We start from the raw sequence: 109431 nt of genomic DNA on the forward strand, positions 1-109431 counted from the left end.
GAATTTGAGACATAGGAACCATGGGGACGCTGTGATTACTGACCATCATGTTACAGGCTAGGCTATGGAGGCCAGAGAGGTTAGGTAGCCTGTGTGATGTCACACAGCTGGAAAGCATTGGAGCTGCGAATCCGATCCAGGCAGGACTGAGGCTAAAAAGAAAAAGCAGACTGGACTAGGTGCTTACTTCAAACCAGAGGGCTCGACGTCGCTGCGGTCCTGTGGCTATGGCCTGGACGCTCTCGCCACCTAGTGGTACAGTACCTTAACTACAAGCGGAATTCCTGTTTGGTTTGGGTTTAGATTTTTTTAGTCAAGGTCTTAGGTAGTAGCCCAGACTGCCTGTACTCACTATGCAGCTGAGGATAGCGTTAAACCTCTCATCCTCCTGCCTCCACTGCCCCAGTGACAGCGCTCTACCCCACTGGAGCTGTTACAGTTGTGAGCCACCACTTGGTGCTGGGAACTGTGTCCTGGTCCTCTGCAAGAGCAGTGTGTGCTCTTAACCTCTGAGCCAGCTCTTCAGCCCCTATTGGTTTTTTTTAATTATTTTTATTATTATCAGTGTGTGTTGGGGGCGGGGTCAGAGGACAATATCATAGAGTTGGTTCTCTATCTAACTTTATGGGGTCTGCTGAATTCAAACGCAGGTCCCTCAGGCAGCAAGCACCTTTACCCTTACTTACTATTTTATTCTTTCCTTAAGTTATTTATTTATTTGTGTCAGGGAGGGGTAGTGGGGTATATAGAAGTCAGAGGCCAACTTTTTTTGTTTTTGGTTTTTTTTTTTTTTTTTTTTTTGTTTTTTGTTTTTTTTGTTTTTCGAGACAGGGTTTCTCTGTGTAGCCTTGGCTGTCCTGGAACTCACTTTGTAGATCAGGCTGGCCTCGAACTCAGAAATCCGCCTGCCTCTGCCTCCCGAGTGCTGGGATTAAAGGCATGCACCACCACTGCCAAGCTCAGAGGCCAACTTTTGAGAATTGGGTCTCACCATCCACCATAGGGGTCCGGGAGATCAAACTCAGGTCGCTAAGCTTGGCTGCAAGCACCCTTAGCTGCTTAGCCGCTCCACTCTCACTCTCATGTGCTCTTAACCTTAACACTTGGAGTTGACATGGTGATGCACACCTGAAATCTTAGAGCTCAAGACACTGGGACAGGAAGATCAAGGGTTTCAAGTAAGTTTGGGCTATAGAGCAACACCTTGCCTCAAAGAATCAGACAAAACAAAATAGTCATAGTTCAGGAAGGATGTCCCAGACAGGGTGTTGTTTCTGCCGCGTTCCAAGGCTTTGGTGCACGGCTAACCTCTTACTACAGTTTGTTAGCCTTTCCTCACTGTGACAAACACCTGAGAGGACCCATTTCAAAGGAGAAGGGGTTTCTTTTGGCTTGTGGTTTCAACCCAGGGTCAGCTGAATCTATTGCCTTGGGCCTGAAGCCACATGGAGTGTATTGGCAGTGAGAACACATTTGTTGTACCAGCTCCGGGTGGATACAAATCTATGTACTGTTGAGCCTCTTAAAAACAAAAACAACAAAAACAACAACAACAAAAAAACGGGGGGTGGGGGTTCTGGAGAGATGGCGCAGTGGGTAAGAGCACTGACTATTCTTCCAAAGGTCCTGTGTTCAAATCCCAGCAACCATATGGTGGCTCACAACCATCCGTAATGAGATCTGATGCCCTCTTCTGGGATTCTCTATGTAGCCCTGGCTGTTCTGGAACTCACTATATAGACCAGGCTGGCCTTGAACTCACAGAGCTCTGCCTACCTCAGTCTCCCTAGTGCTGGGATCAAAGGCATGCACCGCCGTTCCTGATGCAGGTGTCTCTGTCTAATGTCCCTCACTCTGTTGCCATGCCTTTTGGGTGGCACTCCCATGTCCAGCCTGGGTCCTCTGGTTTTAGTTAAGGGACCTGGAAGTAGACCCACCAGGGCTTTGCCCTACTCACTCCTCGTCCAACTTTGCTGCTTTAACACGGGCTTTTGTGTAGCACAAGAGATCTTTGAACATGCCCTGGTGCTGAGGACCCTCTGACCCTCCCGCTTCTCCTCAGCAGCACACGGATTACAGCTGTGCACACCTCAGCCCCATCTCTACTGAGCTGGGATCAAGCCCAGGGCTCCTGCATGTTAGCATGTGCCTTACCAACCTGGCCACAGAGCCCTGCCCACCGTGTTATCCCAGCCACAGAGCTGTGTCTCCAGTCTCTCCCGGGTGCTGTTTTCTTTCAATATTATACTTGAGACAGGGTCTTGCCAGGTGTGGTGGCACATGCCTGTAATCCCAGCACTCAGGAAGCAGAGGCAGGCGGATCTCTGTGAGTTCAAGACCACCTGGTCTACAGAGTAAGTTCCAGGACAACCAGGGCTACACAGAGAAACCTTGTCTCCATCTCCTCCCCCCCCCCAGAAAAAGATTAACCATTACACCTAATGCTACTTTGAAACCCACCTTATTTTGATAAGGAAATGGTCTGGGTTGATGTTGAACCCATTGCTCCAGACCTGCATCTTATGGCCACAGAGGTCGCATTTGGTCGAACACCCTTGTTCTTGGCTACAAGCTTGGGTGATGTCTTAGTTAGGGTTTTACTGCTGTGCACAGACACCATGACCAAGGCAACTCTTATAAAGGCAAACATTTAATTGGGGCTGGCTTACAGATTCAGAGGTTCAGTCCATTATCATCAAGGCAGAAACATGGCAGCATCCAGGAAGGCATGGTGCTGGAAAAGCTGAGAGTTCTATATCTTGATTTGAAGGCAACCAGGAGAGACCGATTTCCAGGAAGCTAGGAGGAGGACCTCAAAGCCCACCCCTACAGAGACACACCTACTCCAACAAGGCCACACCTCCTGATAAGGCCATACCTCCTAATAGTGCCACTTCCTGGGCCAAGTATATTCAAACCACAAGTGACTTGCCCAGAGGTCTGGAGACATCAGTGGGTCTCAAGCCCAGTTCTCCTGTTTAATTGTAGAGTTCTCTCTCTCTCTCTCTCTCTCTCTCTCTCTCTCTCTCTCTCTCTCTCTCTCAATCACAGCTATCACCAGCTTCTTCCTCCAGAATCAAATCCCATTGGAAAAAGATGGGGTTTACACAGAAGACACTGCCTCAGGGCTCAGCACGGAACCTTCTAGCCTGTTGCTCTCTGCTTCTCTGCTTTTTACTGCTTTTGGGTCTTTTGTTTTGGCTCTCAATTATGCATGAGTGTGCATGAGAGAGAGAGAGTTTGAGAGTGTGTATGTGTATATGTGTGAGTGTGTGTGTATGAGTGTGTGTGTATACACATGAGTACAGTCTATGTGAACTCGTGTATAGATATGTGTCTGTGTGTGTGTGTGTGAGCATATGAGTACAGTCTATATGTATTCATGTATGTGTGTGCATGAGTGTGTGTGTGTGTATGTGAGTGTATGTATATGAATACAGTCTCCGTGTACTCATGTATGTGTGTGTATGTATATATGTATATGAGTGAGTATGTGTGTGTATAAGTGTGTGTATGAGTGAGTATGTGTGAGTGTGGGTGAGTGAGTGAGTGTGGGTGAGTGTGTATGTGTACACATGAGTACAGTCTCCATGTAGTCGTGGATGGTGTGTGGATGGGTGTGTGAAGGGCAGAGACTTATGATGGGTGACTTCCTCCTCTGTCACTTTCCACTTCAGTCCTTGTGATGGGGTCTCACTGACTCCGGAGCTAACTTCCTGGGCCAGGTTGGTTGGCTTGTGGCTCTGTCTGTCCCCTCAGCACAGGGATGACACACATGTTGCCACCACACCTGGAAGTTTCACACGGGTTCGGTCCTGATGCTCGTACAGTAAGCGCCTTACTGACTGAGCCACCACCACCTCCCCCAGGCTCCAGTCTTGAGGGAGTGGTGTTTTATTGTCCGTGAGTGGGTGCTTTGCCTGCTTGTGTGTCTGTGTACCATGTGTGCCTAGGATGTGAGCTTATCTCAAAACACAGCAGAGCTGGTGTGCTGTGCTGGTACAGGACTTTGATCCCAGTGGTAGAGCGGGTGGGTTTCTCTGAGTCCATTCTACAAAGCCAGTTAGTTCCAGACAAGGCTACGTAGTGAGACTCCACCTCAGAAGCAAAACAAAACAAAACCCAACAACGACAAAACAGGGTGAATAACGGGCTGTGTTCTTCATAAGGGAGGTCACTGTATGTCCCAGGATGTCATCGATACAATATAAAAATGACCTCAGTAAACAATCAAAAGTTCTAGCCAGAGGCAGCTTGGCGGGTCACCAGAGGATTGTGGGTACGGCTGGCAGGAGAGAGGCTCACAGACAGAGGTGCAGACAGCTCAGCTCTCCCTGCAGGGTACTCTGCTTCTAAAGGCCGGGCTCATTCTCTGGTTGAGGCAGAGTGGGGGCGTGGCTGGGAAGGAATGATTGGTGTTTTCTGCCAAGGGTGACTTCCTCCACCATCTCTGGCATCTGTCTTGGTCTCTGACCAAAATACCTAAGGCGCTCCTAAGTGGCAGCGTGCCCTGTGTCCCTCAGTCCGCCCTGTCCATTAGACCCTACCTGCAGCAGAATGAGCAGAGTGAAGCAGGGCCCCATTTTGGAGCACAGCCTGCCCTGCCCCCCACTGATCTTGAACTCAAACCAGGAAGAAAAGCCATGGAGGCAAAGGCAGAAGACTCAAGGACAACAGAGTCCCCAACAGCCCTCCAAAGCTCTGAGACTTGGTCAGAATGTAACACATCCCAGCACCTGAGCCCCACCTTACTGCCTGGTATGGTTGGCGCTGACCTTGGAGAAACTGCTGCAGATCAGGAAACCACATTAAGTGAGCACCTGAGATGATCTTGGTCCCTGACACCTTGAATCAGTATCCCTTAATGAGAACCACCTGCAGTAACTGCGAGCATCACCACGTGAGGCTACCTGAAGAAGTGTCCATGAGAGTCAGGCCCGAAACATTGCTGTGGCTCCTGGTTCCAGCTAAGAGCTTGGCAGCTCATGTGTCTAAGTGTCAAGGATGACTCTGAACTCCTGATTCTCCTGCCATCGTCTCCCAAGTGCTGGAAGACCGGTCTACAGCAAGTGTTTGGAGTCTCAGAACACAAGGTACTTTCCCACAAAGATGTCTGTCCCTAAGCTGGCTGATGCAAACCCAGCCAAACCAGAGATGTTCTGAAGCTGAGTCCTCAGCCCCATCTGGACTCAAGAGGCCAAGAACAGAAGATTTACAGCTAAATGCAGAGCCATCTTGACCTCCAGCATGCAGAACCCTACCCTCCAGCCGAAGTGGAGGCCCCTGCCCTCCCCAGCTTCTTCTATATCCCTCCATGATGGGACCCGTGTTTCCCAGCCTAAGTCTTTCCACACGCTCCTCCCCACCCCCCAAGGCTCACAGCAAGGAAATGGGAATCCCACTGCCTATGTAACACACTCTAAACAAGCAAACAACTTGTTCTTAAAAAGTATTCGCTGGGCGGTGGTGGCGCTTGCCTTTAATCCCAGCACTCGGGAGGCAGAGGCAGGCGGATTTCTGAGTTCGAGGCCAGCCTGGTCTACAAAGTGAGTTCCAGGACAGCTAGGGCTACACAGAGAAACCCTGTCTTGAAAAAAAAAAAAAAGTATTCATTTTAATTTCGTGTATATGGGTGTTCTGTCTGCATGTGCATATGAGCACCATGTGCATGCAGTACCCATAGAGGCCAGAAGAGGGCGTCAGATAGCCTGGAACTATCATTACAGGTGGCTGTGAGCTACCCTGTGCGTGTGGCTATTGACTTTAGGTTCTCTGGAAGAGCAGCCAATGATCTTAACTGTTGAGCAATCCCTCTAGGCCTAATTTTCTGTTGTAGTTTTGAGATGAATTCTTGAGTCTGTGGTCATACCACACTGAACACACCTGATCTCATGTGATTTCAGAGCCTGGCTCATACTTGTATGGATGGAGGACAGAGTCTCGTGCAGTCTAGGCTGACCTCAAGCTTGTTATGTACTGAAAGCTGGCCTCAAGCCCCTTGACCCTCTTGCTTCCACCTCCCAAGTTTGGGGATTACAGGCATGTGGCACCAAGTCTAGCTAAGTCTTTCATTTTAAAGGTCACCTTGTGTGTAGTGGGGACTGGAAGGATGGGGATAGGGTAGGGGTGGGGGTGGTAGGTGTGCCTGTGTGTGAGTTATGGGTGCATGTATGTATGGGTGCATTGTGTGCTTGTGTGCATCTATGTGTGCATGCATGTGTGTGTATGTGCGCGCATGTGCACACACGTGTTTTATTTCGTTTTGAGACAGAGCCTTAGGGTGTAGCCCACCCTGGCCTAGAATTCAAAATCCTCCTGCCTCAGCCTCCCAAATTCTAAGATGGAGGCTGTGCCACCACAGCAGACTCTAGCTGCAGGTTGAGAGTCAGCCTGAAGACATTCCGAGTTCAGGGCAACGTAATGAAATGATGTCATTGGAGATGAACACGGAAGTGAGGATGGCTCGGTGCTCTGAAGCTCCCAGAGGCTTCTTCATATCTCCCGGGCGGCTTCACGTGAGGCTCCTCCCCTCTGTGAGCGCAGGCGCAGAAATCCCCTTCTTACTGAGGGAAGGTTCGCATGTGGGACCTGACCAGAGGCAGGGTCAGGCATAGTGAAGTGGGCCCATCACCCTAGTACTTGGGAAGCTGAGGCGGAAGTGTGATGAGTTCTTTGAGAATGGCCAGCCTGGGCAATAGTGTGAGTTTCAGGCTAGCATGACCTACAGAGTGAGACTCTATCTCAAAAAGGGGGTGGGGGAGCCAGGCAATGGTGCCCCACTCCCTTAATCCCAGCACTCTGGAGGCAGAGGCAGGCGGCTTTCTGTGAGTTCGGGGTCAGCCTGGTCTACAGAGTAAGTTCAAGCATTGGCAGGCAGAGGAAGAAACGTCTTTTGGAGTTGGAAGTTAACCTAGACTACGGAGTGAGTTCCAGACCAACCAGGGCTACACAGGGCTACTGAGACACTGCCTCAATAAACAAACAAACAAATAAAAAAACAAAGCCATTTAATCTTCACCTTGATGTGATAAAGCGAGGCACAGAAGACATCTGGGAGAGGCTCAGAGCCCGTTCCTGGTTTAGAGAGAGCTTCTCCTCTGACTGGAGAAGTGGAGCAGCCATATGGCAACAGCCTGGCTGGCTTTGCCGCTGAGGTGGGTGGAGGGGGGCGAGTTGAGGCAGGAAAGGAGAACGCACTGCCCTCTATCCATCCAGTGACAAGGCTTCAGGGGGCAGCTGGGCTTAGTCCCCCACAGCCATGCCCTGGTCACAGCGAGGTGGGGAAGAAGAACCACTTTGGGGGTTGTTTACATTATGGTTTTTGTTGTTATTTGTTTTTTAAAATGTGATATATTGCCAAAAAGATGTAGAATTCCTGATCCCCCTCCCCATCTTGCCCAAATGCTGGGGTACAGGTGTGAGCCACCATGCTAAGTGTATAGGGCTCTGTGGTTCTGGGGGCTTCCAACAGAAGCCTCATAACACCCCACTTCCTTCCCCTCGAGCCACATCCCCAGATCCTTTAAAGTGAGCTGACATGTCCGTCTCCCACTTCATCTGCCCTCAGCCCGTGTTCTGTGAGTAGCGGGGAGCTGTTATGTTAGAGAGATGAGAGTTTCCAGGTCAGAGACAGAAAGAGCCAGCTTCCAGCACTCCAGGGCTGTGAAATGTGTCTTCAGGGCTGTGGCCACCCACGCGGATTATTTATGGTGCTGTCCGTGAGCTGATTTGTGATTTCTTGATGCTCCATCTGGCCCTCACTGGCAAAGCTCCCGGCTTGACTTCCCCTGGCAGGGCCATATGTCCTGCCAGCCCAGGGAGGCCTGACAGCGAGGGGGGTGGGAGGCAGAGGAGAGCTAGTTCCTTGCCACTGCCCTGGCTGCCTGTGCTGGGGCCCCTAGGATCCACTGAGCAACTGCCTGCCTGGGTAGGACTGGGACAATGGGACTCCTCCTCCCCACCCTTTGGTGACATCACTGCCAAGTGTCCTGAACCATGCAGATGGCACTTGCATGGGCTCTGGATTGGACAAGCCTAGACTGGAATCTTTTTTTTTTAAGTAATATATTGTAAATGAGTGTGTGTATGTGTGTATATGTGTATGTGTATGTGCATGTATAGGTATGTGTTTATTTGTGTATATGTATGTATGTGTGTATATGTGTAAATGTATGTATATGTGTATATGTATATGTGTGTGTATGTATAGGTATGTGCGTACATGTGTGTATATGTGTGTAGATGTATATATGTGTTATTTATGTATGTGTGTATATATGTGCATGTATATATGTATTTGTGTGTGTATGTATGTATATGTGTATATGTGTGTATATGCATGTGTATGTGTATATGCATGTGTTGTGTGTATATGTATGTGTGTATGTGTGTATATATGTGCATGTATGTATGTATATGTGTGTATGTGTGTGTATTTGTATGTCTATATGTGTGTATGTGTGTATATGTATGTGTGTATGTGCATTCTGTATATGTGTATATGTATATGTATATGTGTGTGTGTCCTTGTCCCTCACCATGTGTCCAAGCCACCCCCACTCAGTGTGGCAGGAGGCTCCACCACTCTCCACTTCACCAGCCTGATCTGGAATCTTTGAGAATAGCAATGCTCCCTACCACTCTGTTCATCAGAAGACAGTCTGTGTTCCTCCTCTTGAGTCCCAGAGGGTCTCCAGACTTGCTCCGACGTGAGGCTCACAGCTCCTGCTTGCTCCGACGTGAGGCTCACAGCTCCTGCTTGCTCCGACGTGAGGCTCACAGCTCCTGCTTGCTCCGAAGTGAGGCTCACAGCTCCTGCTTGCTCCGACGTGAGGCTCACAGCTCCTGCTTGCTCCGACGTGAGGCTCACAGCTCCTGCTTGCTCCGAAGTGAGGCTCACAGCTCCTGCTTGCTCCGACGTGAGGCTCACAGCTCCTGCTTGCTCCGACGTGAGGCTCACAGCTCCTGCTTGCTCCGACGTGAGGCTCACAGCTCCTGCTTGCTCCGAAGTGAGGCTCACAGCTCCTGCTTGCTCTGACGTGAGGCTCACAGCTCCTGCTTGCTCCGACGTGAGGCTCACAGCTCCTGCTTGCTCTGAAGTGAGGCTCACAGCTCCTGTTTTTGCTTCTGTCTGGAAGCTTCCACTGGACTAGAAGGAAGCTCCCATCACTGAACAGTGTGTTGCCAGTAGGGGAGAGAGGCCCCAAGCTGAGGCTTTGTGGACCTTCTAGCCTAGCCTACCACCAGCTCAGAGAGCAGCTGTAGGGTCACCAAAATCTGGCAGGCAGGGTTTGCCCTGGTTGACCAGTGATGCCCACAACGCAAGAGGGTGAGGACAAACAGCCACAGGGAAACCAGGCAGCCAGAGTAAGAGATGGTGAGGTGGCCCAGGCCTGTCCTATCAACACTCGGAAGGTAGAGGTGAGGGGATCAGGATTTCAGCCATGAGACCCTGGGTTTGAAACACCCAGAACTCAACACCACGTCACCTGCATATGGCGGTTCATGTCTGCAGCCCCAGGATCTGGTAATAACAATGATAATAATAATAAAATGACATGAGGCCCTGTGTCAAACTTTATAAATAAACGCCAGGCATGGTAGTGCATGCCCGCCTCAATCCGAGCACCTGTGAAGCAGAAGCAGGAGGATAGCTGTGAGTTTGAGGTCTACATGGCGAGTCTCAGGACCTCTAAATTGTGCACCTAAAATGGTGATTTAAAATTTGTGTGTGCGCAAACCTGTGTGCCAGTGTGTGTGTGTGTGTGTGTGTGTGTGTGTGTGTGTGTGTGTGTGTGTATGAACCATACGTGTGTGCAGGTGCCCACGGATGCCAGCAAAGGGTATAGGATCCTCTGGATCTGGAGTTCCAGGCTGTTGGAAGCAGACTCTGGGTGCTGGAAACTGAACTTGGGTCCTGTGGAAGAGCAGCAGTGCCTTTAACTAACAAGGCATCTGTTCAGCCCCTCAAGAAAGTCATTTAAGGGCTGGTGAGATGGCTTAGTGGGTAAGAGCACCCGACTGCTCTTCCGAAGGTCCAGAGTTCTAATCCCAGCAACCACATGGTGGCTCACAACCATCCGTAACGAGATCTGGCGCCCTCTTCTGGAGTGTCTGAAGACAGCTACAGTGTACATGTAATAAATAAATAAATCTAAAAAAAATAAAATTAAAAAAAAATAAAAGCTCATGCTGACCTTTCACTAAAAAAAAAAAAAAAGAAAGTCATTTAAAAAATTAACAGAGCCGGGCGTGGTGGCGCACGCCTTTAATCCCAGCACTTGGGAGGCAGAGGCAGGCGGATTTCTGAGTTCGAGTCCAGCCTGGTCTACAGAGAGAGTTCCAGGACAGCCAGGGCTACACAGAGAAACCCTGTCTCAAAAAAAAAAAAATTAATAGAAATAGAGATAGCCTTTGTGGACTAGCACACACTTCACGAACACACACACACACACACACACACACACACACACACACACTGTGGGCAGACATTTTGCTGCTGGTTCTCCGTTGTCAGGCCTGGCAGCCAGAGCCTTTACCCACTGAGTCCTATGACTATGACGGTCAGTTTTTTTTTTTTTTTTTTTTTTTTTTGGTTTTTCGAGACAGGGTTTCTCTGTGTAGCCCTGGCTGTCCTGGCACTCACTTTGTAGACCAGGCTGGCCTCGAACTCAGAAATCCGCCTGCCTCTGCCTCCCGAGTGCTGGGATTAAAGGCGTGCGCCACCACGCCCGGCTATGACGGTCAGTTTTAAAGCCAAGTGGTCTCATGTGCTTGCAACACCCCCACACTCAGGAGGCAGAGGCTGGAGGATGGTGTGTTTGAGGCCAGACTAGGCACGGTGGCCCAAAGCCTTTAATGCTAGCACAATGGAGGCAGAAGCAGATGGATCTCTGTGAGTTCAAAGCCAGCCTGGAGGTGTTTAGGGGAGGAGGGAGAGGAGACAGGGTCTTTTCAGGGTGTGGTGGCACATACCTTGTGTCCCAGCAGTAGGGAAGCAGAGGCAGGAGGGAGGACTGCCAGTTTTAAAGCCAGCTGTGGACTATATAGAGCGTTCCAGATGAGTCCCAGGCCATAGAGACAGTGTGCAGAAGAATCATCATTCACGAAACGAATCCAGGACACAAGACAAAAGATCTAACGGGCTATAAATTGGTACCCACTTCCCGGCCTCTGCTTTTCTCACCTTGGCGCTGGTTTAATCTAGTGGAGGAGAGACACAGAGGCAGGCTGGGGTAGAGGCACTATCCAAAACAGGTAAAGGTCTGGTCCCTACAGGGTCAACCCTGGATGGTTTTCCTGTGTGGAGGGGACCACCAGACTCCACGCAGATGAATCGAAGCCTCATCCAACGCACCAGATGTAGACGACGCAAGCACGCGTGGGTGCACGCTTGCGTTGGGAGTATACCAGGCGCTGTCTACCTACGAACCACAACCTCCTGCGCTGAGAGCTTTAATGGGGCCTTGCAGCACAGATGGCTCTTCCGAGGAGCCTCTGTGTGGGTGGGAAGAGGCGACGCGCTCCAGGCTCGGAAAGCTATTCTAGGTGTGTGAAGGGCGATTGCGAGGAGGTGAAACGCAGGCTGTCTGCAGAGCATTATCTGGGTTATTGTTTGAGGGGGAAGAGTTTGTCTGCATCCGCTGCCTCTAAAGCCCCAGGGGTCAGTGGCGCTACCAAGGTTCTGCCCATAGGGGGCGCTGCTCCCCCAGGCCTCCTCCTGTTCCTGATTTAAAGGCCTAACAACTAAGCCAATACCAGCTATCTTTATTGATTTCCCGCCTGGGGAGAACCCTAGGAGGCCCAAGAACCTAGACCCCGGCTTCTGCTCTGGGTTCCCGACTTCAGCTGCTCAGCTACATCTGGGCCACCAGGTAGGCTTAAATACTTTCAACAGTAAGATTTTCTCAACCTTCCTAATACTGTGTCCCTTTATTACAGCTCCTCATGTTATGGTGGCCCAACCATAGAAGTATTTTTTTGGCTACTTCATAACTGTAATTTTGTTACTGTTATGAATTATACTATAAATATCTGATATACAGGATATCTAATATGTGAACTCCCCCGCCCCAAAGGGTTGCAACTCTCTCGGGTGTATTGGTATATTGCACACCAATTTAAAAAAAATACAGGGCTGGAGAGATGGCTCATTGTTTAAGAGTACTAAGTACTCTTCCAGAGGGCTGGGTTCAAATCCCAGCACCCACAAGACAGCTCACATCTGTCTGTAACTCCGTGGTCTGACACCCTCACAATGACATACCTGCAGGTAATATACCAATGTGCAAAAAGTAAAGGAAGAAACGAAGGCAGGAAGACAAGTGCCAGGCCAACTGTAGATATGTCTGCCCTGGCAAGCATAAAAGCCTAGGCTCAGCCGGGCGTGGTGGCGCACGCCTTTAATCCTAGCACTCGGGAGGCAGAGGCAGGCGGATTTCTGAGTTCGAGGCCAGCCTGGTCTACAAAGTGAGTGCCAGGATAGCCAGGGCTATACAGAGAAACCCTGTCTCGAAAAACCAAAAAAAAAAAAAAAAAAAAAAAAAACAAAAAAAAAAAACAAAAAAAAAGCCTAGGCTCAGTCTCTAGCACTGGATAAAACTGCAATGGTTGTGCCTCTGAGGTAGCTGTGTGGGTAAAGGCACTTGCCACTGAGCCACTGAGCCTGACCATTTGACCCCTTTGCTCCCACGGTGAAGGGAAAGAACCAGCTCGATCTCTCTCTCTCTTTTTAAGATTTATTTTCTTTCTTTCTCTCTCTCTTTCTTTCTTTCTTTCTTCCTTCCTTCCTTTCTTTCTTTTTGGTTTTTTTTTTTTTTTGGTTTTTTTTTTTTTTTTGGTTTTTTGAGACAGGGTTTCTCTGTGTAGTCGTGGCTGTCCTGGAACTCACTCTGTAGCCCAGGCTGGCCTCGAACTCAGAAATCCGCCTGCCTCTGCCTCCCAAGTGCTGGGATTAAAGGCGTGCGCCACCACGCCCAGCTCCTTCCTTCCTTTCTTCCTTCCTTCCTTCCTTCCTTCCTTCCTTTCTTTCTTTCTTTCTTTCTTTCTTTCTTTCTTTCTTTCTTTCTTTCTTTCTTTCTTTCTTTTTTAATGAGACAGGGTTTCCCTGGCTGTCCTGAACTCAGAAATCCTCCTGCCTCTGCCTCCCAAGTGCTGGGATTAAAGACTTGTGCCGCCGGGCGTGGTGGCGCACGCCTTTAGTCCCAGCACTCGGGAGGCAGAGGCAGGCGGATTTCTGAGTTCGAGGCCAGCCTGGTCTACAAAGTGAGTGCCAGGACAGCCAGGGCTACACAGAGAAACCCTGTCTCGAAAAACCAAAAAAAAAAAAAAAAAGACTTGTGCCACCACCACCTGGCTAAAATAATAATAATAATAATAATAATAATAATAATAATAATAATAAAGACGAGCCTTCAGGCTCTGAAGTAAAGAGCCAGCTCCAGAGCTCCTGACTGCACCCAGAGCTAGAGCCGTTAGCATCGGGGCTGAGGGGAGACTCTGGTATTTCTCTAAACCTCAGGGGCAGCTTTGTTGTGTTTTGACTTGGGTCCACTGTAGGGGATTCTGTTACAATTTGTCTTACAAAGGCAGTCAGTCTCTTTAAAAGATACCTCACCATGTCTGCTGTTGTTTGAAATCCCCCAGAGGCTGTCGCTGTCCTCAGAACCACCAGAAGAGGGCGTCAGATCTCACTGCAGATGGTTGTGAGCCACCATGTGGGTGCTGGGATTTGAACTCAGGACCTCCGGGAGAGCAGTCAGCACTCTTTTTTTTTTTTAAATTAATTATTTATTTAATGTAAATTTTACGTAAGTACACTGTTGCTGTCTTCAGTCAGCACTCTTTTTCTATTTATTTATTTATTTATTTATTTATTTATTTAATGTAAGTACACTGTTGCTGTCTTCAGACATTCAGAAAAGGGAGTCAGATTTCTTAGGGATGGTTGTGAGCCACCATGTGGTTGCTGGGATTTGAACTCCGGACCTTCGGAAGAGCAGTCGGGTGCCCTTACCCACTAAGCCATTTCACCAGCCCCCCAGTCAGCGCTCTTAACCGCTGAGCCATCTCTCCAGCACCCCGCCCCCCTCCCCCCACTCTCTCTGTAGCTGAGGATAAGCTTGTACTTGCCAGCCTCCTGCCTCAGCACACCAGGTCACCAGGTTTATACTTTATACAACACTCAAGGCTTCCTGAGGGCTAAGCCGGGATGGTGCCAGCTGAGCCACAGACTCTCACCCCTCTGGCCGAGGTCACATTGTCCTGGCTGTTGTCACCCTGGCTCTCTACCACACAGAGCCTTCTCTGCCCCCTCCCTCTTCTGAGTCTTCTATGTAGGCTTTGGCTTCCCCACCCCCACTCCGCTATTCGCTCCTACCAGGCTCCAGTCATTTTCTTTCTTTCTTTCTTTCTTTTTTTTTTTTGGGTTTTTTTTTTTGTTTTTTTTTTTTTTTGGTTTTTCGAGACAAGGTTTCTCTGTGTAGTCGTGGCTGTCCTGGAACTCACTCTGTAGCCCAGGCTGGCCTCGAACTCAGAAATACGCCTGCCTCTGCCTCCCGAGTGCTGGGATTAAAGGTGTGCGCCACCATGCCCGGCTTCCAGTCATTTTCTTCGTATGTTCTTGGCATATTATGGGTTTAAATATTGCTTGATGCATGCATTGCTCCTATCCATTTCACCCCAAACCCCGTTTAGGCCCAGTGTTGGGGCCTGGGTGTCTGGCAGCTGCAAGGTAGCCAGCGAACCCCAAGATATTTGTCCTATATCACCAGAAATTTGGGAGCTCTTGGCACAAAACCAATATAACTGAGATGAAGCCAAACGTGGGGGTTGGGGGGAGATTCAGATGGAGCCTGCAAAGGTCACAAAGGAGAGCAGAGTCCTCAGGAATAAAAGGCTTTTATGGATTTCCTGGGATGAGCTAACTGGAGGGTTGTTAGTTAACAGCAGCGTGGGAGGCAGGGGCAGAGGTAGCTACGAGTTCCAGCCCAGTCTCCTCTCCACGGGGAGTTCCAGGCCAGAGACTAGGCAGCGGCTCAAGCTACCTTGTTTTAGATGCTTACAGCCGCACCTGGTTTCTCAGCACTTGAGGCTGTGGCTGGGAGATCTCAAGATTGACAGCAGCCCAGGCTACAGAGCAGGACCAGACTGTGGCATCCCATCTCAGTCCCCCACCAGACAACTGTAGATCTGGGGTGGGTGGAAAGACAGAAGTTAAAGCAGCATGGGTGCGGGGGAGGGGAGAAAAGTTCCTCCCCTTGGCTTTCGTGCTGATTGACAGACAGTAAACGTCAACACAATACAAATTGTCAGTAAGGAGTATTTTCCAGAGCTGTCCTCCCAACTGGAGGTGAGGCAGTCCTTCACCTCTTCCGGTGCTGCCACCACGCACGGTCAGTTAATTTGATGCTGGCTTCGTGCTTGTTGCCGTGGTGTTGAGAAGTCAGCTCATTAACCAGGCATGGTGGTGGGTGCATGCCTGCAATGCCAGCATTTGTGAGGCAGAGGCAAGAACAAAACCTTGCCTGCAATAAGCGAACACATACAATAAAGAAAACGTTTAGTCAGACAGGTAAAGGAGGAATATAAATAAACGAACTCACATAATAAATAAACCGTTTAGTCAGACAGGTAAAGGAGAACTAGAAATTAAAATCAACAAGGTGGGGTGCATTTCTTTGGTTTTGTTTTGAGACTGTGTGCCTCTAGCTGGCCTGGAACTCGCTGTTTACACCAGGCTGGGCTTGAACTCACGGAGATCTGCTTGCCTCTGCATCTGTACTGCACATCATGCCTTGCCTTTTAAATTAATTATTATTATTATTATTATTATTATTACTATTATTTTTTAGGGAGGGTCTTACTTGGATGTGTCTCGCCTGGACGCTTCCCTGCCTGATGACTAACATTTCTTATTTGAGAGACTTTACGAAGCGTTAAGTAAAATTTACTCCAGTATAAGCAGGGTTAATGGGGATGTCAGTTTCTTCCTGCGAATGAATCTGGAATGTGTAAAAAGTGTCCCAGCGATGTATGCTTTCTTTTTGTCCTTCCGGGTAGCTCAGGCTGGCCTAGTCTATCCCTGAACTCTTAGCCCTCCATCCCCACCGGGCGATGCGGAGCCGCCTCTCTGCACCGAGCGCCTGCACCCCAGCTCCGGACACAACGCACCGACTCGCATCCCTCCAGGTGGGGGCGGGGTGGAGGTGGGGGGCGGGAAGTGTAGCGGGATGGCTCGCACATGCGCCCTAGGGCCGTCAGCACTCCTCAGGCACTGCCGAGGCCACCCCAGGCAGCGCGCGGGTCCTGCAGGGAGGCGGAGCCACGCAGCCCGGAAGAGACGCGGCGCCGCGCACGCCCCTTCCTTTCCAGCCTCCGCCTCGGACCTTGCAGCCGCCGCGGTGAGTTCCTCCGGCGTCCGGACTCCATCGGTCGCCATCCGGGCCGCGGCGCTGCCGTGACGGGCCCGCTTCCTCCGGGGGAGGCGGGGGCCGTGCTCGCCCTCCCTGCCGCTCGCCGCGCCGTGCCCAGAGGGCTTTTGGAGGGAGGGGGGACGCAGCTCTGCGACTCAGGGACTCGGCTGAAGAGGACCGGCGTCCCGATGGCGGCGGGTGGAGGAGCGGAGTTTGAAGGCCACGTGTGGCGGGAAGCGCCCGGGCCAGGGGTTCGGCTCCCGCCTGCGTGCGTCTCTTTCGCGGCAGGCCCCCCTCTCCCCTCCCTGCTTCCCTCGGGTCTCTGCGTTACCTTTGGGGAGGACTTTTAAGGGGGCACCGAGCCCGTTGCTTTAGTGCTCCCTCCTCGCAGGAAGTGGAGCCCTTTATCTCCTCGTATTCTTTAAGGAGTCCCCCGATTGTGCCCTAGGTACGACCTCTCTGGTTCTGATGGCCCCCAAGTATGGTTGACACCCAATGTTCTGTATCTACCTCCCACCCCCAGACACTTGGCTGTGAGAGCCGTGACAGCAGATACTTGGGTGCCTTTTGTGACCCTCTATGCATTAACTTCCTGGTAGCTTTCTCTCCAAACTGTGGAGGTGGAGGGACCTGGTCCCTATGGTGTCTGTCTGGCGTTTTCACCCCCGTGACAGTGGTAATCCGGAACTTGGATTCTGGCCACGATGCTAAACGGTCGCGTCTTTCTTGCAGATGTTGATGCCTAAGAAGAATCGGATTGCCATCTACGAACTCCTTTTTAAGGAGGGCGTGATGGTCGCCAAAAAGGATGTCCACATGCCTAAGCACCCCGAGCTGGCAGACAAAAATGTGCCCAACCTTCACGTAATGAAGGCCATGCAGGTGTGGAGAGGGACACAGGTGGGGATACGTTTGCCCCTCCAGAGGAGCCAGCTGCTGACTGAACTGTCTCTGTCCTGCAGTCTCTCAAGTCTCGAGGCTACGTGAAGGAGCAGTTTGCTTGGAGACATTTCTACTGGTACCTTACGAACGAGGGCATCCAGTATCTCCGAGACTACCTGCACCTACCCCCGGAGATCGTGCCCGCCACTCTGCGCCGCAGCCGTCCCGAGACTGGCAGGCCTCGGCCCAAAGGTACTGATTCTGATTGCCCCAAGGGCCTCCTCAGAAACCGCTTTTTGGGGTGTATTGGTTGCACAATTGCTTTTGAGATAGGGTCTCATGAAACCCGGAGGGGCCTTGAGGTCCTTATATAGCTGGGGACCTTAAACAACTTCTGAACCTCCTGCCTCAGCCTTAGGGTTGGGGGTCACAGGTGTGTGCTACCCCTCACAGCTTAGACTTTTTTTTTTTAAATATTTATTTTTTTTTCTTATAAGTAAGTACATGGTAGCTGTCTTCAGACACACCAGAAGAAGGTGTCAGATCTCCTTACAGGTGGCTATGAGCCACAATGTGGTTGCTGGGATTTGAACTCTGGACCTTTAGAAGAGCAGTTAGTGCTCTTACCCGCTGAGCCATCTCACCAGCCCAGACTTTTTTTTTTTTTTTCCTCGTTTTTCAAGACAGGGTTTCTCTGTATAGCCCTGGCTGTCCTGGAACTCACTTTGTAGACCAGGCTGGCCTCGAACTCAGAAATCCGCCTGCCTCTGCCTCCCCAGTGCTGGGATTAAAGGCTTGCACCACCACGCCCGGCTGTTTAGGCATGTTCTTACAGCACAGTGGTGTCAGGGCAAGATCTCAGGTGATATCCCAGAATTCTGTGAGATGGCATTGAATTTGAACAGTTTTCATGGCTACAGCCTCCCCCAATGCCTGAGTGACCAGGTGGTGTGGCAGAGCACACCAAGCAGAGAGTGGTTTTGTGTAGTTACTTGGCAAAGGGAACAGAAGTGAGGAGGAGGGAGAAGCCAGCTGTGTATAAGCATGACCTGAGGGTATGCTTCTGGGGGGTGGGGGTCTGGAACATCCCTGATTCCTGAGATCACTGCTGGCCCGAAGTCTCTTGAACTAATGTAGTAACTGCAGGCTGAAGTGATAGGGTAAAAATATCCTGAACACAGTTGGGTTTTCCTGGAGAGTGCTTAGCCCAGGAAGTTGTACAGAGCACCTAAGGGATTCTTGCAGTTAGGTGGTCTGTGTCTCTGCTGAATGAACACCCTGGGTGAAACCAAGTTTGTTGAGGAGTCCGTGGTGGTGCATACCTTTGATCCCAGCACTTGGGAGACAGAGGTGCTGTTGAGTTTCAGGACAGCTAGGACTACACAGTGATATTTTGTGAGTCACATAAAGTCAAACCGATAATAAAAATTAGAAGTTTGTGGCAATAACTTGGGCATTTTGTTTTCTTTTTTTTTTTTTTTTTCTTTTTTTAAGATTTATTTATATGAGTATATTGTAGCTATCTTCAGACACACCAGAAGAGGGCATCAGATTCTATTACAGATGGTTGTGAGCCACCATGTGGTTGCTGGGAATTGAACTCAGGACCTTTGGAAGAGCAGTCAGTGCTCTTAACCGCTGAGCCATCTTTCCAGCACAACTTGGGTATTTTGAGACAGGATTTCTCTGAATGTCTTAAAACAGATCAGGCTGGCCTTAACTCAGATCTGCCTGCCCCTGCTTCCCAAGTGCTGAGATTAAAGGCACTCAGATTAAAGGTGTGTGCCAACACACCCAACCTTCCAGGTAAAAATGTTAATCCTATCGCTCAGGAAGCAGGGGCAGGCTAGGCTATAGAGCCAGATACCCTCTCAAAAACCATTTTGGGTGGATATGTGCTAAATAAGTCCCTTTGAGTGAGGTGTGTGGGAGGCAAGGGGAAATTGGAAGGTATGTGGAGGTATGGGGACAACTTTGAAAGTTGTGTCTTTTCCCAGTGAAATCTGGGGTCAAGTTTAGGTCTCTGGGATTTCATAGCACCTTTTATGGACTGCACTGCCACTGGCTGCTTGCTTCTGGTTTCTTGTTTGTTTTGCTGTCCTGGAACTCACTCTATATGCCAGGCTCCTGAGTGCTTGGATTAAAGGCTTGTTACCACCACCCAGCTTGTTTTAACCAAGATGTGAGGAACCGAGATACTGGTAGTGATAAGTTCCCGTGAGGACATCAAAGTTCGTGGCACTGTTCTGGGTGTGAAGGACTGATATTCCTTTATAGTCTGATATCTTTTGGTTTCTGTAGGTCCAGAGGGTGAGCGGCCTGCAAGATTCACAAGAGGGGAGGCTGACAGAGACACCTACAGAAGGAGCGCTGTGCCCCGTGAGTATCTCCTCTCCTCTGCCTGGGGGTGAACTCAGATTCTTAGCAGCCCTCCGTGGAGTGCAGTCCTTGCTGCCAAGGCAGCCAGGAAAGGTCCTGGTGTGGGAACTGGAGGGAGGCCTGTGCTGGAACACTGAGTAAGGCCGGTGTTGGCAGGGCTGAGCTGACATCCCTTGGGAGATGTCATCCCCGTGGGATCTAGCGTTTGAGAGAGAATGCTTGCCCCGAGCCTGCCAGGTGTGCTGGGCACCTGTGGGGGGTTGAGAACATCTCCACGATGCCACTGTCATTGAGTTCCCACTGTCACTGGTGGAACAGTGCTGCAGGTGGGTCAGAGAAGCAGGCTCAAGCAAACACCTAGAAGAGCCAGTTGGACTCCTGAGGAAAATACAGGGAAGCCTGAGGTGTGGGGTGTGGGCAGAGCTTTTCTTACTATCCTTTCTGCATTTGGTACTTGGAGATGAACACCTTCCACAGTTGTGATTGAGGGGATCCTCGTGCAGAGGGTGGGGCCGTGAGCGTGCTGATTGGAGACAGAAGTGAGCCAGCAACTGCCTAGTATGGAGGGGACAGGGTAGTCTCCAATTGTAATACAGCAGTGTTCTGTTGGCCCCGGCTCACTCAACCCATGAGCTGAATTTGAGTGTAAAACCTATGTTTAGTGGAAACGTGATTTGGCTACTACAGCTTTACATTTAGTCCTAAAGTGTTGTTTTAACGTGTAACCTAGAGCATGGAAGCTTCACCCTCCCTCACCCCCTTCCCTTCCTCTTCCCATCTGATCTGCCATACTTGTTACTCTCTCCTGGGCTAAACCTCTTGTGCCTGGGCTAAACCTCTTGTGCAGTTTGGTTCTCGAGGTCAGAGCAGCTTTCCTGGAGGAGGGGATGGTTAATGAGTTTGGGGGATGGCAAGGGGATCTGAGGGGGGTTGGGAGGAGAGGCAAGCCGTGCTCCCCATCACCAGTGCTTGGCGAGGAGACTTGCATTCCTTCCTTACTACCCAGGGGTCAGCTCTTAGGTCACTGTAAATTGTTCTCTTTCCAGCTGGAGCTGACAAGAAAGCTGAGGCTGGGGCTGGCTCAGCAACTGAGTTCCAGTTTGTGAGTATCTCTTGTCTGTTCTGAAGTCACTGGGGCCGGGCCAGTGTTGGTGGGCTATGGGGGTATGAGGGGTCCTTTCCCTACCGTGTTGGGATCAGTCTTGGCATTGAAACAGTGTGTGAACATGCTTTGCAGATCTTGTGTCTGTGGTGTGCTCCTATTAACTGATGGCTAGGGTCCAGCTTCTGAATTTATTTATTTATTTTTTAAAGATTTATTATATGTAAGTACATTGTAGCTGTCTTCTCTTCTTGGGTATCTGAAGACAGAAGAGGGCATCAGATCTCGTTACGGATGGTTGTGAGCCATCATGTGGTTGCTGGGATTTGAACTGCTCTTAACCGCTGAGCCATCTCTCCTGAATTTTATTTTAGGACATTCGAAACAACACTGGGAATTCAGTGGGTCCCAGAACAGAATTGCTCTACAGTCCCAGATCTCCTCTGAGGAAGAGGCTCTAGGGCATGAGTCCCTAAGCTGGGGCTGCCTTAGCGCCCAGCTTTGCAGCCATAGCCTTACGTTAACAATGGGAAACAGGCTCAAAACTTAAATACCACTCCACAGCCAGTAGGGGCCGGACTCGGGTGGAATGGTCTCCTGGCTCTTTACTTTTGTGGGTGTCTCTGGTGTGGAGGCCTAAGACCTAGAAATCCCTCCAGGCAGAGCTGGGCCATTGCTAATGCTCATTTGCTTTTTCTTGCAGAGAGGCGGCTTTGGTCGTGGACGTGGTCAGCCACCTCAGTGAAGTTGGAGTTTATGTTGTATTGAATAAACTTTAAAGAAAAACCTGTCCACTTGTGTATGTTCTGTAGCCTAAAGGGGGCTGGTTCAAGGGTCAGTGTGTGTGTGGACCGAGTGAAATTTTTTCGGAGTATCATCGGTGATCCTTGGTGGGCTAGCATCTCTCTCCCTGCAGAGTGGTTCAGTGCAGGGCTGTGCCTCAGCTGTCAGGGTTTGGGACCTCTCCCTGGGACCAGCCATGCTGGGGGTGCTGCCTTAAGGGGGGAGGTCCCAAGCTCAGGCCTCCTTCCTGTGGAGGAGTTCCAGGGCAGCTTTGAACTTTTGATCCTCCCTTTCACATGTGGCCTGGGACTCAAACCCTAGCACTAACAGAATTTTAAGTTCTTCTCAGGTTTGTAAGGCTGGATTGCTCTATTTCCAGCCTGGAAAGGAAGCTGCTGGAGTCCTTACTGAGGGCACCTTGGGAAAATGAATGGCAGTTAATTTCTGGGCCTTGAGTTAACTAGGCTATGAGGGGCGGAGAGATGAGTGTTACTTCTGGGTAGCAGGTGAGAAGTGTCCCAATGGACTACAGCATACAGCCCATTATGGCACCAGAAAGGAGCTTGGTTGTGTTGAATGGGCGTAGGGACTGGCCCTTTGCAGGTCAGTTACTGGCCGCCCAAGGTTGGAGCTGGGTAGGAGTGACTGGCAAAGCACCCTGTATAGACTCAGAACCGCATCTCTTGCAAGTGCATCTAAGCATTGGCATCTGTAGGGACAAGGCCAGCAGTACCCTCAGTCCTGGTATCCCTTGGCTGTTTGGACCCTAGGTGGCAGTAGGTAGCCCTGGGTTTTGGAACCTGAGCGCCATGCTGGAGGACCTTCCTGTTGGCCAACAGCAGTGGCATTGAAGTTTGCTGTGCAGGCTTGGCTTGGCTTCCCTTCAGACACCACAGCTCATGGGCAGTTCATACACCTTGGCAGCATTTAGCCTGGGCTCTCAGGGAAGATTGTGTAGCTTCTGCCTACCTAGGCTGCTAGGTTTTACACCACTGTCAAGTTCTCTGTTACTAAGATGCCACTATTTTCCTATTTGGGCTCTGCAGATCCTATCTAAATTAGCTGAGTTTATTCTGAGGTAGTAAACAGGTCCTGCTTTAACTTCTGTGTTGTATAAAAGTTTGTATCCCGCACATGCACAGCCAAGAACAAAACAAATCCAGGTCTTAGCAAAGCATGGTGGTGCACACCTTGAGTCCCAGCCCTCGGGAGGCAGAGGCAGGTGGGGTCTGAGTTTTGTCTACATGCTGAGATCACTCCCAGACTCAGGTTTTCTTTTTTTTTGGTTTTTCGACACGGTCTCTCTGTGTAGCCCTGACTGTCCTGGAACTCACTCTGTAGACCAGCCTGCCTCTGCCTCCCAAGTGCTGGGATTAAAGGCATGCGCCACCACGCCCAGCCAGACTCAGTTTTTTTTTTTTTTTTTTAAAGATTTATTTATTATATGTAAGTACACTGTAGCTGTCTTCAGACACTCCAGAAGAGGGAGCCAGATCTCGTTGCGGATGGTTGTGAGCCACCATGTGGTTGCTGGGATTTGAACTCCTGACCTTCGGAAGAGCAGTCGGGTGCTCTTACCCACTGAGCCATCTCACCAGCCCCAGACTCAGTTTTATTTCAGCCTTTGCTGTGCTGTGATTATAGGTGTGTGCCATCAAATGTTAAAATCCAGTGTCACCCATAGGCTGGGAGAAGCTTTACAATTGTAAAGCAATCTGTTCTTGGTAATAATTGTCCCTTGCTTGTCTTTTCTTAGGGGCTCAGGGACATGTGTTGTGAATAAACAGGCTCATAACTGTTGGCTCATGCCTGTAATCACCGGGAGAGAGGCGAATTCAAAAGTTCAAGGCCAGGCTGGGCGGTGGGGGTGTATGCCTGTAATCCCAATACTTGGGAGGCAGAGGCAGGCAGATTTCTGAGTTCCAGGACAGCCAGGGCTGCACAGAGAAACACTGTCTCGAAAAACCTAAAACAAACCAAAAAAACCCAAGGGGCTGGAGAGATAGCTCAGGGTTAAGAAGAGCATCAACTACTCTTCCAGAGGTCTTGAGTTCAAATCCCAGTAACCACATGATGGCTCACAACCATCTGTAATGAAATCTGATGCCCTCTTCTGGTGTGTCTGGAGACAGCTACAGTGTACTCATATAAAATAAATTAATAAATATTTTTTTAAAAAAAGGAAAAGTTTTTAAACTAGGCAGTGGTGGCACACGCCTTTAATCCCAGCACTTGGGAGGCAGAAGCAGGTGGATTTCTGAGTTCAAGGTCAGCCTGGTCTACAGGGTGAGTTCCAGGACTGCACAGAGAAACCCTGACTCGAAAAACCAAACCAAACCAACAAACAAAAAAGGGGCTGGCGAGATGGCTCAGTGGTTAAGATGCTCTTCCGAAAATCCCGAGTTCAAATCCCAGGAACCACATGGTGGCTCACGACCATCCGTAACGAAATCTGATGCCCTCTTCTGGAGTATCTGAGGACAGCTACAGTGTACTTACATATAATAAATAAATAAATCTTAAAAACAAAAACCCAACAACAACAACAACAAAAAACAAAAACCCAAACCGAAAAACCTGCTTTGTAACAGCAAAGACCAGGTGTTATCCAAACTTAACACACAAAACTTGAGGGCGGCTGGTGAGATGGCTCAGTGAGTAAGAGCACCCGACTGCTCTTCCGAAGGTCCAGAGTTCAAATCCCAGCAACCACATGGTGGTTCACAACCATCCGTAACGAGATCTGGCGCCCTCTTCTGGAGTGTCTGAAGATAGCTACAGTGTACTTACATATAATAAAAAAAAAAAAAAAAAACTTGAGGGCAGGGGTCAGGTAGTGAAGTTGGACGGGGCAGACTTAGGTGAGGTCACTTAAGGAGGGTGGTCTGAAGACAGCAAGAGACCAATAACAAAAGGGCAGTGAGATGACGGGATGGGTAGTTCACCGCCAAGCCCGAGAGGCTCAGCTCTCCTCAGGCTCACTCGGTGCCAGGAGAGAACCAGCTTGTCAGCTTGTGGATCTGTCCTTTGACCTCCACGCGTGCATGTTTGACTGCCCCCTTCAGGGCTGGTGAGATGGCTCAGCGGTGAAGAGCACTGGCTGCTCTTCCAGAGGTCCTGAGTTCAATTCCCAGCAACCACATGGTGGCTCACAACCATCTGTAATAGAATCTGATGCCCTCTTCTGGTGTGTCTGAGGATAGCTACAGTGTACTCATATAAATAAATCTTAAACAAATAAAAATAAAGTCATAGGTCATCTTTAAAAAAAAATTTGCCGGGCGTGGTGGCACATGCCTTTGTTCCCAGCACTGGGGAGGCAGAGGCAGGTGGATTTCTGAGTTCGAGGCCAGCCTGGTCTACAAAGTGAGTTCAGGGCTATACAGCCCTGAACTTACAGCCAGGGCTATACAGAGAAACCCTGTCTCGAAAAAAACAAAACAAAAAAAAATTGAAAGGGCTGGAGGGGTGGCTCACACACACTGACCCTGAACTTGCTAGCCTCCTCCCTGTACTTCTCTAGAGAGATGCTGGGATTACAGGTCTGGGCCACCAGGGTACGGAGAGCGTGAACTAGCAGACGCAGGGTGTCTGTCTCAAAACATTGCTGTCCTCATCCTGAATCAAGGGAAGACAGCTGAGACTGTCAGGCTGCCCATTGGCTACTCCAGCTGCTGAGTGGTCACGGTCACAGTGAGGCACTACAAGAAACTCAGCAAGAAAGGGAAGGAGAGCTTTAAGAGAAGCTAGGACAGAATGGGGACATTGCTGGGGAGAAAGAAGGATGAGAGGTCGTGTTTGGCAGTCCCAGCCTGTGGAAGCCCCTAGTCCATGGCTGTTAGGAGCTGCTTTATTGGAAGCCTGTGTGTGATAAATGTGTGGCCCAGATCCAGAGGAACAGTCACTGGAGAAACAAGCCTTGCCTGCTTGCCTGACACATCAAAGAGGCCATTGTGAGAAAAAGGGCATCTTTAAATAGGACGAAATATGCAAAGGGGGAGGAGACCAAGCCTAGGGACTGCCAAGGACCAGCTTCTGCATGGAGAGGCATTCCCGAGAGAACGAACCGGTGTTAGGGAACCTTGCAAAGCAAGGGCTCGAAGTCGCTGGGTCCAAGCCTTCTGAGATGACTTTCCGGACTGCTCTCTCTGTGTCTCTGTGTGTGTGTGTTCTGCTCCACACTAGACAGCTTTTTCTTGCTATTCTAAAAATTCTTGACACAGCTCTCTCTGCAAGTAAAAATTCTAAAAGTTATCTAGGTAGTTCATGGGTTTTCTGACCAAGGTCAGAAAGGCTGCTATAAAAAATTATTGGGCCGGGCATGGTGGCGCACACCTTTTTTTTTTGTTGTTGTTTTTTGTTTTTTGTTTTTCGAGACAGGGTTTCTCTGTGTAGCCCTGGCTGTCCTGGAACTCACTTTGTAGACCAGGCTGGCCTCGAACTCAGAAATCCGCCTGCCTCTGCCTCCCGAGTGCTGGGATTAAAGGCGTGCGCCACCACGCCCGGCTGAGAAATTATATATTTTTAAGTCTTGTATTTAGAGCTCTTTCCCGTAGCCTTATGGGCTCATGTGAAGGCCCCACTGTTTACCATTTTGCTGAGACATAGCCACACCCTCGACTCCTGGACTTGTGCTGTTTCTAATTATCATGGAGTCATTAACGTTAGCAGGGAGGACATCCCTTGGAAGGAAAGAGTGCTCCACTGCTAGTACCGGTTCCAGAAAATGTGTATGGTATTACACAGACAAGCCTTAAGTCCACAGCAGTCATTGATACTCATGAAGGCTCACACCGGGGCCCTGTCCCAGGGGCAGGAACCCTGTCACTCTGTCCCCACCAAGGTCACACCAGGCTCAGCAAGGGACTCTCAAATTCTGAAGAGTATCCACAAGAAGCATCAATAGGCGTAATTCTAGTTTGTTATGCCTGTCTGTGTGCAGTGCCTACAGAATCCAGGTGTTGGGACTGGAGTTACTGGTGGTGGAGTCACCTCATATGGGTACTAAGGACCAGACTGGGATCTTCTGTGAGACTAGTAAGTGTTCTTAACTGCTGAGCCCCTTTGGGACAGGGTTTCGTGTAGCCTAGGCTAGCCTCAAACTTGCTCTGTAACCACGGATGGCCTTGAATTCTTGATCTTCCTGCCTCTGTCTCCACAGTGCTTGGATTACTGCCATTGCCTAGTTAATTTGGAATCTAAAGTTTCATACATACTAGGCAAATTTCAGTTTTAAGCTGTATTTAGCTATGACTGATAATGCCCAGTGCTTCCTGGACACTTGTATATTTCCAGCGCTCCTATCCCTGAGGCACCTCTCCAGCCACTTTTTAAATTTTTACTTTATTGGTGTTTTGACTATTTATATGTATGTGTGTGTGTGTGTGTGTGAAGGAGCCACCAGACGGTTGTGAGCTACTGTGTAAGGTACCATGTGAACTACCATATACTGGGAATTGAATCAGCATCCTCTGGAAGAACAGCCAATGTTCTTAATCACTGAGCCATCACTCCAGCCCCTTCATGTAGTTTTTAAAAAAGTTACAATGTGTGTGGACACATATGTCATAGAGCACATGTGATGTTGAATGGGAGTTGGTTCTCTCCTTTCGCTATGTGTGCCAGGGATCTAGCTCAGGTGGTCAGGCTCCATGGCCAGTGCCCTTTTAAACTGACACATCTCTTGGGCCCCTCTAGATTATTAATGAGGTATACTACATACAAGATGATTAAAACAGGTAACAGGGACCAGTCAAATATCCCAGCAAGGTCATTTGCAGCCAGGCCTGACCACTTAAATTCAGTCTCCTGGTCCTATGTGGTGGGAGAAAATGGATTCGTTTAAATTGCCCTCTGACCTCACAGAAGCAATCATGGCACACACACCTGTCCCCACACACGTACGCTGTACGCTTTGGGATTTATTTATAAATCTTGATTATCTTGACAGAATTTAGCACACGGTAATGGTGCCCGTTTTGTTGCAGGAACGCTGTACGTCCTCCAAGAGGGCCATCCCAGTGTTATAGTCACGGCCAGAAACCATATTTCATGATTTACGTACGTGTGCTGTGCACACTCTTGCGGTCTCTCCCTTTCTGCTCCTCCTGTTTAAGAGGATGACTTTCTCTCTTTTCTTTCTTCCTTCCTTCCTTTCTTTATTTTCTTTTTTGCAGTGCTGGGGTTCGAACCCAGTCCCTCAAGCATGTCGCCAGGCAAGTGGCAGCTTTTGCCTTTTTTGCACAAATGGCTGCAGGACGCACATTTGTCCAGACAGCTACCAATTGACCGCAAAGAGCAGCCCCGCCCCGCCCCACTCCTGATCCCTGGCAGCTAAGGTTGACGGTCTGCGGCGGGGGGACAGCAGAGCGGCGCTGTCACTCTCCCCGTCATCTGAGCGGCGCGACCTTGGATCAGGCTGGGCCGCAACCCGGTGACCTTGGGCGGGCCTCTGCTCTCTGCCCAGCGGGGCCGCGGACCGTGGGGTCGCGGGTGGTGCTGCCCACGCGCCGCGCCTCACCCGGCTTCCGCCGTCCTCAGCCCTACGCTGTCTGCGTAGCAGCCGCGCCAGCTCCCGCGGCCTTCAGTGCAGACGCTCTCCGGCGCCGGGCGCGATTCCCGAACGCCGTCCGCGCTGCGCACGCGCGGCCGTCCGGCGAGCCCGCGTGCCTTACGCAGCTGACGCAGCGCGTCCAAAATGGCGGCGCGGTCGTCGTCGGGGGCGGCGGCGGTAGAGGGGGCGGTGGCGGTGGCGACGGCAGCCGTGACGGCGGCGCAGGGCCTGGGCCGGGGGCAATGAGGCTGTCCCGCCGCGGAGCCGTGTAGCGGACACACAGACCCTCCTCCCCGCCCTCTCGATCGAGCCTGGGGCGCGCGCGCGCGCGGCCGCCCGCCTGCAGCAGGCTCCCCCTCCCTGGACTCCGAGGCCCCGCACGGCACCCCCCACCCGGGCCCGGAGGATGATGAAGCTCAAGTCGAACCAGACCCGCACCTACGATGGCGACGGCTACAAGAAGCGGGCCGCGTGCCTGTGCTTCCGCAGCGAGAGCGAGGAGGAGGTGAGGCGCCCGGCCGGGGGTCGGCGGCGCCCGACGGGGTTTCCTGGGGGGGATGGGGAGCGGAGTGAGAGGGCCTGCGGCAGGGGGATGCCATCCCGCGGCGGGCGGTCGGGGGCCGGCCACCGTTCGCCCGGGGCAGCGGCTGGGCAGCTCGGCACACGTGCATGGGGCGCAGGCCGGCCTTTGTGGCGGAGCGGAGGGCCGCTCCCTCCCTCCCTCCCTCCCTCCCTTCCCGCAGGGTTGCGGCTGGCCGAGGGGAGGTGGCTGCGGGCGAGCCCTGGCAGCGGCAAGCCGGGGCCCAGCCGTTCGATTCTAACGTTGAGCTGCTGAGTCCGTGTGGTGGAGCCTGAAAAGAAAGGGCACTGGACACGGTTGTTGTCGAGGTTGTTATTCATATTGACCGGAACACTTCACGACCATCAAAAGCTGTATTTAGGAAGATCTCTGTCCCGACGTTTCTCTGCTGTGCCCAATAGAATGAGTCGTAGGGTAAGCTAGGATAATAGAACATTTTAGAGTCTTGTTCCTTTTTCCTTAAGGAACTTAAAAAAATTTTTTTTTCGGCTTCACAAAGCCGTTTCTGTGGTGATGAAGGGAGATTCAGGAAAGGCGCGTGGTTTGTAAATCCACAAAGAATAGCTGGTTTGGAAATTCATAAAATGCCTGCGGGGACACATTGCCGTCGTGTGTGTGTGTGTGTGTGTGTGTGTGTGTGTGTGTGTGTGTGAGTGTGCGCGCATGGTGGTAAGATGGCAGTTCGCTTGAAAACAATGAAGGGCAGTGAAACTGAGTATGTTTTATCCCGGCCCTCGGCGGTGGGCTGGGGTGGCAAGCCTGCAGTTCGGTGCGCCGTGTTGAAATGGGCGACAGGAACTTGACCCGTTAGTTATGAAAGACTCTGATGAAAGGGAGGATGGACTACCAGGAATCACTGTCCGGCAGATACTCAGGAGGAGGAAGAGGAGGAGGAGGGGGAATTTAAATGAAATGACGTCCTGAAGAAAATCCGTGAAAGCATTCATTGTGCTGTTGAGGGATTGCAAAACAGGAGTTTTGGAAATGTATACTTTGTAACTTTCCTTCATTACCAAAGGTCCCCGAAAGACGCGCTTTGTGAGCAAGGTCAAGTTTTAAATGATGCGCTGGCTTTGGAATAAGTGAAGTAAAACTGTCTATGGTGAAGGCTGTTCTAGAAGCTTTGTTTTCTTCATTATCATATGGGAAGTCAGATGGGATCTGGGCTGTTAATGGGAGGGAAACGAATTAGCATAATGACATGCCTCACTGCAGTGCTGTGGTTAGGTCTGGCCAAGTTTATAAGTAGAAGGCTGTGTAATTTAGTCATGGATACTGCAAGACCCTTTGTTTTAAGAAGATCATCCTAGAGGTGAAAATGTGAGTATTTTGGATAAATACTAGAAACTCAAGATCCTTAACAAAGGAACAACCGATTTTCTAATTTTGGTTGGAAGTTTTACAATGGTCTGGCAGCAGGTTTGACGTCCACGCTTGCTTGCATGCTTTGGCCATCTATTGCCTTGTGTAGGTCAGACCAGGGGTAGGACTGACTTGTTTTGTTTTTTTAGGAGCTTAAGATTTTCAGCTGTTATAAGGAGGATTAAAGAAAGCGTCTGCTACGGTAGTGGGATTGCCTTTACTGAACTTCTCTTTGCATATTGGTTAATGAGCAGGACAATTGTGTGACTCTTGAATGGCAGGTTCAGTGGCTGTTCAGAGTTTGGTAAGAACAAGAATGTTAGCGGACCCGGCTGGCGTTGGACTTGTTCTGTTCAGCGCAGCAAGCAGGCTTTAACTGATGCCCACTAAGGCGCAGCATCTGTTAGATGGGATTTACAGATGCACACCCATCTACCCTGAGGGGATTTTGGTAGTCTCTTAGTCCCGAGGGATTTTGGACCACAAAATAATCTCTAAGGTGTTGTTTAACTCCCAGATTATATAATTGTGTTAGACGGGAAGTGCTGTGTTAGTTCCAGGGAAACTTCTATGTTCTCAGTAGCTGTGCCAGAGATTGAAGTGCTGGCTGCTACCTCTGCGGGGAAAGAAATTCTCCCTGGAGTGGGCACTCAGTCCAATTTTATGTTTTTAATGGGCGCTATGGCTTTAATCAAAAGAGACACATTCACAGAGTATTACTAGCACAACACAACAATAATGTAAGTGTTAATATGACCTTGATTTTTAAATATAAGGAACCAGTGTCAAGAAACAGGCATATATTGTGAAGAAAGAGATTAAAACATTAAAAAAAAAATGGACCAAAAATGTTCAGCACCAGGAAGCTGACATAGTTCCAGGCCAAGCAGTAAGAGCGTCAGAACCCACCCAGGTCAGGACACAAGTCCTTAGCACAGTCACTGAGCGACACTGAAGGTGAGGTCTCTAAGGAAAAACAAGCTCAGAGCTGGGGGGTGAGGGGGACGGGATGGGACAGGTGAGGTCTTCCTTCCAAATTTGTGGCTGTTTTTCCTGCTGGTAAATTGAAATTAACAGGAAAAAAAAAGTTCCCTGCTTATGGGTACTGCTAGCTGCCCCTGACATTTCTGTAACTGAGCATTCGTGATCGCTGACACAGTTGCCAAGGAGCAGTGACATGGTGCCCTGAGTTACTGCTGTACTCAGCAGCTCTTCTCCCACCCACCCACCCACCCAAGTGCAGTTTTGAAGACTGTTGTACGTAGTCCTGTCTCTCAGACTTGTCATGGTGGTCCTTAATTCAACGGGAAACTCCAGTTCAGAAAGGATCCCTCTGTTGTGCCTGCGCGAGAGGGGGGTGGCTTTAGAAACACTGCAGATGTGTTAAGAAAGAACTCACTGCAGGATGACGCATGGGGGCATCCTGGAGAGCTGAGCAGTGACAGTAGGACACCTCCCTCCTAGTGGGTTCCAATTTTTATCCCATTTAGAGGCAAGACCCAAGAACAGGTCATTCATTATGTGGTGGCACAGGAAAGAAAATTAGCTTATAAGTCAGTACTTCATTTTGTTTTCATTTGGGTCGATAGTTGTTTTGGAGACACATTGGAATCCTGGGCTGGCCTTAAACTCCTGATCCTCCTGCCTCCACATCTTAAGTGTGGGACACTGCTCAGCTGAAATACTTACTTTTTTCCTTGCCTTCAGAGCTGAGTGGGCCCAGAGCCCCTTGCATTCTATGCAAGTGCTCTGCCACTAAGCCACACCCACACCCACAGCCCACAGCTCTGGTTTTTAAAGATTTATTTATGTGCTTTAGTTAGTGTATGAGTACACTGTAGCTGTCTTCAGAAACATCAGAAGAGGCTAGCAGATCCCATTACAGATGTGCTTGCTGGGAATTGAACTCAGGATCTCTGGAAGAGCAGCTAGTGCTCTTAACTGCTGAGCCATCTCTCCGACCCTGCAGCTCTGTTTTTAAATTGAATTTTTGGCTCTACAAAGATTAGCAAATATACTTTTATGGTTTTTGAATCAGCCATGCCCTTCAGACTGGGTAATGCAGACCATCTTTGTTATATTCAACCTTGACTCTCCTAAAGTGGTCCCAGGGAGGTAGCTCTTCTTCCCGAGCCTTTGATGAGAATAGGAGATGTGTGTGTTCTCTGCCCTCCTCGTGAGAGGACTGAGGGGGGGTGTCTTTAGGAATGGACAGTGATGGGCGCTGACCCGAGAAAGGTTATTGATGCTCTGTACTCACCAGGTGCCTGGGAGAGTCAGAGCAGCAGTGTCAGCTCAGCGAGGCTTAACACATGCTTGATGTATTGGGGTGAGTGAGTACTGGGGCCTGCATGTGCTGTGGCCTGGGGTCCCGGTCAGAGGACCAGCATCAGTACTTGTTTCTACCGTCTTGAGGGAGGCTTTCTTTGCTGCCAGGCAAGTTGGCCTTACACTCAGGGATCCTCCTGTCTCCGCTTCCCCTGATTGTAGGAGGCTTGCAGATGCAGCTGCAGGCCACCAGATCTGGCTTTATATGAGTTTGAGGTGCTGCTGGCACCCCAAATTCTTTCTCCTAAGGGCTTTCCATGGTGAGTACCAGGTCTGCCTGGTGTGTTGCTCTTTGGTGTTTTCTCAAACTCTTGAGCTCGCCGAGTCGATGGGGAGTGGACTGGCTCTGGAGATTCTCTGTGGGTACAGACTCTGGTGGCCTGAGTGTTTGTCTCTGAAATCCCCCAGAGGAATAGGTAGGACGTCACTGCAGACCACACCTTCCCACAAGCTCAAAAGAGGGCAGTCAGGCCAGGCCCTGGGTGATAACAGGGTTTCAGCTAGCTCAGGCTTGTGGGGAGGCCTTGTGCTGGGTGTCCAGCATGCCATTGTTGTAAAGGTCACAGTGGGGGCATTTCTGCTCTTCATTTCTGAAGTAGTTGTGGAGGCTTTTCTCTGATCACCATCCTTCCTACAATGTGGGTGTGGCCCGAGCTCATACTCTATGCCCTTTCTTGTTTTCTTGGGTTTGTCTTCTTTCATGCAGTCTAAACTATGTTGTGTAGGATGCCCCCCCCCTTTTTTTTTGTCGTTGTTTTTTTTTTTGTTTGTTTGTTTGTCTGTTTTTTCAAGGCAGGGTTTCTCTGTATAGCCCTGGCTGTCCTGGAACTCACTTTGTAGACCAGGCTGGCCTCAAACTCAGAAATCCACCTGCCTCTGCCTCCCGAGTGCTGGGATCAAAGGCGTGCGCCACCACGCCTGGCGCTAAAGGTTTTCAAAATCGTATAACCAATTCCAGGTTCTCGTGCCACTTGATCTTTTAAATATTATTTATTTATTTATTTATTTTTTTAAAGATTTATTTATTATATGTAAGTACACTGTAGCCATCCTCAGACACTCCAGAAGAGGGCGTCAGATCTTGTTACGGATGGTTGTGAGCCACCATGTGGTTGCTGGGATTTGAACTCTGGACCTTTGGAAGAGCAGTCGGGTGCTCTTACCTACTGAGCCATCTCACCAGCCCTAAATATTATTTATTTATTTAATGTATGTAAGTACACTGTAGCTGTCTTCAGACACCCCAGAAGAGGGCATTGGATCCCATTACAGATGGTTGTGAGCCATCATGTGGTTGCTGGGAATTGAACTCAGGACCTCTGGAAGAGCAATCAGTGCTCTTAACCACTGAGCCATCTCTCCAGCCCCTTACTTGATCTTCTGTTCCGATTTTTTTCTCCTCCTCCTCTTCCTCTTCTTTCTTTCTCTCTCTCTCTCTCTCTCTCTCTCTCTCTCTCTCTTTCTTTCTTTCTTTCTTTCTTTTTCTCTTTCTTTTGGAGTCAGTAAGAATTTACCTTCTACACTGTACCAAGCTATCATTAGGACTGCAGGGTTTTCAGAAGGATCTGTGCAGGGAGTGGGTCAGGGAGACGTGTCAGATGCAGGCAGGCTCCGTGGGACTCCAGTCAACACAGAAAAGAGTCACAGGAGTGCTGTCTTTTCCTTTCCTTTCTTCCTTTCCTTTCCTGTCCTTTTTGAGACAGGTTTTTGTAGCCCAGGCTGGCTTTGAACTCAGTTTTGTAGCTGAGCACGGTCTTAGGTATGGACCTTCCCACTTCTGCACCAGCTCTTCTCTCTTCCTCACATGCTCTGTGACGTCTCACCTCTGGTCCTTCCCGTGGTTCCTCTTCTCGTAAGCATTGAGGCTTCACACTGACCCTTTCGGGAGCCTATTTTTAGCTCTGAACTCTCCTGAAATCAGGACTGATGGCCTGCAGTCTGCCCATGTCTCCGTCTGGGAACCTGATGGACATCTCGAGTTTCAGATGCGGGATGATTCCATTTTCTTCCTCGTGGGGTTTCACTGTAGTCCAGACTCTTTTATAACTTGTGATCCTCCTGACTCAGCCTCTCCTCTCAAGTTCTGGGATTATAGGCGTGCCTAATGTTCATTCGTTCGTGTTCTCTCTGTCTCTGTCTCTTTCTCTCTCTCTGTGTGTGTATGTGTGTTTTGTTTTGAGCGGGGTTGGAGGTTGGATCTAGGCCCTCGTGCATGGTGCTCACCATTCACTCTTTTACTGAGCTATAAAACCCTCAGCCCTCAAACTGAAATTTTTTTTTTTTTTTTTTTTTAAAGATTTATTTATTTATTATATGTAAGTACACTGTAGCTGTCTGTCTTCGGACGCACCAGAAGAGGGCATCAGATCTCATTACGGATGGCTGTGAACCACCATGTGGTTGCTGGGATTTGAACTTCGGACCTTTGGAAGAGCAGTCGGGTGCTCTTACCCACTAAGCCATCTCACCAGCCCTCAAACTGAAATTTTATTCCATTCTTAAAATCCCTAACAGCCAGATACACAAACCTGCCTCTCCTATGCACAGTCAGGCTCCGTACACAGCGGATGAGAAGCCCCCTGAGCTGTGTAACTCGGGTCGGACACCTTGGGGTCACCCATGCTCTCACCTCATGTGGCTGGGATCCCAGCTGTAGCCACCTCTCTCCCTGACCTTCCCTCTGCTGCCCTAACCCAGCCCATTCTAGCCTCTTTCCTGGACCACCGTGCCAGGGCTTAGCTGGCCTCCCTGCTTCTGTCCCCCCCCATGCTGTCCTCCACTGCAGTTGCTGGAATGGTTCTCTAACCCAGAAGTCAGATCATGCTCCCTCTGTGCCTGCTGCTGAGCCCCCTGCCGTGGCTCTGACATCACCTCTGCCCTTGGTCCTTCTCTCCCCCCTGTTCTCCAGCGACTTGGCCTCAGAGTTCTCTCTCTCCCATGTTATTTACCAGCCTCACTCCTTCAGGCTGGACCTCCACCACCATCTTCTCAGATCATCCATAAGTATATTAAGGCTGGACCATGGTAGTACACGCCTTTAATCCCAGCGCTTGGGAGGCAGAGGCAGGTGGATCTCTGGCTCTGAGGCCAGCCTGGGCTACAGAGTGAGTTCCAGGATTGCCAGGACTACAGAGAGACCCTGTCTGTAAAACTCAGAAAGAAGCAGCGTTATTAGACAACGCTGGCCCGCTGTCACACAGCCCACTGCTGCGTTTCCCTTGGTGGCCGGTCCAGCCCACAGCAGGCAGTGTGCGCAGGCTCACCCACAGGACAGGGGCTTTGTTGTTTATCTATTTACTGACTTTACCAGTTGCTTCTCTACCTTCCACTCAGTGCAGAGGTGCTGGGTACTGTTTGGTAAATCTGCGAATGCGTGGGTAAGCCTGAAGAGTCCATCTCTGCCCCCGAACTAGTGTGTAATGGAAGAACTAATAATCAAAACTCAGCAAGTGCTGGTGGCTTCCAGGAGCACGTTAGTGTGTCCTGACAGTCCTTCCAGCTTTCTCCATGCTCACACATCAGTGAGGAGGTGTTTTGTACTGGTGAGGAGCAGCCCAGCTTTTGTCGGGGATGAGGGGGAAGAAGGGGTTTTTTACATTTTTTTTTTTTCCTTTCGAGACAGGGTTTCTCTGTGTAGCCCTGGCTATTCTGGAACTCACTCTGTAGACCAGGCTGGCCTTGAACTCAGAAATCCACCTGCCTCTGCCTCTGCCTCTCTAGTGCTGGGATTAAAGGTGTGTGCCACCACTGCCCAGCTACATTTGTATTTTTATTCTTTTGAGTTATGTGTATGCAAGTTTGTGCATGTGAGGTGCTCACAGAGCATGGGTGGCAGCTAGCTCCCTCTGGAGCTGCCAGTGTCTATGAGCTGCGGTGTCTGAGCTGCCAGTGTCTATGAGCTGCGGTGTCTGAGCTGCCAGTGTCTGTGAGCTGCAGTGTCTATGAGCTGCCAGTGTCTGTGAGCTGCGGTGTCTGAGCTGCCAGTGTCTGTGAGCTGCGGTGTCTGAGCTGCCAGTGTCTGTGAGCTGCGGTGTCTGAGCTGCCAGTGTCTATGAGCTGCGGTGTCTGAGCTGCCAGTGTCTATGAGCTGCGGTGTCTGAGCTGCCAGTGTCTATGAGCTGCGGTGTCTGAGCTGCCAGTGTCTGTGAGCTGCGGTGTCTGAGCTGCCAGTGTCTGTGAGCTGCCAGTGTCTATGAGCTGCGGTGTCTGAGCTGCCAGTGTCTATGAGCTGCGGTGTCTGAGCTGCCAGTGTCTGTGAGCTGCGGTGTCTGAGCTGCCAGTGTCTATGAGCTGCGGTGTCTGAGCTGCCAGTGTCTGTGAGCTGCGGTGTCTGAGCTGCCAGTGTCTGTGAGCTGCGGTGTCTGAGCTGCCAGTGTCTGTGAGCTGCGGTGTCTGAGCTGCCAGTGTCTGTGAGCTGCGGTGTCTGAGCTGCCAGTGTCTGTGAGCTGCGGTGTCTGAGCTGCCAGTGTCTATGAGCTGCGGTGTCTGAGCTGCCAGTGTCTATGAGCTGCGGTGTCTGAGCTGCCAGTGTCTGTGAGCTGCGGTGTCTGAGCTGCCAGTGTCTGTGAGCTGCCAGTGTCTATGAGCTGCAGTGTCTGAGCTGCCAGTGTCTGTGAGCTGCGGTATCTGAGCTGCCAGTGTCTGTGAGCTGCGGTATCTGAGCTGCGGTGTCTGAGCTGCCAGTGTCTGTGAGCTGCGGTGTCTGAGCTGCCAGTGTCTATGAGCTGCGGTGTCTGAGCTGCCAGTGTCTGTGAGCTGCGGTGTCTGAGCTGCCAGTGTCTGTGAGCTGCGGTGTCTGAGCTGCCAGTGTCTGTGAGCTGCCAGTGTCTATGAGCTGCGGTGTCTGAGCTGCCAGTGTCTATGAGCTGCGGTGTCTGAGCTGCCAGTGTCTGTGAGCTGCGGTGTCTGAGCTGCCAGTGTCTGTGAGCTGCGGTGTCTGAGCTGCCAGTGTCTATGAGCTGCGGTGTCTGAGCTGCCAGTGTCTGTGAGCTGCGGTGTCTGAGCTGCCAGTGTCTGTGAGCTGCGGTGTCTGAGCTGCCAGTGTCTGTGAGCTGCCAGTGTCTATGAGCTGCGGTGTCTGAGCTGCCAGTGTCTGTGAGCTGCGGTGTCTGAGCTGCCAGTGTCTGTGAGCTGCGGTATCTGAGCTGCCAGTGTCTGTGAGCTGCGGTATCTGAGCTGCCAGTGTCTGTGAGCTGCCAGTGTCTGTGAGCTGCCAGTGTCTGTGAGCTGCGGTGTCTGAGCTGCCAGTGTCTGTGAGCTGCGGTGTCTGAGCTGCCAGTGTCTATGAGCTGCGGTCTGTGAGCTGCGGTGTCTGAGCTGCCAGTGTCTGTGAGCTGCGGTGTCTGAGCTGCCAGTGTCTGTGAGCTGCCAGTGTCTATGAGCTGCGGTGTCTGAGCTGCCAGTGTCTGTGAGCTGCGGTGTCTGAGCTGCCAGTGTCTGTGAGCTGCGGTGTCTGAGCTGCCAGTGTCTATGAGCTGCGGTGTCTGAGCTGCCAGTGTCTGTGAGCTGCGGTGTCTGAGCTGCCAGTGTCTGTGAGCTGCCAGTGTCTATGAGCTGCGGTGTCTGAGCTGCCAGTGTCTGTGAGCTGCGGTGTCTGAGCTGCCAGTGTCTGTGAGCTGCGGTGTCTGAGCTGCCAGTGTCTGTGAGCTGCGGTGTCTGAGCTGCCAGTGTCTGTGAGCTGCGGTATCTGAGCTGCCAGTGTCTGTGAGCTGCCAGTGTCTGTGAGCTGCCAGTGTCTGTGAGCTGCGGTGTCTGAGCTGCCAGTGTCTATGAGCTGCGGTGTCTGAGCTGCCAGTGTCTGTGAGCTGCGGTGTCTGAGCTGCCAGTGTCTATGAGCTGCGGTGTCTGAGCTGCCAGTGTCTGTGAGCTGCGGTGTCTGAGCTGCCAGTGTCTGTGAGCTGCGGTGTCTGAGCTGCCAGTGTCTATGAGCTGCGGTGTCTGTGAGCTGCCAGTGTCTATGAGCTGCGGTGTCTGTGAGCTGCGGTGTCTGTGAGCTGCGGTGTCTGTGAGCTGCGGTGTCTGTGAGCTGCGGTGTCTGTGAGCTGCGGTGTCTGTGAGCTGCGGTGTCTGTGAGCTGCGGTGTCTGTGAGCTGCCAGTGTCTATGAGCTGCGGTGTCTGTGAGCTGCGGTGTCTGTGAGCTGCGGTGTCTGTGAGCTGCGGTGTCTGTGAGCTGCCGGTGTCTGTGAGCTGCGGTGTCTATGAGCTGCGGTGTCTGTGAGCTGCCAGTGTCTATGAGCTGCGGTGTCTGTGAGCTGCGGTGTCTGTGAGCTGCGGTGTCTGTGAGCTGCGGTGTCTGTGAGCTGCGGTGTCTGAGCTGCGGTGTCTGTGAGCTGCGGTGTCTATGAGCTGCGGTGTCTGTGAGCTGCCAGTGTCTATGAGCTGCGGTGTCTGTGAGCTGCGGTGTCTGTGAGCTGCGGTGTCTGTGAGCTGCGGTGTCTGTGAGCTCCGGTGTCTGTGAGCTGCGGTGTCTGAGCTGCAGGATGTAGGTGCTGGAAATCAGACTTGGGTCTCTGGAAGAACAGTGTGTGCTCATGAGTTCTGAGCCACTTCTAGCCCCAGGGCTGGGGAAGATTTGAAATGGTTCTGCTTTGTCAAACTCCTTATGTAGCCCAGGCTAGCCTTGTCCTGTCAGTTCTCCTGTCTTCAGTGCCCTGAGCGCTGAGATTACAGACATGTGCCACCAGGCTTAGCCACTTCTCTGAATCTTACTGGATAATCCAAAGGACACAGGATTTCTGTCAGATGTTAAACTCTGCCATCAGGAAGGGTTTGTGCTGGGCCATTGTACTAGATCGGTCAGCCTGCTGGTGCAGGGCTCGAGGCCAGAGGGTTCTCTTTCTGCTGACATTCTGGAATCTTTTTGTTTTGCTTTGTTTTCAAGAAAGGGTTTCTCTGTAGCCCTGGCTGTCCTGGAACTCGCTATGTGGAACTCACAGAGATCTGATTGCCTCTGCCTCCCAAGTGCTGGGCGTGATGTTGACAGGGATTTGGAAGAATCTGAGGACAAATTGCCCTGCAGGGTGGTGTTAAGTCTGGGGTGCAGTGTGGACACTTGTGTTGGGAGCATACCTGGTTTGCTGAGATGGCTCAGTGGGCAAAGTCACCGCCAAGCCTGGAGACCCGAACTGGGCTGCTGGGACAGCCATCTCAAACAGTTGTCCTCTCCCCTCCACTGTGTGAATGCTTGCCCAGCACTCATGAAATAAAGATGTAATAAAGAAATTAAACTATAATAAAACAAGAATATTCTAAGCAGAAAATCTTAGGCTAGCCAGGCCATGGAGATCCACAGGTCTGGATACCCAGTTCTTGGAAGCTTGCTTGGCTCGAAGTGTTGATGGTAAAGAACAACATACCTCCTTGGCCTAGCAGAGAAAGCAGAAAGGTCTAGGCTGGAAGGCAGAATGGACTTTCTCTAAAAAGAAGATGCTCTGAGGAAAGGGTTGGCTAGAGATACCCATGATAAATGTCCCTCCTTCCCACAGCCACAGCCACTTTTAAAACCATCCACAGAATAACCCTCAAAAACACCATTCTGTGCTTTGACTTTTTGCCTCGAACTCAGTCACCGAATGCACACTGCTGCAGTAATGGTTCTGTGCAGGGAGCTGCATCCAGAGGAAGCTAAGCAGACACTCATGCAGAGTGAGGCTGACCAGCGTAGCCTGTCCTCCGCACTCAGCACTCACTGTCTCCTTTTAGAGCTGCCTGAAGACCGAGAATGTGCAAATCTAGAGAAATGGAAATTCAGAAGAGCGATAGTTTTGGAGGAAATGTAGAACTTGGGATTTTGTCAGGCTAGATTGAATAGTGATATTTGTTGTGACAGTTGATGTGGGTGAAGCTAGGGCTGTGCTCAGGGTTTTAGGGAGAGCCAGCCATGCGCAGGAGGAAGGTGGAGTGGGCAGGGCAGCGGGGGAGACACGGGGGGGGGGGCTTGTTTGATTGGCTCACACAGGGCTGGGGAGTCTACAGTGGTTGTCCCTGCACTGGAGAAGTGGGGTGTCACAGTGGCTGTCTGCTCTGGGGAAGTGGGTGTCATAGTGGCTGCTCTGGGGAAGTGGGGTGTAGCTGCGTGGGAAAGCAGAGGACCAGTAGGTGCCTACTCTGTGAAGCTCTACCTCAGCAGTGCCAATCTAGAGCCGGAGGCCTGGATGCTCCCCAGATGTGGCTGCTGTTGAGTACATGTGGAAGCTGCTCAGGGGAAGGCAGCCACTCTACTGCTTCTTCTGGGATCCCTTTCTGTCTGGGTCGTTCTTGGAAGGTCTTTCAGCCTCAGTTAATCATCTGGATGCTGCCTGCCACAGAGGTGTGCCTTCTAGGTGATTCCGAGTCCTTTCAAGATGATGGTTTTAAGCCAGGCACGGTGGCACATACCATTTAGTCACAGCTTGTGGGAGCTGGAGAGGGAGCTAGCTCCTGGTTAGGAACTGATACCAGAGCATGGTATGAGGTGAGGAGGTGGAAGCTGACTAAGAATTTCCCTCCCCCCCCTCCCTCCCTCCCTCCCTCCCTCCCTCCCTCCCTCCCTCCCTCCCTCCCTCTCTCCTTCCCTCCTTCCCCTCCCTCCCTCCTTTTTTGGTTTTTCGAGACAGGGTTTCCCTGTGTAGCCCTGGCTGTCCTGGCACTCACTTTGTAGACCATGCTGGCCTCGAGCTCAGAAATCCGCCTGCCTCTGCCTCTGCCTCCCGAGTGCTGGGATCAAAGGCGTGCGCCACCACGCCTGGCCCCTCCCTCCTTTTTGTCTTGACAAAATGTCATTGTGTAGTCCTGACTGTCCTTGAACTCAGAGACCCACCATCTTCTGCCTCCCTGGTGCTGGGATGGGGGTGTGAGGCAACGCACCTGGAAGCTCTTCCTGTTTATGAGGCCCCGAGACACTGAAGAGAGAAGTAAGTGACTTGCAGGGACATGGCGAGGCCTCAGGAAAGGTTAGCTGGCCTGTTGCTGTGGTCAGTTGATCAGTACAGGGACAGAACTGTCCAGAGTGCGAGGGACAAATGCTGGATGAGAGGTTTGGGGGCAGGAAGGCCATGACTGAAAGGTGAGTGAATGATGTGTGCTCTCCCAGGAGCGCTGTGGATCCTGAGGTGGCACATGGCTAGAAGGCTTCAGTTTCCACTCTCCCACTGAAGGGAGGTCCTCAGCCTAACTACACAAGATAGATTCCCTGTGCTTTACGGAGAGAAGGGAAAGAGTTCTGGTTCTGCCCCCGTTATTTTGAAAGGGAGTTCTGTTTTGGAGAGGGAGGTCTGAGGTTAGACAGTCTTTAAATCTGTCAGGCTGGAGGTAGTGTTATCTGTGACCTGTCCCATCCACTCCGTGACAGGAAACAAACCCAGAAGGCTCTCTCTGTCTGTGGTGCTATTTCTGGTAAGATAATGCGCATAGGCATTTTCTTTGGGCAAATCTGCAAAGGAGCTGAAAAGTAAAGTGGAAAAGGCTTGAACAGAAATATATTTCTAAGGTAGACTCTACGCCAGTGTTAACCACAGCCCCAGCCACACAAGCGCGGCGTGCAGGGCTCTGGCAGTAGAAGCTTGTACTGATGGCGTATCCTAGCAGCAACAGCGTGTGGATGCTGTGGGCAGAAGCTGTCGGGCATTTGTCAGAAACAGCCATTTTGGGCAAGTCTCTAAATAGAGTTGCAGCCCACTTCACTCTCAGTTCTCCCATTATAGGCTTCATGTTTGTCACAGCAAGTTAGTTTTATTAACAGTTTTATTTTATGTGTATGGCTATTTTGCTTACATCTGTGTCCTCTATTTGAGCCTGGTGCCCTGGTAGGTCAGAGAGGGTGACACATCCCTTGGAACCATAGTTGTAAACAGCTGTGAGCCACAGGGTAGGGACTGGGAATCAAACCCAGGTCCTTTGCAAGAGCAGCCAGGGCTCTAACTGCTGAGCTGTCTCTGACCCCATTTTTATTTCTGAGACATGGTAAGACTATGCAGCTCTCACTGGCCCAGAACTCATTATGTACACCAGACTGGCCTTGAGCTTAGAGATCCTCCTGCCTCATCGGAAGTACTGGCTCAGAAAATATCCTCGTATGAGTCCACCAGATGTGACCTACTTGAGCTCTGAAATGTCTCCTGTGTGTGGCTGGTCTTCTGTGGCACTGCATGGTGCCCTGTTCCATCAGGCCAGTACTGATTAGTCTCTAGATAATGTCCTCCAGTGTGTAGGAAGACATCCATCCCTTCCTCAGTCGGTAGGTAGTTTTACCATGTGAACGGTTTATATGTGTTTTAATGGGGCCTCAGAACCTATCATAATGGTTCTTTTCTAGTCTAAATTCTGTACCTGCTTTTATTGGCTTTGCGCTCATTAAGCAGGTGGAGAATGATTTACAGGACTAGAGAGATGGCTCAGAAGGTAAGAGAACTGGCTGCGTTTTAAGAGGATCTGGGTTCAATCCCCAGCTCCTGCAGGCTCACAGCTGTCTATAACTCATGTCCTCTCTGGCCTCCAAGAGCACCAGACACACCTCTAATATACAGACCTACGTGTACGAAGATTTTATATAAAATGTTAAAAAGTAATCTGATTTCCCTGTTCTCTGTGGTTTGCTCTCTGGTTTCCTATTCTCTGGAGTGTGCTGTGCTGACTTAGTTCTGTAATCCCAGAGCCCAAGAGCCTGAGTCAGAAGCCCCACTGTGCAAGCTGCACTGAGCTGCAGTGAGCTCCAGCCTGGGCTGCAGAGTGAGGTGCTGCCTCTTAATAAAAGAATAGGTGAAAAATTTAAATGAATATTTCAACATTTCTCTCTGCTGTTAGTAACGTCTTTACATCACAAAATTTGGTAGTGTTGTTAATCACAATAATTACTGTTTTTTCCCATCTCACAAAGTGTGCATTTGTAAAATTTTATGTGACATTTAACAAATTATCTTTGAAAATTACTGTTCTTGGGCTGGTGAGATGGCTCAGTGGGTAAGAGCACCCGACTGCTCTTCCGAAGGTCCGAAGTTCAAATCCCAGCAACCACATGGTGGCTCACAACCACCCATAATGAGACCTGATGCCCTTTTCTGGTGCGTCTGAAGACAGCTACAGTGAACTTACATATAATAAATAAATAAATAAATAAATAAATAAATAAATAATCTTAAAAAAAAAAGAAAATTACTGTCCTTTGGGCTGGAAATGGAGCTCAGTCAGTAAAATGCTTGCCTCTCATACACAGAGCCCTGGGCCGAGTCTCAGCACCTTGTAAAGACATAGGGCCTAGTGCACACCTGTAACTCACACCTGTAGTTCACACCTGGGGCGTGGAGCAGGAGGGTCCAGAATCCAGGGTTCTCGGCTGCAACAGTGAGTTTAAAAGCTAGCTTGAGCTACTTGAGACACTGTCTCAAAGCCATAAGGTTAGCATTCCATTTACCATGTTAGACAAGGTGGGTCTGTGCCTCTAATCCTCATACTTGGGACACTGAGGCAGCAGGGTTGTGAGTTCAAGGCTGCACGCTGCCATGAACCTCTGAACCTGCAAGCCAGCCCCGACTAAATGTTGTTTTTGTTTTATTTTTGGTTTTTGGAGACAGGGTTTCTCTGTATAGCCCTGGCTGTCCTGGAACTCACTCTGTAGACCAGGCTGGCCTCAAACTCAGAATTCCACCTGCCTCTGCCTTCCAAGTACTGGGATTAAAGGTGTGCGCCACCTCACCCGGCTAAATGTTGTTCTTTATAAGAGTTGTCATGGTTATGGTGTCTGTTCACAGCAAGGAAATCCACACTAAGACAGCCTTTCTCAGAAGAATTTACAAAAGCAAACAAAACAAAAATAACCATTGTCCACTTTCTGCCTCTTACCCTCAGTGCTGGGGAGAAGTCTTGTTTTCATTGGATGGGTGTGCAGTGTGTGCTGAAAGAGTATCAGACATCACCTAAAAGTCGCTACGGCTTCCTGAATTGAGGCTGTTGTTAATGATTTCAGAAAGGATCTGGTATAGATTTTTTTCCTAGTAGAAAATCAATAACAATCTCGGAGATTGTCCCTGTGTTACAGCCTCTGTACCTGTTGGGTATGGCAGACTTGTTTTGTAGAATTTTTCAGCAATCATATATTTTCTTTGAAAACATAAAAGTGGGGGCTGGTGAGATGGCTCAGTGGGTAAGAGCACTCGACTGCTCTTCGAAAGGTCCAGAGTTCAAATCCCAGCAACCACATGGTGGCTAACAACCATCTGTAATGAGATCTGGCGCCCTCTTCTGGAGTGTCTGAAGACAGCTACAGTGTACTCACATATAATAAATAAATAAATCTTTAAAAAAAAAAAAAAAAAAGAAAACATAAAAGTGGTTATAGGCTGTCTTCTCAGTGCTGGGGATTGAACGGAGGGGCTTATGCAGGCTCGGCGTGCACTCTAACCACTGAAGTGTTAGGCTCAGATCATTAGTAGACGTTAAAAAAAATAGCGTGGCTGTGGTGGCACGCGCCTTTAATCCCAGCACTTGGGAGGCAGAGGCAGGAAGATCTCTGAGTTCAAGACCAGCCTGGTCTACAGAGTGAGTTCCAGGACAGCCAGGGCTATGCAGAGAAATCCTGTCTGGAAAAACAAAAAAAGAAAGAAAGAAAAGAAAAGAAAAGAAAGAAAAAAGCCGGGTGTGGTGGCACACACCTTTAATTCCAGCACTCAGGAGGCAGAGGCAGGCGGATTTCTGAGTTCGAGGCCAGCCTGGTCTACAAAGTGAGTTCCAGGACAGCCAGGGCTATACAGAGAAACCCTGTCTCGAAAAAAAAAAAAAAAAGAGAGAGAAAAAAGAAAAGTTTGGTTTGGTGGTTTTTTGTTATTGTCGATTTTTTTTTAAAGATCCACCTGCCTCTGCCTCCCAAGTGCTGGGATTAGGTCTGTGCCACTGTGCCTGGCTATTTATTTTATTTAATTAAAAAATTTTTTTTGTTGTTGTTTTTCAAGACAGGGTTTCTCTGTATAGCCCTGGCTATCCTGGAACTCACTTTGTAGACCAGGCTGGCCTCAAACTCAGAAATCTGCCTGCCTCTGCCTCTCGAGTGCTGGGATTAAAGGCGTGCGCTACCACGCCCGGCTCTTATATTTTAATATTTAAGCGTCGATCCAGAGGTGTAGGATCCCTGGAGTTATGAGCTGTCAGTATGGAGCTGGAGTCCTTGAAATCTCAGACACTGCTCTCCGGTTGACGCTCTTTTCCACAGAGAACCTCCCAGGTTTCCTTGTGGTTGAGACTGGTCCTAGGGCCTCAGGACATCTCTCCTGTTCTGTCCTCAGTGTTGAGTCCTGGAGGGAGTGTCTGTGCAGCCACAGCAACAGCCCTGTGTGGTCAGGCCATGGAACATCTGTGATTTCTGCAGCCAGCTCTGCACTCTGATAGAGCTGACAGCAGCAGCTTCCCCGTGAGGGCTCAGTGACTCCCTCCCGGAATGGCCATCCTCAGGGTGTCCTTCCTCCCCGTGCACTTTGTGTAGAGGCAGGCTCTCTTGCTGAGCATGCCCATACCAGGCTTCCTGGCCTACCAGTTTCCGGGAATTCTCCTGCTTAGGCCTCATCTTACTGTACACCTGGTGGGTTACAGATGCCCGCTACTAAGATTTGTTGGCTTTATGTGTGACTGCTCTAGCTGCATGTAGAGGAGTCGGATCCATTACAGATGGTTGTCAGCCACCTGTGGTTGCTGGGATTTGAACTCAGGACCTCTGGAAGAGCAGTCAGTGCTCCCAATCGATGAGCCATCTCTCCAGCCCCCATGTAACTTTTTAATGTGGGTTCTGGGATTCCAAATTGTGTGGTATATAGTTTATTCACTAAGCCATCTCTCTAGCCTACCTTTAAAACAAAAACAAAAAAACAAAAAAAAAAACAAGGTCACAAGGTCTCTCCTGGCCTGGAATTCTCCAATGAGACAAGACTGGATAGTCTGGGAGCCCTAGCTGTCTCCTCAGTTCTGTGATTACAAACACTGACTACTGTACATTTTTAATTTTTAATTTTTTAAGACTTAGTGTTTTGCCTGCAGATATATCTGTGCACCACGTGCATACCAGGTGCCTTTGAAGGCCAGAAAACGGCATTGGATCCCCTAGAACTGGAGTTACAGACAGTTGTCAGCTGTCATGTGGGTGCTCTTAACTGCTGAGCTGTCTTTCCAGCCTAGCCGTGCTTTTTCTCCCCTTTCCCTTTTCTTTTTTTTCTATTTTTCTTTTTCTTGTGTGTGTGTGTGTGTGAGAGAGAGAGAGAGAGAGAGAGAGAGAGAGAGAGAGAGAGAGAGCTTAAATTCGGGTCTTCAGGCTTACTTGGCAAGGTCTGCATCCAGTTAAGCCATTTTCCAGCCTAATATAGATATATTATCTTATTAAGATTTCTTTTGGAAGTCTTACAGTCATAGATTATTCAACAACTTTTTGTTTTGTTTTGAGATAGCCCTGGGCTTCTCTGTAGCCCATGCTGGTCTAGAACTCACAGAGATCCAGCTACTTCTGCCTCCTGAGTGCTAGGATTAAAGGCGTGCGTGCCCTACTGCACCAGGCAGTAAGATTTTTTTAAGCATCGGCTTCTTTTTTTGTTTTGCTTTGTTTTGTTTTGGTTTTTGTTTGTTTGTTTGTTTGTTTTTTTCGAGACAGGGTTTCTTTGTGTAGCCCTGGCTGTCCTGAAACTCACTCTGTAGACCAGGCTAGCCTCAAACTCAGAAATCTGCCTGCCTCTGCCTCTCAAGTGCTGGGATTAAAGGCGTGCGCCACCAAGCATTGGCTTCTTGGGCCCTTTTGAACAAAACCAAGGCCTCTGCTTGCAGATAACCAAGCTCAGAAACACTGTCATAGACTGGGTGGCTTTGTTTAGAAAAAGGCCAGACTATGAGCAGTATTTAATAGATGTGTTTATAGGCCTGTTGCAGGGTATGGTAATTAGGCGAACTGCCCTTGTCTGTGTGGCCTGGGCGGGAAAGCAGCTGCTGGATTCTGAGGGACTCTGGGCTGCAGAGCACGTGGGGAGTGGGGAAGCACGCACAGGATTCGCTGGGCCACACTCTCCTTTAACGTAATATTTTTATTGATTCTTTAAACCCTCACAGCATGCACCCTTATGCACTTGCCTCCTAGTCCTCATACGCCGTCCCTCTCCCATGGCCGCCTCCCCGCTAGAATAATAAGGGGGGGGGCATTTGATACTGTTCACATGCTGACTGGAGCATGCTTATTAAACTCCAGTGTCCATGCCCTGGCGCCCCAACAGACACCTGCGCTCCTGCCAGAGCTGCCTCGGTGGAGTTATCCTTGATGGCTTTCTCTCGAGGCTGTCAAGTTTTGGGGGAGTGCAGTGGGTGAAGGCTGTTGTTCCCAGAAGCCCTTTATATTCATCTTTCTCAACTGCATGTTCAGTCTTCGATAGCACCGCAGGAATGGCTTCCTTGCCCTTCACAGTCTGCAATGCGAGAGGGAGCACGGATCCTCACCTTCCGTGTGGTTCCTGGCCACAGCATGGAGCATGAGCGTCCACATGGTCTCCAGTGGCAGTGGGGACTGCTGAGACCTACAAGGTTCTCTGCCGAGGTACAGGCTATGGAGGTCTTTTGAGGCGGTCCAATCCGATAAATGGACCGTTGTCCTTCTTCTCAAACATCTTGTTCCTATTCAGGGAAATAGTGCTGCCGGGCAGCTTGTTGGGGGCTGGATCCACTCAAGCTCCAGGCTGCTGTACGCCCGCCGTCCTGCCCACTCTACTGGATAACGATCTGCTCCTCGGTCAATCCTTCTCTCTCCCATAGTCACAGCTGTGGGCTCTGCCTGAGCTCCGCTCCCCTCCCTCGCCGCTCCCTTCTCCATCTTCCCTTCATTTCATCTCCTAGTCGTTTACTGTAGTGGCATTGGAAGCTTCCGTGTGTCACGCCGCAAACCTGTTGCCCAGACAGCTTTCCATGGAAATGCTCGCTGCAATGAGTTGTTGGTCTGGTTTTTACCTGAGTCAGTGTGTGCGAGCACCGGTCCTGCTGACAGTCGGGTTGGGGTGCCGGGTCCTTTAGGGTTGGAGCACAGTGTACATCAAGGGAGCAGGAGTGAGGCGAGGGCAGCCTCACCCGGGAATCATACTCGCCAGGCGGTTTAAAACTACATGGTCATTCCAGGTGGTACTTCAGTTAATCTTTTTTTTTTTTTTTTTTTTTTAAAGATTTATTTATTTATTATATGTAAGTACACTATAGCTGTCTTCAGACATTCCAGAAGAGGGCGCCAGATCTCGTTGCGGATGGTTGTGAGCCACCATGTGGTTGCTGGGATTTGAACTCTGGATCTTCGGAAGAGCAGTCGGGTGCTCTTACCCACTGAGCCATCTCACCAGCCCCTAATCTTTTTATTTATTTGGTAAAGCATGATAGTACAAACTTCCTAATTTATTTTAAATGCTTTAAAATTGTGGCAAGATATACACAATATAAAATTTTTATTGTAAAAGCTCTGCAGCTTTCATTACAGCCACACAGTTCTGTAGCCAGTATCCACTGCCAGCTGCAGGACAACTCCCTTCTATGTCCCACGCAAGAACCTTGTACCCTCCCAGTCAATCCTTAACTTCAGAGCCCTGGGCAGCTGCCTTTCTCTCTGAATTTGACTGCTAGAGATTCCTCTCAGAAGTGCAGTTAGGCAACTTTTACTTTTTTTTGCAGAGGGCTTATTGCATATTTTTTTTTCCAGGCTTATCTCACAGGGTTTAGAGTCTCTTCTTTCTAAAGCTTACATTCCATCCAAGGCTTACACGCAAGCACCTTGTTATCTTTGCCAATGTAAAAGTCTGGAAATAAGTCACTTGTCAGCATCGGGCCCTGCCAGTCCTTTACTGATTGATTTGACGTGAGTGTGTTTCATACGCACTTTTAAGATCACACTTGGCCATGCAGAGTAACCAAGACTCAGCTGTGACTATCTGAAGGCTGGTGACTTTATAGGGAGAGATGCTGGAGAGGTGGCTCTTGCAGAGGACCTGGTTTTGATTCCTAGCCCCCAACCCCCACCCCACACACATGGTGGTTCTCACTCTCTCACAGTCACAGATCCAGGGATCTGGTGCCCACCTTTGACCTCCTCCTTAGGCTCCAATACAGACACAGTACATCCACCTACAAATCAAGAGAACCAGAGTTGGTTTCCCAGCCAGCCCTCAGCTAGGGAGAGGGAGAGGGACAGGCAGAGTGTGAGCTCAGGCTTCCTACCCACCACCCTGGAGTTCAGCTCCAGGGAATTGGATGCCCTCTCCTGGCTCCATGGATACATGTGCACCAAAGTATCCCCTGCATAGAGCACATGCATATGCAGAATTAAAAGTCCTAAGAAATGTAAATGTACAGGAGGGAAAGCACTTGGTGACCAGGAGTTGGAAATGAAAAGTGACGTGGGAGATTGTATAGTGCCGAGGACCAAGCAAGTGTAGTTGCTAGAAGAGAGCAGGAACTTAATCCTTCAGCTTCAGTCATAGCTACAGTCTGTGCCTGCAGGACAGTAGTGGCGTGCGCACTCCTTTGATGCCAGCACTCAGGAGGCAGGCCGGCCTCAGGTTCAGACCAGCCTCCTCTGTAAAGCTAAGCCTACCTAGAGGAACCTTGTCTTGAAGAACAGAAACAAAACAAAATGAACATCTACAATAATTTGAAATATGTTTGTCATCCTACTTCAATTTTTTTTTTTTTAATTTATTGAACCAGGCATGGTGGTGCACATCTTAAATCCCAGTGCTTGGGAGGCAGAGTCAGGTGGAGCTTTGTGAGTTTGGGTCTAGCTTGTCTGTGTCTCAAATTCTAGGCCAGCCAAGGGGTAAATTTCCAGAAACATTACTACTATCATCATCATCATCGTTATCACCATCATCATCGTCTGTGCACCTGTTCGTCCATATGTGGTGTGTGCCTCAGTGCTCAGTTTCTCGTTCTTTCTCATGCTGCAGTACAGTGAAGCTCTGCTGTGGTCAGGTTTACTGTCTGTCTCTGTTCCTCTCGCTCTAGGAAAGCTGGGATTACAGATAGGCACCGCTGTGCCCTGCTGTTGATGTGGGTCCCCAGGGTCTGACTCAGATCGGCAAGCTTGCTCAGCAAGTGCTGGCCTATCTCTCTCTGCCAGTTAGGCCATCACACCAGCCCTCTCTTCCTTAATTCTTGATGTCCAGTTGAAGTAGGTTACAGGGTATGTCCAGAGTCCTGGGCTCTGAGAGTGTGTGGGAGCAGCAGTCACTTCTGAAGGCTGTTGGCTGGATTAATTTTCACCTGGATGTGTAAAAGTTGTAAGCATGCCATTACTAAAAATAGGTGCCGCTCAGACCTCTCCTGTATATGTACTGAATGCATCTATTTTGGGGCCCTGTCGCACTGCCAAGATGCCCTAATCTCCCATAGCAGCTGAGCATGCTCCTTACCCTAAGTGACAAGCCTGCTTCCTTCTCCATCGTAGCTGGCACACAGGGTCGTTGTGTCTCAGTACTGCAGGCGCATGGGTAAATGTGCCCTGATTTCCTTCCCTTTAGGGGTCTCTTGCACAGCTGCCCTCCTCATGTGGAAGTGTTTAAATGCCAGTAGGTGATGAGAATCACTAAGCAGGGTTAACTTGGGAAATGACCCAGGTAACAGTAGCCATGGCTGGCTTCAAACTCAGAGGTCTGCTGGTCTCTGCCTCCCCATTGCTGGGACTAAAGGTGTGTGCCACCACACCCTGCTGACCGTGTGTATCGTTATAGTAGTGGTGGTGTGGCCCTGGAGGGGTCCTGGAACTTAGTGAAGCCTGGAGAGTGTAGCCTCTCAGTTCACAGGCCTGACTGAAATAATTTCTGGGAGGGAAAGTTGACTTTGTTGATGTAGATTATGGGCTGTCACAGCAGGTGGGGCAGGGGCTGTCTGTGGTGAGGACTGTTGGCCCTCACACACCAATGACCCAGGAAGCAGAGAATACAGGAAATAGAGACAGACAGGTTAGAGCATGAAAGGCCTGTCCTTATGAGTTAATGCTGAAGGCAAGGCCCTCCCAGTCTTTGATACTGTAATGCAAGCCAGGGACCAAGCAGGAGCCTGTAGTCTCAGACTGTTCTGCCCATGTCCCCCATGGCCCATGGTCACCATAGCCATCTTTATAATGTAAATGAATTTAGTTCCTCCTGACTAGTCTCAAGTCTTAACCACTGCAATCACAGTTCTAAAGTTCACCCTTAGCAGGAAGATGCCGCTCAGTAGTAGAGCCTGAAGGCTCGGTCCCGAGGGCCAAAAACAAAGCAAAACAGTGCAGGGCGAGGATATAAACCGAGTGTTACAGACTTCCAGTGTCTGGTGACAGTGCACATTGCCAGCGTGAGCCAGCAGCAGGATTGTCATGGAGACTGGACCCAGGAGAGCCACCCAAATTCTGTAGTTAGTTCTGGGTCTGGTGTCTGGGGGCCCGTGGTGGCTTTGGCCTTTGCGGCCTGTGTAGCCTGGACCAACGTCCCTCGGTGCTGTAGCTTCCATCCCTCAGCAGAGGGCCTACATTCCCTTTTTTTTTAAGATTTGTTTATTATTATACGTAAGTACACTGTAGCTGTCTTCAGATTACCATAAGAAGGCGTCAGATCTCATGGGTGATTGTGAGCCACCATGTGGTTGCTGGGATTTGAACTCAGGACCTTCAGAAGAGCAGTTGGTACTCTTACCCACTGAGCCATCTCACCAGCCCCCGTCCTTCAGTCTTTAGTCCTGTGCACCTGCGGACCAGCACCATGTGGACAGTGTTGAGCTCCATCAGCTGGAGTTGTCGCTGGGCCTCCTTTGCGAACATATAGAATGACATTTTCCTAGGCAGCCCCTTTCTGTCAGTGTGCCCCTTTGGCTCTCTCTGATTGAGACAGGCTCTTGCCAGAGGCTGGTCTGGAACTTGCTCTATAGTTCATGTTGCTTTCAGATTTAAGGTTGGCGTGTAATTTAAGTGTTCACCGTCCACGCTGCCGCTTGGCAGGCTGGTTTTCTTAACCCCCTCAAGAATAGCCAGCAGGCAAGGCTGCCAGCCGCCGGGATGTCCGGCCCGCACTTGTAACATCCTCCTCATCTTCACACAAACTGGTATGGTCAGGGTTAGTGGTCGCATCCAGCTGTCTCCTTCGTATTACTGTGACCCCGTACTTGACAGGGAATCCTCACAGGTGGGAATAGTCCACACAGGGACAGATGGCTGGAGCACATGGTGGCCGACGCTCTCCACAGTACTCTGGATTAAAGCTGAGCACACAGGTCAGATTTGGGTAGCAGAGCCTTCATGGGCATGTCCCTCAAGAATTCTGCCAGCCAGAACTTATCAGAAGGCTCTGCCATTGTGGAGGTAGTACCACAAGCAGGGGCCATGGCATGGAGACTTTCCAGAGCAAGCCACATACAGTGGCCGAGCGAGGCTGCCACCATAGGCCTGTGTTGTCAAATGTTGCTTGCTGGGAGTTAGGGGGTGTGGCCTTGTGGGAAGAGTTAGGGGGTGTGGCCTTGTGGGGAGAGTTAGGGGGTGTGGCCTTGTGGGGAGGGTTGCCTCACTGGGGGTGAAGCCCACACCATCCTTAGGTAGTATAAGTGCACTCGCTGTCTGTCTGCCTCTCTGCGTGTCTCTGTCTGTCTGTCTCTGGTTTTGTCTGTCTCTGTCTCTCTCTGGGATTGTGAGCCTCAAATTGAGTGTTCTCTTTTATAAGTGACCTTAGTCATGGTATGTCTTCATAGCAATAGAAAAGCAACTAAGCCATGGTATTGCACAGCAAGCTCCCCGTTGCCTGTGAGGATTAGCTGGGTGGGTATGGAGTCTGCTGTATTCACATCTGGGAAATGGCTTCTGTAAAAGGAAAGCTGGAAGTGCCCAAGGTCTCTGTCCAGAAGCCTGGGGCCGTGACTCAATGATAGGTTGCTCAGCCAGGACTCAGCACACAGAGGAGCTTGGTTTTGGACTCCAGCACCAAAAACCAAATAGAAAAGAAATGAACAAGAAGGCCAGTGAAGTCAATTATGATATGACCATATTAGTAAAGTCCTCAGAGGGGCTGGAAAGAAGGTCAGCAGTTAAGAGCACTGGCTGTTGTTCCAGAGGTCCTGGGTTCAGTTCCCAGCCCCTACGTGGTGGCTCCTAAGTGCTTCTTATTCTTATTTCAGTTTCAGGGCATCTGATGCCTCCCCTTTTAAAATTCTAATTTTTTGTTTTGTTTTGTTTTGTTTTTCGAGACAGGGTTTCTCTATACAGTCCTGGCTATCCTGGAACTAACCTGTAGACCAGGTTGGCCTCGAACTCAGAAATCCGCCTGCCTCTGCCTCCCAAGTGCTGGGATTACAGGTGTGCGCCACCACTGCCCAGCAAAATTCTAATTTTTATTCTATGTGAGTACATGTTTTGCCTGCCTGTATGTGCATGCGGTGCCCACAGAAAACTAGAATAGAGTTTTGCATCTCCTGGAACTGGAGTTACAGACTTCTGTAAGCTGCCCTGTGGATGCTAGGAATTGAACCCAGGTTCTGTAAGAGGTGGGTTGGAAGAGCAGGCCCCTTAATTGCTGAGCCATTTCTCCAGCCAAAATGATTCCCTTTTCTGGACTGTGCAGGCACTAGGTACCAATGTGATGCACACATACATGCAGGCAAAGCACTCCACCGGTGGTGATCAGGGCAAGTCTAGGAAGCAAAGCAGTCCTTGGTGAAGCTGACACCAGCAGAGATGGCTTGGGTAGGCCTGTATTAGTTACTCTGCTCTGCTTCCTTTAGAGGGAGGGTATGATTTCAGTATATTTCCATATCCTTTAGTATAGAGGGCGGGTATGATTTCAGTATATTTCCGTATCCTTTAGTATAGAGGGCGGGTATGATTTCAGTATATTTCCGTATCCTTTAGTATAGAGGGAGGGTATGATTTCAGTATATTTCCGTATCCTTTAGTATAGAGGGAGGGTATGATTTCAGTATATTTCCGTATCCTTTAGTATAGAGGGAGGGTATGATTTCAGTATATTTCCGTATCCTTTAGTATAGAGGGAGGGTATGATTTCAGTATATTTCCGTATCCTTTAGTATAGAGGGAGGGTATGATTTCAGTATATTTCCGTATCCTTTAGTATAGAGGGAGGGTATGATTTCAGTATATTTCCATATCCTTTAGTATAGAGGGAGGGTATGATTTCAGTATATTTCCGTATCCTTTAGTATAGAGGGGGGGTCAGTGCAGAAGCTCCTCCAGGTGCATGGTTCACATCAGTGCTAGCTGCTGGGGACTGTTTTGGGGTTGAGAACCTTCCGGACATGGGCCTCTGTTTTCTGACTCACAGAGATATTAATGCGGTGCCTTTTGCTTGCATGGGTGTGGGACCACACAGCTTCCTTGTCATGATGAACAATCCTTTCAATCTATAAACCAAGAAGAACAAAAGCCCCACTTAGATATAATAATACATAAATCTTTAAAAAAAACAAAACAAAAAAAAACAACTCTAGGGCTGGAGAGATGGCTCAGCAGTTAGGAGTACTGGCTGCCTTCCCGAAGACTCTGGTTTGATTGGCAAACTCATGGCAGATCACAGCCATCTGTAGTTGGAGCTGTAGGGACCCCAGCTCCTCTTCTGGCCGTCATGCAGCTGGCGCACAGACGTATTCCGTGCACATAAGGTGTACATCTCAAACATAAAGTCAGTAAGGCCTTGTGTCATCGGCTGCCATAGCACTTGAGTAACAGAAGGACTTCCACGGCGCAGGCGCCCAGAGGACCTCAGCTTTGTGAGTGCACTGCAGGCTGGACACTTGTGTGACCTGTGGCGGTGTCCACAGCCGGCAGCGACCTCACTCCTGGTTCCCTTGCTGCTTTTCCAGGCTCATTTTAGGAAAAAGGAGAGGATGGAAGAGAAGGTGAGACAGACAGACAGACAGCCGAGTGGAGGGGAGTGCAAAGCCCACAGCCCTTGGTTGTTCTCAGAAGATGCCCTTGGCACGTCCTGGGCGCAGTGCCTGCTGTTCCAGCACCAGGTGCTACCCTGTAAAGTTATTTGGAGGTGTAAACAAGAGCCCGTTCTTAGTTACTGTGGCACTTGTTCTGTTTGCACTGATTTGTGAATATCTTCTTGAATGTGACCTCCCTGTGACCTCTGACTTCAGGTGCTGCTCGTGAGCAGTAGCCGCCATCCAGACCGATGGATTGTCCCTGGAGGAGGCATGGAGCCTGAGGAGGAGCCAAGTGTGGCAGCTGTCCGGGAAGTGTGTGAGGAGGTACGTGCTGATGGCCTGTCCTGAGGTGCTGCTGTCCCCATCTCAGACCCTGGAGTGGTGTCCTCGTCACCCTGAAAGACAGCACTCACAGTTACAGTGCTGTGACATGACAGCATTTGTCCCCATTCCCTGCAGGAGGAAGCTGTCAATAGTGGTGGTGTCTAGTGACACCTGTCAGGCCTTTGTGACTTCTTGTGGCTCTCCTCCAGCATCACCTCTGGTACTTGTCACAGATCAAATGTCAGTGCTAAGAGGAGGCAGCTGCTTGGGGAAGCTCGTTCTCAGTTACATTGCGGAGGGGAGACCTGTTGCCATGGCTACTGAGACAGTGCTGGTTTTGGTATGGCTGGAGAGGTCATACTGTGTGCACTGGAGGGCTGGGATGTGGCTTAGTGGAAGACGCTTCCCTAGCATGCCCAAGACCCACGTTCAGGCTCCAGGGATTCTCTCTCTGAAAAGAAGAGCTTACGGTCTAAGGGAGAGAGAGGCCAAGAGTGGAAGGCAAGAGGAAGGAGCACTCCAGCCTGCAGGGCCCAGCAGTCAGCTCTGCTAGTGCAGCCTTGCCGAGGACGTGTGAAGAGCAGCTGCTTCTCTCATCCCCATGAGCTTCCTTGGCACGCGTAGTTAGTCGTTTTTAAAAATGTATTTGCTTGTTCTAGTGGGAGTTAAGCCTGATGTGAAGTAGCATTGAGGACACTAAGGGCCCGAGAATACACTTCAGTGGTCAGGTTCTTGTCTAACATGTGCGGGGGCAACTCTAGTTCCACAAAACCAAACAGAAAGGTTCTTGGGACTAGGCTGTGGCCCAATTTGTACAGTTTGTGACCTCGAATTCCTGAGTCTTGAGGGCAACTGGGATCCTGGTACAGGCCTGTAATCCCAGCACTAAGAAGTGGAGGCAGCAGAGAGAGTTAGAGGCAGCCTGAGCTGCAGAGACCTGCCTGCCATTTCCGTCAGTCGGGCTCTTGCTGAAGCCCCAAGAGTCTCTTACCTAGAGTGTTTTTGAGGCTCTGTCCCTCTTGCCCTGGCTGTAGGGGACCGTGACACCTGTGGGCAGTGGCCATGCCCACCTCAGCCTCCCTTGTCGTCCTACTGTCCTTTGGCTGTTGTCTGTCCCTGTATGGTAGCAGCCTGACCCTGACCCTCCTTGTCCCATCTCACCCTCAGCAAGCACAGGGGCTGCACGGTTGCCTCAGGTCTCCTTATTGGAGGAGAGATCTGGGCTCAGAGCAGCTTGTGCCCAGCCTGGCTGCCTGCCCGGCTCACAGAGCCTGCTGTGTAGCCTGACTGCCTGCCCGGCTCACAGAGCCTGCTGCTGTGTAGCCTGACTGCCCGCCCGGCTCACAGAGCCTGCTGTGTGGCTTGGCTGCCCGCCCGGCTCACAGAGCCTGCTGTGTGGCTTGGCTTTCCAAGCCTCTTCAGAGTTATCAGCTGATGTAGTGTTTCATGTTCATAATCCCAGCACTGGGGGCAGAGGCAGGAGGATCACTGTAAGTTTCAGGCTAGCTTTGTTTGCATAGTGAATTGAGTTCCATATCAAGACCCTCTCTAAAAATCAATAAACCCCTTTAATCCTATAACTTAGGAGACAAAGGCAGGCAGCTCCTGCCCCACAAGTAAGCAAACTAGGTCAATAAATAATAAGAGACCAATCAATAAAATATTTTTTAATTTTAATTTAATTTTATTTATTTATTTATTTATTTTGGTTGTCCACTCCCTGCTTTGGCTGTTTCTCTGGCTTTTGTTTGGCTCCTTCCTGGCCCATCTAAGAGGTGACAGCCACCTTGGCAGTCCTATTGTAAAGTGTGTTTTAGGGACTTGATTGTGGAACCTTGGCCTGCAGCTCTGTCTCCTATGTCAGTGATTCTGAGAGCTGTTCTTATTCCTTAGCAAATCCTTTTCTTAACCTAATGAGATTTGAGCCCGCCAACTGCTCATGGGGGGCTCTGAGCAGGTCAAAAATTCCTACGAGCAGTGATTTCTATGGTCATCTCTGCGTCCTTCTCTGCTGGCCCTGCTGACTACAAGGGAAGTGAGGTGTAGCGGCCAAGTGCCTCCATCAGCTCCTGGGAGCCGTTGTCTGGATCATCACATGGGCTTGAGTCTGAGGGCTGGGAAAACGGGATAGAATTCACTGCGGATCTGCACCTGATGGGGAGGACAAATAGATAAAAACTATAATCTGAAAGGCTCAGACGACCCGTTGTTCTATTGCCTCTCCCAGTCTTGAGTCTTGGTCCTTTCCTACTGTGTGCCTGCCAGTCACCACTGTCATATGCCCGCCATCATCACAGAAGCCTCAGACAGCCTCGCATACTTCCACACTTGTGGACAGTGCTGTCTTGGCGGGTTCTAGAGTTCCTCTGTCCTCGTGTAGACCCCTTTGCTGAGCTCCTCCGGCTTAGGTAGCATGGGCTTGAGTACTGTAGGGCTGTGGATGGACAGGAGAGCGAGCATGGCCATCTTCCTCGGCCTCCCACTTTTAGGAGAGGAAGTAATATGTAAATAAATACATATCCCAGCTCATTGGCATCAGGGGCTGGCAGGATGGATTTGGCTGCTTTCCAAAGAAGTGGGGTTCTGTTCCCAGCACCGTTGCTGCGCACAGCTGCCCATGGCTCCAGCCACAGGCATTCTGAGGCCTCCTGCTGGCCTCCTTGGCCACTGAGCAGGCACACACTACACTCAGGAAAACATTCATACCCATGCACATTTGCTGTGTTTTGCCTGCTTTGTTTTGAGACAGGGTTTTTCCTGTATAGAGTCCTAGCTGTCCTGGAACTTACTCTGTAGACCAGGCTAGCCTGGAACTCCCAGAGATCCACCTGCCTCTTGAGTGCTGGGATAAAGGTGTGTGCTAGCACACCTGGCTCACACATTTGTTGTTTCTGAGGCAGGGCCTCATTATGTAGTGTTGGCTGGCCTGGAATTCACTATGTAGACAAGATTCTTCCACACCTGCCTCTGCCTGCTTCTGTTTCTCAAATGTTGGGATTAAAGGCATTTCCCACCATGTCCAGCTAAAAAACAATTTTTGTTTGTTTTTTGAGACAAGGTCTACTCTATCTATTATGTAGCCCTGGCTGTCATAGAATTTATATGTAGACCAGATTGGCCTCAAGCCTGCGGACATCCATGTGCCAATATCTTCCAGATTGGCCTCAGGCCTGCGGACATCCATGTGCCAATATCTTCCAGATTGGCCTCAGGCCTGCGGACATCCATGTGCCAATATCTTCCAGATTGGCCTCAGGCCTGCGGACATCCATGTGCCAATATCTTCCAGATTGGCCTCAGGCCTGCGGACAACCATGTGCCAATATCTTCCAGATTGGCCTCAGGCCTGCGGACATCCATGTGCCAATATCTTCCAGATTGGCCTCAGGCCTGCGGACATCCATGTGCCAATATCTTCCAGATTGGCCTCAGGCCTGCGGACATCCATGTGCCAATATCTTCCAGATTGGCCTCAGGCCTGCGGACATCCATGTGCCAATATCTTCCAGATTGGCCTCAGGCCTGCGGACATCCATGTGCCAATATCTTCCAGATTGGCCTCAAGCCTGCGGACATCCATGTGCCAATATCTTCCAGGTTCCGGAAAGGAGTGTACTAGCACACCTAACACATTTTTTTTTTTCATTTTATTTTTTATTTTTTTGGTTTTCCGAGACAGGGTTTCTCTGTGTAGCCTTGGCTATCCTGGAACTCACTCTGTAGACCAGGCTGGCCTCAAACTCAGAAATGTGCCTGTCTCTGCCTCCCGAGTGCTGGGATTAAAGGCGTGAGCCACCATGCCTGGCTTCATTTTATTTTTTATATGCATTGGTGTTTGCTTGTATGACTGAGGGGAGGGTGTTGGATCCCCTGGAACTGGAGTTACAGTTGGTTGTGAGCTGTCATATGGGTGCCGGGGATTGAACCAAGGTCCTTTGGAAGAGCAGCCAGAATTCCTAACTAGCTGAGCCATTTCTTCAGCCCCACACTTTTTTAAGTTAGAAGCAAGCTGCTATCATGCCCTTATCACATGAGCTAGAGTTTAAAAGCTCATTCTGCTGATGTTGCACATGAAGAGCCCGAGGAAACGGACAGACCTCACTGAGGAGAGATCTGGCTGCCCAAGCACGCGGGCCTGAGCTCTGTCCCTAGCGCCCGTGTGACAGGGAGAGAGGGTGCCAGGCATGGTGGACACCTGGAACCTCAGCTGTGGGGAGCTGAGACAGGAGGATCTCCAGAGTCAGTGAGAGACACTATCTCAAACACATTGAAAGCGGCTGAGGAGAACACCATGCACACATGTGTGCCCCCACACACGTGCACGTGTGTGCCCACACACAGAATGTTGCTGCTGGCTGGGCCTCTGCAGTGTGGGCACCCCTGCCTTCCCTTGGCTCTTACCACACCCGATGCCTGAGGTAGCTTCCTCTTGCTGCGGGCTTGCTATATGGGACGCACTCCTCTCTGGATTTTCAGCTTAGTCCCTGCATTTTATGGAGGATTGTGGCTTCAGCCAAGTGTGTGCACTTTTTGCAACATTACGGTGTGGTGTCCAGTTCTTTTTGTAGTATATGGAATTTATTTATAGGTTTATTACGTATTTGTATATGTGAGTAAATGCCACATGTGTGCAGGTGCTTGTATAGGCCAGAAGAGGGCGCTGGATACCCTGGAGCTAGAGTTATAGGCAGTTGTAAGTGAGCTGTTTAGTGTGAGTGCTGAGATCTGAACTTGGGTCCTCTGAAAGAGCTTGCGCTTTTAACTGCAGAGCCATCTTTCCAGCCCCGGTGTTTGTAGACAGGTTCTCACTTATCCCTGGCAGCCTATAGCATCTTTGGTAGATCAGGCTTGCACTGAACTGGCAGAGGTCCCCCTGCCTCTGCCACATGATGGCTGGGATTAAAGAAGTGCTCTACCACACCCATCTGATTTTGTTGTTTTTATTTTGAGAGACAGAATCTCTATATATAGCCCTGGTTGGGGTTCCACAGGAATCTGTGCCTCTGCCTCCCAAACTTGGGTTTAAAGGCGTGTGCCACTAGGCCCCGTCAAGCATTTGTTTTAACTTGGTCGTTTGGAAACAGAAACGTTAAAAGAAAATACAGTTGGTCTTGGTTTTGGTTTGGTCCTTTTCCTTATGTGTGAGTTTTGCCTGCTGACAGAGCTAGCTTTGCTTTGCTTTAGTTGCCCACTCAGGGTTGCCTGTTGCAACCCGAGCTCCGTCCATAGAGACCTCCACTGAAATCCTACCTTCCCCTGTTCTCTACCAGCCTTTCTTCAGGGCGTGGGTGTGCTTGGGAGAACGTCTTCTGAGCTGAAGAGTGGCTAAGTAGGTAAAAGTCCTCGCCACGGGAGCCTGCCTCGGGTTCCGGCCGGCGCTATGACAGCCTGTAAGCTGTAAGGCCTGTAACCCCTGCCCTGCCCAAGTTGCTTTTGGCATCGATGTTTCACGCAGCAATAGAGACTTAACAAAGACACCAGTCTCCAGACAAACAAGCAACAACAGTGAACTCATCTTCTGTAAGAGCAGCGGGCACGCTGGCCTCAGAGTCACCTCAGAGCCTGCCAGTGTTGTGAGTGGGTGCACCCTTAGTCTGCAGCAGGGCTGCTGTTACTTGTCTGTGTGACCTAAGCGCCTGAGACACTTAGCAGGGCTTTTCTGCTGTCAGTCCCTAAGCCTTCCTTCCCACCAGTGTCCCAGGACGGGTAGGATGAATGTTTCCAATTTGTTCATTTCCGGCAGTTGCCTTAAATGCTAGTGGTTCTTTAGCCAAGGAAGTGACTAATTTCAGTGCAAATAACTACTGCCATTTTACAACTGAAATCATCAGTCAGGTCTCATGCCTTTAACCCTTGCATTCAGGAGGTATAGGTGGGTGAATCTCTGTGAGCTGCCTGGACAGCCTGGTTTATTACACAGCAGAGTCCAGAACAGCCAGAGCTACATAGAGACCTTGTGCAAAAACCCAAAACCAACCAGCCAACCAGAAATAAAATGAAATACGGCTCACCCCGTACGCTCAGCATTTGGAGGGCGAGGCAGGAGGATCTGGAGTTCAAAACTACCCTGGGCTGCCCCAGAACTCCGTATCGAAAACTAAATCCAGAAGGAAAGAAGATGCCGCCTTTTGCTCAGCTATCAGGAATGACTGCGCGCCGTGGCTTTGTGAGCAGTTAGTCAGCAGCTCTGTACAGAGATTAGAGTCTGCTCTCAGGAGCTCTGACTGCGATGGACTAGCTTGTGTTGGAACCCCGTTGAATAGAGGCTGAATTACTGGGATAATGGCTGTCTCCTGTTAGGTGTAGTGAGGTGAGGCCTGCAGAGTCCCCCAGAACAGGCGCATTTGCTTTCCCATCAGCTCCACACTCCAGGGTTCTTGGGCGTTAGGGAGAGTGTGTGGTTCCCAGTGCATGTGGGCAGATCCTAACATAGCCCCTGCCTCCAGAGCTCCCACGGTCAGGACCCTGGACGTGGTCAGGTAATAGAAATCTGCCTTCAAAGTAGTGTGAGCAGCTCCCGGTCAGTGAGGTGACAGAGGCAAGCTGCCTGCAGAGCTCACCACACAGGAAGCAAGTTTAGAGTCACAGAGATCTTGCACGGTGAGCACACACGTTTGTGTGCATGCAAGGGCAGTGGGAGTGTTCTCAGCTATCCCCTTGTGTTCTGAGTCAAGGGCTGGGGTCTAGCCATCCCTCTGGTTGACAGCTTGCTGTCTGCAATACCACAAAGCAAAGAAACCAAAAGTAACTTCACATTCAGTATCTTGACTATTTGGGGGTCGGGGGATCAGTCAACAGTGAGCACTGAGGGGATCAGTCAACAGCACTGAAGGGGGTCAGTCAGCAGTGAGCACTGAGGGGGTCAGTCAGCAGTGAGCACTGAGGGGGTCAGTCAGCAGTGAGCACTGAGGGGGTCAGTCAGCAGTGAGCACTGAGGGGGTCAGTCAGCAGTGAGCACTGAGGGGGTCAGTCAGCAGTGAGCACTGAGGGGGTCAGTCAGCAGTGAGCACTGAGGGGGTCAGTCAGTGGTGAACACTGATTTTGGAGGAGGAAAAAAAGTGAGGTGTGTGAGTTGTGCCTTTGGGTAGCAGATTTCCTGAAGCTGACACGACTGTGGCTCACTTGTGGAGGTATCTTTGATGGTGCCTCCCTTTCCAACTTAGAGATAGCACACTATAGGCTTTGAAGCTGTGATCCTCCATCCTTTGGGAGGCTAGGAACAGCACCATCACATACCTTCAGGGTTCCAGGAAGAAAACCAGAGAGTGCTTGAGGCCGCAGTTTGAAAGCACTGTGGCACGCAGTCCGCAGTCTGTCCGCCAGAGTAAGTCATGGGGTGGACAGATCCGGGAAAGGAGATTCTCTCCAGGTTTGGCGCGGCATCCTGCATACAGCATACTGCATACTGCTTACAGCATGTCAGGCAGAGGGTGTGGGCCGGGGAGGCAGAAGCCGATCTGCAGCTGCTCTGCTGAGGCAGGCGAGTGATGGCTTTCAAAATGAGGGCTCCCTGCCATGATGCAGAAGTCTGACTTTCAGCCCTATAGAAACTCCATAACCATGTGGACGGGAGGGGCTTTTAGAGTTTATTATTGTTAATTTTTATGTATATGTTTTCCCACTTGTACATAAGTGCATCACATTTGTGATATATATGTAAAGGCCAGAGTGGGTGTTGGGTCCCCTTGAAACTGGAGTAATTGATGGCTGTGAACCACTCGGGTACTAGGAATCAGATCTGGGTCCTCTGCAAGAGCAGCCAGTGCTAAGCCATCATCCCTTCAACACCATCCAGCATCTTTATAATGAGGCGGAACAGAAAGTGGTAGTTTCCCAACCTTAGTGTGAATTGCCTAGGTCTATGTACATCAGCATAGGGGGTCTCTCCTGTGAGTGGGTCACCCAAGGTGGAGTCCTTTGGTTTAGGGGTTTGGTTTGGTTTTGATATGTTGTCCTTTTATTTTATTTATTTATTTATTTATTTATTTATTTATTTTTTGGTTTTTTCGAGACAGGGTTTCTCTGTGCAGCCCTGGCTGTAGACCAGGCTGGCCTCGAACTCAGAAATCCGCCTGCCTCTGCCTCCCGAGTGCTGGGATTAAAGGCGTGCGCCCGGCTATTTTGTCCTTTTATAGAGAACCTATAGAAAATGCCGTGTACTGTTGATAGCAGGTGTCGGCCTGAACTTGGAGAGGCAGCAACCCTGTAAGGAGGAGGTGCTCACAGTTGAGGAGCAGGGGCTCCAGAGGCCCCGTGTTCACTTGTCTTTTAACACTACTGCTAATATTATTCCTGGGACCAGCAAGATGGCTTCATGCATAAAGGCCACCAACTCTGACAGCCCATGTTCAATCCCTCTGTTATATGTGGTGGAAGAAGAAACCTGTTCCCAAAAGTCCTCTGACCTCCATGCTGAAATAAGTCTGGCTAACTCTCCAGCCCGCTTTTCCTTTGTTGTTTAACATATTTCATTTAAAGGGAGACCTTGGTGGGCCCTCTGCTGGCCCTCTGCAGGGCTCCTCTCTGGAGCTCTTTCCTGTGTCGGGGCGAGCTGGCCATGCACTGTTGCTGGGTAGCCTCCTGCAGGTACTTGCATTGGAGTTGCCACCCCCAGGGCTTCCGTTTGGGGCCGAGCTTTCTGCCTTCCACAGGGAGCTTCAATACACTGCTCTTTCCGTGTTGCCCGTTTTTGTCATAGAGTAATGTGCTCCTTAGAGAACTGTCTTTTGAATTAAAGAAGGAAGTAGCAGGAAGCTTCGGCCACAGATAAGAGTTTCTTACCAGAAGCCTGAGCGGTTCTCTCCCATTAGTCCACAGTTGGTTGCTTGGCGTTGGCAGTGTGGGCTGTGGCTTTAGGTTGACATCTTGCTGAGGTTTTGGCCTTCACTTTAGGGTCACAAGATAACTGCAGTCGCTCCAGGTTTCAGGTCCCCGCCTGACGTGCAAGAAGTGTAGTGTTTCTTTTTGTACAGTCTCTCTATTGTGGGAAATCTTTCCCACAGTCCCCACGAGACATCCTCCTAGGCGCTATTGACCTCAAATGGCCCCTGCAGCGCCCCTTACCCCATGCTCACTGTGTGCCGTGCTCGAGTGAGCCACATTGAAACTGAACAGAATCCGGGTGCCCTGGCAGTGAGGTTTGTGCCCACATTGAGGTGGCATCTGTGCCTATGACACCTGAGTGCTGAAGCAGGGCTCCTCGTGGTAAGAGGTCTGTGGGGTCCTTCCTGCTAGTGCTTGGCCCAGTGTGCCCTCGGGGGAGGCTGGCCCAGCCTTTCAGACACAGGGTTTGAGCATTTTTTTCATATGGGCACAGAACATCCTCAAGGAAATAGAGACACAGTTTTCCCCCCTTTATAAAGAAGGTTTGTAAGCTAGTTATGGGTGGTGTAGCCTTTGATCCCAGCACTGAGAGGCAGGGGCAAGAGGATCTCTTAGTTCAAGGCCAGCCCAATTAACATAGCAAGTTTCAAGACAGCCAGGATTACATAGAAAGATCCTGCCTCAAACAAACAAACGGAAATAACAGTAATAACAATAAATTTAAAAGGCAGGGTTTTTGTTAACTAGGTAGAAGAGGCACAGAGTACTCCCTGGGGCTTGTGCTTGGCTGCTTTTGCACGATTGAGAACGATTGCGGGCCTGCCTGCCACAAGCTGGAGCAGCAGTGTCCCCAGCCCTGGACACCCCTGCCGCAGAGGTCCAGGGTAAGGAAGGGCAAAGTCTTAACTGGCGTTAAGTGAAGACTCCTGCTGGGTTAGGACTTGACATGAAGATGATTAAACAAGTCTGCACCAGTGCTGACAGGGCTGAAGTTACACATGTCCAAGTCAGGTGTCTGAGCCAGGCGCTGTCAGATACTGAACTGGCGCCTGTCCCGACCTGCTTTTGCAGTCATGTGGGTGGTAAAAATACCCAAGTTCACACTGCTGGCAGCATTTGAGACTGAAGAGTTGAGAGCCATGAAAACACAAAGTGGTTTTAAAAGAGCCACCTAGAGGTCTCACCGTGAGGACCTTCCTCTGTTGGCCTCAGGCCGGCTGCAGCCTCTCTATTTGAACCGTTGTGTGTGGTGTTGGGATCACACTAACGTACAGCGCTGTACCCTCAGTCCTGAAATCCTCTTTTCTGTTTTCCTCTTGTCGGTTTTTGTGGCAGGGCGACCCAGGTTGTCTGAAAGCCCATGATAGTCTCCCTGTCTCAGTCTCCCGTGCTAGCGCTGCAGGCACGAGTCTCTGCCTGGTTTCCTCTAAGAAACTACCAAGTTCCAGTTTTTAAAACGGGTAAATACGGGGTGTTTCTCTGGTTTTATTTGTTTGGTTTTGCTTGCTTGTTTGAGACAGGATCTCACTGTGTAGCCTTGTCTGGCTGGCCTCAGGCTCACGGAGGTCTGCCGGCCTCAGCCGTCAAGTGCTGGTAAACGGCCTGAGCCACGTGCCTGCCGTATCCTGCTCTGAACTGGAGAACTGGATTTCTGTCAAGTAGATAATACTGTGTCAGCTTAGAGTGAAGTGGAGGAGGAACCAGAAGCTGCTGTGGGCATTGTCAGTCACAGATTAAATTAAAGGGGGGACTGGGCTGCCTGGTGACAGCATTCTTTGAACTGTACTGCTGAGTTGCTTTGTTTGTTTGGTTTTGGGGGGGGTGTTTGTTTTGGGGGGTGTTGTTTGTTTGGTTTTAGTTTTTGAGTCAGGGTTCTTTGCATAGCACTTGCTATCCTGAAACTCACTCTGTAGACCAGGCTGGCCTCGAATTCAGAAATCCATCTGCCTCTGCCTTCCAAATGCTGGGATCAAAACTGTGCCACCACTGCCCAGTGAGGTGAAAGATGCTGTTACATGATTTCCAACCTCTTCTGAGAGAGCAAGTCATTTATGCTGCTCCATGCATAAATCGCTGTGTTTGCGGTAGGAGGTGGCTCAGGCTAAATGTGCTCCTCCACCATGCATGAGGCCCTGAGTCCCATTTCCTCCACAAACAATCCCGAGAATCCAGCCTATGATCCCAGCGTTTGGAGGTAGAGGCAGGAGGGTTGGAGTTCAAGGTTATCTCAGCTATACAGAGAATTAAAGCCCAGCCTGGGCTACATGAGTCCTTGACTAATTTTGCCATGTCAAAATTGTAAGTTGCGAGGCTGGGTGACTAAGTTGGGCTTGCAGAGTGCCATGTTCTCAGCTCCCGCATGGCAGCACGCAAGTCTGAGGACTGTAACTCCAGACCCAGGGGGTCTAAAGCTTTTTCTGACTCTGTGTGCTTGAGGCGTGCAGACGGTGCAAAGACACCCAGGCACATATTCCTGTATATAAATATGCAGTAAATAAGTCTTTTTAAAAAGTCACACGTGAGCCGGGCGTGGTGGCGCACGCCTTTAATCCCAGCACTCGGGAGGCGGAGGCAGGTGGATTTCTGAGTTCGAGGACAGCCTGGTCTACAAAGTGAGTTCCAGGACAGCCAGGACTACATGCTCCTTTCTATTAGTAAATATTTGACTTCTTGGAGAACAGTGAACATTAGCAAGATGGTAGCTACTGGAGCGAGCACACAGCACAGGTAAGTGATGGCTTGCCTGGCTCTCTCATCACCCCTGCGCTCTGCCTGGGCCTTGCCAATGGAGGCCTACAGCAGAAACACAAGTCCAGGGCTGCTGGGGATCAGAACACAGAGCCGCTGGCTTCCTAGCTGGGCTGGCCAAGAGCACAGCTTCATTCAGGGCACCCCTGACTAGCTCGAGACGTAGCTGACTTCCTGAGGATGAAAGAGAACAGTTTGCGTAAGAGAAGGTAGGACAGTTGCATTCCCAGTACCAAAGCCATTGTAGGTGAGTGGATGTAAAGTGTTTGACTTGAATTCCTGGTCAGTAACACAGAACACAGTAATTTCAAAATGCAAGTCACCCAGGACTCTAGTTGAGGCATGTAGTTTTCTCTACACCACTTAGTGTTCCTGCCCTGCTCAGATACACAGATAAAAGACATGTGTGTGCACCCACACACTCATTTTTAAACTGACTTACTGGCTCTGTGGCTGGGCTCTTCTAAGCCTCCGGTGGTTAATGCACCCTTCCCTTCCCTCCTAGTTCAGCACCTCCGAATCTGTCCTCGGCTTAGTTGCCAGGTTATCTTACGTGAAGCCCATTGGTCTTGCTTCCCTTTCTGCCTACAGTTTGGGTGATCTCCCCTGTGGCTCTGAGTCTGTCTGGTCTCTCTCCCCCAAGTATCTAGTTTCTCTTCCTTTCTCCTAGCCTGCGGGAACCTGGAAGTCCCGCCTCTTTCTTTCCGCCCAGCCATTGGCCGCTGGCATCTTTATTGCTAGATCAAGAACCATTTAGGGGTGAGGACCTTCAGCATCAGAAAACACAGATTCCCGATGAAAGAAAGCATCAAAACCGCCCTCCACATCTAGTCCTTTTGGTTTGTTGGTTTGTTTTGGTTTGCCGAGACAGGGTTTCTCTGTGTAGCCTTGGCTGTCCTGGAACTCACTCTGTAGACCAGGCTGGCCTCAAACTCAGAAATCCACCTGCCTCTGCCTCCCGAGTTCTGGAGTTAAAGGTGTGCAGGACCACCACCAGGTTGGAATCTAGCCTTTTACATCAGTTTCTTGGACTCTTGCTTAAGAATTTTAGCCCAGAAAGCTGGCTCAGCACACGCCCTTCCAGAAGGCCTGAGCTTGGTTCCCAGCACCCATGTTGTGTGGCTCTGACTTTGTGATGTTCCTGTCCTCTTCCTGCATCCCTGGCTGCACACACACACACCATGTACACATAAATTAACATTTTTAAAGTAAACAAGTAGCTTTAGAGAGGGTGGAGAAGTTTGGGAACCAAAGTAACCTAGTGTAGCAGGGATGGAAAGAACACTGAGCTCTGGTGGCTGCTGCTTTTTTTTTTTTTTTAAAGATTTATTTATTATTATATGTAAGTACACTGTAGCTGTCTTCAGATGCACCAGAAGAGGGCATCAGGTCTCATTATGGATGGTTGTGAGCCACCATGTGGTTGCTGGGATTTGAACTCAGGACCTTTGGAAGAGCAGTTGGTGTTCTTAACCACTGAACCATCTCTCCAGCCCCCTGATGGCTGATCTTGATGTGGGAAACCCAATGACCTGGAATGGACTGAAACATTCATCACCACGACCCCCAAAGCACAGGAGCAATCAGAAGGGCCTTGGGTGGGAAGAATGTATATTAAGAATGTATTGTTTTTTTTTTTAAGCCAGGTGGTGATGGTGCACACCTTTAATCCCAGCACTTGGGAGGCAGAGGCAGGCGGATTTCTGGGTTCGGCCACACAGAGAAACCCTGTCTCGGGGGGGGGGGGTGTGTAAACAGCCACGAACAAATACACTCCTCATCCCTCTGTGACGTCTGTCACAAAAGACCTGAGTGGTGACGATTCCATTGGCTTACTGTTTGCCAGGGCTTGCGGCTTCTGAGGCAGCCAAAGCCATGTCTGAGGACTAGCTGTCGTGGCCTGCACGTGGCCTGCTCCTCGGCCCTCACCATAGTTACTGCCTCTGCCTAGACGTACTGCCTGAAGAGATAAACGAATGAACACAAGGTTTTTGCTGTAGCTTTATTGGCCCTCACGCGTCACCTTGTTGTGTGGCAAGCTTTCCAGTAGTAAGAGCACCATGAAAGGACTCTCCTCCAGCATGTCTTGCTGTGATCGATCCAGGTGTGACACACAGGAAATCCAGGTGTGCGGGAGTTCACAGACCTGAGTCCTCCCGAGCTGCATACTCACCATGTTTGTTGTGTTTTGTGTGTTGTGGGAGGTGCCGTGATGCCCAGGAGAGGGTGTTAGACCTGCTGGAGTTGCAGACAGTTGCGAGTCACCTGACATGGGTGCCGTGCTCCAGATGCACTTCTGGAAAAGCAGAAGTGCTCCTAGCCGCTGAGCCACATCTCCTGCAGCCTCACCCTTATTTACAAGACTACAGAAGACTTGTGAGTGATGTGGTGGCCTGTGTTTATTCTTCTTTATTCCTCTTTTAGGCTGGAGTGAAAGGGACACTGGGAAGACTAGTTGGAATTTTTGAGGTGAGTCTGCTGACACCTTTTTCTGAAAGTCATAATAACCATGTTTCCCTGTCCTTGGAAGTGGCCTCAGCTCTGTGTGTGCATGTCTAGAGACCTGAGAACAACTGGATATGTCATTCCTTAGGAGCTATCTACTTTGGATTTTGAGAAAGGGCCTCTCACTGGCCTGGAGCTCATTAGATAGTTTAGTTTGAGTCCCAGCAATCCCCCTGCCTCCACCTCCCTAGTGGTTTGCAGGCTTACCTTCTGTTCTCAGCTTGTTTTCCCGTGGGTCTGGAGCTGACCCGGGCCCCAAGCATGGACAGTGAAGTGCTTCCCTCCTGCTGCTCATTCCTCCTGCTCTTCCAAGTGAGACAAGAGGAGCAGGGCAGGCTGGCTGAAGTGGGAGCAGTGAGACGCTGGTCTGTTGGCAGAGAGGATGCAGGCCTCACTCAGCTCATTAGCCTTGCGCACCCACAGTCTATGCCTGCCCTTTTCCCCAAATCCCAGCTTCCATCCCTGTATGGCTGTACTTAGGGAAGATGGAAGGAAGGAAGAGAGGGTAAAGCTTGGGCCTGAAGAGTGGACTTGGGCTGGACAGATAGATGGTCAGCCATTGAGAGTGCTTGGCGTGGTGGCATGCACCTTTAATCCCATTGCAGAGGCAGGAGGATCTCCCTGAGTTCAAGGGCGGCCTGGTCCACATAGCAATTTCCAGGACAGCCAGGGCTCCTGTCCTGGGGGTTGGGACGCATTTGCTGTTTTCCATAGGACCCGAGTTCAGTCCTCAGCACTCATGTCTGCTGGCACACACCTACCTCTAACTCCTGCTCCAGAAGGTTGAACACCTTCTCCTAGTCTTCATGTTTTAAAAAACTCACGTTTTAAAAAAGGAAATCCATCCAAAGTGTGCTGTTTTTCTGGTGGAGCTCTCTTTGAACAGAACAACAAAAGCAGAGGGCCTCGTATGCCCGGCTGTCTGAACAGTGGACAGCAGTGCTTCTCTAAGCGTCTCGGCCCACTAAGGAGCGCCATTCTCTGTGCTCTCTGTGTCCTCCAGAACCAGGAGAGGAAGCACAGGACCTACGTATATGTGCTCATCGTCACGGAGGTGCTGGAAGACTGGGAGGACTCGGTGAACATCGGTGAGTCAGCACCAGGCTTGGGAAACTGAAGACAGGAGCATTTCAGGTGTCTACAGCATAGGGGCGACTGGTGGGAACGTGTCCCCAAAAAATTAGAAATGTCTCTAAAATAATATAAAATGTCCTCCTCAAAAGAGCTCTCCTGCTACAACCTCCTGAGCAGATGCAGACCTCAGACCCCTGCATGCTGGGCCACTCTGGCCACTGGACCAACATTGAGAGCAGGATGCAGGCTCCTGTCTTACAGCTCCCATGCACACTGCTGGGCTAGGCAGGGCAGAGGCAGGGGCTGGCTTAGATTGTGCGGGCTCTGGATTCTGTCTTCAGCACCACAAAAAATTTTCAGCTGGGCAGTGGTGTTGTATGCCTTTAATCCCAGCACTTGGGAGGCAGAGGCAAGTGGATTTCTGAGTTCGAGGCCAGCATAGTCTACAGAATGAGTTCCAGGACATCCAGGGATACACAGAGAAACTCTGTCTCGAAAAACAAGCAAACAAACAAACAAATAAATAAAATCAAAACTTATGTCAGATGTGCAGGGTTTGAGAAGGAAACCAAGGTGGGTGTGCTTTATTTCCATGTGCATTGCTGGTTTGCCTGCATTTGTGTCTGAGTGAGAGTGTCAGGCCCCCTGGACCTGGGTTACAGACAGTCGTGAGCTGCCATACGAATGCTGGGAATTGAGTTCAGGTCATCTGGAAAGGCTGCCAGTGCTCTCAACCTCTGAGCCATCTCTCCAGCCCCACACAGTTTTTAAGGCGGCCTTGCTTGTTAGTCCGACAAGCCTTTTCCTCGCTTGTCAGTATTATTCAGTGCTAACTCCATCTGAAGCACAGGAAAGAGCCTGCGACCTCCTCTCATATGTATGTAACCCAGGAAAGGGGGGGAGGTGTGCACTCCTGACCTTCCTGCCAAGCCTCGAAATGCTGAAGGTCCAGCCTGCACCATCCACACAGCTCCCCTGCACTATGCCTGTGAAAACTTGGGTCTTCCATGTAAATCACCAGTGAGCAAAGGTGCGTTCGTCTTTTGAAGTGTTAGCCACCTTCATGCTGTGTGCTGGGAAGTGGTTAGAGAGACGGAGTGTGCCCTCAGAGCTTCCTTGGAGCCTGAGGTGGACAGTGTCTGAGGAAACGAGACAGTAGGCACTGAGGGGAAGTTAGGCCAGGGAGTGCTCATCTCTGGGCTGCTGCTATGAAGCCATCCTGGGCTCTCTTCTCAGTGCTGGGACACAGTGAGGCAGCAAAGGCCCACGCTTCCTGGGCTATCCTCGTGCGCCGCATGCTCTCCTGGAGTTAAACACAATGAGGATTAAGGGTCTTTTCTTAGGGGCTGAGAATTTAGCCTGGTGCTAGAACATTTGCCCACCAAACATAAGTTGCAACCTGTCTATAATGGACATTTGTGTGGAGATATGGTGTGAATTAAAGCATGCTGTTGTTTCTAATTACTGAGATTGCACGCTATTAATGCCCATGACAGGAAATGGTTACATGCCAGCAATGTACCCTAATATACGGCCTGGGACCTAGCTATTAGGTCAGGGTCCCCCCCCCAATATGGATGCTGTGCTTGTGTGTGTGTCTGTGTACCACAGACATGCTCAGTGCCCACAGAACTAGAAGAGATGCCTTGGAACCAGAGTTAGGAGAGTTGTGGGCCACCATGTAGGCTGGTAGCTGAGCCCAGTTATAATATAGAAATGGGACTGGAGAGATGGCTCAGAGATTAAGAGCACTGACTGCTCTTCCAGAGGGCCTGAGTTCAAATCCCAGCAACCACATGGTGGCTCACAACCACCTGAAATGAGATCTGATGCCCTCTTCTGGTGTGTCTGAAGACAGATACAGTATACTCATCATATAGATTAAATAAATAAAATCTTTTTAAAAAGAAAGAAAGCCGGGTGTGGTGGCGCACTCCTTTAATCCCAGCACTCAGGAGGCAGAGACAGGCGGATTTCTGAGTTCCAGGACAGCCAGGGCTATACAGAGAAACCCTGTCTCAAAAAACCAAGGGGGGGAGGGGAGGGGAGGGGAGAGGGGGAGGGGAGAGGGAGAAGCAAGCAGGTTCTCATTAGGCACCAGGTGCCAGTTATTTTTTTTTTGTTGTTGTTGTTTTTTTTTTTTTCGAGACAGGGTTTCTCTGAGCCCTGGCTGTCCTGGAACTCACTTTGTAGACCAGGCTGGCTACTCGGAAATCCGCCTGCCTCTGCCTCCCGAGTGCTGGGATTAAAGGCGTGCGCCACCACGCCCGGCTCAGGTGCCAGTTATTATTGAGTTTTCTGTAATGAGTCTTCAGAACAGATTAGGAAGTAAGTCCCTTACTTCCCTCACTGTTGGGAGCAGGGTGGAGCCAGACCTCCTGCTTGCTTCAGATCTGTGCACAGCCACTGACCTCAGGCCAGCCCTGCTGCTGTAGCTTGCAGCTATCCTGTTCATTGTCTACAGAGCCTGAGAGAGTGTTTATACAAGCAAAGCAAGCTGGTTGTGGTCAAACACACCTTTAGTACTAGTGCTCTGGAGGCAGAGGCAGGGGGGGCTCAGTGAGTTCAGGCAAGTCTGGTCTATACATAGCACATTCCAGACAGCCAGGGCATATAAACTATGTCTCAAAAATAAAACATTCATTTTAATACAAGTAGACTCAAAATGGTAATTTGTTAAGTTGCATGGTGTTTTGTTTTTGGATTTTCTTTTCTCTGAATTAGCACGTGTGTTGGTTGTGCGCAATGTGCATGTGGGTGTACCCACTCACGGTTTGCACATGGACCCAGAGAGCGAGCGGCTTAGGAGGAATGAGCTCTCTGGAGTTTTACATGGCTTCAGAGCTTGAGCTCAGCTGGCCAGGTTTGCACAGCAAACACTGTAACCTCTGAGGCGCCTCACCAGCCTTCTTTCTGTGGCGGGTTCATCACTTATACAGTTGTTAACTGAAGGGAGTAAGATAGCAGGTTACAAGTCAGCCATCACCATGGTCAAAGGATGAGGATGGTGACCCCTCCTTGGAGATGCAGCTGCCTGCGGAGTGCCTGCTGGGACAGCTGGCTCCTGCAGTGGGCTCTGTAGTCATGGGGGATGCTGGCTTTACTTTTGTAAGGAAGGGAAAGTACTGAGAGTCGTGGGTTTGGGACAGATGGAGGTAGGCTCTCATGGGTTTCCTGTGTAGTAACCAAGGATAGCCTTCAGTTCCTGCTCCTCCGGAGTCGTGGCGTCCAAGACACCACCGTGAAGTCTGCCTCCCACTCAGAGCTGTGCTCACTGCTCCAGCCTGTGCTCAACTCTTCCCTCTTCCTCCACAGGAAGGAAGAGAGAGTGGTTTAAAATAGAAGACGCCATAAAGGTGCTGCAGTGTCACAAGCCCGTGCAGGCGTCATACTTTGAGACGTTGAGACAAGGCTACCCCGCCAACAACGGCACCCCTGTGGTGCCCACCACCTACTCCAGCTCCGTGTCAGGCATCAGATGACTGCAGACTTCTGTAAGAGCCGGAGAGTGGAAAGCAGACTGAAGCATGGCTCTCCTCACCACCCCTCACCTCACGGCCTTCTCTGTCACCCAGGCATGGCAGGCAGTGGAGAGGGGACACTGAGGTGCTGCTGTGGGCTGTGGCGGGAGGCGGGTGGGTGTGGCACGGTGGGAACTCTTTTCTCTTCCTGAGGGTGGGGCTGGGTTAACTCACAAGCACTTTCCTGCATGCCCGATCCTCCCCGATCGCTCACCCTGCCCTGAGAGGGCACCTCCCTCTCCTTCTTGGGTTCCGAAGCGCTCCCATTTGTCTCGTCCCGGCCTGGCCAGATATTTCCTCTGATTTTTTTGTTTTTGTTTTGGGTTTTTTTTTTTTTTTTTTTTTTTTCATTAAAAGACACCCATGTGAGATGAAACTTTCTAAAAATCTGTGCTGTGCTGTTGAGTCCCTTAGGTTGACCATGCTCCCTCGGGACGCACCTGTCTACACATTACACACTATTGTGGGATACGTAAATAAGCAGCTTAGAACGAGGGTCTTAACTGTTCGGGTTCTCAACGTTTTGGGTTGTTTTTTTTTTTTTTTTTTTTTTTTTTCCTTTTTTTTCCCAGATATTTCTGGTTTGAAGCCCCTCCCTCTTCACATTTGTTTAATGCTAGTAACTTGGCGGGCTTCCCTGTCCTCTGTTCCCAGCCATGCCGAGCCTGGCCACCTTGCTCTCACTCCTGGGACCCTGGCCTTCTGTCTCTAGGCTATTCCTGTGCCAAGGAAAACAGAAGGGAACCTGTTTTCTTTCTGTTACGAAGCCTGGAAAACAGCGAGAGAAACTGAATTCTGTCTGATAGGCTCACAGTAGGCTTTAAACTGTCACCCTCAATGTCACAGAAACTGGGCCGTCAGGCACTGTGTCTGTCCTGCTGGCTGGGGATTCTTTCTGTAATGCTATTTATTGCTGACATAGCTTCTCTTACCCTTATATGCCTTCCACCACGCTGACCTGGCTGTGGCCCCACGCTCTGCAGCCATTCTGGATAGTCCTGTCCCCACGCTGAGAGGCCCCACGAAGTCCTGAGAATACATGGGGAGCAGTGTGAGCATGTATGTGCCAAGGGGGGACCAAGAGCTCGCTCAAAAGGGACATTAGCTTTCTGTCTGCCCGGTGTGAGAGGTCATCTGGGAGAGGGACCCACCGGTGACCCTCTGGCTCCGGTTGGTATTTTATAGAGGTTTTGTGCCGAACTCCCCAGCCAGTTGTGGTGGTTAGTTGGGAAGTAAAGGGTCCTGGGAGGGGCCTTGAGCAAGGAGGTCAAGAGGGGAGCTAGGCCTGGCTTAGCGTGGGCACTCGGGACTCTTTGTGGCATTGCCTATGTTGAAACGTAGCCAAGATGTGAAATGAAAATAGTACTTCTCTTTATTTAAAAACTAATAAATACTCAAACTTTGAAAAACTTTTGCTCCTTGTTCCACGTCAGGAATGTGTGTGGTGACGCGCACCGTCAGTATTCAACGCTTTGTGGTATCAACCGGTAGACTTTTTAAGTTCTGCATGTATCTAATTTGCATTTTTACCCCAGCGTTAAAACACAGATATCCTCTCAGTGTGTTGGGGAGGGGTGTCTCGGGACAGGAGTGGCCTCCCGAGGTGGCGGCCCACTGGGTAGAGACCTCACCATGTGATTTGAGTTCAGGGACAGGCTTATTGTGGGTCCCGCTGTGGATAAATGCTCTGTTTCTTGTTGCCTGGCTCAGAGCATCCTGAAGTCCCGTGCACATGCAGAGGAAACTTCATCTCAGACCACGGTCTTCTGGGTCAGCTCTCCCTCAGCCATGCAGCCTAATGGTACTGTGGCGGGAAACTGCCCTGGGAAGGAAGCTGCCAGCTGCCTTCTCGGGCCTCTGTAGGTGTGCCTGACTGGGCCCAAGTTAAGGCCAGTTTTGATTGTTGTCACTAAGTCAGTCAAGTGAAGTGCACCAAGTCCCCTTCAGTGGCCTTGGTGACCTGTTAGAGCAGTTAGCAACAGAGATTGGGCCACCAGGTTCAGCTAACAGAAGCCAGCTTTGAACAGTTCCAGAGTCCATCGTCCTCGCCAGCGTCGGTTTTCCTGCGCTCTGAGGAATGGGGCTGGGGTTTTTCCTCCCTGGCACGGCCAAAATGCTGGCGGCTGTTGCTGGCATAGCTAGAGTCCTTTTGTGATAGATTGGTCAGAGCCACAGCCTTGAACGCAGTGAAGAAAGTAGAAAGAACAAGAAAGTAAAAAGAACAAACTCGCCGGAATCTAGACTCTGTCTGTCATGGACATTGAGTCCCTCCGATTTTCCCATGCTTCTCAGGGCCTGATGGGAACTGGTGCCCCTGCTTGGTCTCCAGCTCACAGTACATTTGCATATCCTAGATCTAGTCACTGCAGAAATACCCATTAGAGTTCACCGTACCCTGGGAAGAAAAAGAGAGCGTAGAGGGTTTTTTAAAATTTAAAAACTGTATACTTTTTTTGTGATTATAGACATTGGAGAAGTTACAGTGAGGTCATGTGATCTTTCTGAAACAGGAGTTAATTCTGTGCACGTGTGGTTTGAGAACAAGCAAGAAGCAGGGCATAGTTTAATCCTAGAGTAAAAATCTCAACACTTGGAAGGCTGAGGCAGGAGAATTGCTGCCATTTAAGGGTAACCTGGACTCCATAGTTTTTAAGAGAGGGAGGCGGACCAATAAAGAATATGATCGGCCATGTTAGACTTTCTGTAGTAGTGTCCCAAAAACTGCAGCCACTGGGACACGCGACCTGAGCCCTGGTCTTCTCAGCACAAACACAGAGCAGAACAGCGAATCAACGGCCCTGTCAGTGCCGCATGGAGAAGCTCCCTGTGTTGCCCACCTTGCCCAAGTCCTCAGCTGGATGAGACCTGTGGGAGTGTCATTAGCCAAGAGACTGCCGGAATCCTAGGATTGGCTCCCATCCTGGGCCTTGTGCCCCAGAGCACATGCAGACAAGACAGAGAGGCCTGCTGGTGGTCTTGCTTCCTACAGGGGGCAGGGTGAGTCACTTCCCCTGGGAGTGAGTAGGTCAGTAGTTTGTAAGTGTCACTGTGTGGCGAGGTTTCTTAGTGAGAGGCAGAGATAACTGTGTGTGGATTAGGAGCTGGGACTCTGGGCTCGCTGCTAAGGAGAAGCCAGCTCACAGGATCCTGCCCGCTTCTCCCCGGAGGCTGGTTCTGCAGCTCAGAGATGGGCTTGCCCCTTGTGCATCCCTGTGTGTGTGTAGTATGCTGTCCTTCACTCGTGCCCACTTGTATTCTGTGTTGGTCCACACCTTTGCTAGAGTCCCATCTTCATTTTAAAAACACCTCAGCCCAAGCAACATCCGCCTCTTGGGTCACAGAAAGGCCTGAAGAAGCACCGTGGTGTGGTTTGGTTTGGTTTGAGATATGATCTCACTGTGTAACCCTGCTGGTTCTGGAACTCACTATGTAGACCAGATTGGTCTTGAACTCACAGAGTACTTGCCTCTGCCTCCAGGGTGCTGGGGTGAGGAGAAAGGCCTGTGCCACCACACTGAGCCAGGCAGTGTGAGTTTTGTTGTAGTTGGCTGATTTCACGATTTTTAGAGTATACTCTGAGCATATCTTAGTTGAGATAAGATTTAGAATCAATGGGGAAGAAAACCTAAAGAAATACTTTTTTTTTTTTTTCCTTTTAAGAAAAAGGGGAGTTAGCTCTAGTTAACAATATTTTCTGTCTAAGATTCAGAAAAACAGTCCTCTTCTTGACAAGGGGGGCAGGCAGAGCCGTGCAGCCCATCAGTGCTTGGGGAACAGGGAAGCCACTTGGCTCTTTCGAAAGGCACTTGCACCCGCTCTCCTGGGTGGGGCCTGTTTCTTCCGGCTCTGGTTGCCTTTTAGTGAGCACCCTATCATTTGGAGTGTCCACGAGCGGACCCCGTGTCCAGGAAGCTGATTTCCATGTCACTTTATGGCATTGGGACAGAGGTGTTCTCAGAGGCATTGCCACCTGAGGGTGTTCTGTGCTGTGGGTCCTAGGCCCCCTTCCCCACTGTCCACAGCTCTGTGTGGCCGAGGCTTTGCATGAGCCCACAAGCTTCTTGCCCGACTCGGGATGCGGGAGCTTGATCGGGGACCCAAGGGAGGGATGCCTCTTCCCCACAGTGCAGGCTGGTGCGTCCACCTGGCCCCTTTTCATTTGTGGTATTTGGGCCACACCTGAGTGAAGTCCAGTAGTCCTGTGGGTTTGGCTATATGACATGAAGCTTAAGAGTCACTCCTGTCCCTAAAGCTCCCTATACAATGGTTCGGGGCGTGTTACCGAGCCTTAGAATTTGGCATATGCCCTAAGGACAAGAGCCCAGTGAGGAGACTGTCCTCTCTCAGGCCAGAGGGCCTCCACTGGGGAGGAGGAAGTCCTGGGGAGGGGCTCGCTAGAAGGGTGACGTCATCATCGCCTTCCCCTTCCCTGGTGGCCAGCTGTTTGCTCAATCCAGGTTTTTCGTCACTTACAAAGAACCAGTTGTGAGCCCTGACTCTTATCTCACTTCTTACTAGACAATGCTGGAAAGGACCTTTATTCTGTTTATTGCAGTTTTTCTGTCCTGGAACTTGCTCTGTAGATCAACCAGGCTGGCCTCACTTGCGATTCACCTGCCTCTGACTCCTAAGCACTGGGAATTAAAGACATGAGTGCACCACCTTGCCTGGCTTTAAAGAAGTCTTTCTAACCTCATAGGGAAAAGAATGAGGTGCCTCAGTCTGGTGGTTGGTTGGGCCTTCAAACTCCTGGCTGTGGGGTAAAGTGGCTCCTCTTAGGCCACTAAGGAGAGACATCTCATGCTGGTAGCTCCTCGCCTGCCTGCAGTTGAAGAGATCGGACTTTCTCAGTGGACGATGGAGGCTATTTTGGAGATACAGGCCAAGCTTGGGAAAACCTTGCAGTGCAGATGGAACAAGGAGGCCTTTCTCAGAGAGCAAAAGGGAGGGGAGAACGGACTCGAGGCCCACAGCCGACAGCTGACAGGCTATGGTGTTCTGTGCAGTGTGGCACTGCAAGCGACAGAAGTAATTGGTTTGGTTTGTTGTAAACTAAACAGCCCATGGAATGGTTCTGTGAGCGTTGGCTCTGGCTTTTATGGCCGGAACACTTACAGCTGGTCATAATCAAAGGAAAGGTTGGTGTTTAAAAGTAAAATTGTAGCACAGATGGCTACCATCGCTGAGGCCGGCTGGGCAGGAGCATCTTGAGCCTGGTTGCCTAGCTCGGAGGTCTTGCCTTCATCCCATGTGGGTATGGGGTCTGAGGGCCCTAGTTCTGCTCCCCTCTGTAGCAGAAAGGTTACAGTGGCTGGGGCTCACCTCATGGGGGCAAAGTAGCCTCCATGTTTATCTTTCCTGCCCCTTTAGATTTTTTAGCTAAAGCTAAATGGTCAAGTTTAGTCTTGAGACGGAGACTCAGGCCAGGTACCTGGGGGCTTCACATGGGACACAGAGATAACTGATAGGCCACACAGTCACCGAAGGAGACACATAAGTAATGCCAAGTGAGCTGGGAGTGGCCCCTGGAGGGAAGGAAGGGTTGTTGTGGCCCTTAACGCTCCTGCCCCCTGGCTAGGAGAGAAACAGCCTTGCCTTGTCGCCTGTCACTTCTTGGAAAGTCCAGCGTTTCCTCTCACCGGCTCTCACCGCCAGCCCAGCCTGGCCCCTTTCCCGGTGTCCTCAGAGCCCTGCTGGGGAGGCCTTGGCAGTCCTCTCTGGCTCTGCAAGAAATGGAATCTATCCTGAGAAAGCAGAAGGAAGCTGAGTTTTCCCCTTTGCCTTCCATGCAGTATCCTCGGTTCTTCCACACCTTGTCCCTGGGCTGGGCTGGGTGTTGGGGGCAGAGGAGTATTCTGCACGTGGCACGTGCCATCACTCAGCCCCACAAGTAGGAGTCTGGCAGAGCACTTCTCAACAGCCCCCTCTGCAGAAGCTAATGCTCACCCTTGTGAGTGATGCCCTTGCTCCGTGCTCCCCACCCTCCTCCTGCCAAGCTGGCTCCAGCCAGGCGTGGTGGCACACACCTTTAATCCCAGCACTTGGGAGGCAGGCGGATTTCTGAGTTCGAAGCCAGTCTGGTCTATAGAGTGAGTTCCAGGACAGCCAGAGCTACACAGAGAAACCCTGTCTCAAAAAACAAACAAACAAAAAACCAAAAAGAATTCCCAGGGCTTGCTGGCCAGCCCTCTAGCTCCATCAGTGAGCTCAAGGTTTAGAGAGAGGCTTTCTCTCTCAAACAATAAACCAGGAAAACCATAAAAAGGGGTCATGCCGGACATGGTGGCACACGCCTTTAATCCTAGCACTCGGGAGGCAGGCGGATTTCTGAGTTCAAGGCCAGCCTGGTCTACAAAGTGAGTTCCAGGACAGCCAGGGCTACACAGAGAAACCCTGTCTTGAAAAACCAAAAAAAAAAAAAAAAAGGGGGAGGGGGTCGTGCATGGGAGGGAGAAAGGGAAGAGAGAATGATATAATCTCAAAAATAAAATGAAAAACAGATGGGTCGTGAGGGAGAACCCAGTGCTGACAATGGGAGCACAAGGGATCTGAACTTGGGAGCAGGGCATCTGATGTGACAGGCAGCTATCCCATGGTGGAGTCTGCCAGTACTATTCAGGGACTACCCTCCTGCCATGAGGCAGTGGTAGCTCCGCCAGCGAGGTGACCTGAGCTGACTTTTATCATCACCCAGATGATGTCAGCATCCGTTGGGCTGCACTTCACTTCTGCACAAGGTCCTCCGCAGAAGGTCTTCTGTCCTGGAAGCCTCTCTTCCACTCACCGGGTCAGGAAACCAGACCCAATTGTGTTAAGGGATGGGTGGGTTATCTGGTCACAGCAGGCTGTTTATTACGGCTTTTATTCCCATCCACCCCATAGCCCCTCTCCCTAGTCGACATAGCCTCACAGATATGGCTTCTACAGGCTTAGTCTTCAAGAGCAGCTGCCTCATGACCCCCTGCTTCAGGAGTGCACCAGTGCATGAATGCAGAATTCTCCAGCATGGGTTTTTTGGGGTTTTTTTGGGGGGTGTGTGTGTGTCTATAAACAGACCTCATTATACTGTTTTTCATTAAACTAAAACTGTTCTTCAAGCTCGGTATGGTGGTCTGTCCTATAAACCTGAAGTCAGAATGGCCTACAGAGTGAAGCCCACATCTCAATGGCAAACAGGGAAGCCACCTTTTTCCATACTGGGGCCAGGGAGCCAGAGCTTACTGAATGCTGCCCCACCCTCAACACGGCCAAGCTGTGCTGAGCCTTGTCCCGGCTGGGTATGACTGGCCTGTCCTTAGCACAGGGTGAGGGCGGTCTGCCCCATGCATGTCGGTGCCTTCATCAGACAGGAGACTAAACAGGCCCTAACTGCCCCAGCGCCTGTGGTACCTGTTCCAGTTCCCTGAATGGCAAAGTGAGAGACTTTCATGGGACCATCTTTGACCTCAAGAACCCAGCAAAGGGGGTGGGGGTGGGGGTGACAGGGAGGGCAAGCACAGTGGGATCAGAAGATGGATGGGTCATGTGACTCAGTGGATAAAGGCAGGTGGATGGCTGTTCATGTCTGAATGACTGGCAGTTGCTCCCAAGAACTAAAGACAAGGTGGACGCTGAAAGGTCCATAAAGCCGCTCTCTGACACCTACACTGTGACACACATGAGAGCGTAGCCCCTCCCTCCAGGGTGACAATAAACAAACAAATAATTTAAGAACAACTCAGGAAGTCCCTGGGAAGAAGAGAACAGGCCCCGAAAGACGTGTGTCAAATACTGATTTGTTTTGTTTCTTTTGGTTTTTTGAGACAGGGTTTCTCTGTGTAGCCCTGGGAACTCACTTTGTAGACCAGGCTGGGGATCCTGAATCTCACAGAGCCATCGCCTCCCGGTGACAGGATCCTATGTACAAGGAACAGCCTTGAACTCATAATCTTTTTTTTTTTTTTAAAGGTTTATTTATTTATTATTATATGTAAGTACACTGTAGCTGTCTTCAGACTCATAAGAGGGCACCAGATCTCGTTGCGGATGGTTGTGAGCCACCATGTGGTTGCTGGGATTTGAACTCTGGACCTTCGGAAGAGCAGTCGGGTGCTCTTACCCACTGAGCCATCTCACCAGCCCTGAACTCATAATCTTACCTCAGCTTCCTTAGCAGGGATTGCAGGTGCGAATCTGAGGAACGAGCCAACTGTCCTGTAGTTGTAACTGGGGTGTTAAAAAGACTCCCTCTTGGGGCTGGAGAGATGTCAATGGTTAAGAGCTCAATTCCCAGTGTGATGGTTTGTATATCCTTGGACCAAGGAGTGGCACCATCTGAAGGTGTGGCCTTGTTGGAATAGGTGTGACCTGGTTGGAATGGGTGTCACTGTGGGTGTGGGTATAAGATCCTCACCCTAGTTGCCTAGAAGTCAGTCTTCCACTAGCAGCCTTTGGATGAAGGCATAGAACTCTCAGCTCTGCCTGCGCCATGCCTACCTGGATACTGCCATGCTCCCACCTTGATGATAATGGACTGAACCTCTGAACCTGTAAGCCAGCCCCAATTAAATGTTGTTTTTTTTTATAAGACTTGCCTTGGTCATGGTGTCTATTCACATCAGTAAAACCCTAACTAAGGCCGGGCGTGGTGGCGCACGCCTTTAATCCCAGCACTTGGGAGGCAGAGGCAGGTGGATTTCTGAGTTCGAGGCCAGCCTGGTCTACAGAGTGAGTTCCAGGATCAGCCAGGGCTACACAGAGAAACCCTGTCTGGAAAAAACCAAAAAAAAAAAAAAAAAAAAAAAAAAAATGGGATCGGATGCCCTCTTCTGGTGTGTCTGAAGACAGTAACAGTGTACACACATACATAAAATAAATAAATCTTTAAAAAAAAAAAAAAGACCTCCTCTGACCTACATCTTACTGACTAAAGCATCAGTGTTTGAGGTAATTCTTGGGGTAACTGTAAGGTTGTCTTCCTGCAAACTGACCAGGATTTATATCTTAGACATACAGGGACGGTGGGGGGGGGGGGCTCACCCCGAGGAAAGCAGGTTCCACATTCCTGCCAGCCCTTGTAGACGTTCTGGTCACCGTGCTGGAAAAAGCCCGTTGTAAGCCACGGCCTTTTTGGTGCGAGCTGACTTGGGGTCTGAACGGTTAGTTTTCTCATCATGGTCTTATGACACCCAGCCAATAAGAGAATCTCTGAGGCTGCAGCCATGAGCCTCAGCTCAGTGTCCTGAATACCAGGAGTGTGCTACATGTGGGACTTTGTAACCTGGAGTTTGCCTACTCAGCCTTATGCTCCTGGCGGGTGGTGCTTCCAACCACCCGGCCCCTGAGCTCTTTAGATCCTTAAATCATACACACACATGAGCTTATTTTTGAAATGCCTTAGCTACTCAAAGGCTGGGCAGTTCTAATCCTCCTGCGGCTAGCATACTTTTCCCTCTGGTACCCCTGTCTCAACACGGTCTGAATCTACTTTTAACTTCTCTACTCTGTTATCTTCCGTGAGGCCCATTGGTCTATGCTGTCCGAGACACTTGCTTCTGGGCCAGCTTCCCTTTTCCCCTACATTTCAGAGATCTTCTCTCTGCAGCTCTAAATCTGATCCGACTCTCCCAGGTCATGGCGACTCTCCTCTCTCCTCCCCTGCCTCCTGGCCTTCACAAATCTAAGAGTCCCACCCCATCTCCCTTTGCCCAGCCATTGGCTGCTGACATCTTTTTTTGGGAGGGGGGGGGTGGAGACAGGGTTTCTCTGTATAGTCCTAACTGTCCTGGAACTCACTCTATAGACCAGGCTGGCTTCGAACTCAGAAATCCGCCTGCCTCTGCCTCCCGAGTGCTGGGATTAAAGGTGTGTATGCCACCACGCCCGGCTCGGCTGCTGACATCTTTAACGGTGGATCCAAAAGCAGTTGGGAAGGTCCTTCAGCGTTTGGACAGGCAGATTCCTGATTAAATCAAAGCATTAGAACCAGTCCCCAGCAGGAGACACAGTACCCATGCAGATGCACCTTCGTGGGTGAAAGATGGCATGAAAAGGGAGAGGTAACAATCTGAAGAGTCAGGGTCGGAGGGGCTGTGTCTGGACCACAGAAGCAAAGGAAGGCTGGGGGATGCGGGAGCTCAGGAGGCAGACCTGATGTCGCTCTGTCGTCCATGGTCTCTGTGATTTGCCAGCCTCAGTCATTGTGTTCATAAGCGATGTGTGTGGCACCAGAGCTAGGGTGGGGTATGATGGGGTAGTTATACGGTATCCCCCACTGACTCATGATAAAAGCCCAGGTCCTGGGGGCTGGAGGGGTGGCTCAGTGGTTAAGAGCACTGACTGCTCTTCCAGAGGTCCTGAGCTCAATTCCCAGCAACCACATAGTGGTTCACAACCATCTGTAATGGGATCTGATGCCTTCTTCTGGTGTGTCTGAAGACAGCCACAGTGTGTGTGTGTAATAAATCTTTAAAAAAAAAAAAAAAAAAAAAGCCCAAGCCCAAGCTAGTGGCAGTATTTTGGAAGGGTCTGGAAATCTGTAAATGTAGCTGGAAGAAATGGGTCCCTTGGAGGCTGGCTATTCTCCGGGTTTGCTTGTCCCTGGCACCTGGCTGATTTGCTCTCTGTTGCTTGTCCTCTATGGCTTAAACAGCTAAGCACTTGAACAGGCTCATGTGGGTGCGTGCATGAGCGTGCACACACAAGAAAAAGCAGCCATCCTATCTTTAGGTTGTTCCTGGTGGCAGTTTTGCCATAGCTTGGCAGGAGGGTGCTCAGCTCACTAGTAACAACAGACAGACAGAAGCAACAATGCAGTCAAACAGGGCCCGGCAAGCCAAGGCACAATAATTGAAGGTTTAAGGGTAGCCCAGACTACAGAGTGACTTCAAGACCTGCCTGGGCAACTTAGTGAGTGAAACCTTGTCTCAGAAATAAAATGAATCTGGGCCTTGGTGGTGCACACTTTTAATCCCAGCACTCGGGAGGCAGGAGCAGCTGTAACTCTGAGGCCAGTCTGGTCTACATATTATATGAGTTCCAGGAATGTAGCCAGGACTACATTAGACTGTCTTAAACACATAGGTGGGGGGGGGTGGACATAAGGACGGACAGACAGACAGATAAGTAAATACATAGACAAACAAGCAGCAAAGGGCTGGTGAGATGGCTTGGCCAGTAATAAGCATAAGTCACCAAGCCTGATGACCTGAGTTTTGTCCCTAGGGCCCACATATGGAAAGAGAGAGCCAGTTGCTATGAGTTTTCCTCTGACCTCCGCACACCCACTATGGAACATGGACACACACAAACATGGACACAGAAAAACGAAATTTAAGCCCGGTACAGTAACTAACATACAACGCCCTTACTCCCAGCACTCAGGAGCAAGGGCAGGCTCTTCTGCATCGTTTCAGTCCAGAGAGGGCAGGTAGGTTGGCGGAAAACTTGCCTAGGGTATGCAAGGAAGATCTTCAGCGTTAGCAGAAAAGGCTCAGGGGTGAGGTGGGTCCTTCCCAAAGGAGGAAACATCTGAGGCTTTCTGAGGATGAGGAAACACCTTGGCCCAGGCTGTGCTTAGTGATGGTGACTTTGTTGGTTTTGTAACATGGTGGGCAGTGCTGTGAAAATGGTAAACTGAGGCCAGAGGGCCTGGCAGGAAGGCCAGCTGGGACCTTACATGGCAGTGGCCACCATATTGGGTGCTGCAGCACTGCCTTTGGTGACCGACTGGTCCTGGAACTTGTTGCAGTTCCCCAGATGCATTAGCCGCCGCCGCCGCTGTGTTTCCTGTTCACATGCTCAGTGTCCCACTTTGGGAAGCCTCTCAGATCTTTGCCTCTAAACTGGACTGTGTCCCCTTGGACATGCCCCCGTTCCGAGGTGCTTTCAGAGAGGCGAGGCTCCCCGCCACCATAGCTGGGGGTTGCAAAGCAGGTTCCTTGGAAATTCGCGCGGGAGGAAACAGAGCCGAGTGGCATCTTGAAGACACAGTAAATAGAATTTGTAACCAGCAACAATCACTCTATCCACTCAGTGCATCCCAACACAGAGAGAGGCAGTGCGCATGCTTTCCTAGCACCTTGGTGCAAAACAAGCTACCTTGGGGGCCATGGAAGAAGGGAGGAAACTTAAGGAGTAAGAGGCTAGCGGAGCAGAGCAGGGTCAGACGCCGGGACACAAGACAGACTCGCAGCTTGCTTAGCTGGAAGAACTGGGGTAACATGGCCACAAGCCCAGGGGCACGGGCAGAATTCTGGACCGCAGGGATGAGCTGACAAGAAGAAACAGATCCGGAACAAAGGCCATGCCCACTTCCACAAGCTCCAGGGCCAGCGACTGTTGTGGCGCATGTGCAGGAGCCCCCTGACCCTTTACCCTAGAGTAGGGTTGAGGACCTGAAACTGACGCTTTGCCTGGACTGTCCCGTTTCCCATGGGGCTCACAATATGCTTGTAATATTGGAGATTAGAGCCCCCAACTCTAAAACAACCAATGGTAGGATGGAGGGGCAGCCAGTCATGGATACACACGCTGGGAGTTCACTCAGACAGAGCCAGGCGGCCCACCTTTAGCTACATAACGAACCTGAGGCTAGCCTGGGCTACATGCAATCCTAATCTTGGAAGGAAGGAAGGAAGGAAGGAAGGAAGGAAGGAAGGAAGGAAGGAAGGAAAGAAGGAAGAAAAAACTAACCAGGCAGCATATAGTGCATGAGAAGCTGAGATGGGATCCTTCTTCCTCTGCTTTTTGTTGTTGTTGTTTTTCAAGACAGGGTTTCTCTGTGTAGCCCTGGCTGTCCTGGAACTCACTCTGCAGACCAGGCTGGTCTTGAACTCAGAAATCCGACTGCCTCTGCTTGAGCTGGTTTCTTTTCCTGCCTCTTCACAGTACCTCCAGGTTTTTTCATTCTGTTTATTTATTTGGTACAGGGTTTTTCTCCGGGCTGCCCTGGAATTCTATGTAGACCAGGCTAGCTCAAACTCTGCCCACCTCTGCCTCCTGAAAGCTGTGGACTAAATATGTGTGCCACCATACCTGCTCCTCTGGGTATTTTAAAGTGGTTTTTGAGGATTGCTGGGAATGGAACACATGACCTCTCGCATCCTAAGCAAGTACCTTGCACAGAGCTTCAGCACTGGTCTCTTAGGTCCGTCCATATGAAGGACACCCGGTCCTGACTGCCTTTGGCTTCCTGGACCTGTGCCTTGCTGAGCATGTTGTGAAGTTGTGTCACCTGGCAACAGCCCAGCCTTCTTGGTTTCTTTTATTTGGCAAGTATTGTGTGGAAGGGCTCAGATCAAAAAGGACCTTCAGGATGGTCACTCCAGTCCCAACAATGACCTCAGATGCAGCCTGGGTAAAGAGGCAAGCAAAAGGAGTGGGCCTGGGGTGTCCTTCAGTGGCAGGGCACCCGCAGGAGGTACCTAAAGTGTGCCTAAGGTCCTAGGTCCGACCCTTCACAGCACACACACACTGTGCTGCTTAGTTTTGTGCCAACCTCACACAAGCTAAAGTCATCTGAGAGGAGAGGGCCTCTGTCACGAAGACGCCTCCATCCGATCAGGTTGTAGGCAAGCCATTTCGGCATTTTCTTCATTAATGATTGATGGGGGAGGGCTCAGCCCACTGTAAGTGGCGTCATCCCTGTGCTGGTGGTCCTGAGTTCTCTGAGAAATCAGGCTGAGAAAGCCATGGTGAGGGGTAAGCCAGTAAGTACCACCCCTCCATGGCCACAGCCTCAGCTTCTGCCTCCAGCTTCCTGCCCCATTGGGGTGCCTCTCTTAACTTCCTCTGATGACAATGCTATGAAAACCCTTTCCTCCCCAATTTGCTCCTTGGTTGTGGTGTTTCATCACGGCAATAGACACCTTAACCAAAACACAACACAAAACCCAAAAATCTGAATGTAAAATGATAAATGCAGCTCTGGAACAGCTGCTAGCCCAGAGCATCCAGGAAGAGACCCCGAACCCACCATGTTCCCTGTCCTTCACAAGATGCTGGCTGTCACACTGCCCGGGGCATCAGGCTGCTCCCTGCCCTCCCTAGTTTATCAGAGTTTCTGTTCTAGGATTAAGGCCAGGGTCTCGGGACCCTGGCCCTTTGAATACATGAACTAGCCTTCCAGATATGCTGGATGCCTTGTAGCGCACAGCTGTCACAGAACTCCGGAGATGGCAGCAGAGAAGTCTAGAGAAAAGAAAAGTTAAGCTGCAAAAGTCCCGAGGACAAACACAAGCTGGGGATCTGGACAACCGAGGAAGGAGCCCGCTTCTAAAACCTCGGCCATCCTTGAAGGTCTAAAGCCTAAGGTGTCTCTTTGCTGAAGGTGACAGCGGATGCCCCTGCAACCTCCAGGCTGAGGGGTTTCATTGATTCTTTCCCTCTCCCCATCCTACCCCCAGTCAGGTGGAGCTGTCTGAGGACGAAGTTTGTCAAGGTTCCTGTCGGCCATGCTTCCCTGTTGGGTCTACCTCTGCACCTGACCTTCTCCAGAAGGGTCGGAGGAAATCCAGGCAGGGCCAGACAGAGGAACTCACTCACAACCACATGGCAGGCAGGAAGTAGCACGGGGGGCTAGCTCAAGGTACCTTACATCTGCCCCTTGGGGTTTCTCTGCAAGAATAGGACACCTAGGCTGCCCCTTGTCCTGATTACCATCTGATTGACTCGGGAGGCTTTGCTTCGGTACCACCAATCTTAGTGGCTTTCAACCTAGGCAGGGGGAGAAGAGGCCTGGAGCAGGACTCTATATAGGTATATATACATAAACCATAATACCCACTCAGAGTAAGTGTGGGTTCCATGCTGTGATTATATGTATGTCCTGCTGGTGTGATGCACGGGCCTTTAATCTCAACACTCTGGCAGTAGAAAGGAGAGGTAGATGGAGGTGAGGAGGAGGGAGAGAGGGGAGAGGAGGAGAAAGGGTGGGAGGGAGAAAGAGAGGTAGCTGTTGGTAGAACGCTTGGCTACCATTCAGGAAGCCTGGGATCCCAGCATTTAGGAGGTGACCTGAAGGTAGGAGAATCAGGAATTCAAGATGTCAGGGATACAAGAGAAAGAGGGAGGGGGCTCTCTCCCCCAGCATGGTGATACATGCCCATTTTAGTATCCAGGAGGCTCACACACACAAGCACAGAGAGTTCCATGTCTGCAAGGATGATCACCATGAGACTTAGGGAGTAAATAAATAAATAAATAAATTTTGTTGCATCCCGTGTTGATGTGTGCCTTGCCGGTTTCACCTGCTTTGCCTAGTGTTCTCGGGGCACAGAAGAGGGTATTGCATCCTCTGGAAATGGTTGTGAGCCACCTCGTGGGTGCTGGGAACCTAACCTGAGTCCTCAGTAAGAGTAGTTAAGCGCTCTTAACCGCTGAGCCATCTCTCCCCCCAAACGTGATCTTCTTACTCAGAGTTGTCCAGTCTGAGTAACTTTAATAATCAGATGATCACAGCTTGGACACGGGCTTACTGAGCTGCCCGTGACTCAAGCAAGTGACCCCGCTGCTCCATCTGTGCTTCCCCTCATCGCACAGTGGGAAAAGTACTTCAAGGAGCTTAGCATTCCTGCCACAGGGATGTGCTGGGCTCCAGTCCCACGCCATCACCTCAGCTTTACGGCAACCTGCTTTGAAGACGCGGGGACAGAAAGTAAAGAGGCCCTCGGCCACCGCCTCTACCCGCGGACGACCAGTCGCCGGGATCCTACCGTGACCACTGGCCCCGCCCGTCCGTGTGCAGCCTGGAAAGCGCGCCGCCCCGCAACCTTCCCGCTGCGCGGCCCTCGGTCGCCCCCTGCTGCCGCGGCGTGGACGCTGCAGGCCCCCGTCCGGCCCGCCCACCCGCCTCCGGATTGGCCATCATGCTGGACTGGGGCGCCAAGGCCCCGCCTTCTCTCCGGGTCCTTTGATCACGCGCCGGAGGACTCTTCCGGGGCCGGGGCCAACCCAAGGTGTTGCTGTCAGGGCTGCACGGCGGGAGGTAAGGCATGGCCGGGTTGGATGGGCAGCAGCGCGCCCGCATGGAGCAGCTTGGGGTGCCGGGGTCCCAAGGTATCCAAGCGGGCATCGGCCCCTCGATACCCCCTCCCCAGTACCCCCGATCCTCCCCGCAGCTGGGAACCATCGGCCCGCCCAGGCGGGCCAGCAGCATCCTAAGAGTGGCCTCATACCTTTCCGGTTCTGGTTCGCCCCCCTCGGCCTGAGACGGGGAGCTCGCAACTGGGAACTGGCAAAACTGACCCACGGACATGAGGCAGTCAGCCCGTACCTCTTCCTCTCTCTGAGAGTTCGGGACAGGAACTTGGGCCATCTCAGTGCCGCCGCCCGAGGATGATCGCGTTTCTGTCGATGGGGGCGACCCTCTCCACCTCTGCCTGTCAGCCCTGGCCGAGAGGGGAGTGACATAGGCGGAGCCCCGGGTGTACTAGAGGCAGGTGACCTCATCTAGATTAGATACTGTCTGTACACAATGTCCACACTCGTACCTGAGAGCGATGCTGAGGACCGTGGATAGGGTTACACCAGGGACAAGGATGCAGGCCTGTGGCTCCTTCCTGGTACCGTGGGGGAACAGAACCAGAACCCCTTCACATGATCCTAACTCACCCCTCCACCGCAATGCAGGCCCAGCTATTTCTTTCCATTTAGCCGTGCACCTGCACCTAACCTTCCCCAAGCAGTTGATACCTGCAAATGTCTACCAGGCACCCGAGCTAAGCCACACCCTCTTGTTTGTAGACGCTGGGCCGGAACCTAGCCTGGATGGGATCTGGGCCTGTCTGGTTACCTCCGGGTCATTAGTGTTTGGCTTTAAGTTTCCCGGGATTTCCAGACCTGCTTGTCACCACAGGTACAGCTGATATCCTCCCTTCCTCCTCCCCAGGGAGCCCAGAGGAGGCGCCCTCCCGAGGCCACCACTGCCCATGCAGTCCATCCATTCAGCCATCTGGCTACTGATGTCATGAGTAACACGACAGTGCCCAATGCCCCCCAGGCCAACAGCGACTCTATGGTGGGCTATGTGTTGGGGCCCTTCTTCCTCATCACCCTGGTCGGGGTGGTGGTGGCCGTGGTAAGGAATCCTCAGACTTGCCTGGGGTGGCTGCCGGGTGGGCCTGGTTTGGTGGCCACAGCATTTCAGCTGTTATTAAGGGTGTGGAAGTGGGTCTTGAGACTGGGCAGTGCTCACCTCTCCAGCCTCCATAGTACCGTGTCTCTGTTACAGGTAATGTATGTGCAGAAGAAAAAGCGGTGAGTGCCCTAACTCCCTGATACTAATACCCTTTACCCTAGCAGAAATGGGTTCCTTTCTGGCCCAATGGTTTGAGGGGAGGAGACACCAGCTAGAGCAGGGCTGAGGTTCCTGTCCTCCTGCTCCCAGGGTGGACCGGCTTCGCCATCACCTGCTTCCCATGTATAGCTATGACCCTGCAGAAGAACTACAGGAAGCTGAGCAGGAGCTGCTATCTGATGTGGGAGACCCCAAGGTGAGTTACATTTCTGGCTGAGAACCACGTCGCAACAGGAGGCTGTTCCTCTAAGCAACCAGGTCATAGGTCATCATTACAAATACTTGCCAGCAGTGAGGCTGCAGTGTCTTGCTCTTCCTGACAGGTGGTTCATGGCTGGCAGAGCAGCTACCAGCACAAGCGGGTGCCCCTGCTGGACATCAAGACATGACCACCCACCCAGATAGGTACAGGAGCATGTCTAGTCTGAGCACCTACAGCTGGCCCCAAGCCAAGCCTTCCAGGGACGGACAGGCCTCTTCCACACTAGCCTATTCCCACGGTGACAGGTCCAGATGTATATGTTTTGTAAATAAAAACTTTTGTGGCTTCAAGTTACCCTCCTTGGGGTGGACTCCATTGCAGGGTGGGGCAGGCGGCCAGAGTCGGCCCCGCCCCTTTATGTTAATGCTCCTCACACCAGAGACTGTCCAGAAAAGGCTATTTGTTTTTTATTCAAGTAACTGCAAATAAGAAACCAGGGAGGAAGCCCCAGGCTGGGACAAATACTGGCCACCCCTCCCCCACAGAACGAGGGGAGGTGGCCCTACACCCTTTTCCCATCAAAGTGGGCCCCCCTCCTCACTCTGCTGCAGCATCCACGGGGCGGGCCCCCATCTTCCTTAGTGTGGGGTAGGTAACCAGCCTGCTGCGCCCCAGCCCCCCTTCCCCTCGAGTGTATTGTGTGGGGGAGAGAATACAGGCAAAGTCAGGAGGATGAACATCTGACGCTGGTAGCAGCAGCAATAGTGGGTATCTAAGAATGAACATGGAACAAAAAAAAAACAACACAACCGTCCAGAGGTAGTTTGTGAACAGAGGAGAAGATGGAACCAGAACCATGGGGGGCAGGGAGGAGCGAAAAGGAGGGGCGGCAAGGCTAGCTCCTTAGTGCCCTGCGGGAGAAAGGAACAGCCTAGAGTGGACTGGGGGAAGCGTGTTGGTGCCCCGTTTGCCTTTGGTGGAGGCGAGAACAGGACCTCACTCCGGAGATGGGTGGTAACCCCATCTGTCTAGTCTCAGGTGAGAACAGCAAAGTGGGTGGAGCCAACATCATCCTACTTCCTGTTGTCAAGGGGCTCAGCCAACCTAGTGCAGGATCTCTGTAGGGTGGGGCAGGAGGGGCTGAGAAACCCACCCGGTGACACTTTGGTGGGGACATGCTGGGATCTAAGCATCCCCTGCAATGACCACACTGCTGCTGCTAGGTCAGCCAATGGGCCTTGTTAGAATGAGATGGGGCTGGGGCCCCTTAAGGCCAGGGAATGCTCCCAGGACCCTCTACGGGGAAGCCAGGAACAGCAGGGCAGAAAGGACCTGCAAAACAAAGCGCCCAGAGAGCCACAGCTCTGAGGGAGGTGCGCAGCAGGCCGGGCTGCGGCTAAATGGGAAGTTAGCCTTGTCAGGATGGGGCAGGTGTGTCGGGAGAAGGGCACAGGGACTGAGCCGAATCCTGCTCCCTTGGGTGCCACGGAGCAGAGCCTGCAGCTGGTGCCTGGTGCGGTAGTGTGCAGTGGGGGCGGGGAGGGGCCTGGGAGCAGGGCTTCCAGTCCCAGGGGATAGCTGCTCCTCAGTGGCTATGGAGCAGGCGGCACTGCGAGTGGTCATCACTGCTCCTCCTCAGAGGACTCCTGGGAGATGCCCTCCTCTTCCTCCTTCTCCTGTGGGAGGCAGAGCGACTCAAGGACTGGCCTTCATTCTCAGCCAACACCCCTCTCTCCCCCCACACCCCCCCAGGCTTTCCTCTGCAGAAGGGGGATGAGTCAGGGCTGAGTGTGTGGGTGACTCAGCAACCTCCACGCTGCTTTCATTCATAAAAACGAAGGATTTAAAGGGAGGGAAAAAAAACCAAAACACTCACAGGCCAGACCCAGAGACTATACCAAAGGTTGAGGAAGTGGCTCTCCAGAGAGGGGGCAAAAGAGCAAGAGACAAGAACGGGAGCCAGGAGGCGGCACAGGGCAGGTGCAGGGCTGGTTCTAAGAAGGCCTGGGGTGTCCAGTGGCTGACCCTTCCCAGGATGGGAAGGAAGGACGAGCCCCAGGGACGCCCTCACTGGGCGGGAATGTTAGGACGCCACAGGGCCCCACAGCCCCCACAGTGCCAGGCACAGTCCAAAAACAACTAGTTTCCTGTTACTCACTCCCAGGGCCACGCCAGCAGGGGCCCCCAGCCCCTCCACTTAAGGCAGGGGTGGCTCAGCTCAGCACAGGGAATGAATGGCCTTGCCTTGGGCAGCTTAGAAACAAGGCTGCATGGTACCCAGGTTCCCTATCCAGATCTTCACTTCCTGATCTTTCCATGAGGGTCCTAGTAACAGTAATAAGGGGTGGGGACACAGGACACTTTCTGAGGGCCCAATGAGGTCCCATAGGGCTTCTCCCATAGTGAGTACCTGATATCAGGAACTATTTTTCTGGAGACAAGGGATCTCTGAAGAGGAAGGTAACCCTGAACTTATGTGACATGCTTCACACATGCTCAGACATTCAACATGCCCACTCTGGGGCATCCTTAACCCACCTTTCACCCAGCAAACACGATGAGCACCTACCAGTTTCTTGGGTCTGCCCCTTGGTTTCCTCCCTGGAGCTGTGGTGGCTTTCTGAAGGGTCAGGGGTTAAAACATAAGGGTAAGTTCAAAGTGCTGAACAGAACCCAAGGGACACCCAAGCCCAGTGAGACGGAGATGGGGCTGGCTCAGGACAGCCCAGGACCCCACAAGCAGATCCACCCAAGTCCAGCTGATGACTGACCAGCCCACACCCCCCACCCAACATACACGCGCCCCTCCTCCCCACTTCACAAGTGACTCAGAGGATATGAGTCGTGTGTTAAAAAATAAAATAAAAACAAGAACATTTTTGAGGCTGATGCCACCGTGACTCTGCCCTCCCCACATGAACGAACACTTCGTGTCCTCAGGATGAACGAAGGCGACATTCTCAGCCCACAGCTGGCACAGGCCTTTACTCTCTCTGCCCACCTTGCCTTCTCCCAGACCTGAAAAGCTAATTCTCCACTGTCCTGGGTACCCCACTTTCCACAATTAGCCAGGACCCAGATGACCCCGGCACACGTGCAGGATGTCCCGTAGGAGGCTCACCCGGGTCTTGGCGGCGCCCTTATTCTTGCTTCCCTTTGGTCGGCCCCGAGGTCTCTTCGGAGTTGGCACTTCACTGGGCTCTTTCTGCAAAGATGTCTGGCAGTCAGGGAAACAGTACCAACCAAGCTGTGCCGGCCCCTAGGTCACCCCAACCCAGAGTCTGCAGAAGACGCAGCAGGCACACCATGGAGACTCCAAACTTGCCTGACACCCCCATCAGGCTCCTGCCCCCAAGCCTCTAAAAGTTTTAGACCAAAGAGAAACCAGAGATCCCTGGGAGAGCTGTCACTCAAGCAAGGCAAACAGTTAGGTGCCCTGACGTGACTAATATTATGTTTCTGGTCTTCTGCAAAATGCCCCATGCTGTAGCGGATCTCACCTGCTGGGGAACACCTAGCTAGCAGTGTCAGATAAATCAAGCATAGAGCAGTGGTCTGGCACCAGCCATGATTCTAGCGCCCCTCCTTGTCTTTGCATGGGAAACCTCTTGAGGCCAGAGTAACATTGGGGCTTCCCACCCCTCATCAATCCAGGCACCCAGCAAGCTGAGCCAGGAGCGCAGTGTCTGAAGCCAGCCTGGACCGCAAACTTTCATCCAAAACCCTCTCCACAACCGGGAGGCCAGGCGGCAAGGGCACAGGCCTGCTCCCATGACCACCGCCCAGAGACAGCGGCTAAGTTCCATCACCCATCAGATTTTCCCAGCCAAGACAACCTGCTGAGGACAGACTCTGTCACTTTCGCAGGGCCACCAACAGCCTCTCCTCACTTGGGAGAGGGTGGACATCTCCATTGTGAAGACAGACAGGCCAGGCGTTCAGGGACCCCCACCCCACCCCAAGAACCTCAATGTCTACTACAGAGCCAGGGCCTAAGTGGGTGGTAAGTAAGCAGACATCTACACAGCTACCTGACTCGGGGAAGTGCAGAAACGGAAAGACCAGAAGTAGAACCCTGAGGGCAACTGAACAAGAATCTGATTATTTGTTTAAAACCGTGTACCACCGGTCAAAGCCTGCCTGTTGGTTCCAAATTAAAAAAAAAAAAAATTAAGACAAGGTCTGGTCTTTCTGATTCTCCCACTTTTCTGGGTGAATGTTAAGACATGGCTGCCTTCATTGTGACCTTAGACACTGAGCTGGACACCTCTGGGCAGTAAGCATACACAGGGGCACACATGCGCAAAGAGACAGCTCTGACCCCCACCCCACTCCCCCAGTCCAAGAAAGGAAACAGAAGCAAAGCTTTCGACACCCACCTGACTCCCTACCAGCGCCGTCCCAGGACTCACCGGAGGCTGCTTGCGCGGCCTGCCCCGGCCTCGCTTCTCAGTCCCATCCTTTTCCTGCTTGGAGGCCAGGGGCTGGCTGGACTTTGAGCCCGACTCGCTCATTCTCCTTCTCTATGTGTGGGGCAGCACACAGTGAGTCTGGGGGAGATGCACGGAGACAAAATAGCAGTTACACAGGTGTTCCCTCCACCCTCTACCCCTGCCCACCCCCCCAAGGGTGGGGACCCTGAGGTATAGCCAGCTCAGACCCTGCTAGAGAGTCCCAGAGCGACCTGGGGCAAGTTACCCTGTCCCTTAGTTAGGGGTTGAAATAGGAAGGAAAGTCCCAGTCCGCAGCTCAAGCCTGAGACCCAGAGTAAATGAAGATCCTTAAGATCTATAGAGAGTGGCCGTGTGCGGAGGGAGGGAGCAGCCAAGGGTCTCTGTGAGAAACTGGAGTTGTGCTTAGATAGCGACTACCTTAGGGCAAGGGCAGACTCTCAACAGACCCTTCCAAGTAAAAGACTGGGTAGCGACTGGGTACCAAGAAGTCCCTTAACTGAGGTCCAGCACCGTGTGTGTGTGTGTGTGTGTGTGTGTGTGTGTGTGTGTGTGTGTGTGTGTGTGTGTGTGTTGGGAGACAGCCACAAGAAGACCCTGTGTCCTGTACTTAAGAGGCCAGGAGAAGCTTCAGGCATCAGCCCAGCCTGTCCTTAACGAGGGCAGAAGTGAAGGTACAGTCTCCATGGCACCTGCTGAACTACCTCACTGCCACAGTGGAGGACAAGGCTGGAGTTAACCAAGGGCCCATCCTGTACACTGGGCAGTGCTCTTACCAAGCAAGTTGCCCCACCCCCAACCCCCACCCTCATTCCAGATTTGAGGCAACGGGATAATTTTGACCCAACGACAGGAAAACATTTTGAAAACTTGTGATTTCTAAAACACTTAACGGTTTCCTAATTCTCAAGCATCAAGAGACCCCAGATGGTGCAGACTCTGCTCATTATTCTATTACGAGATTTCAAACTCGAGACTCCTTTAAACAGGGTGGCTGGGCCAGCTCCCATCATTAGTGGCTTGGTCTGTTCTCTAATTACAGGCCGTGATTAGAACCTTACATTACACCACAGGTGTCCTTCAAACCAAACATCAAAATTAATCAGCTAATGAGCACTGACCTCACACCGAGGTCTGTTGGAGGCCCTTCAGAGGGGGCTCATGGGGGAAAGCCCACCCCAGTCCCAAAGACCGTGCATGCATCCAGCTTGCCTGGAGATCCTGGCCAGTCTCCCGGACACTGTTTTGCCACCTGGTGCCTCCCCAATTCTTGCCGTTAGGGACTCTAAACCACCTGCTCTCCCCAATGCCCCCATTGAATTAAGCTTAGAGTCCCTGTCCAGCGAGGCCAAGGAAAACCTCACCTCTTCCACCTGTTTCTGAACATCAGGGAGGCCTGGCATGGCCAAGTCACATTTAGGGGTCCAAGCCCCATGTGTCTCTCTTGGGCCTCCAGCCTGTCTCTCACACGGGTGCACACGCTGTGGCTCCTCAATGTTTCAGTAACTATGCAAGAACTACCAGAGGAGTAACATGCCGGCAGACCTATTGTTAAGGGTCCCCTCCCCCTTTAAATAGCCCAGAGAAGACCCCTCAATAGCCCAAGGTCACACAGCAACTTGGTAAAATGGAGGTTCTTGCGGAATGCTTACAGACCGCCACTTTGTTTACTGAGAAGCAGGTTAAGACCCTGGCGCCCTCTACTCCAGAGTGAGGATGCCTTCGCCGGCGTCCCGGCCTGGAGGTTGTAGGCCGGCGCTTCTAGGAGCTAGGACGAGGGGGAGGGGCGCAGAGCCCTTTAGGCGCGGGAAACGGCGCACCCCAACCACATGCACCGCCACGCGGGTGCGCCCGGCCCCACTTCCTGCCAGAGGGGGCACCCAAGCCCGCCTTGGGGGCAGGAAACCTGGTGCGAGTCGCAGGAAGAAAAAACCCCTTCCTCCCTCCATGAAAACCAAAGGGAGGGGGGGCAGAAACGGGGAGTCGAAAGGACTAGTTCTAACAGAACCCAGCAAAGCAGAGGAACCAGTTTGTGGGGGCGGAGGGCAGGCCTGGCCCTGGGGGTTGAAGAGGCGCGGGGCAGGGCCAAAGGTGTGTGTGTGGGGGGGTGAAGCCCCGAAACCCAGGCCCTCGCGATCCGGCCTCGTCCACGCACAGCACTACCCTGGGAAAGGCGGAGGAGAGGCCAGAGAGGAATCTTGGGTCGCCGGGCCCCTCCCCCGCACTTCTAGAACTTCCCTGGCTGAGGGGGGCGCGCGCCCACCTCCCGCCGCTGCGCAGCGCGCGCCCCTCCCCGAGGCCGGGCTCGCCGAGCGCGAGGTGCACGGGCGCCGCTGGGTGCACAAGCGGCGCTCGTCGCAGTCGCGCGCCCCCTCCCCTTCCGCGCGCCGTTCCCCGGGGTCTCCGCACCCCACGGTCGCGACCCGGGCACCCTCGACCTGGGGACCGGAGGACGCGGCGCCCCGCGGACACCCACCCCGGCCCCGCCGCCTGCGCGCACAGTGCGGCCTCCCCTTTCCCGCGGCCCGCGCAAGCCCGGGGCCTGGGAATAAAGCGGGCAGCGCGCGCCACAGGCCCCCCGGGCGCGCCGCGGACACTCACCGCGAGCTCCGCAGGCCGCCGGCGGGGCGCGCTCGGGGCTGCCGGGTGCGGCGTGGCTGGGCTCAGGGCACCGGCCTGGGCTCTGCCGCCACCGCCGCCGCCGCCGGTCGCAAATGCGGATCTGAAACCGGGAGAGGGCAGAGGCGCTGAGACCGCTGCGTGCGCGCCGCCCGGGCCCCCGCCGGGGATGTGTGTCACATCCGAGCTGGGGCGAGGGAACACTGACGGATCCCGCTCCCCCGGAGGATGGCGAGGGGCAGGAAGCTGGGCACGGCCCGTGCGCGGCCTCAATAAATAATAATGTGATTAGATTCTAGACCTACAGGAAAAAAAGAAGCCACCCGAGCGGCGGCGAACTCACGCCTTCTTGGAGCCGCGCCAACACCAGAAATAGCCCCGACTCGGAGTCCCAATTAGAGGAGCGCAGCCCCGGCTCAGGGGAGCTTAAAAAGAGCGACCCAGGGGCAGGGGGGACGGGCCCGCCCGCGCCAGCCGTGTCACCGGGGGGCGGGGCCATGCAAATGAGCCCGGGGATTTAAAAGGGCGGCCGCCCGCCAGCTGCCGCCGCCGCGCGCGGGTAGCTCGCCTCTGTGCGCGCGGCCTCCGCGGGCACGCGCGCCGACGGCCCTCGTTTCTCACAGTTCCCGGGCAGCCTGGCGTTGGAGGAACCGGTGACGGCTGCCCTGCTGCCTAAGTGGGGACCCGGGGACACACCTACAGGAGGCCCCCGTGGACTCCGGCCTCGCGGGGAGGCGCGCGCTGACGCCTGTGCCCTCGGACGTCCACGCGTACCCTAAGTAGCTTCCCGAGGCCCGGACGCCGCCCCCCGAGCCCATGTCGAGGGCCTCTCCTTAGTTCCCCTCTGCCGCCAAGCAGGTGACGGCGTGTGCGTCTCCGGAGGCCTCCGGGCGCGTAAAAAAACAAAGTCTTGTGAAACCCAAACGTGAAACTTGGCCAACGCCAACGGTTTAAATCTAGTAACGGCCGCCACCCAGGTGCAGGCTTCAAAGGAGCCGAGCGATTGGCCGCCTCGCCGGGACCCCGCGGGGAGGAGCCACGGGTGACCAGCTGCTTGGTGTTGAGGAAGCACGAGGTCCCTCTGGTGTGATTCCCCGCCCCCGTGACTTACGAGTTAAGACAAGGGGCGCCTGGAAGCCCCTTGAGGGCAGGGGTTCGAGTTTCCCGCCTCCGGTCGCCTGGGTCAACAAAAGACTTGTTGCTGGGCGGGAGGAAGCCTAAGTGGGAAGATGGCGGGCGGTGGGGCGCGCCCTGCAGTCCGGGCGCGGGCCCTTGGACGCACCTCCCCACCTCGGTTCCCCGAGTCGGCCTTTCCACACCTCTCGTGATGCAGGGAATCGCAATGCGGGCCCAGTGACACACGACTGTGACTCATAACTCTGTTCCCCTTCCTCCGCGGTCAACCCTCTCCTCGGGGGGCGCGCGGGCGGTGGAAGGGTACGCGGGGGCCCAGCGTGCGCCCGGCTGGAGGCGGGGTGGGAGCCGTGGGGAGGCGGCCCTCCCAGTTTCAGGAATGCCTCAGGAATGTTTCCGGTGGGGGGTGGGGAGCGCGGCGGGCCCGGCTTCCCCCCACCCCCCACCCCCGGGCCGTAGGATGGCGCCCTGGGCGCAGGGCAGCACGTGCTCGGTGGGGGTGGGGTGCAGCGGTCAGGCGCGGGAGGCCCGGGCAGGCCGCGGGTCCGGGACCAAGGTCCAGGTGACCCTCAGTTCCAGGGGTGCCCCTGGAGAAGGAGGAAGTCACGGAGGGGCGTTCCCAACGGGTGGAGGGGAGCCTAGGGCGCCGGGGCAGTCTGGGGGAGGAGCGGCTGCCCCTTTGTGTGCAACCGCCGTGGGGGCGGGGCGGGGTGGAAGCGCGCCGCGCCCTCCATCTTTGTGCCCCGCGAGCCGAGTTGGCTGGAGGGGCTCGAAGTTGCTGCGAACTCTGGGGACCTTCGTAGCGAGGTGTGGCTGAGCAAGCTGCCAACTCCCACCAACGCCAGCCCACATCCTCCCATGGTACAGGTCATTGCCAGCAGCCTAGGCCACTAGGCCCTTGCTGTGGTGTTGAAAGGGGAGAGTTTGGGAATGGCCCCGCGGGCCCTTTTCCTCCGACGTAGTAGTGGCCCCTGGGCGGACACCGCCTCTGACCTGTGTGTACCAGAAAAGGATACCCTTCCTTCCTGGATGGGCTTTCGGAAAGCTTCGACAATTGCTTGGCCCACTTCTAGTAAACTGGCTTGATCGTGTTTTTCTGCTTCTCTTCGTCCTGATTTGCTCACCTGCCGGTTTTGTGTCTTGTGTTTTTGTAATCGACCCAAGACCCTCTCTAGAAGTAGGCAAACAAACACAATAGTTTGTCTCCCTCCTGCCTTGCCCACTCCAGAAACAAACAGTTCCGCCCACTGACCCCCATGCAGATACCTCCGTGCTCTTCGGCTTGCGCACCCTGAATCCCATTCCTCTCCTTCTGCAGTGATATTTAAGCTTAAGAGTGGTGGTGGGGGGTGGGGGGTGGGGCGCGGTAAGGAGTCCTATCGAACCTCGTGACTGTAAAGAAAGAAGACCAGACAAGAGGCAGCAGTGATGTTGAAAACCCTTTTTTGACTTCCAAGTTCTTGGGGTACAGTGAGTGACACAAAGTTCTGTGCGCTTTTAAGCTTAGACTTAGGGCAGGAACCAAAAGACCTAGTAGGAGCTGCAGGATGCACTGGTTGGTTAGTGGCCTGAACAGGACTTCCTTGCAACTGGAGAGTGGATGGGTCCGGTACAGGAGGCAAGTGGGGGATGAGTTCTGGGCCTGAATCTAAGTCGACTTCCACAACCTCTCCGGCAAGCACTGACCTTCAGAGATCCCAACTGGAATGTCAGGGATCCAATGACCTGCGTCCCAGGCGAGCCGACTCTGTTAGAATAGCTCACCCGTTAGACAGCTTGGAAGGATTGGTAGGGAGAGTTCCCCCTAGTTTGAGACCTGTTGTTCCCTGAAGGATACGGCAAGGGACTCTCTGGTGTTCTGTGTCTCTTAATTTCCATGTAGAGATACACAGAAGAAGAAGGATGGGGTGTATCTAACTCGGTAACCAAACCAGGACACTGAAAAGGGGTCACCTGGAACAGAAGACCCTACCTAGGTTTGGGACTCAAACTGCAATAAACAAATGACTGAGGGCCAGGTGTGGCAGCAGAGGAACACAGGCTTCATGAGTTCCAGGACAGCTAGGACTGTGTAGAGAAACCCTGTCTTAAAAGGGGAGTGTTGGAGGAGCATGGTGGTACTCAAAAGCCTGAGGTAGGATGGCTGCCTAGGCCATGTAATAGACCCTGTCCCAAAAATAAAGGGAGTTATGGGGGTGTACTTTTGCCTCCAGGAGGATCTCTGTGAGTTTGAGGCCACCCTGGTCTACATACTGAGTTCCAGGACAGCCTAGTGAGACCCTGCCTGAAACAAACCAAAAAAAGCTCTAGCGATGGTTCAGCTCAGTGAAGGTGCTTGTGGCTAAGCCTGATCGCCTGAGTTTCATCCTGGACTCTCAGATGGTGGAGAAGGAGAAGCAACCAGAGGTTGACCTGACAGGTTTACACGTGCCTGCCCCTATCACATACATGTAAGAGAGATAAAAATGTAAGTTACCCATTGTTGACAATTGTGTGTGCACTGAGACACGAGGAATGCCACAAGTTTGGCAGCCAGACTGCACTATACTGCAAGTACTTTCCACTGTAATACTGGATTTAAAAAAAAAAAAAAAAAAACTTCTAAAAATAAGAAATTACATGTTTTAAGTATCTTGCCAGGGATTTTTTGAACACCTTTGAAGCAGATGTGCCAAGACCAAGGAGCAGGTCTACATCCTCCCTGACAGAGCCAAAGTCTTACCTGTTTGTGCCCAACCATGTTGGTGACAGTGGGTTTTGCAGTGTAGGCACATGGACTCACTTCCTTGCAGACATCCACGCCACAGCACGTGGCTGCAGAGTTCACCCGCAAGGCCCCAGGCTTCCCAAATGTGAATGTCCTGCAGTTTGTTTACCCCGGTCTGTGGAAGGGCTTCATGGAGAGTTGCTGGTTCCGGCTGTTACAGGGAGCTACCATGGCTGTGGCAGGGCTCCCAGTGAGCAGATCTGCACATTTCTATTGGGTGCGTGCCTAGGAGAGGAACTGCTGGACCACAGGAGGTGCGTGCTGGGTTTCAGCAGATGTGCAGGACGCTACGGAGTGACAGGGACACTCATCACGGCTATGAGCTGACAGCAGGCATCAGCCTGACCTAGCCCAAACCAGCGAACACTGACCCACACCAGCCAGTGTTAGGTTGGCTCACAATGCTGGCCCTAGGCCATATCAACCAGGCCAGCCACTATTGGGGCCACTCTGACACGAAGTGCTTGCCCACTCTCCTGGAGTCACCCAGCTACCAGTGCATCTGGTCCTCTGGCAGGATCAGACCTCAGAACCCTGCTGACCACAAACTCTGTTGCCAGGAAGCCTGGCCGGCTGGAGGGGGAGGAGGGTCTCTTCTGGTTCCAACTTTCGAGGGAAAACCCGTCAAGCAAAGAGAACAGAAGAGGAGGGAGCAGCTCTCTGCCTGCCTTCCTCCCTGCTGTGAGATCCAGGACTCGAACACACACAGAAGGAGAAAGAGAGATTGGGACTATCAATCCCCAGCAAGCCCAGCTCTTATCTAACCTCAGGAAACACTGAGGAAGAGGGATTATTGAACAAGAACAGAGCCACGAGGGTCTTTCTCTTCACTCTCTGTCTCCCCCATCAGGGAGCACTATTCCCACCCCAATCCCAAGGGAATGAAAAAAGGAAGCTTGGGCCAGGCATGGGGGGGGGGCGTCAGGCTTTAAAACCCAATACAGAGGACGCAGAAGCAGGCAGATCTCTCTGTGTTCAAGGCCAGCCAGAGATTCTCAAAAGCAAACAAAACGCTTAAGCTTTTGCCCCTTTCAGCCTAAGAGATTTCTCTCCAGGCACCGGGGTCAGCACCAACTGGACCAGAGTGGCTCCCCTTGTATACTCAAGGCACTTATGTTGAGGGGAAGGACCGGGGACAGAAAGGCCCCGGGTAACATCACCAATGGACTTAGTCTGTGCTGTGGAAGCACAAACAGGAACCCAGGGCCTGGGTCGGGGAAGCAGGCAGGTTGAGACCAGACAGGTTGGACATCTGTCCAGCATAGGAATAAGCTAGGCTTGGGAGTGGACAGGCAAGCAAGGTGGCATTCAGTCCCGTCCCCCCCCCTCCCCCGCCCCCAACACCTCTGAAGCTACTGCTTCAGATGCTAGGTTTCAGTAACAGACCAAAGGGGAAGCTGCTCTCCAGCGCCCCCACCAGGAGCGCTGAGGAACACCCAGTTGCTAGTGTTTATGGGGTCAGAATACAGGTATGGTGACAGGCAGGCTTCCTGTCCCAGCCTTCACTGGAGCAGAGGCCAGCAGCTCAGGCCTGTTCTAGGAGGTCCAGCCTGCTCCTCCAGTTTCCCAGCAGTTTTGTAAGCACCCGTTCTGAATCTCTTCCTACCTGAAAGGCAAGACCTCTTCTGGCTTAGGAGCCTCAGGGCGTGCAGTCTGGCAGTGGTGATGCATACCTTCTGTCCAGCACTCGGGAGGCAGACACAGGCAGAGCTCAACCGGTTGAAGGCCAGCCTGGTCTACATGGTAAGTTTCAGGTCAGCCAGGGATACATAGCGTATCCTATTTTAAAAAGCAGCAGCAATAACAACAACAAAAACCTGCCTGCCTGTTCCCTCCCTGTCTATTTAACTGTTGTCAGTAAATGGTCCGAATGCTCTTCTTGTCTGGAGAGACAAGACAAGGACTGTATGTCCTATCATTTGTGCAGTCTGCCCAAGACCAAGTGCAGTGTTCAGTGTCTGCTATCCATTGGTATTTAGTACCAGGACACCTATCCCTAACCCTCAAGGCAAACTGAAGGCAGAAGACTAACTGTCCTAGGACGGTTTAGCCTGAGACATGGCAGGGCTCCTGCACCCTCAGGAGGAGCCCACCTGCCCTTTGTCACCATGAGAAGGTGTCATCTCCTGTCTTCACCTGACAGTTCCATATCCTTTTGTCAGAGGGACTGGCAGGGTTGCTTGATGGCCATTAGAGAGAGAATGTCTCTAGCTGTCAAGGAGAGCTGAGCTGGGGAAGTCTGAGGTGGTGTATTGTTGTTTGCAGCAGCAGCAGCAGCATCACCATCATCATCAGCATCTGTTCTTTTTGTTTCCAAGACAGGGTTTCTCGGTGTCAGGCTGGCCTTGAACTTAGAGACCCGCCTGCCTCTGCCTCCCCAGTGCTGGAATTAAAGAGGTATATCACTTGGGGCTGGAGAGATGGCTCAGCGGTTAAGAGCACTGACTGCCGCCGGGTGGTGGCACACGCCTTTAATCCCAGCACTTGGGAGGCAGAGGCAGGCGGATTTCTGAGTTCGAGGCCAGCCTGGTCTACAAAGTGAGTTCCAGGACAGCCAGGGCTATACAGAGAAACCCTGTCTTGAAAAACCATTAAAAAAAAAAAAAGCCGGGCGTGGTGGCGTATGCCTTTAATCCCAGCACTCGGGAAGCGGAGGCAGGCGGATTTCTGAGTTCAAGGTCAGCGTGGTCTACAGAGTGAGTTCCAGGTGAGATCTTCGAAGATCAAATACTTTTCCTTTGGCCCAAGGAGCTTGTAGAGTCCAGCCCGAGTGACAGACTGCAGGTAAGTTACCAAGACCCCCTCCTACCCAGGGCATCTGCATCCGCAGAACCCTTGAGAGTCTCTTCATAGCATCTGCCTGGCCATCTTAGTAGTTTAAGTTTTGTTAGCTTTAACTACCTCCAATTAGCCCTGGGGCCTTCTGAGTCCTAACAGGAATTGGGATTCTAGTTCAAGGCTCTGGGCTGACCTGCTCTCTTCCGCTCTAATTTGGGAATAGGCCCTGGAGTTTTGGAAACAGGTCCTGGGGTTACAGGTGAGTCTCACAAGATCTTAACCTTGTTTCTTTGTGTCTGCTCCTTAATACCTGGGTCTGAAACAGATGTGATGGCACAAGCCTTTAATCCCAGCGCTTGGTAAGCAGAGGCACGTAGATCTCTCTGAGTGTCTGTCCCAAAGCCAGGACTATAGAGTGACATCTGGCCTCAAGACAAAAAAGCCCACCAGATGTGGGACCGGCAGAGGTGGTATTACCTTGGGAAGTCAACGGAACCGTGGATGCTGGCAAGCCTGAGCCTCAGAACCGCAGTCTCTCGTGTCTTTGGGGAGAGCCCTTCACCTGAGCCCTCTGCCTCTGAGAGAGGTACCAGCCACCTATTGAATTCAGAGCCGGTGTATTTCCTAGACTGGGGACTCCAGGCCACCTTGAAACCTTTCTCAAGGTTGAGAAAACAGTCCTGGTCTCTGTTTGGGGATATGTGGCCTGGATATGTGTGTGTATGTAGGGTGTCTACCAATCAGGTTGTAGAAGCACAGCATTGTGTAGTCAAACAAAAGGCAAGTGTTAGGGAGTGAGCACGGTGGTTGTAGAGGGACCAGCAGGTCTTGAGGGGCGGGGCAGTGAGCACTCTTCAGGACATTTATTAACCTCCTAGGCTTGGTTTTCTTCCTCTTCAGCCCCAGCAAGCTGGACACCAGGCCCAAGGCCTAACTGTGAGTGTAAGTCTGGTGAATGGATGGGTGGGCTGAAGGCCTCCTAAGGGCTGGAGGAGATGGGTAGCTGGGGGTGGGCGTAAGGGAGGGGAGCTAGCTCCTGGTAGGAGATGGGGGTGGGGGCTGGAGCTGTGCAGTTGGCCTGGAATCTAGCTTGGATCGGGCAGCAGAGAGCCCTGCTTTCCCATCATCCTGGTCTTCATCCATCCTGTGCTTTCCAGGCCTGTCCCCACTGCAGGGCTCACTGTGACTTCCAGGACCCAGTCTCCCTTGAGACTGGCTCAGGCAGCCTCTTCGCATTCTCCTTTCTAGGGACCAAACCACAGCACCACACATCAGTGGCTCGCCAAGACAAAATCTCATGGGAGCAGGCAGTGGGCTCTGGGTGTGGGTTAACCCACACTGAGGATCCCCTACAGCCCTAAAGCATCTGGTGGGATCTCTAGGGATAGACTGGTGAACAGAGAACCCTGAGATAGTCATGCTGACACTGGCCAGCCACTCCAGTTCTCGGGGGCAGTGCTAGGCAGGAGCGGCTGACAGCCAGGTTTCTGGGTCACCATCCAGGGTGCCCTGCCAGTTCCCAGGCCTGAGTGAGGAGCATGTGCGCTCTGCCACTGAAGCTCATGCCCCTCTGCTGCCTTTGTCCTTGTCCTTTGGGGCGTGTTCCCATCCCCCACCTCTAGTCTGGCAGCAGCCTCAGCCCCGAGCAAGCTCAGGGGCCCCCAGGGAGGGGCTTGGTGCTGACCATCAGAGAATTCCTGGGTTGGTAGAACTGATGTAAAAAAGACTCAAAGCCCCCTACCAACAATGGTCTCTCTCGTTTGGCAGGAACCTGCCCCTCCAGCCTACTGCTCAGATGGGCTCCTCTTCCAGAGGATCTGCTGCTGGAAGACAGAGCAGAAAAAGGACGTGTTCCCACAGAGATGGATTGAGGTTGCCCACCTGATATCCCGGCTCACACAAGGTCGGTCTGAAAAGGGTGGCCTCCCCTGGAAATGTACCTCCCTTCCCAAGATCTCAGCAGTCATACAGTCAGGCTGAGACCCAAGAGTTAGTGCATCTCACAAAGGATGGGTGAGAGGTCCAGGGGCCATGGTGGGGGTGGAGGTTGGGGCATCTTAGGCCATCCTTGGTGTGGGTGTCTCAGGCAGCTGGGGAGGTGGGATAAATCTCCTGGGGGACCGTGTTGCTTTGGGACACCCTCACACACACACACACACACACACATCATTTAGAGAAGGAAATGGGCCCAGCAAGGATCAGGTCAAAGCTGAGGGCTCTAGGGATGCCAGGCCTCCTGTGATGCTGTCCCCACCGCCCTGGCCAGCACACAGGGCCAGCCCCTCCCCCAACCCATGACCCTTTATTGTACTTGAGGAGGGAGCTGCTGGATATGTAGCCTCCAGGACGATGGATTCAGGTACAGGTCTCTCTCTTCCTGCCATGCAGGTTCCCAGGGTCAAGCTCAGGTTGTCAATGCTTAGCAAATGCCAGCTAAGGTATCTGCCTCCTGATCCGTGAGGTGATTTCAGGTTTTTGGTTTTTTGTTTTTTTTAAACATTTTGTTGTGACTTCTAGAATGTTTAGATGTGGTCTCTCTCTCTCTGTCTGTCTCTGTCTGTCTGTCTCTCTGTCTCTCTCTCTCTCACACACACACACAATCCTAGCACTTAGGAAACTGACACAGGAGGATTGTGGCAAAAAAAATCTAAAAGCAATAGGCAGGCCCAAGCTTTAATCCCAACCCACCTGGTCTTTACAAGGTTAATCTGGTCTACACAGTGAGTTCTGGACCAGCCAGGGCTATACCGTGAGACCCTGTTTCCAAAACAAACCCACAAACATAAAATACTCACACACATAAAATGAGCAAGTCTTTTAAAAAAACAAAGTCAACTAAAAAAGAACATTCGACATTCCTTGGGTGTGCCTGAACCTCTGCTGCACAGTAGCTGGCCTAGATAATTCTCTGTATTTATGGCTTGCTGGTGCTATCCCTGAGCCCAGAATGCCCTCTCCTTTTGTTGTTTGAGGCAGGGTCTCACTAGTTCAAGACCGGGCTGGCCTTGAACTCACAGATACCTGCCTGTGTCTGCCTTATAAGTGTGGAAACCCCTGTGAGCCAGGACATCTGCTCTTGGCAAGGCAAGTGTAAGCATACCTTGTTCACTGTCTTAGCTCAGGTCCTGAAAACCTGGCACAGAGTAGGTGTTCAGAATTTCCGCCATCAAAGGGAAAAGTTCATTTGGGGACAACCTGGGGGCAGCAGGGTAAGGAACTTCCACTGCCTGCCCTAGCACCTGTAAGATGGCTTGGAAGACTGCCAAGGGTCCTTCTAATACTGCCACTCTGTGGACAGGTGTATGCTGGGGCCCTGGCTGTGTCCTAGGGAGGCTGGGGTGACTGATCCTCCCAGTGCCTGGGGCATCTGGAGCTGGAGGCTGGGTGCCCATGACCCAGGCTCACACAAGGTCAGTGTGTCAAAGGGACATGGAACACACTTTCTCTTTCCCCGAGATTCCATCACACTGTGAAAGCCCCTTCCGCAGGGACTTCCCTCCTGGCCTGACTCAGGCTGCCTCACGCCCCGTGACTCAGGCAGGAGCCTTGCCAGCCCAGCCCCACATCCTGCACTGCTCAGTCCAGACGGCTTGAGCCAGGGATCGGAGCTGGTAAGAGCCTCCCCGATCCCCAGCAGAGACCTACCACAGCCCCAGCTGAAGTAAACCATGAGCTTGGTGTGGTGCTGCAGGCCTTTGATCTCGGCACTCTGGAGAACCAAGAGTTCAAGGCTGTCCTAGGCTCTACATCGGGTTCAAGGCTGGCCCGGGCTTCATTCGAGCTAAATACAAAACTGTAATAAAGTCCATGGCTGGGTGTGAATACACAGGCCTGAAATTCCAGATCTCGGGAGAGAGGGGTAAGAGGGACCCTGCATGTTCAAGGCCAGCCTGCTGTACTTTATGGGTTCCAAGACAGCCAGGGAACATAAATGAGCAAATGAAAGAGAAAGAGCACAG

The 109431-nt window shown here is 51.6% G+C and overlaps 4 protein-coding genes across 15 annotated transcripts; 3 read left to right on the forward strand and 1 right to left on the reverse strand.

The window, feature by feature from the left end:
* The first annotated feature begins 16324 nt into the window (after nt 1–16324).
* On the forward strand, nt 16325–21567 carry Rps10 (ribosomal protein S10). Its single transcript, XM_021186550.3, has 6 exons — nt 16325–16400; nt 17145–17294; nt 17375–17546; nt 19596–19673; nt 20720–20775; nt 21479–21567. Exons 2-6 carry the CDS (start codon nt 17145–17147, stop codon nt 21518–21520), a joined length of 498 nt encoding a protein of 165 aa, XP_021042209.1. The 5' UTR covers nt 16325–16400; the 3' UTR covers nt 21521–21567.
* A 6698-nt stretch (nt 21568–28265) lies between these two features.
* On the forward strand, nt 28266–75655 carry Nudt3 (nudix hydrolase 3). Its single transcript, XM_021186548.3, has 5 exons — nt 28266–28616; nt 55465–55575; nt 69571–69615; nt 70655–70739; nt 74041–75655. Exons 1-5 carry the CDS (start codon nt 28518–28520, stop codon nt 74205–74207), a joined length of 507 nt encoding a protein of 168 aa, XP_021042207.1. The 5' UTR covers nt 28266–28517; the 3' UTR covers nt 74208–75655.
* Nucleotides 75656–90138: 14483 nt separating this feature from the next.
* Nucleotides 90139–92073, forward strand: Smim29 (small integral membrane protein 29). Of its 3 annotated transcripts, none has more exons than XM_021149655.2 (5): nt 90139–90210; nt 91114–91302; nt 91456–91481; nt 91612–91717; nt 91845–92073. In XM_021149655.2, exons 2-5 carry the CDS (start codon nt 91192–91194, stop codon nt 91908–91910), a joined length of 309 nt encoding a protein of 102 aa, XP_021005314.1. In that variant the 5' UTR covers nt 90139–90210; nt 91114–91191; the 3' UTR covers nt 91911–92073. The 3 variants fall into 3 exon arrangements, with proteins under 3 accessions (XP_021005314.1, XP_085688776.1, XP_085688777.1); XM_085832651.1 differs by lacking the exon at nt 91114–91302 and adding an exon at nt 90969–91080 and having other exon boundaries at nt 90150–90210; XM_085832650.1 differs by having other exon boundaries at nt 91114–91481.
* A 90-nt stretch (nt 92074–92163) lies between these two features.
* Hmga1 (high mobility group AT-hook 1) lies at nt 92164–100213 on the reverse strand. 10 transcript variants are annotated; one of them, XR_015045828.1, is made up of 6 exons: nt 99137–99377; nt 98776–98896; nt 96136–96273; nt 94845–94928; nt 94293–94343; nt 92164–93399 (listed from the first exon to the last, which is right to left on the reverse strand). XR_015045828.1 is itself a non-coding variant. In XM_085832654.1 (6 exons), the coding sequence occupies exons 1-6, from the start codon at nt 99290–99292 to the stop codon at nt 93346–93348; spliced, it is 528 nt and encodes a 175-aa protein (XP_085688780.1). In that variant the 5' UTR covers nt 99293–99307; the 3' UTR covers nt 92164–93345. The 10 variants fall into 10 exon arrangements, 8 of the variants coding, with proteins under 8 accessions (XP_085688780.1, XP_021005149.1, XP_021005154.1 ...); XR_015045827.1 differs by having other exon boundaries at nt 96103–96273; nt 99137–99370; XM_085832654.1 differs by lacking the exon at nt 98776–98896 and adding an exon at nt 97794–97821 and having other exon boundaries at nt 96103–96246; nt 99126–99307.
* Between the last annotated feature and the right edge of the window lie 9218 nt (nt 100214–109431).

Source organism: Mus caroli, unplaced genomic scaffold (genome assembly GCF_978045245.1).
Source record: "Mus caroli unplaced genomic scaffold, Mus_caroli_1 scaffold_18, whole genome shotgun sequence".
NCBI lineage: Eukaryota > Metazoa > Chordata > Mammalia > Rodentia > Muridae > Mus > Mus caroli.

Excerpts from the sequence above, each read along its gene's own strand:
- Smim29 (XM_085832650.1), top strand. The coding sequence starts at position 91,192 with ATGAGTAACACGACAGTGCCCAATGCCCCCCAGGCCAACAGCGACTCT. Across the intron at positions 91,482-91,611 it reads TATGTGCAGAAGAAAAAGCG|GGTGGACCGGCTTCGCCATC; the intron begins GTGAGTGCCCTA and ends TCCTGCTCCCAG. Across the intron at positions 91,718-91,844 it reads CTGATGTGGGAGACCCCAAG|GTGGTTCATGGCTGGCAGAG; the intron begins GTGAGTTACATT and ends TCTTCCTGACAG.
- Nudt3 (XM_021186548.3), top strand. The coding sequence starts at position 28,518 with ATGATGAAGCTCAAGTCGAACCAGACCCGCACCTACGATGGCGACGGC. Across the intron at positions 28,617-55,464 it reads GCAGCGAGAGCGAGGAGGAG|GTGCTGCTCGTGAGCAGTAG; the intron begins GTGAGGCGCCCG and ends CTCTGACTTCAG. Across the intron at positions 70,740-74,040 it reads GGAGGACTCGGTGAACATCG|GAAGGAAGAGAGAGTGGTTT; the intron begins GTGAGTCAGCAC and ends CTTCCTCCACAG.
- Hmga1 (XM_085832654.1), bottom strand. The coding sequence starts at position 99,292 with ATGGCCCCGCCCCCCGGTGACACGGCTGGCGCGGGCGGGCCCGTCCCC. Across the intron at positions 97,822-99,125 it reads CAAGAAGGCGTGAGTTCGCC|CATTCCGCAAGAACCTCCAT; the intron begins GCCGCTCGGGTG and ends GCGGTCTGTAAG. Across the intron at positions 94,344-94,844 it reads AGGGCGCCGCCAAGACCCGG|AAAGCCACCACAGCTCCAGG; the intron begins GTGAGCCTCCTA and ends CTGACCCTTCAG.
- Rps10 (XM_021186550.3), top strand. The coding sequence starts at position 17,145 with ATGTTGATGCCTAAGAAGAATCGGATTGCCATCTACGAACTCCTTTTT. Across the intron at positions 17,547-19,595 it reads TGGCAGGCCTCGGCCCAAAG|GTCCAGAGGGTGAGCGGCCT; the intron begins GTACTGATTCTG and ends TGGTTTCTGTAG. Across the intron at positions 20,776-21,478 it reads CAGCAACTGAGTTCCAGTTT|AGAGGCGGCTTTGGTCGTGG; the intron begins GTGAGTATCTCT and ends TTTTTCTTGCAG.